The 144179-nt window shown below is 41.9% G+C and overlaps 4 protein-coding genes, 1 long non-coding RNA gene and 1 other non-coding gene across 8 annotated transcripts; 1 reads left to right on the top strand and 5 right to left on the bottom strand.

Moving 5' to 3' along the window:
* Positions 1–76231: 76231 nt before the first annotated feature.
* Positions 76232–77544, top strand: LOC148406972 (uncharacterized). Its single transcript, XR_015863857.1, has 4 exons — positions 76232–76646; positions 76756–76797; positions 76960–77110; positions 77443–77544. It is a non-coding gene; the product is annotated as an uncharacterized LOC148406972 (long non-coding RNA).
* Positions 77545–77987: 443 nt separating this feature from the next.
* ppp4r3a (protein phosphatase 4 regulatory subunit 3A) lies at positions 77988–87811 on the bottom strand. 2 transcript variants are annotated; one of them, XM_088403063.1, is made up of 15 exons: positions 86852–87811; positions 85877–85932; positions 85693–85791; positions 84098–84715; positions 83124–83201; positions 82914–83030; positions 82562–82678; positions 82323–82454; positions 81579–81681; positions 81341–81499; positions 81090–81259; positions 80669–80808; positions 79934–80124; positions 79575–79786; positions 77988–79009 (listed from the first exon to the last, which is right to left on the bottom strand). In XM_088403063.1, the coding sequence occupies exons 1-15, from the start codon at positions 86991–86993 to the stop codon at positions 78884–78886; spliced, it is 2460 nt and encodes an 819-aa protein (XP_088259189.1). In that variant the 5' UTR covers positions 86994–87811; the 3' UTR covers positions 77988–78883. The 2 variants fall into 2 exon arrangements, with proteins under 2 accessions (XP_088259189.1, XP_088259188.1); XM_088403062.1 differs by having other exon boundaries at positions 80669–80811; positions 86852–87810.
* A 605-nt stretch (positions 87812–88416) lies between these two features.
* Positions 88417–89727, bottom strand: erh (ERH mRNA splicing and mitosis factor). Its single transcript, XM_088403065.1, has 4 exons — positions 89569–89727; positions 89303–89390; positions 89063–89183; positions 88417–89000 (listed from the first exon to the last, which is right to left on the bottom strand). Exons 1-4 carry the CDS (start codon positions 89569–89571, stop codon positions 88898–88900), a joined length of 315 nt encoding a protein of 104 aa, XP_088259191.1. The 5' UTR covers positions 89572–89727; the 3' UTR covers positions 88417–88897.
* A 531-nt stretch (positions 89728–90258) lies between these two features.
* tcp1 (t-complex 1) lies at positions 90259–95087 on the bottom strand. The gene is made up of 12 exons (XM_088403064.1): positions 94960–95087; positions 94234–94319; positions 94023–94151; positions 93491–93588; positions 93304–93414; positions 93050–93231; positions 92683–92809; positions 91837–92012; positions 91630–91753; positions 91192–91384; positions 90937–91100; positions 90259–90626 (listed from the first exon to the last, which is right to left on the bottom strand). The coding sequence occupies exons 1-12, from the start codon at positions 95030–95032 to the stop codon at positions 90413–90415; spliced, it is 1677 nt and encodes a 558-aa protein (XP_088259190.1). The 5' UTR covers positions 95033–95087; the 3' UTR covers positions 90259–90412.
* Positions 94569–94703, bottom strand: LOC148406969 (small nucleolar RNA SNORA29). Its single transcript, XR_015863897.1, has one exon. It is a non-coding gene; the product is annotated as a small nucleolar RNA SNORA29 (small nucleolar RNA).
* A 548-nt stretch (positions 95088–95635) lies between the features above and the next one.
* On the bottom strand, positions 95636–136510 carry LOC148406967 (pleckstrin homology domain-containing family G member 1). 2 transcript variants are annotated; one of them, XM_088404041.1, is made up of 17 exons: positions 136373–136510; positions 119958–120532; positions 114421–114521; positions 112949–113018; positions 107549–107595; positions 105057–105207; positions 104603–104734; positions 103532–103714; positions 103141–103236; positions 102838–102924; positions 102616–102649; positions 102447–102539; positions 102313–102374; positions 101985–102176; positions 101208–101327; positions 99460–101131; positions 95636–98405 (listed from the first exon to the last, which is right to left on the bottom strand). In XM_088404041.1, the coding sequence occupies exons 2-17, from the start codon at positions 120381–120383 to the stop codon at positions 97477–97479; spliced, it is 4395 nt and encodes a 1464-aa protein (XP_088260167.1). In that variant the 5' UTR covers positions 120384–120532; positions 136373–136510; the 3' UTR covers positions 95636–97476. The 2 variants fall into 2 exon arrangements, with proteins under 2 accessions (XP_088260167.1, XP_088260166.1); XM_088404040.1 differs by lacking the exon at positions 136373–136510 and adding an exon at positions 131421–131694.
* Between the last annotated feature and the right edge of the window lie 7669 nt (positions 136511–144179).

Below are 144179 nucleotides of genomic sequence, written 5' to 3'. Positions count from 1 at the left end.
CTTTTGTCAACGCTATTAAATGTTATTATTTGGATTTCGGAGCTGCTCCGGATCATGCGCGTGGTTGGTTCTGAGTTATACTAGATTTTTATAAAGTACCAGTTAAACGTTTAGGGACAGCTTCAAATTTAAACACATTGTAAGTGCGAGAAATTGCCACTTAAGTCATTCCAGGTCACAAAGCATCATCCATACCATAAAACCGACTGAGAAAAGCTGACATCGGAGTAAAAGGCACTTGCCTACTTTGAAGGATTCTTTTCCATTATAAAACTGTTTTGATGATTATTAAATAACACGTTTTCTTAAGTGCGTCAGCAACTTCATAATTTAGAGCATTGCTTCTATATTTGTGATGTCACCAATTGGGCCGTTCGCTATCAAATATTTTAGGAGCTAACAGCTCCATTGAATAATAAGGTGAACAAAAACAAAATGGTCCCCATTTACTGCTCATCCACCAATTATTGTTGTTTATTTGCTACTATTAAGTTATTAAAAAAGCAAGGAAACAAAAATTCATCCATATGCAAGGAGGATTAATGTTGCATTCACTGACCTTTTTGAAACTGATTTATGGTACCGGTGCAGTTATTTGCAAATGTTTTTGATGAAAAACAACGTAAAAATCAGTTTCTGTTTTCACGAGTAACGACAAAAAAATAAGGAATAATCACTGTTGAGAGGCCAAAAGTGTTTGAGAATTGGCTGTAGGCGATATTTGTCGATTCATTTCATAATCTGTTAGTTGTCGATTATTCGATTAAGTTGACAGCGCCGAAAGACAATAAAATAGCTCATCCGGGTCACAAAAGCCAGTTTGTTTGTTTGTTTGATTGATTTCCATTTTGACCCCGGAAAGCAGTATTCCTTCCCGTTACTTCCGAAGGGGAAAAATTGTTACGAAATCCAAACAAAGCCGAACAAAACGGATGGCGTTCATCCTCTGGGGATCGGCTAATTAAAAATTAACATCACCCACCGACGAAATCGCCCGCTTCTCATTTAGTTTGAAATCTCTCGCCCCTTTCACTTGAAAAAGCGCCGCCCCCCACCCACCGCCCCGTTTCGGCCGCTTTTCTGTGCCGAGGGTCGCCGACAAAAGAAATTGTGCAAACGAGCCTTTAAAATCCCTAAATGGTCGCGGTGGACCTACAATGGGCCAAAGAATGCGGCGCCGGACAAAGGGCGGCCCTTGCCCCGCCACACCAGCCCCGCAATGATGGATCCGAACGGACGCATGAACGTGGGCTGGATTTGGGGCCGGAGAGGCGCCGCCTGGTCCCCCCCACTGGGCCAAGCAAAAGGGAACGGCCTCGGGGACACGATGGAAGCCCCGGCCCAGGGCCTCAACACAATCCCCAGCCGCTAACTAGCCTCAACATCCATAGGCCTTGATTGATATGGGAAAAGTACGCTTTGCCCGGCCGTAGCGCGCCCTCCATCACTCTTCATCATCCTCAAAGCCTTGAAATTATTCCACGCCGACGGTGCAGATGCGGGCAGCCATTAAATGTATGTAAAATGATTTCATGTACATAAAAGGCTTATAGTAGACCTAATTGTGTTTGATGAGCTTCAAATATGCCTCCAAAGGATGAATGGAGCAGGGGACTTTCAAAGAGAAACGATGAAATGGGAGATTGAAAAAAAAAAATGACAATAGAAATGATAATTCGGGCTATTGAAAGAAATGAAAAAATGCGCCGCGACAGCCCTGATGGTTATATTACAGTAGGACCATGCTTTGAAGGGCGGCCTCGACGCGACGTGGAAGGCTGGGAGATGCTAATTCATCGCAGCGTATCGGAGCGTGTGAAGAACGGAATCGATGATGGCGGATATGACGTCATGCGGCGGCGTTGCGGCACGTGTAACAGCGGAAAAATACGAAAGCCGTTTCAACACTGCTTTTATAATGCCAGTGGACACATTTTCGTTTCATTTTTCAATTTACAATTCTTCTTCTCCACACCTCCTCCTTCAAACCTTGTTAAACCTTCAATCTTTCTTCAACCTCCGACTTTTGCTTCAAACATTCTTCCTTTTTAACTCCTCAAACCTTCTTCTTCAACTCTGCAAACATTCTTCTTCAAAACATCTTCTTCAAACCTAATCGTCTTGTTCAAACCTTTAAACCTTTAAACTTTCTTCAAACCTTCCTCTTCAACTCTTCAATCTTCTTCAAACCTTCTTTTCTTCAAGCCCTCCTCTTCAATTCTTCAAACCTTCTTCTTCATGCAATCTTCTTCAAAGCTCCTTCAAATAATCGTCTTCTTCAAACCTTTAAACCTTCAAACCTTCCTTTCTTCAAACCCTCCTTTTAAACTCTTCAAACCTTCTTTTTCGAGCATTCTTCTTCAAAACATCTTCAACCGTTCTTCAAACATTCTTCAAACTATCTTCCAACCTCATTCTTATTCTTCTTCACATCTTCAAAACAACTTCTTCAAACCTTCAGACCGACTTCAAAACTTTGTCAACCTTATCTTCCATTTTTTCTTCAAACCTTTAAAACCTTTCTTCTTCAAACCTTCTTCTTCATTCAAACCCTCTCCAAACCTCCTTCTTCTCTTTCAAATCAACTTCTTCTTCAAACCTTCAAAGCAACTTCTTCTTCAAACCTTCAAATCAACTTCTTCTTCAAACCTACGTCAGCCTTTTCTTCCATTTGTTTCTTCAAACCCTCAAAACGTTTCTTCTCCAAATTTCCCTCAAACCTTCCTCTTCAAACCCTCTCCTTCTTATTCCTTTTACGAATCTTTACATTTGTCTGAATAAACCCATCAATTACATTGTTTTTTTTTTTTTTCAATATTAGCATTCTTCTTGCCGGTCTTCACAGCGTATTCTGGGTTGTATCCTAGGTGGTCGCACATCCTCACAATTCAGTTATGGGATGGACAAAAGGGCAAGGAGCCGCTGAATGGTTTTGAGAAATACATTTTAACGTTGGAGTAATTTATACCCGCCCGCTGTGGGAACATCCCTCAGGCTCGGCTCGACTTTCAAGTCATGTTCCGCGTCCCGAAATCTTGGCTTGGTTTGCGACAATCTCGCCGCACAATGAAACTGGAGTCGAACACAACTTTTGATTGAGATTTGCCATCACAACAGTCCTTTCCCTCATAAAAACGCCCCCAAGAGCCTGTAGCAAATGTACGAGAACTAAAAGAACAATAAACAATAAATAAAAGGGATTCCGCGTAATCACATCTCGACACGGCAAGGCTCGGGGAAAGGGGCGAGAGAGCCTCATTCAGTTTAGCGGAACAGATTTCAACAGAGCCCGGCACAATAGCATATGACTTCTTTTGGGGGTAAATGGGTCCATGTGACACTTTTACGAGTTTGCTTTCCATCAGCCGCCCGAGTATTTGTATGTTTGTGTGCGCGCGGCCGAGGAAGGGCAGCGGAGTCGTAACGCGCCACAACAAAAAGGGCACTCTCTGTTGAGTGCATAGAACCTCCGTCAGGGCCAATGTAAAAATAATATATGTGGCTTTTCACTATGTTAAAAAGGATGTGCTGCTCAATTGAACGGCTCGCTCTGTGGTTTATGTGCGCTGCCACGGCCAATTGAAATCAGCGTGCTGGATTCTGGGCCCGACGGACAAAAAGACTATTTTCATTTAAAGCAGCGCCACGTATAAAGCCGTAAATGTGAATTCAGTTTAAAGGGGCTTATAGATGTAAAAATTTCCCTGGAATCGCTTGCTTAAACCCTTGTGAGGTATTTTGACAATTTTTGGATCCATTTTTCCATATCTATCTCACAGTATTTTAGCCAAAGGATGGCACACGCCCGGTAGTGTGATAACCAAGTGGTCGTGCCATGTTAAATGTTGACAGGTTTTCTCCGTCGGGCTAAAATTTCAGCTCCCTAGCGCCTTCTTTCAATGCTTTCCCTTTGATGTGAAATGCCTTTCAAGTAAAGATGAAAAATAAAAGCCGCACAAGGGTTAAACCAGGGATGTCAAAGCTCGGTCCTTGAGGGCTACTACTTTGTAGTAGTATACTACATGTATTTTATTTAACTAATCTGGAAGATAGACGACAATTGTGTCACTAAAGGCAAAGTGCATCCAGAAGAAAAAAAAAAAAGTAAATAATAAAAAGGCATACAATATTTTGCTAAGGAGGTATTATAACACAAATCTCCAAAAAGTTTCTTCATTTTCCAATTAATTTGCTCTTCATATGAAAAGAAAGCTCAGCGGTGTCAATCACAACATTAAAAAGCATTAAATAAGATTTGCTAGTTCCTGTGGAAACCTTGTTAAAAATCTCTCCTAACGCCATTTGAGAAGCGCTACCATAAAAATTTCATGTCCAAACATTTATGGATCAAACTGTTCTTTCCAGTTTCACTTTGCTTTCACGTGGAAAGCCTTTACAGGAACTGCTCAATTGACAAACAGCCGTTTGATTATTTCTTGGCCCTCTCCGCGCCCTTCTTTGTATTTTAACGGTCAAAGAGGCTCTGCATTTACCATTATCTTCCGCACACCTCCAAATATGCGTTCCCACACTATTTCCATTAACGTTCTTTATGAGTCAAACAATAAAAAGTTATCACGGTATGCTTCCTGTCCTGCGATAAGATACGGCAGAACAAAAGACGTCGGCGCTTTGAACAACGCCAAATTTTAGTGCCATTTTTCTTCAGTTGGGTTAGCTAATAAGGAGTGGCTGGATGTAGAACATGTTCGCACTCTTGTGCGTGCATTTTGAAGGCCTGACTTCATATCCTGCACCCTCTTTTTTTTTTTTAACCAGGGGCCCCAAAAATATCGTGCACCCCTCCCGTAAATCCCCTTACCATAGCTCCGCTGCCACCGCTCGCCATGCTGATTACATAACGGCACACATGCCTGGCGACATTGAAACACGGCGCCAAATAGAAAAAGCCCTCCGTTTTTCAATTTGAATTCGGGCCCTCTCGTTCACGTCGGGCTAATTTTGCCGCCGGCTAATGCGTTCCGTGCGGCGGACCCCACCCGGCACTTGTTTTATTGCTTTTGAGTGGGTGGTGTTAGTGATACGTCTGATTCAGATGCTTGTTTGAAGTAGGCTCAATTTTCCAGCTGCGCACATGCCATTCAAGCAGGTATCCACCCACAGAAACAAGCAAAACCGCCCCGCTAAAACCCCGGCCCTCTACTTTTGACTGCTAATGGATTTCGGAATGCCGCAGAAGAGCCGACCTGAAAAGATTTGCCGCGAGCTCCGATGAAAGCGGGACGCGCCGAAGAAAGGCCGTCACTTGAAGAACACCGGCGCCGATTGTTTGGTCACGCTTCCGTATCGGGTTTCTACTTTGCCAGTTTACAGTAAATCCAGTAGAATGGGAGCCCGTATCAGGTGCCGAGTATTCATTCGTGCGGATCGCCGACGTAGGGGCCGATAATCCCGACCGGCAAATTTCTGAAGCGGGCGGAAGATAAAAGTCCTATGAAAACCTAAACCTTCAATATCCTCCTGAGACCCACCCAGCCTATTAATTGGTGTCCACAGTAGTGGACATTTGTCTTGGGTGGAAATGTTTTGACTGAGCTGAGATTCCGGCCTCTTGGGGTTCTGAGACAAAATGGACAAATGAATTGGCTGGCTCTGTGGAGGACATCATTTGATCCAATTACGCTAACATTTCTGGCACTTTAATCACTTCCCACCCTTAAGCTATGGCTCGATGTCATTTGAATCCCATTCAAAATAACTGGAGGACCACAAAATAAAAGACAATAAAATGCCTCTCTGGAAGCATTAAAAAATGTTGCCAAAAAAAAGGGAAAAAAATTTGTCTGCATATTAGAAATGTGTCATTTGCATGCCGGGTCAGTAGATGGTGATGTCACGCAGATGCACCGACGGCTGTTATGACAGTGTCATAAAATATAGAGAAGCCAAAAGTTTGGAAGCACCAACAACAGACACATTACACTGTAATGTAATGATTACAGTGACGCTGTGTAACATTTAGACCCCTTATTAAAAATTAATAAATGTAATTATTATAAATTTCATAAACCAGTGTTCCTAATAACCAAAAGTATGTTTTAAATACAATCGGAGGTCTAGTTATCATTAAATTGTATTACATGGAGGGTGGCGCTCCTCAGGGGGTCGCCAAGTCTGTTCTCGCTACAGACAGCAGGAGGTGCCGTATTTACCGTAATGCCCCTAAAGCTCCCACAGGCGCATGCGAAAAATGACACCGTATCCCTTTAAGAAGCGAAGAAATTCAAAACATGTTTTGTTTCTTCTGACCTTGAATAGAAGATCTTATTTCGAATTTTTCGGCAGGAAAAAGTTGTCTTTGATGAATTTAATCAAGATAGTCTTCTTATACAATTAATAGCTTTAAAATTATATAATTCCTTTGCTGTCAACTGAAAAAGACATCACCTGCGTTCAAGGCTCGGTTAACAACCAATCACGGCTTAGCTGTTGGTCGAGTGACATTCACAAACTGAACTGTGATTGGTTGTTACCTGAGTCCTTAGCACATGTGATGCAATTTTGTTTTCAAAAGTATTAAACTTAGATGAAAAATTATTTCTAGACAAAATAATAACTCCTGCTGAAAATGACAATCAGTGGACTATCTCTATAATTCATAAACTACAATTCACAAATAACATCCATTATTTATCAATTTCCAAACTTCTGATGCAAGGGAGAAAATGCTAAAACCGAAGGAAGCTAAAACATATGTTTTTACATGCTTCTTGTCATGGAGACGTACCCCAAATTTGAACGAGCTTTCATTTAACCTCAGCTAAAATACCCCACCCACCCACACACACACACACTCAGGACTCTTTCACACACCCATCAGAATTCAAACGCACACACACACACACACACACACACACACACAGACGTGAGAAAGAAAGCGTCAGCGAATGTGCTCTCACACTTACACAAGTCACCTTTGTCCAAAACTATAAATGTCACCTCGCAAAGGTTGCGAGTGTGCACTATTATCCCCATATTTGAGCGATTATTAGCCCCCCTAAACACACACACACACACAGGCAGACACACACAGAGCAGGACTGGTTTTGACCTCAGCGCTATAATAACTACTTTGTTATTCCCTGGGTTTTCGGCTTTCTATTTCACCCCTCAAACACTTTTTGAAAATTATTACCAGGGTGGATAAATATAGGCGGATTTAGAGAAAGGAATATTAAAGCCGTGATTGGGCGGCGTGGATGAGTGAAAAGGAAGATTCCTGCTTAAGCCTTCGGGGCAATAGGAAGGAAGAAAGTAGCCAATGCCCTTTGGGGTTGAACATTTTGGAATGTTGACATTTTAAGAAAAAAAAAAAAAAAAAAAGCTTGCACGCAAGATTTTCACTAGATGTTCTCCGAATGTGTACTCGAATGCAGTCATGTGTTTTAATCTCAATGAATGACTTTTGTGTTGAAGTGCTGATTGCTAGGTGCCCATTTGCTATAACAATGCTAATTTCAGTTAGCCTACGGCATTCGAAATGATGTTAGCATTCAGCTAGCTGAGTTTCTTTCAACAAAATGTGACTCGCTTGAATTTTTTTGTGCATTTTCAAGCTTTCCATTATTTTGTACACAACAACCGTTAAAAACTGTTAAGCATCAGCATAACTGTGCACATGTACCAATTTTTGATTGCTACCGCAGTATATTTGTAGTATAGCGCCAACTACTGCCAAGGAGGACCTACAGTCGAATCAATTTGTCTTAGGCATCAATAAAGGGTATCCGCAGCCTTCAGAATACCCGATACCTTCAAATCGTGAAGTTATTGGTTTGATACCAATATCTGATGAAAACACTGGGCCGTTCCTAAATTTTTATTGATTGTTTATGAAATTGTGACTTGATTTAATTATTTTTGCAGACTAGCCAATGAAAGACCACAAATGAGCTTCAAACTCTCACGCGGCAGCTGGAATACAGTGTAGGCTCCACTTTATCTATTGCAAAGTCACAAAGTTAATCAAGTCTGTGTTGTTTTCTAATCTGAGCAATCACATCCGTCCTAAATGACTTTGCATCCTTGCTAACTTAATTATGTCTGCCTGTCCAAAATCACACTGCCAATCAACTTACAATGTCGACAAGTTTGGGTCACCACACATGGCTTTTTCTAAAAAATGGTGGAGGCCTCCTTCCTACACGCTATAATCGCTAGCCACACTTCTCGACAAAACCGAGGAAAAAAACACACACACACACCCTACTCATTTGGCGAACAAAAAGTCACAATAAATTCATGTCTGATTAAAAATGGCCGCCTTGTCTGTGGAGATGTCAACATGACCAATCACACATTCAGTAAGGGAAGAAAAAAAAACCCCTGCATTTTTCAGCATGTCCATCCTTCATGAGTGGATGGAAACTTGTTGGGGGGGGGGGGCATCTATATGGTGGTATAGGAAGAAGGGCCACCCTGACAGTCTAGTCATGGAAGTGCCCTTTTTTTTGGGGGGGGGGGGTACTAGAAGGATGGAAGGCAGAAGCTAGGGGGGGTTCTGCCTCTTCAAAGCCTTTCCGCTGGTTCTGAGGCCCAGTGGATGGAGAATGTAGGTGGTGGGGGGGTAAAGGAGAGAAAGGGAGAATTAGGGAGCTCTCTCTTTGTCTGTTGGCATTGGAACGGAGGGGGGGAGGTGGTGGGGGGTTCGACACTGAACGCCTCGGGAAGATTAACCGGCCCAAGCCTGGTCGGAAACTGAAGAGTAGTTGGGTGGCTGGGTTGTGTGGGGGGTGTGACGGGGGTCTGCTTTGTCTCAGGTCCACTATGGGATGCCAGAGGAGAGTGATGGAATGTTTAAGAAAAAATAAAAACAAAAATGAGAAAAACGTCATGGGTCCGGACGGTTGGTTTGGAGATGAGGCGATGGAGATGGAATCGAGGTTGGGGGGGGGGGGGGGGGCCTCCCATTACTACCGAGAAAAAGGGCAAGACGGAGGAAACCGGGAATTGAATTGGGGGAGTGGACGACAGTGAAAACTTACAATTTCAAACAGTTTTGAAAAAAAGAAAACGGGGAAGGCTATAAGGGTGAAGAGGAAGGAAAAGAGTAGGGGTACAGTGTGGGTGGGGTGGGGTGGGGGGGGTCTGTTCCTCAATAAGGATTAGGGGAAACTCCACAGTGAAGGTGGGGGTGGGAGGAGAGGATAAAAGTTGGGGTGAACTCCGAGGGTGAGAATGAAGAATTGCCATTCGCTTCACTCACTTCAGTACACAGGAACAAAGCATGATGGGAGGTACTTGACATAACACTCTTCCAGGCCGACTGTGTGTACGTGTGTGTGTGTGTGTGCTGTCCAGTATCATTTTATGTTCAAATAATTCATAGTCGATAGTGTGGCATTTGACATTAATAGGCATTCGAAATGTATGTATGTTTAAGTCGTTCCTCGAGAAAGTATTGCCCCCCCTTTTTTTTGTACTTTGACACATTTCAGGTTCCAACCATATATATATATATATATATATATATATATATATACATATATATGACAAAATAAGGCATGTAACCTATTGCAGAGAAGTCAAAATAACATAATTTAGAAATATGTTGCTAATTAATTGTTCTAATTAATTTATTCTTAACTTGAAAAGTAAAAGTCATTATTCCTGTTACCATATTAAAGATGCAGGGTGGAATATTTAGAGTTACCAATACGCGAATGCAGCATGCACACTACGGCGTCAAAGAGAGATCATACTGATGGAAGCATGCGCCTGGCGAACGAGTTAGCAAATACAAATACAATACGCCATTGGTTTCAGTGCATAACAGCGCGGAACCTACAACAGTTGGGCAAACATGTCAACACTGGTTAGTTACTAATAATTCTAACTCCCAAACCGATCGTCGAACCTTGCATGTCATGAAACGCACACACGCATACATATATATATATATATATATATATATATATATATATATATATATATATATATATATATATATATATATATAAATAAAAAAAAGAAAAGAAAAATAAAATGAGGAATTCATGTGTATGTTGTTATGTATGTTACACTTTACACTTTCCGAAAATGTTTGAGGGCCTTGTCACCAGTGTCATACTCTGGTGTAGCTTGCTAACCCCCCACCCCACCCCTCTATAAAGAAAAAAAAAAGAAAGCAATGACACCCCTGATCCCCTGCAAACAAAATCAATAGTAGCCAAAATAACCATTTGACAGCTCATGATGGCTTTAAAATAGAATGGCTTCAAGTGGAATTCTTACTTTCCATCACTCTCCTCCTCTTGTCCATAGGATGTGGGAAGACGCTGTTGCATGAGGGGGGGGGGGGGGGGGGGGGGGGGGCATGTTACACTGCAGGGTGAAGGTGAAGCGGAATGGGGGAGGGGGACCATTGTGGATGGATTATAGCAGAACCAAAAGTGGACCCCTGTCACTGCCTCACATTTGAGCTTCCCTGCAGGTACAGTATCCAATCCCCACCCCACCCTCTCTGCCCCCCCCTCTGATCAGCGGAGCTGAAACAACAAGGCCAGGAGGGGCCTCTGGTTCCCACATTAGAAATTGCCAAAATATCCTGAAGAGCTTACTGTACTGCAAAATATGTAGGCACAATTTAACTTACACCATTTTTTTAAAGGACTATTTTTAGGGGCACTAAAAAATGTTTTAACCATTTTTTATGTACAATTAATACCTTTAAAACAACTTTTTCCATTAGCTGTCAACTAAAAATTGTATCACACGTGCTCAAGGTTCAGGTAACGACCAATCGTGGCTCAGCTTGCAAATATCACATGACCTAATGCAGAAAAAATGAGCCGAGCTTGGTTGTTAGCAAAGCCTTGAGCACGAGATGTCATTTTTAGCCGACAGCTCGTGGGAGAATATGTTTTTACACTATTAATTGTATTAATTCCACTAAACACAAAAAACTAAATTGCCACAAAAAGTAAGTGGTACAAGATATTTCTGATTTCAGATCAAAAAGTGGGAAATTGTAATACATTTTACAAAAAAAGATTCCACTATATCACAATGTTTTTCAAAAATAAACTAATGTTAATTTAAATTAATACGTAGAATGAATTAAAAAAAAATCTTAATGAATTCTTTCCTGTAACTTTTCATGTTTCACAGCTTTGTAAGCCAAAACCAATACAGATTTTTTTCTTCCCAGCAGACACAGATAATAATATTTCTCACAATACAATTCCCACTTACATCACAGATGATATGAATTATATGCTGAACATGTGACTGCTCATCAATACTTTGTGCATTAGTATTTGTTTTGTACAAGAAAGTAGAAAAAAAAAAAAAACAGCAAATCACGCAGGATTGGCGCCGGCTCATCCCAATGACGATAACAAGTCTCGAAAACGGATTGATTGACGGCCAAAAAAAGCTTGTTCTTGGCTGCCATCCTGCCATTCTACTGACTGTATTTCAAAAGCCGGCTCAAATAATAGATTGGATACACATGTCAGACACTGTTGTAACATCTAAAACCCACACCAGCAATGAGTAATTAAACAGAAAGCGAAAAGCACAATAATCCCTCCCACTTTGGCTATGAACAGAGTGGAGAAGTGCCGGAATGGGCCAGTGAGGGAAAAGCCCTTTGAACCTCTGCAACAAACGCCCCCCCCCCCCATCCAAAGAAAAAACTGAGGCGTCCCCTTATCTCTCTCTCCGTTCTGGTTTCTGTGCTCTGTAAAGTCAGTGGTCAGATTCTGTCAAAGGCACCCAGAGCCCCCATCTCTCGCCCGTTGGTTCCCACTTGCTCTCACACACTGAGTGCCCATGGCTCCTGAAGTGATGCTCTTTGTGTGGGGTTCAGGGGTCGTGCCTATTAGCGCGAAGAAAGCCCCGCTGGGTCTTATCCCGACCCGGAGGAGGACGCAGGCCTCTTCACCCCAACCTCGGCCTGGCCGGCCCCCTCCCCTGGACGGGACACTTTCATCCTTTGTTGGGAGGTCAATGAGCGGACCCCCAGAGGGGAAGGAGGGCCCCCGCCAATAATGATATGCATGACAGTCATTGTATGACCCCCACGGGGGGGTCATGGTTGGTTGAGGTGGGATGGGCCGGGGAGTAGGGGGAGCGCAACTCAGGACGCTTGTTTATCTTATCTAGAAGTAACGCCGTCATGAGGAGCCTCATCAAAAATGGGCGCCCGTCCCCAAAGGGACTCGCATTGCGGGACGTGCGCGTCCAAAAAGCGTCTCCGGTGGGGCGCGTGTAGGGAGATGGATTTGATCTGGTTTGCTTCACACCGCGCAAGAATGTGAGCTATTTGACTTGATATGCAAATGAGATGTTACATAACAATGGCACCAATGGAGGAGAAAGGGCAGAGACCGCAACTTTGAAACACTGTAAAACGTAAGCGTCCTAATCTTAAAGGAGTGACTTTTTAAAGTCGTTTTATCATCTTAAACGCTGTAAAACATTAACTCCAACGGCTCAGAAAACGATACGCCTCCCCGCATCATTTGCACAGCTGTCGCTGTTAAGTACTACCGTACTAATGATTTTCTCAAATTGCTTGAAAATTCTCTGTGCACGTGTCGTTCCAGTGGCTGTCATACCAGAGGGGCTCAAATTACCAGACGCCTTCAAAATTGTACGTAAATCTGTCAAAGTAATTTCCTCATCGAAAAAAAAAAAAGAAAAACAGACATTGATGTGACATTTATTGCTTTGTTTTATTCAGTGGCACGCTAACCTTAATCAATCATCAAAGCAACAATATGTAAAAATCCAACCATCAAATTGATTTAACCAATGGGGCACGCTACAGGGGAGAACAATGTGACGCTGTCATGCTTGACCTACTGTAGATCACCTGCTTGGGACTATTCTATAAATATTGATGGACCAGCACTAGCTAAGGAATTGAGGTTGTTTTGTAAGGGAAAATGGCCTCACCCTTAGAAAAGCTGGTCAAAGAAACGCTTCTATAAAGAGGAAGCCGGTATGTCTTCATTTATTCTCATTCAAATCCACACCAACCAAGAATAAGACAACAAAGACTAAAAAGTATGTAGATGGAGAAAAGAACACTTTTGGAGGTTGAGATTTTCGGAATTTCAGACTAGGTTTAGAAAGACGATTATGTTTATTTTTTATTACATTCGCAACAAAAGCTGATTCCGCTATGTTGTTTTTGAAGTACCGCAACCAAACAGATGTCGGTTCTAAGCAAATGCGTTGTTTCACTTCTACAAACTACTCACTGATCACTAGATAAGTAGTGGTGGTCTCGAAAATCCACTCCACCCTCTCTGAAACAGAAAGGACCAAGTCAAAATGACTCTGAATGTCTCAAACCAAAACCAGTTGAGAACTACAACACTACAACTTCTTTTCAGCGTTGTACTAATTTTTCAAGGCGGGCCAAAGTTCTGCTCATTCTCTGAATTTTACTTTATTTTTTGAAGAAAATGGCCTCAAAATGATGGCCTTCCACATTGGAATTTGATTTTGAAGCAAATGCTTTTGTTATACTATGAAAAGAACAACCGTTAAGGTTTCCAAAACCAAGGTTTGCATAACGCGTTCTACAGTGGGGGAGAGGTTGAAAATTTTGCATGTCTGTTTTGTTGGTTAATAAGGATTACTGTGGTGAAAAGTTGAACTGCTCAAGTTTACCACAAAGCTCCCCCTGTTGACAAAATCAATCAGGAGCACTTGAAGGATGTTCATTCCTGAGGCGGAAATCAGCGCCGAGTGTAAAGTGTCCTTTTATCGATCCGGAATATGTCATCATGTTCGGAAGCTATTTAGCCGCTATAAGAGACTCGGAGCTGATCCATTATTAATGCTATTGCCAGTCCATTACGGTAGCTTCGTTGAGCATGATATCTCCTAGCGGGGCGAAACATCGAGGTACATCGGTGTACATGACAGCTGGGGTTTTATTTTCCTACTGTGAGTTAGAATGTTTGAAGTGAACCCACGCGGATGTATTAATTTGAAATCCATTACAGCGACCCCCAAGGATAATCGAAAGATTCAAACATTGTCATACGACAGGTTATCCCGTGGGTACAGGTAATATCCTAACAAAGTTTTTCATAAAAAAACAGGGAGATTGTTTGAGAGAACTAGCCCATTTGGTGGATGAAGTAACATTCGTAAAATTCTACAAAAACACTGCGCTGTCTGGTACACGTTCTGCAAAACACACCGGGAGGCTCTTTCGCGCGAAAACTATCTTGGCGACGGGAGCGTGTTAATTAGGTGAGCTGCAAACAGGCGGCGAGAGGCCGACAGACAGGCGGAGAGCGGCGGCCTCTTCGAGACGCCTCCTGCCAGCCAAATGACTTCCTGGCAGACTTCGGCCCGGGGTCACAGCGAGCGGCCGCACCGTCCTGTCACCCGTGTCCGTCTTTTTTGCTTTCTTGCGCCCTTTTCCAGACATCCGAGTGTGTATATGTGTGACTGTGTGTGTTTCTGCAATGGGGATGAAGAGTATTAGCCCGCTCCCCGCTGCTAGAGTTGTGAGTGTGAGCTGCCAGCAGAGAGGGGGTAATTATAGGACCTGTTGTGTTGAAGGGAAGCCAGGCCACCGAGGAGGGATTAGGACCATCAGGCCCTCCTATTACCTCCTTGTCCCCTTCCTTCTTTGTCATCTTTTCTCCACCTGAATCATATTTCTTCCAATATGATTTTGACTGTGAAAGTTGTTTTGATATGCTATTGGAGAGTGGACCGAGAGAACATAGGTCCGTGGATCTGAACGGGTTTAGAATTAAGAGAATTGCCCACCATCTAAATTATGTTGTATCGAATGAATGGGAAAGCTCACTTTTTTCTAATAGGTTTTTACAATCGGTATCTCTTTGAATCTCAATTGTTTTCCTCCCTTTCTTCGGGCACTCCAGTTTTTCCCACGTTAGCGCAATGTAAAACAACAAAGGTGAAGATTTGTTCTCCCTTACTTCCTTCTTCATTTGTTCACTTCACAAATTACATGGTGTCTCTTTGGTATGCCATGATGTCAATCATGCTAGTCAACATCAGATATACACGCCCTGTGGTAAAAATGCAAGTGATCAGGGTTTATGAGAAGGCAAACTGAATGGAACTGCTTGTTGGTTCCCAAGAGGGTAAGCTAAGGATAGCCCCAAGAACCCAAACTGTAACGAAGTAAAGCCTCAAGCCATGGAAAAAGAAATGGAGGTAGGTGGGAAATCATGGGAAGACGACCTGGACTGATTCAAAAACTGTGGACAGAGATGGACACAGGAAACGTACACATGATGAGATCTGAGGAAAGTCTTTGTCCATGAGGGATGTACAAGGCTCAAAAAGAACAGGCAGAATTCAAAATGACTGAAATGAATAGAGACCAGAAATCCAGGTCCTGCTACAGTTTATCTTACCCACGGGGGCTTCTCAATCATCAACAATCCACGTCAATAAATCCCGGTCAGCGTCTTGGACTTGACTTGGATTCGGGTTCAGGGACTTGAGATTTGACTCCGATTTGGAACCTTTAAAACTTGAACTTGATTTGGATTTGTGCATCGAAGACTTGAGACTTGACTTTGACTTGGCTTTAGGAACTTGTCCCCATCTCTGGTGGAAACACTTGAGTCCTATTTTGTCTCATTTTTGTTTATTACAAAAACCTGCGTTTCATTGTCTCTGTTGCCATTTTATTTATTGGGCCATCATTTATCTCTAACACCTTGGCTGTTCAAATAGGAGCAGCGGCTGCAATATTGTATTGATTTTAAAATACAGTACACAAGACCCGGAGTTACATCGCCTCTTCTATTAGCCTCTTGCTGTCTTTACAGGCTTCTGAATGCCCCTCAGGGCCAAGCAAGAGGCCTAGCAGCAACCTCGGGTCATCAGGTTAAAAGCCTGTGCCTTCACATACATGTAGTATGTGCTCACGCCCACACAGACACACGCACACACACACAAATGCCATTGTTCCATGAAAGTAGAACCCTTTGACGGCTCCATTACGAAGTCGGCAGAGGCCAATTAGCTTTTTTTTTTAAAGGGTGAGGACTGTCTGGTCTCCTCGAGGCCTTCTATCTTCCCTACCACGCCTCCATGCATCACTTATTCACATCAGGTATAATATTTCCCCTCGGATTGTCGTTTGCTGTAAAATGCTTCCTGTCTCGCTTGGGCTGATGAATCAGGAATCGTTCGAAAGTCGGGAGTGGGGATGGGTGGGTGGGGGGGGGGGGGGGGGGTGGTATAGGAAAGAAAATATGGATAGTAGAGTTAGCGAGAGCATGGCCGAGGTCTTCCTTGGCGGTTTGTTTGATCAGGGAAGAGCAGTAGTTTTCGTGGGGCGGTATCCCCCACTCCCCCGAGCCCCTCTCGCCACCCCCAGTCATCAGTGCCGATTGGTCCAAATGGATACCAGAACACCTTGTAGCTCCCAATACAGTCAGCGCTTTATATCCCTGGACAGAGCCATAACACGAGCCAGACTCCTGCAATCACGTGCACACTTCACTGCACATAAAATCAATCTGTCAACCGGGTGGTAATTTCTCAAACTATTGTGATTGGGCCATCGGAATAGGATCAATTGTCATACACTACAGTTGCGCACAGTGGAATCTGAGTGGGTGAACAAAACACCATTTTTGACTGAAAATGGAAAAAAAGTGAAAAGCTGAGCAGATTGGGTCAGTAATTGCTTTTTCGACTAACCGGAATGGAGTGCAATGGGAAAACTAAGTGTGGTTTGCTGACAGATTTTGGCCGTGGGGTTTGAATTTTGCCTACAGGCATCCTCTGTATTGTTTGTATTCCCTTCCCATGTTTGCATGTTTTGTTTTTTTAATATCTTGGGTTCTTCCTATTTTCCTAAACATGCATGGTAGGATAATGGAAGAATATTCTAGATTGACCAGTCAATGACTGACCTCTTGCCCAAAATCCACCGGGATTGGCGATAGTTCACCTGGTACCAAAATGAGGGCGAGTGCCAAAGAAAATGGACGGGTAACTAACTATTAACTTAGTTGAAAGGGCTTCTAAACAAAAATAATTTGCATGTATAAATTGAGAATGGCAAATACCAATCCCAGGTTTCAGTATTGGGTCAGTATAAGCCCTATTTTAAGGTATTGGGTGCTGCCAGCGAATAAGTGCTCTCAGCAATAGTTGGCACAATAGTACCCACCTGCATCAGAAAGAAAGGTATTTACATTTTTGCTGTCATTGTGTTAAAACGTTTTTTGGGATCTTATTATGGGTACACACTCAAAATGCAAATAGCAGTACAGGTTTTTGCACGGAAATTTTTTTTTGTTTTTTTTTTTTAAACATCCCTATACCTACAAGAAGGGATCTTACGGCCATACTACACTGAGAGGGCTCTGATCTCGGAAGCTAAGCACAGTAGGGCCTGGTTAGTACTTGGATAGGAGATCGCCTGGGACCACCAGGCGCTGTAAACTTCAAGGTGGAGCCCACCTTAGGTCTCGAGATCTTTGGTCTGCGGGGACCAGGCCTCAGGCAAAATCCCTTTAAAAATCCAAAATGTTTCCAGATACAGAGATAGAAGCAACAATAACTACAGTACCTCTGCTCTACGCCTCACACGAGGTGAAGAGGAACTACTAACATACACAAGTAGCAGAAATGGAGTTATGTCCTCCCTCATACAAGCAGCAACATTGCGGACAAACTGGATGTGCTTGAAGGAGGAAATGCTGGAAAATAAAGTGCATTACAGTAATCCATCTGGAATGCAAAGGTTATGGATTACTGTTTCAAAGTTGTTGAGAAAAGAGAGGCTTTACCTTTGCAAGGGTTTATGCATGGAAGAAACCTTTGTAAATAGCCTGAAAAAAAGCCATTTTTAGACAAGCGTACACTTATGATTGACACATGTGTCTTGAACTGAAAGCGGCGCGGATGCCAAAGCAGTGTGGGAGTTTCTCCGTCTATCTTTGTGCGCGTCGTCAAAGGCCAGGGTCCAAGACACCGAAGCGGCAGGGATCGGCGCATCCCCGCAGCGGTGGAGCGGCACGCCACCAGACAGCGCACACAAGGAAAAATAATACATGAAGAAAGAGAGAGAGCGAGAGAATCATGCCTCTTGCTTGCGCCCGTCACCCGGGCAACCCTGGCACAGAGCGGTACCCCGACCCGCCCGGCTCCCCCTTGCAGGCTCCTTTCGGCTCTGTCCAGCAGCATGTCAAGTCCCCCCCACCGGACAAGCTGCTTCCCAGCAGGCTCTTGACTAGAACTGGCGCGCCCCGGAGGCTAAAGGGGGCCTTTCGAGCCGCGGTACCACCTCAAAGTGGGTTTCGCCTGTGTGGGGTACGTCTCAATCAGCAGGGGCACGGACCAAAGAGGCCCCCGTCCCCCATTGCCGCACCACCGTAGCGCCACCTCTCACTGGCACGGACGCCTCCCCGGCCTCCCACCGACTGGCGCTCATGAGGCAGGGGGTCTTTACCCCCCAAATGTCTTTTCATTTCCCCTACTGTCCTCAAGTGAATGCATTGAATCGCGCTCTCTGAGTCTTTCTGTGAAAACGAGGAGCGGGGAAACAATGCCAGGCTGAATAAACACTTTGACAAGCAGGCGGCGGGCGAGGAGGACAGACGGCGGAGGCACTTAACAGGGATGGTGATGGCTTTATACGAGCGAGTGGAAGAAAGTGTTCCTTCGCTCACACGTCCGCGTCTCTCACCCCTTCTGCTCGCTTCTCCCCTGCTGTCGAGGACGACGGGAGGAAGCCATGCGACGAGGACGGGAGGATGAGACGGAGACGAGAGGGGGCATTATCGCCGCAGGGGGTGAGGGCCAGAGTGGAGACGGTGGCGCATCTCTTCTCATTACTATTTCATTCATCCCGTGTTTTGTCTACAATGTTTGAACCGCTCACTCCTTTTGAGGCACCGCTGCTCAAGGTCATATCAAGTTTGGCATCGGGACCGGCGCCAAAGTCAAAGTTACACAGTAGCTCAATGTATTCGACTCAAATATTTTTGGCTTAGCTTTGCTTGACTGACATCAACTGATGAATCAACTGATGAAGTAGTGATGTGGTTGTTGTAGTTGATGAAGTTGGGACAAAAATAACCCAATATGAGTCAAAAATGAACCCGTCTACTACTTGGATCAAAACCCAATATAGGTCAAAAATTGACCAATCCATAGCTAGGGTCAGTTTGTGCAAAACAGATGAGAAAATCGGGTCATTTTCTTTAAAATAACCCAAAATTTGGATCATTACATAATACAAAATTTGGTCAATTCATACATCACAACGCACCCCCCCACACCCCAAAAAAACATTTATCATTTTTATTTTATTTTATTTGTGTAAGCCAACCCCAAAAACGTGGGTCCTTTTGTAGAAAATTACCTGCCAAAAACTGGTTGATTTCACAAGCCTCATAAATTTGGTTGTTTTGTACAACACGACCTTCAAAAAGTCATTTTGTTCAACAAATGCCCCCCCTCCCAAAAAAAAAAGAGTGAAAATAATGAAACAACCCCCCAAATTGAGTCATTTGATACCCAATAACTCCGAAGATTGAATGAGAGAGACCCAAGTCGGGGATTGGTCAATATTAGACCAAAGAGGGTAGGCCCATATTTGACCCAATTGTCAGAAGTCAGCCAAGTCGTTTCAATACAAGTAACATCTTAAAAAATACGCAATGAGTTAACGAGTACAACAACAAGCAAAAAACACACTTTTGGAAGCTGTTTTCCCTATATCGCCTCATGAGGACTTCCAATAGAGGAAATATCACTTGAATGTAGCTTCTTTTTCTTTTTCTTTTCCATGACTAGCCATTGCCACAGCTCAGCACTGGAAAATACTTCAATCTGGCGGCAAAAGAAAAAGATTTCGCGGTTCTTCTTTTGAGCATCTGATGCCAGATATGAGAAGTCAACATTTTTTGATCAAATAAGTGATGTTTGTTATCCTTCCATCATTTTTCTGAAGGTCCCCTATTTCATAACGGCACTCAACGGCTGGCCCAATTCAAAAGCGCCTTCAAAATGTCACCATCTTTTCTATTTTTTTTTCTAACACAAACCAAGACAGTCTTCTATAGCCACTTGCCAGCGGATATAAAAAGTTTACACCCCCCTGTTCAAATGCCATGGTTTTTCTTTACCGTATATCCAAAAACGAGACCAGGATGAATAATTTCCGAAACGTATTTTATCCCAGTATGACTCAATTGAAAAGGAAAAGCTTAAATGTTCTCTGATTAGCACGCGTGCCACCTTGCAAAAAAAACCCTTCCCATGTTTTTTTGGGGCACGGCTGCAAAGGTTCAAGGGTTTAATATTTCTGCATGAGTAGCAAAGCATTCTCAATTCACTTTACTCACATCCCATCTCTCCATCCACTCACTACATGCAAACACGAGCCGGTACCCCATTTCGCGACGCTTTTTCTTCCCCGGGGTGTTTGACACTGACCCACTTTCCCCGCCTCAGCCCAAACAATCCCACAGCGAAAAAGGCTGATGTCTGCTTTCCAGTCTAGAAGCCGAGTAGATGTCAGAAATGATGTAGTGACCAGCCAACACTGTTTACATGGATTTCAGGCCACGTTCATGTGTTCATTTTCAAAGGAGAATATAGAGGGTACATACTGTACGACTACTAAGCTTTAGGTGCATTCTGAGCTCAAATGCAATGCTCATTTGCAGGATTCCGTCTTTGGGTCACCCTTGGGTGAATACTGACTTTGTGAGCGTCAACCGAGGCTCACAGGCCCTAGCGTGGCCTGTTCAAAGCGGAGATGTCAGCAGATTTCCCGAGCCTACGTGTCACCGGGCGAGAGTGCCCTCGTCAGCCTGCGCGCTGGCTGTGCGACGCACACGAAATGTAAAAAAAAAAAAAAAAAAAAAAACGCTGTGTCGGGACATTCTGAGCTGCTGAGGGTCTTTGATGGGAGACCAGTTGAACATGCGCTATTGTTAACATCGCGTCTTTGCAGTGGCATTCAAATAGAAATGTTGACCCATCTTGGGATCGGATCGGTGATTTATATACTTGCTGATCAGAGTCAAAAATCCTGATTGTGGAAAGTCGAGTTCAACATGATCACTATGAATAATTTTCAATGTATTAGCAAGAGCACTTGCACATCAGGTAGAACATATTTTCAAATACATGCAAACGAGTTTCCCCGTCAAATATGGGCATTTTCTTTCGTATGTCTTCCCATACGAGCCACAGAAAAGAAATCTTAAGATGTGGACAATTTATCAGTCTATTATAACAGTTGTTTTCAAATAGTGGGATGGACCCCCCTTTGAGGGGTGACGCCAAGGAAGAGCGCAAATGACCTCAAGGAAAAGGCTTTGATTTTACCATATGAAGTTTGATTACAATAAAGGATTGGTATCTTGTTTCATTATTTCAGGTATTTTGATGTATTATTTTTTTCTACCTTAGACTAACCTGTAACCTATACAAATGCTATAAAAAGTAATTACATTGTTGAAAGTTGATTAGTTTTTTTTCTTATGTTAATGGTAAAAAGGGTAGTTTTTGGTATACTTAAACCATTTTTACAGAGTGGGGACCACAAAATGTTCTCTTCTCTTATAAGGACGCGCCATTAACCAAAGACGAGACTCCAACACGTGTCTTTTACCCATGCAGTCTTCAAAAGCATCAAATGCATCTACAGTAGTGTGTATGTTTCAATTCTTTCCAACCTGATTTGTTTGAACATTTTTTTTTCCTGTGCACTAAGTCCATAAGCTCTTGTTTTGACACCCGCTGTGAGTAATGTTTTGTGAAATAATACAATGGCGTAAAGAAGGTGAGGCTGAGTTGTCACAAGCCTTGTGCAACTGTTGTATAATCTGCCAGTCACAAAACAGTTTGACACACTTGTCTTTTTTTCCCTCGGAAATATCTTGCTGCGCAGCCTAACAACAGCCCCTTGAGCATTGTGTGCGTGTTCCTGTACACATTTGTACGGCTGTACTTGTGGGGACATACGTTGACATAATGCATTTATTAGCTTCTAACTTTAACCATTAGAAATGATTGCCTAACCCTCAAGTCTTGTCTATATGTCGCGAGTTTTTTCTGAAAATGGCGGTAAATGTCTCCGGTTTGTCCTATTTGCCCCATCAAAATCAAATCTTTAAAAACCTCCGATTTGGCCAATCCTCCGGTTTTGCAGTTGTGTGTAACAAACTTAAATGATACCAGTAACGTCAGAGGTCGAAGTTTTTTTTTTCTGATTGGACACGTCATAGGCTCAAAAAAATCACTGTGCTGGATTTGTGTAGCAGCAATTTCTTTAAATAAACATTGCAATGTGGATGGAGGTTTTTTACGGTAGTTAAGTTCATTGGCAATCATTTCTGATGATTGAGGATAGAAGCTAGGAAACTCATGTCAATAGATGTCCTCACAAGTGTAGTTGTACAAATGTGTGTATGTCTCTGGCTTCCACCAGAGGAACACGGCTTGGCAGTCAGTGTGATGCTTCGCAGCCAAAACGCCAGCTCCTCTACCTAATATCTTCTCAAGCACTTTGAATTCCTCCTTAACTCGCAACACAACAACTTCTGCTCCTGGAAAGCTCTCCGCCTCTTGCCCCCGCCGCTTTGCGCAGCATCCACAAACGCTCTATTGTTCCTTTTCAGTTTTTTTTTTTATTTCCGAGCGTAAAGCGCACAATGCACCTTTGTTGACGCCCGAGCGTCCTCAAGGAAACAACTCGACACGAAGGGTAAAAGTGACCGCTCAATAGAGATGTGCTCAATACATGCTTAAAAAAAAACAGGGGGGGGAAGGGGGTGTTAAAGTATTCAAAGCAGGTATTTACGCAAGGAAGTAGTGAAGTGGAAGCTTTGAAGTCCGTTTGGAAATCAGCCAACATTACTGGACTCGCGTGACAAAATATTAAAAGAGTTTATTTGAAAAGAAGAACGCGAGAACTCACCGCATCATCACAATCATTAAAGTGGACACGATAACGTTTTTGCTGAGCTTTAAGATTAAACATCCTTGACTTTTTTAATATTAATGACGTTTCAGAACGTCCTTGAAAATAAATGTTTCATACCAGAGAGGCATTAAAAACCCTGTCAAATTTTAATGATTAAAAAAAAAAATGGCGCCCAGTATAGCGTCCTGAGACCCAGCCTATTCACTTGTGTCCACTATTATAAAATGCCTTTCAAACTACATATATAAGTCATTAAACACACACACACACACACAAGTCCTTGACCACAAAGTCAGTGACGTGTGAAAACATCCAACAAATGGCGAAATCCAAACTTTTCACCCAAAATGACACATTAAACATAACGTATTCACATCACTTCAGATTGTTTGACTCATTCAGTTTACTTACAAAAATTATTGCATTTTGCCAAACATTGCATTTCTCAATGGTATCATTGCAGGCTATTCCATATCAGCAAATACCTTTCCACATCCTTATGTATTATTTCAGGTCATTTAATGATATTTCACATTATTCCACATCTTTCAATATTAGTCCACGTCATTCAATCCCATTGCATTTATCATTCTATATATTTAATGTTTTTACATATGACTCAGTTTTTTCAATGCTTCTACATGATTCCGTTTAATTCCTGATTTGATATTTTACTAAATCATTCCACATTGTCCTGTATAATTCCATTTCATTCCAGTTTTTTCTACGATTTCATTTTTTCCCCATTCAGCATTCTATATCTTTTAACGTCATTCAACATCATTCAGTATTTTTTAATATCATTTCTACGTGATTCCATTTTATTCCAAATCTTATCATGATTTCATATTTCTTCCATTCAGAATTCCAGCAATTTTGCCAGATTTTTTTTCCTGGGGGAAACTCTTTCCAAGTTGAATTGTTTTCGCCCTCGTTTTGCTGACTGTGCATTTTCCTGAATAGCATTCACCCATTCACAAAGTGAGAATCCCAGCGTTTGCGGCAACGCCCATCAGCAGCATAGGAAGTTCAAGCAATGTTTCCCCTCAGGGCTTTGAAACCATTAATCAATCAACTCTTCCAACCTTCAAAAAAAAAAAAAAAAAAAGAACCAGCTTTGGACTCGGATCCGCCCCCATCATCATCCTGTCACTCGCCCCATCCGAGCGCCTCCCACCCACGGCGGTACACAACCCCATTTCTGCCACCCCCGCAGCTTCACTCTCAATCATCTTTTCACTCTCCAGCGCCGCTCTGCAGCTCCGCCCAGAAAGGCGCAACCCTTATCGGGGATCAGACTTCCGATCAGTGAAGCGTGACGCCTGGAAGTTCGCGGCTGCAGGTGTGACTGAGTCATGGCGGGGGAACTGGCTTGTGTGCGCCTCCCCGTCCCTCATCGCCCGCAGGAGGGCAGGCTTTGGTGACGGAGCTAATCGGATTAGAGGCTCAGGTCACACCAACGTATCACACCTACTCGATTTTGGGGCGCTTTTTTTTTTTTTAACACAAATTTCTACATGAGTATTTGTGTTGCTAGTTACGATTACTAGCTACACCCTTTGAAAACTGACTTCTTCATTTCAAATGTTTTTCCAGGCTTTTATTATAGCCTCTCGTAGTTCTTCATAGTTCTTAGTTTGGTTCCAGGGGTTTCAACCTTTATGGAAGCAAAACTGCATACTCTGTTGCAGTGGTTCTCAGACTTTGTAGCCCCAGTGAAATATTTGTTCAGCCAAGTACCCCCTAAAAAGTGCAAAGTTGTTTTTAGGATTAAGTCATTTCATGTTCTAGTTCATTTGCCCTGAATTTGAAAAGGAACCATGCACTATTTTTGCAATGACGTTAAATAAACTCAAAATTTGCTGATAGCTGCAGAAACCATTTCAATAGTGCATAAAATCTTGAAGTGCCTCCATCTGTGGTCCGACTGCTCTATTGGGTTAAGGTCTGGTGCTTGACTTTTGTACTTAAATTTTATGTATTTCAGATTTTGGATTGTGTGTCTTTTTTTTGTGGTTCTATTAATACAAAATATTATTAATAATACTATTTGTATTACTATTTAAATATGTGAGTACTTCCGCCATCTCTGCTTTCTGCACACACAAACCGTCCCAAGAATGCAAAGTCGTAACAACGGCAAAGACGCAACTCGCCCGTAAGGGCCGTGAGAACGCAGAGGCGTTCGCTTCAAGATGACATCAGGTATGCAAAACGGGATATGAACAATCTTTCAAGTCTTCTACCGGGCCCTCCCCTCTGCCTTGCCGTCTCTTTGTGCTTGTGGAATATCCATCATGTGGATGTCACTCGGCTAAGATTTGAAACGACGCGAGACAAAGGTGTTGAGAAACAGCTGGGTAATCAGTCGCTTACGGGAACAAACAAAGCACTTTTGCAGGGACTGACTGCTATCAATGTGATTTACGCCTTGCTTTTTGTTAAGGCATCTTATGTAGCACACATATATATATATATATATATATATACACACATATAGCCAGCAATTAAACATAGCGCCCTCTCTGAATTAAAGTGCAAAATGTCTTCCTTGTATGAGATTGATAGTGCATACATAAAACTCTTCTTTTCAACTTTGTTAAAGATGAACATTATTACTTTTACCACTTAAGATACAAACAAAACAATTTGGAGAAGGTGCTACCAATTTCTTTACACACCTGCTGTACAATGACAATTAAAGGCTTCTATTCTGCAGTCTATAATATTTATAATACTTGCTTCCTTGTGTAAATGACTCCTCTACAGTAAGCTGTTTTTTATCGGGAGTTTGTATCTTCACGCGGTTTTGTTCCCTTCGCAAAACTTGAAATTTCCATACCCGGGTGGGTGCTTCGATTTTAGTTCAAATAAATTTGTCATGCTGCTGCCTTTTATTCAAACGGGCTTTAAACAAACATTGCAGCGTGGTGTTACTTGTTCCACATCTGTCGCCGCAAACCCAAACCACTGATTATATATATATATATATATATATATATATATATATATATATATATATATATATATATTATACACACACACACACCCTCACACATGCACATACATATACACACACTCCACATACCATCCCGAGCACTGGCAAGCACTGGCCCATCCAGCATGTTGCAGTCTCAGCTGCGCGATCAATCACATCATTCCAATGGTTCTTATTACAGGTTGGCCCCTCTGGGTCAGGAGGTGGGAGTCTTTATAGCGGCGCATAAGGGCGCTTTGGAAACTTTACATCCTCCGGTAGAGGACGATGCGCTCACACAGGTGGGATTTATTATCATTTCCTCCTCCCTTTAAAGAAAATCGGCAAAGTCAAACAGTTTTGCTGTGTGAATAATCGTCTGATGAAAGGTGCTGGTTCACAGCCACCATCAAAGAAAAGTGCAATTTTTCATTGCATAATGCATATCATTAATCTGACAAATGTTGGAGGTGGGTCCACTTGTCAAAAAGCATAACATCAAGTATGTTTTTATTGTAGTTATATTGTTGATACTTGCACAAGGAGTCAGTGGCGGAGCATAATATCAAGCGGTGAACATTTTTAACTCTAACGGGGCATGTTCACTTTTTAAAGCTTACATCCAAAGTGTTATGTTTCAGGAGCGCCTGTCTGCCTGTCAAGCGTTACATTACACAACTATGTAAATCATCTGCAAGCCGTGCGTTAGAAATGCGTATTCAGCAAACTCTTCAGATTTCTGGCTAATTTCAATAATGCTGCGCCCACAGTGCGTTTCTCCACCCATGACTTGGCTCAAGCTTGGTGTAGGTCGGCCATTTTCTTCATTCTTAACTGACATGAGTTCTACACTGGAATGCACGAGCCAAAGATTTTCATAAATAGCCCATATCGCTCGCCAAGGCTTTGCTAGGGCCATGCAATGCTAAATACGATCGGCAGTAATAATGATTGACACTTCCTTGGTGGAGGTAACCACCAAATCATTTTCCATCTTGTATTTCCTAACAATGCCCTTTGCTCTCAGGTGCGCTCCGCTCCGATGCAGATAAGGACTTCTAAACACACGCTCCCCAGACAGTCAGGCTTCAGCGTACCATAACTTTTAAGGTAAACTATTTCCTCTCAGCTCTGCAGGTAATTGTAGATACCCGCACGCACTTCCATGGCGCAGGCCCATTTGTCACTTGCGTGTCAGTTAACCAGCTACGTGGACCGGTCCCATTCACCGGCACCTTAAGAAGTGCTCTCGTGTTGCAGCTGCTCCCAGAGTGTTAACAGCAACAAGGGAAGGTGAAGAGGAAGAGCCCCGATCAGTGGCTTAGCGTCACCGCGCCACCGCGCCGCAGGTGAGCTGATGCTCGGGAATGCAGCCCGTCATGCAGGCGCATTCAGCTCCTGCAGACTGTGCAGGCCCCGGCCAGGAAGGGAGTGATTTATGCTAGCTTTTGATTCGCGTTGGGAAGCTCCAGTAGCTACTTGCCTTTAGTTATGAACGACCTTGCTTTATGGGTCAATCGACCGGTATTCACTCGTTTCGCTGACATACAGTAGAATTTTCTTTAAACTATGCGCGCCTATGTAAGTAAAGAAAATAAATGACACAAAGACATAAATAACAAGCGCGTATGGGTAAAGCGGATAGCTCGCAGCTATATCCGTAGGGTTAAAAATTACACGCCATCTATTTTTGGCGTCCTGCTTGGGTGATGCCATGACCCCTAAACCCTGACCTTTACACAGTATGACCTCCGCAGGCCAATAACGGAGACAGGAAGGTATTAGGAGCGAGGAAGCCAGCTCAGGGGTTGAAGGGGCCCGAGGGGTCAAGCCCAAAATGATGCGTCGGGAGGGGAGATGAGAAGAGTGCCGCTGTGTTCCGTCCGTCGCACAATAAGGCCTCAGTCACCGGACCAGAATTTGACCAATTGAGTCCGAGGTAATTGTTACCATAACGAGCTGGTGTGGAGAGCTGTCAGTCAGTTTGGAAACTTACTTTTGTACCTGAATGAAGACCGCTTGTTAGAAAAGAATCTTTAATTAAACAGACTACAAACATGAATGACGAAGACTCTAATCCATATGCTGAAGTATTTTACTGCCTGAGAATTTATGTAGTCATACAAGTACCAAAAATCCAGGTTTTGAGGTCAATTTAATATATATATATATATATATATATATATATATATATATATATATATATATATTAGAGTGTGTGACTCCATTTCAACGTTTTATATACAGCTGCACATTTACACATTATCTGTACATGGATTATATTTCAGTAATAAGTGTTCTGAACTCATCCGGGTGTTTGGGGAGCCCCGTGGCGGTGGTGGTGGTGGGGGGTACACAACCAGGGGGCAAGCGCAAACCCGCACACACCGAGGTCGGATCAGAGTCGATCAGACGACACAAATGATATCAGAGCCCGTTCGCACGGAAAGGCTAGCCCAATTGTGTACGTGTGTGTGCGTGCGTGTGTGTTGATAGACTAGGTCAGTGAACATGTCAACATCAATAGTAGGGGGTTGTATAGTGCGCTGGTTGGCCCCCAGGGGGGCTACATGGCTGACTAGAGAGGCTCTGCTTCTTGACTTTTACAAACAAGTTTTTAATCACTGTGATTTACGAGCGCTTTAGATTAGCCAAAATCGCTCTTTTCCTCCACGGTTACCTTTACAAATAATCCAGACCTATCTTGATAGATGATTTATTTTGACAAGCGTGCAATCGGGCCGCGCTCAGTGCCAAATCCCATCTCGTCTGTTTGACTACGGCCCTCTTTGTCCGGTTCTGGAATGTCGCGGCATTCCCAGATTTCCTGCTGATAAATCAAGGTGAGTGACAGGGATGACGGCCTTATCCTGTCGATTACAGCCGGCCCTTCATATGAGTGCGTATGAGGGACAACAAATCATATCGTAAATTCATCAATAAGGAGTTTTGGTTATTGATTCATTGTTCAGACATTTAGAACTGTCCAAATGCTCAGAATCGTTTGTTGAATATGGTTTTCTATATCCTCCTGAGTCTGAGCCCATTAATTCGCGTCCATTTTGTCTCAGCAAGATTCAATATTCACTGCATCCCACCCCAAACACGTGATACCTTATTGGAAAAGGACAGGATGTCATCTACTGAGGACAATAGGACTTAGGTGTGTAGCTCCAGTGAGGCCAAAGTTAGACAAAACAAATATCCACTGCAGTAGACACAATTGAATTGTCTCTGTCTCCAAGAAGATATATGTATATCGTAGACTGTATATATATATTTTTTTACTCATTTCACCATTGAAAAACACAACTGGTGCACAAAACCAGTCGTTGCGATATTATATATCGCGACTATTGTGTCAGTGCATTTTTTTTCCCTAATTATCCAATTTAAAGCACAGTCGAAAGGGTCTGTCAATGTCACCGAAGCATCTGTTTCTGGAGGGAAAGAGGATTTGGATAGCAGATCACTGGCAAATTGCTAATGAAAGCTCATTGGAGGGTATCACATTAGCCTACATATCTGCCATATGTTCAGAGATAAAACCAACAGTTTTGAAAAACCAAGTATTTGCATTTGAGGATTGTAGGACGGAGGTGGTGTTAAACTTCATGACGTCCTATGAGCGATCTTGAGGCTGAAAAAAAGTCACTGTACCGCAATGTCGAACTTAACTTAAAAATGAGTTTTGTGTATCCAGCTTCTACTCAATGTTCTTTTGTGACAGGATTAATTTGTCCCTGAGTGGCTTCCTGCAATGATATAGTCTTATATAGTCTCCTCGTGCTCCTTCCTGGTAACCTTTAGAACCTAATGTGTCTCAGAGATTTGCTTGTGTAAGATGGTTTAACAAATGTTTGCGTTTTGGGTGCATTTCAATGAAGCCCGAGTGAGGCAAGCGCCACTTCCTGCGTGTCGGGCCACAGTTTAGCAAAGGTGCGTGTGGCATCAATTCCAGCCTTCTCCCCAACTTAGCCTTTAAGAGACTCCGGATGCCAAAAGAAAGAGGTTCCATCCCACAGCCCACAGGTTGAGTGCTCCCTTGACCTCAAGAACTAATGAAAAAAACTTGAAAAATCTCCCCCATCCGTACACTATTACTTATAGAAAAGCCTGCTCCCGCCTTTTTCGTCTTGGTCCCGCCTCCCCTCGGTCTTTACTAGGCTACCTCCTTCTTCAGTAGCCCTCCTGCTGCGATACGCTTGGCTCCTTTGATCTGTCCCGGCGCTCTAATTAGAAGGAAGTGAAGTGTAGGCCAGTGAGGTCACCATTACCCGCGACCCCTCTCATCGACCACTCCAAATGTCGTTAGGGAGCGAGACGTTCTCACGGCGTTGACCCGCTGGCAAGGATGCCGGGGGGATCTGGATCACGTTAGGCGCTCCCGTAAAAATCAGGCGCAATTTACATCTAATTTGAACCGCTGGAGAGGTCAGTGTGCGGCGACTCATTAGCGTCCGACAGGGGAGAGGCTATACTGTCGACCCGAATGGCAAAACCATTGTTAAGGCTGCGTGGCAGGCCGAAGGTTAGGAGTTCAACATAAACAACGACAGGGACAACGTGTCTTGAATGTATGGAAAGGTGGAGTTTTTGACTCATTCAAACGTATTAGGAAATACGCTCAAATGTTCCAGCAAGTACGCTTGAATGTTTTAAAATGCAGACTAGAGTACTTGTGCATGCATAACACCAAGTGGCATCAATTGCATCAAAACCACAAGCATGTCTAAACACATTTGCAAGTACAGTATGTTCATACATTCACCGTATTGACAAATATATTCAAATGTACTTGTGGGCTAAATGATAAAAATATTAGCTTAAACGAACATTAAAAAGTGTTGAAAGATTCAAATCTTAAAACTTATTTGTAGGTTAAATGCTAAAAACAAAGAGTAATAGTGACTTGGACATGCACAAGTAAAATAAAAAGAAATTGTAAAATTATTTTCTTATATCCGTTTGGTAATAGCTCCCATAACGCCATGGGGTATGCACACGCACGTCAATACCAAGTGCCATCATGTGAATTAATGTTTCTTTTTTTTTTAACTGGCCCACAGGTACGCTCAAACATATAACAAAGGTCAAAGAAAATAAACATTATTGCTCTCCGTAATTCCATCCTTTCGCATTTAACTTAGCCAGTACGTTCGAACGTATAGTCGAGTACGTTGGAACCAGTTTGCCGGTCACAAAACGCTGATTCCACATTGTCGATGCCACGCTTCCACATAAAGACAATATGAGGAAATGATAAAAGGAACTTGAAGGCCTGGACCCAACACGGCAGTGGGATAACCATGAAAGCAAGTTAGACTTAAAAGTTTGAAACTTGTCATAAAATGCAATGATTGGCCTCATTTAGTGGATAAGAGTGATGAAACAACACGACTACTGCTTTTGATCATGGCTATAAAGTAGCGGGGGCTTTACTGTGTGTGTGTTGAGGGATAATGTGTCATTACCTGAGCGATGTGAGTCACCAGAACAGGCCGGCGCACATAAAACCAACAGACATCGGGAAAAAATGAAGCCTAATCACATTTTGACTCTGCTTGTTAGGGGGTATTTCCTGTCCCAGCCTGATCCAATCTCGCAAAGCCGGCTGAATCCCAGACGCTACGGGACTCCGGGGTTGGGAAGTCATGAATCGTCTGCGGCTGTGAGCGCAACGTAATTCGACTGATCAACTGGTGCCGGAAACGCATTTGCGGCGCTGTCCGGTCTTCCTGTGGTACTAAACCTCCATCAACTTTAGTTTACTATCGAAAAATTATAAAAGGAAAACCTTTCCATGTTTGATTGCGTGTGGGCCAGGATTTCTACACTATGGCGCCTTGGTCATAGTCCAAACATCAAAATGTATGAAAATAAGGCTAGCAGATGATGTGCACCACTGAACGATTATTGTGGCAAAACATCTACAGTATCTATATCTATCCCTAGATATACTAGTGAGTGTCTTCGGGGTATTCCCTACTAGTGAGAGTATGGATTTGAGCTAACATCAAACCTGAGGGCCTTCAGTGACTTTTCAGCACATCAAAGAGTCAACCCTTAGTAGTCATTGTGTTAAAAATGAAGTGGGTGTGGTTAAAAAAAAAAATCCATATATCAGGCAGGTAAACGCCTACGCCCTGACACTTCAAAGACACTGTCAGTTAAAAGGGCAGAGATTGAAAATACAAAATCTGCAGTGCGAGCACACTCTCCCATGCAATCATGACGTCCTTGGTCATTATTTTTTGGGCTAATATTATTAAATTGCCGGGTGCGCATGCCCAAGGTGCTGAAAGGCGCACGCAGGTGTGTATGAGTACGATGATTTATTGTGATATTCGTAAGTGGAGATGCGCTCCGTGTAATTATGTCTTTTTTTTTTCTCAAAAATCCTCTGATGTGACTCGAATGGGGGTAGTAGAGGCGTTCGGGTTTAGCGTATCACCTAAAACATCCTGGCTGTTCTTGTCCGGATACTTGAGCGAGGTGGATTACATGAATCCGAATCTGCCCTCAGCTGGCAGTGGAAGCCCGCTAAAATGGAGAATACAAACAAACAAGGATGACACCTTGTAGAAACTCCTCTTGCACTCTTATGTTGCACATCCATGGTGAAGGCTCTTTGTTGAAAGTTGCCTGGTGGCGTGTGCAGCGATGGAAGCCAAGTACTCAAGAAACTGGAGGGTTTGGCATTTTGCCCAAGGATAAACCACAGACTGCCACTGGAATCAATTGCAACTTGAGTCATTGTTTTTAGTTGAAAACATTCCACAAATTATCTAAAAGGACAAAATCTGTAGAGTACTACAGCAGGGCCTCGAGCAAGGGTTTCTCAAATGGGGGTACCGGTAACTGTTGGGTTTTATAAAGACACTTCAGGAGGTATGTGAGACCTGACAGGCACAGTACATTTTTCTTTTCAAACAAAAAGCAAATGAATTGGAAAGTGAAACAACATATTTCTGATTTGTGTTATAGTGACTTTTGCTAAACGTTTGATGGTTTTATTTTGTTTTGAGTCTTTTTTTTTCCCATAAACACTTTGCACTGGTTATTATTATTTCACACGGGCCTAGGGGACTGTGAAGTATCTTATTATTTAAGAGTACAGAGGTGTTGAACCAACAGACACCCAGGACATTTTCCAAGCTGTCCCAATTTCAAGAGCCACTCTTTTGTTTGTTAAATTGAAATGTTTCCAAGCTGATAGAATCTCTTTGCAAATAAGGGTAAATATAGACGAGTTTAAATTCAGCAATCATACAATCTGCTTTGTTTTAAAAGAAATTGCTGATCAATGTCAAATCCCATTAAGCTGCTAGTATGCTAACAGGTATTTAGCACCAACCTCCAAGAGTTACATTCAGCCAATGACAAATATTCACCCAAATGCTATACGACCACATAAACGAAGATACAATAATAAATAATAATACAATAAAAGGCTCATAAGCTTCCCAAATTACATTTCTAGCTCAAGCCAAACTTTCTTCTTCTCTTTTTCTTTCATTCTCAATGCACGCACTGCGCCACGCTGCCTCTAAGAGGCCATCGTGCGCACAGCAGGAATAAATATTTTTATCTCCAGAAATCGACCCAGGGGCACTCCGAGTGTGGGCGGAGGTTGCATTCCTCCGGTTGCCCATCCCCGGAGTCAACTCCACCGTGCCCGACACGAGAACTTGCACCCTGAGCTACCAAGATGATGCAAGCCAAGTGCACACCTCCAGCGGATCAGCAGAGGAATGCGAACGTGTGGGTGGTGCAGGTACCCTCGCAGCAATGAAGCAACATGCCTTCAAGTCATTTGCATGAGTTTGCGTGGGTGAATTCCCTTCCTCAAATCCGCTCGGGCCTTTGCAGTTTTCCCTTGAACGCGCCGCCTTTCCGCTTGAAGGCTTTTGTTATCCCTCCGAGCTCCAATAAAGGACCAGAGTCCTCTGTAGTCAATGCCCGCGCTGCCGTTTGATCCCGATAAAACGCAAGCAAGAAAACAAACACAAACACACACCCAGCAGTGTGAAAGGTACGGTATTCATTCATTCATTCATAATATTCCAACAAAGCTTCCTGCTCCCGATTTGACATCTGTGGAGAAAAGTTCAAGCGGTGAATGAAAAAAAAAACGAATGTAGAAGAGCTGGGTATTGGAAAAAAAATGTGAATTTGAAAGCAAAATTAGTCATCACCTCCAATGTGTTCAGTTTATACTTAGAAATATTTTTCCCCGCATACCAATGCAAAAAAAAAAAAAAACCCACAGAATTGTGGCTTGATAAACACAATATTTTGTAGATTAATAATAAGGAGTTCACTAACTAAAAATGTGTATTTAAAACAATCAAGGGTTTCTAAATTGTCCCTGATGGCTGCATACTGAAAAATACAGACGTATGACCCTTTTTTTTTCAAAAAACAAGGCAAATTAGGTTTTTTTTTTTTATATACATACTTTTCATGCTGTCTTTCATAAAAAGTGGAAAACCTGTGTAAAACCTTATACGAGTATTTGGCAAAGCGGTCACTAACAGTTCATCAATAAGTTGCTTCATGTTCCAATCAATTCGCTCTTAATTTGAAAAGAGAACGTACCGTTTGTTCCATTTTTTTTAACAGCCTCTAGTGTCCTTGAGTGCATTGAAAAGCACCTATTATAATCCACTTGTAACTATTTTGTTGCATTTCTCCACAATTCCTAACTGCACGATTTACAATATACTTCTTTTCACCAGCAAGTAATTTATTTTGTAATGGGAGCTGGGAAATTTTTCTCCTTGTAAGACTAGAGGATATTTGAGGCGGACATGTCTGCTGAAAGGATAAAGGTCTCTTTCGGCTAATCAATGCTTCCACCAATTAGACCCCTGGCTTCGTGGCTGCGCTCTCTGACCCTCTCACCTGTCTGCTCGGGGCCTAAGCAGCCTATCAGGTGGCTTCCCCGAGGTGGCACCAGTCACCTGACACAAATCCACGCACACATACACGGATGCTCATCCTCTCACCTCTCACGTCGGCCAACGCACACCTGAACACTCGATACTGTTGAGTCACAGTTTTGCGAGCGTTTCATCTCTTCGCTCTCTTTAGTTCACGCATTCTTTTTCGCTTGTTAAATGAGCAGCCTCAAGGGGCCCCGCGAGCGTGAAAAAAAAAAAAAAAATCACAGTGAGAGTTCTGACAGCTTGCGTATGTGTGTGTGCGTTTTATGAGACATAAACACAAGGAAAAGGAGCTGGGCTGTCGTGACCTCGCGGAAATGCACACGCGTATACATCAAACGCACCTTATGGTATCATAAAGTAGCTTAACCGTTTGAGAGGTTAGTCAACATCCTCTGCTTTCTTTTTTTATCAGACTATCGCACCCATTCAAACACATGTTCTTCAGAACTCCGTCCCGTACTCAATCCAAGGGTACTTTTAAAACAATGCAACAAATGTACGTTTTTTTTTTTTCCGCGTCGAGCCCAGTACGTATCGAAACGTGGCGCATTTGCATGTTAATGATTATGAGAAGGGGCCATTTGTAAGCGATGGGAATGCGGGCAGTGCTCTCCTAAGTGGGGCTATCTGGGTCACAGGGCCAAGGCTACCGGCTTGCTATCAGCTGGCTCCGCACTCACCGCCGCCTCACGTGGAAAAGATGCAAACTTGTTGGAGGGGGCCGAGCACTTTGATCCTGTTTGTTTTTCTGGAAATTCGACAAACTTTCATGGCACTCCGTGGAATTTTAAGCCTGTGGTTAGCTTGTCTGCCTCAACAGTTATTAGGTTCAGGGTTTGGATCTTTGCCCTGAACACTTGTTTTGATTGCAATGATCTGGCTGAAAAACATTTCAGGGCCAACTGAAATAGAAACGAATTCACTGCCGTGGACGGCGATACAAAAGATGTCAAAGATTCATTTTAACAAAGTGAATGAGTTAAAAAAGAAAAAGAAATGAACAACAACTTTGCAAGGTGGATAATGATTAGGGACCGACCAACAGTTTGTTGCTTATACAAACGCCAAAGCCAATATTTGGCAGGAAAAAATACTGATTACTGATCCGTGAATACTGAAAATCCCAATATAATGCTTAGGAGGGGAAACAAATGTTATTTTATTAATCAGATATTTTGACTTAAAGACAGGCCCGATACCTATTTCCGACAAACAACAGGAAACAAAAATATCATGGACGAGCACCGATCCAAGCCTTATTTTCACGGTATGAAAGACAAAGGTGAAAAGTTGTTGAAATACTCACTAAATATCAGTCAATTGTCCAATTACCTTTGGCCTATGTTTGAAGCTTGATCAATGACAACGTATTTCTACCTTACAGCTCGAATGATTTCATTGCACGTCGTTAGCTACTAAAAATGTCATCTACCGGTACCACTGTAAAGCAATGACCATCTGTAGCACCAAGACTCCACTTAAATGACAATGGCATCATGCGTGTCACATCGAGGATACTTAACACGGTTCCAGCAGCAATTTTGTGAGACTGTGGGCGTCTTTTCCCCAGATCACTCCAAATGTGTCCGGAATATTCAGCTAAGATGAGGGACGCGATGGCGCGAGAGGCCTTTTTTGAAATAAATGTTTTGACCCCGTCTTCCCTGTGTTCCGGCGCTGCCTACAATAACACTGGGTCACTTTGAAAGAATGGAGTCTTTTTGTCCCATGTGGTGCGTTGGTTTGGAAGCGGCGGAGGGGCTGCCAGGGGTCGTACGGCTCTGCCGGCAAAGCATATGTAAGCGCGTTCACATGCATGCGAGCGTAAGTGACGGCCGTGTGGAGATCCGCTGACAGGGACCGGTGTGAGGGGAGAATTGTAGTGACAGTGCGCTAGGGAGGAAGAGGCGGGATGGCTCCAGTGGACGGGCGACCTTTGACCCTTTGTGTCAGATCCGAGGCCTCCCCGAACAATAGCACGAGGAGCCGCCGAAGCTAAAAGAAGAAGGAGATTTTTTTTCAGGCTCGAGGTGTCTTCTCTGGCTTCCTTGATGGACCAGCAGAGCCATATCACTGTGTCCATCTTTGACACTAATGCTGTCCTAATGAGTCCCACTGATAATGCTTGCTTAAGCACGGGGATGTGCCGGGAGGCGCGAGGTGACAGGGGTTAATGGCAAGGAGGGTGAAGGAGTTGGGCGACCATCCACAAGATTTCAGGAAAGACAAAGCTGAAGCCCCCTGGCGCTGAGAAAGCAACGTGGAAGCACCTTCAACCTGCATTTTTTTCTCCAATGGTCAACAAGGGACCCCTCAAGAATTTTACGTCCGCTTTCAAATAATGGATTGTGACAAAGTGATGGAAAAGCCGGGAAGGGCGCTTGTAAAAAGCAGCAAGGAAACGCTGACCTACTTTTTTTTCTTAACGACTTTTAAATGTCATTAAGGTTTTTGTTTGTGAGTGTTTTTAAATGTCGTACTTCTAATTATGTGAAGCACATTGTGTATGAAATGAGCTCTATAAATAAAGCTGCTTAGCCATGCTTGACAATGCCCCACCCAAAAAATACTGGTATTTACTAAAGCTGTATACTTTGAAGTAGCAAGTGTGACAAGTAGTTACCAGCATTGCAGATTTTGAAGGGGAAAACAAACAAAAAAAAAAAAAAACTTGACTTCAAGAGCTTGTATAGTATCCCATAAATATTTTTTTCTGTACATGAGCCTAATTTTGACTGGTTGACAATGGAATTTTGGCCTGATCAGAAAATTGGTACTGGATATGTTTTCAACTTAAGCCTGTCAGCCAATCAGAGAAGAGGAAAGAAAGAAGTAGTACTAGTTTTCTTTAAAAACGTTTACCAGATTATTTTAAAAGGTGTTATCACATAAAAACGTTCCTCAAAAAGAGTCCCACACACACACACAAGGATCAATTTTCCCTGATTGAAGTGGCCTTTCCAAAGACACTTTGGATTTTGTTAGATTTTCAAGTTTTTCCCCTCCCCTCTCCACTGCTAACCTTGCTTTAATAAGCAATATTTATGAAAATCAGATATATACGAAGCCTCTATCCCACTGAGGGTGCAAATGTTTGCAAAGGTAGCATAAATTGCACTATTGTGAGTGCTTGTTCAAGGTCCCAAATGTTCACATTTTTCCAGAACTGTTCTCGTCGCAAAATAATTCTGAACATGTCAGAAATTTCCCTGCAACAACGCCACCGAAACGATTGGCGATCGTTTGCAACCGTGAAGTCACCCTGTCAAAATCCCTCTGCGAATGCACATTTGCTAAAGCTCCTTAGCCACCGAGGAGCCAACGTCAGCGAGCTGATGTACGTTACGACGACAAGAGTCGAAATAAAGCAGCTGGCCTGCAGACTTTTAACACGGTAGACTGACACGCGATGAGTCCGCGTAAAAGCCTTTTTCGGACGACTATCTTTCTCTCTTGTGTGCCTGAAGCAAACTCATTGCCTGGGCTGGAATCTGCTATGTCCACAGGCCGCCTCTTTAAGCAGGGAGAGGCAAGCCAAGAAAGACCAAACGTCGGGAGTATTGACTCACGGGCAGGCGGGCGCCTTATCACGGTGAGAACCTACACAGATGACGAACGAGTCTAAGGGGCCGCAGATAAGGCGGCAGGTAAACGGAAGGGTCACGGATACAGGGGGTAGACGGGCCCTCTGTGAAGGCAGCGCACATTTCTGAGGTCAGACGTGCCAGACTGACAGGGAAGGAGTGGACGCTTTTCACGGGTTAATCTGCGTTTTAAGGGCCTGTTAACCACATACAAGCTGTCAGAAACACGTCCGGCCTCTCTCTACAGCCACATGTGTGTAAGAGGAGAAAACACACATAAACACACAAGTGTGTGTATGCAGACACACACACACACACACACACATTGGGTTCAAGGGGCCACTGAGTACAGGGCAGTAGGTGTTAGATTACAGGAGCACCGCCTGCTCCTATCTTTATTTAAGCGCTGATTAGACGGACTCTTTGAAGGCCTCTTTAATTGCCTCCGTGATGGAGCCCTTAAAACAGGGGGGCTTTTTTCACCTCTTTTATTGATTTCTCCTCTCATGACACCAATAAAAACGCCCACACGGCCGTTTTTGGACGCCTTCTGTTTTTCTGACGTTCACCCTCTTTTCGCTTTCCCTCCCTTTGTTCACCCCCCGATTCCTTCTTGTCTCTCTCGGTCGCACCGAATTCGAGGTGGAGCCAAACCGAAGCATGGCTTCAATAAAGCGATCCAAGTTATCGGCTTGATGAGGAAAATGTTGTCCCAAGTAACAATTTTATGATTATTACCTTCCATTTCGGTATTCCGCCATTTTTATCAGCGAAGACAAATTAAATTTTAAAGCCTTTTTAACAACATCAGTCCATTTAGCAGCATTTAATGGGGTAGCAAATAAAAATAACAGCTAAATTGTATCTGATTAACATATTTCAAACACCAAGCCAATTTGCTGTCGAATAAATCACCAATTACTGTTTGACCAGAAACGTTTGGAGGAACAATTTGTCAGACGCATCAAATATTCACCCATCATGCAGGACAAAAAGTAAATGAACGTGGTTTTACCCAATAAAGAAATATAAAAGGCCCAAGTCAGCTTTATAGGATGCTTGGAGCGAAGATAAAAGTGCTGTCAACGTAAAAGCTACAAGCTCATCCCCCTAATGGCGCTGCGAGCATTGTTGCCAATACCGTCGAGGAGTTGAAAGCCATCATCTCAGGAAGGAACATTGATTTGAAAAAAATACACCAAAACAGACCCTTGAGGGCAGAAAAGAAACTTACCTTATGCCTCAAGGTGCCAATGGTGATCACATTAAAGAGCTGATTTCATCATAATGGGTATGGACGGACTCAAATGAGAGCATTTCTACGAAAGAATGAAAAAGTGCATAACGGTCATTTTTAAGACAACAAAATTCTAAACAACTAACGTCAGTCAAAAGCAGAGAAGAATGAACAATGTGCATTTACAGCAGCAAAAATGTCATTTGTCTGTAGTTAACTCGATGACGAATGCTAATAATATTTTTCCCACTCAATGTCAATTGAAAAGGCTCAAATGACCAATCACAGCAACTGTTTGGTCATGTGACTTTTGCAAGCTGAGCAATGATTGGTTGTTACCTGAGCCTTGAGCAAATGTGGCGTCATTTTCAGTTGGCATAAATGCGTTTTTAATCATATTATTTGTACATGATAAATAATGTAGTCATCAAATTAACTCATTCATTGATGACCACAGATATCAAATATCCATTTTTACTGGGCCGCCAATGAAAGAGTAAAGATGACCTTTTTCTGCTTAAAATGGCTCAACAAGTATAGTATTTTTTTTTTTTTTAAATTGAGCTGACTGGGAGCCAGTGCATTTGCAGCAAAAAAAAATACACAGGATCTCTAAATGATTCACCATTGAGTCAACCATTTGTATTGTCTTTTTCTCACTTTATGCAAACAATTACACAACTGTGATAGGTTCTTTGATCACTACTAGATGGATGGAGGTAATAGTGTACATAAGCAAAGCAAAACAAATTCGATTCAAATTGGACGATGGAAGGTTCCCCCGCTCGTAAACATGCCAAACGTTTATCGACAACCCCTCGTACGCTCCTGAATGCTATCGGCGCGGTAAGCCCAGCTAATGAAGGCGAGTCGACGGCTGTCTGGAGAGCAAAGGGCATCATGAGACTTTCACCCTGCCGTCTTCTTGATAGCGACCCCCGGTGAGTCAGCTGGACTTCTCACCTAGCTGCTAGATCATTTGCTAACGACCTCAGTCACGGCTCGCCGCCACCGGGGCCAGGAACTCCCTGCGTATCTAAAATAACATTTGCATTGTCTATCCAATCGAGCATGAACACATTAGCATGTGGTTCCAACATAGTGGCCAACATTGGACCTTCTTTGTCCCCTTAAGACGGAAGAACTGATGCCCATTTACAATCTGAAGTCTTATATTCATTTTAGCTGTATTCGCCGAGGGATTCTGGCAACTGCCAGGGTTCTGATCCCATTAACAAACTCATTGATTGCGGTCAGTCCGCCGTTGTGCAGCATCAGCACTGACCCTGTATCGATTGCAGGTAAAAATCGACAGAAGCTCTAACCAGCCGCCAATGACTCTCTTGGAGGATAAACGCGGGCTTGCTGTAATAGCAGCGGACAGGAAGGAGTCGATACTAACTGATAGATCTTCCGCCTGATTGTAAACTAACATCATTAATTCCATTAAGCCTAAAGAAAGATTAGAAATGCTGCAACGGAGGCTCGGTAAAGCAAAGACAAAATCTAACTACACTATAGCTTCAAAAATGTCACTCAATGTAAGGTATGAAGTCAAACACATAGAAATATCATCCATCCATCCATTTTCTTAACTACTGCACTTGTACATGTAAAAATAATAATTATAAACACTAAGATTGTACATAAGTAAAATAAATAAATAATATCCCCATTCCATTTATTTTGTATCAGGAGTGAATGTTAAATTTTAGGCTGTGCATTTCATCTCCTGCTTATTGTTTTTAGGGCTTATGGCCAATAAAGTGGAGACTGGCACCATGACAGAGATTAAAATTGTGTAATTAGGGATTTGTAATCAACTAATTTACAAGGCAATCCTTTGCCTCCAACACAACCTCTGACCCGACCTAGAAAGGTTTGGCGACAGTGGAGGATGGGCTGGGGGTGGATTGGGGAAGAATTAAAGGGAAGAGGGTGATGCAGATTTTTTTTTTTTTTGAAGGGGGGGGGGGGGGGGGGGGTAGAGATCATGAAGTGGAAACAGGTTAAATATATGCAATTAAAAATGGGGGAATATAAGACGGTATTTTGTTAAAAATGTTCATGTTGACTTGACAGCAGCACACAAACATGGCTTTGATGCCCCATCTTCTGCCTTTAATTCAATAAGAAATTTAAAAGTTACAGGCGGTTTTTTGGAAGTTATTGTGAAAATATATCACATTATTTCTGAGGATTTTTATGGAAGTGCAGTGCAGTTTGACGGTACGCTTTCACTAGTGCTTGCAGAGTTGACTCAACAAGCTGCCTCTGAAAATGGAGCGCAATTGCTGTTTTTTTTTTGTTTGTTTTTGACCTTCAGGGTGTGCATGGAGGACAGGGAGGAGGTCTTTGTATTGAAAAAAGCTTCCCAGTGATTGAGCATTGTTATTTGCTAAAAACAAGAAAATACTATTTGTTTTATTGATACTAAACATGGTACATAGTTCTTAATGTATCAATATTTGGGTTAAAAAAAATAGATTGTATTCAATCAAAAAAAGAGCGGTAATTTTAATACCTTGACACCTTGCTATTTTTGCCCAAGGTTATCATAGCGTCACAATCTAATATCTGCTCCTGCCTACGTGTGAGTAATTACACATTGTAAATTGAATTGCTATTGTGAATGAACTGATCCCGTTGGTTTTAGCGGACCACAAAGCAATGGCGGCTTATGGGGATGCCACGCCATTGTGCATGTAATAAGGCTGATGAAGTCATCCTGCTGACCTGGTTTATAAGTTAAAATAACGGCGTTATGCCAGTTGACTGATTCAGCGCCCCCATCTCTTGTTGATACCATCAGCTGACCAAATCGCCCCTCAGCTGAGGGATGCCACCCCATCACCGTACACCCCCACCCCCTTGAAACCCCCACAGCTGACTGTCTGGGTCCCGCTACCCCCACACCAACTGCTCACCTCAAACGAGTTGTATGTACATTATTAGCCTCTTGAAAAATGCAAAAACAAACACTTGGCATGCGTTGGTGACAACAAAATAAACCGCACCGTACACCCCTAAATTTCAGGGGCGTCACGTCAAACATTCGACGCGGACATTCTTGCGGTGAATATGGGATTAGGGAGTAGAATCTAGGTTAAAGACATACACAGCCCATCTGTTATTTTGTTTTGTTTTTCCCCACCGTTGATCATCGGCGTTCATCCTCCACCTCCCCCAACACTAAATCATTACATCAATGCGTTATTAATTACTCAAGAGTAGCATGCGTTTTTTCTTTTTTTTTTTTCCCCTAATCCGAAAGCATTAAGTACTCTATCTCAATGGAATGTAATAACACAATATAGTTCATGGTTAGCGTTATCTTTCTCCTTTTTATCTTAGCCTGTTGTAGTTTCTGAGGCTCCAATAGTTGATAACGCAAGCGTTAGCATTTACACTCATCCCCTTGCATACACGCGCAAATGTAACTCACATTTTGCTGACAGTCTAGATTTGCGGTAACGCGTGACACATTCTGAAAGGAACTAGCCAAAAGTCTTTTTGCGTAACCTGCTAAATCAAGTAGCAAAATGTTCAAAAGCTAAAAGCAGATAACGTCTCTCATATCCGACCTGATCTGATTAGAGTGGAAAGTGAACAACAAGTTAAATGGTATTTTCCACATCAGATTTACTTCAAAGTGCACTATTGGGACGGAATCCAGATTAAACTTGGACTGGAAACTGCAACTCATTCATTACCATAAATGTCAAAGATCGATTTTGATTAAAACTGAAAATTAATGAGGTAACTTTTCATTGCTACTGACCATGGAAATCAGAAATCCAAAGACAATGTTGCGGTTTCATTCGTGTCATCGTTGTGTCTATTATGTCTCAGCAAGACAGCCAAGTAAATTTTATCCCACCCAAACGCATGAGTCAGCAATGGAAAGGCCACGATGTCCTCTATGGAGCACAGCTGGACTTAGTAGGGTAGCTTGAATGTCCATCACAGTGGACACAAATGAATAGGCTGGCTCTAAGGAGGTTATGCACAAAATTCCTTAACTAAACATAATCCACTACTGGAACCTGCAAATGTTCCATAATCATTTTAACTCAAATTCTCCTTTACGTCCAACTATTAATGCTACTTTTGCGAATACGTTACAACAAAGACAAGTATAGGAGGTGATCTAATGTGTAAAATTGCTTACATCTGTCTTGTTTGGAAACTAAACAAGAACGTGTGCGCGCGCGCACAAAAGTGGCCCTTAAGCAACATAACCCCCGCCGTGCATTCGGGGCTCCCAGGACCCAACACAGAGGCAATCTTATACCATTGACCGAAAAAAACAAAAAAAAAAACATAAAACAGCGAGAAGAAAGGATAAATCAAGGTCGTGGAAAGACAAAAGCAACCGGTCGATGGGGCCAGGAGTGTCATCTTGCCTCTACTTTGGCTGAAAAGAAGGGCGGGCGTAAAGAAAAAAAAGGAAGTCTAGAATTTACCAGAGGAAAGTTCTCTTTCTTTTCCCGGACAGCTGAGCGTCTTATTATGGGATTAGATTTAACCAGTGCCCCCCTTGGAATGTGGAACAGAGGGCTGGTGGTAAAGGGTGTGTGTGTGTGCGTAAGGGGGGCGGGGGTGACGCTTGGTCGGCCGCTGAGGTGTAATAAGGCTGGCCCTGTATGGTTTGGGGTGCCACTTGGTTGCGGTGGTGGGCCGGGTCAGGGACATAGCGTGCGGGAGGGCTTGGCAAAGTGCCGGAGGGTGCCGGGGCCCACGTGGAGTCGTGCCAACAGTGCAATTACTCCTCATTCTCAACAGCTGGCACATAATGGCTATTCAGGTCCTCGCCGTTTCTGCGTAGGACGCCGAGCCGGAGGGTCGGCCCCCGTCGTGTGCCTCGACACATCGTGACTGGCAGAGATCGGCTCTGAAGTGCCGCTCGGGCCGCGGTGCCGGGGCTGACACTTCGCGCGGCGAGGCGCCCGGGGTATTATACGTTCGACGCCTCTCGACAGGAAGGGGAAAAAATATTTTGGTTGTAAAAAGGCTTTGGAAAGCTTTTGAAAAGAAGTCATAAAAGTAGACCATACGGCAGATATTTTGCCCTTCAGAAATGTCGTAATTTGACCATTTTTTTGGACACTTTCTCCAGCACCGTATAGGACATGTCAATTTTATGGAAATGTCTTTATCTAGGGTGTACTGGGTTATATAGCGTTCATAGTTTTCAAGCTTTATTCTATGACGCACCATCTATGAAATATTTTGTCCAGCCGTGCACCAATACATTAAATTTGGATGGGGGAAAAAAAACGAAAGGAAAAAATATCAACTTTGGAACTCCATTTGTAGAGGTGATTCCCGGTATATTTTTTTTCCCCAGCAACTCAGGAAGATGAAACAGGTCAAATCTGTTTTATTTCTTGCCCGTCTGCCAGGAAACACCACAAATGACATCCTTGTAAAATTGAAATAAAAGCAAAAAGGTTTAAGAAGAAAATCATACATTCAATTTCATTTTCTCTTATTTTGACAGGAAAATTGTACACTTCCTGTCACAGTTTTAAAAGCATTAAATCAGATTTGTTGATAGTATCTGCGCTAACTGTTAAAATCTCACACATCCCCAGAGCGTACTCGTACACTCATTTGAGAATCACTGATATAGCGCACTTTTGGAGGAAATTAAAACATTTTAAGAAAGTGAAAAACACTGTATTAAAAAGAAAAATCTCATGTATGTCTGTCAGCACACTTAGGATAAAAAATGTACATTTTAATTGTAGTAATTTTTCACAATGCCTTTTAAAGAGCATCAATTAGACATAAATATGCAATTACCAGGAAAATAAACAAGATTAGATAGATATGTCCATCTCCTGATTGGTTATTGTGTTTGAAAATGTGACGTTCTAATTAAAATCGGTCTCACGGTCCAAGAAGAAGTTTCTTTAAGTCACCGCCATGAGTATGATCAACTTTCCAAAAACCGAAAATGAAAAACGTTGCTGTTTTGGTGGGGGCATCTGAGCGCAAAACTTGATCAGTTACGCTACATTCGAAGCGGGAATTGCGAGAAGGTGCTAACACAAAGCAAGCAGAGAAACCAACACACGCACGCAGTGGAAGTGCGAGGCCCGGTCTGGGTTTGATCCAAAGTAATATGCGAGTGGGTCGCGAGTGCGTTTGGGAGGATTGGGGGGGGGCAGGATTTTGTGTTTATAAGTTCACTCCGTTTGAAACTCAGTCCAAGTTTATAATCCACCCACTGTGCGGTGGCTTTGTGCTTTCCCCTCAAAGCACTCACACAATGTAAACAGCACATTTAAAAAGGGGAGATCTCCCCCCTCCCCTTTAAAATATACACTCTAAAACAAAGGGAGCACAGGAAATGGACTCCTTCTAAAAGGGGAAAACAAACAGAGCGTCCGTCAGTCAAACTCATATGGTGCCGTGATGTCACGATCCTGGCCACCAGGCAGCGGTAGCCGGCTCACACATGGCGAGGGCATGCGCGCGCTAATGTCCGCAACATCCGCCAGCGATACAGCTGACTTCCTGTGTGCGAACGCTTCTGGTTGGCAGGTGGTGACGATTGAGAAGATGATGTGCGGCGATGAAGTGCTGAGTCAACCGCGGGACCACAACTTCTACAAAGATTTGTTCCGTTGGCAGGCAGACCTTCAAACGGCGACGTAGGTCGTGACACCGGTGTCTTCCGCTTTACAGCAGCAGCAAACACGGCGACCTCAAAGTCCTCAACACGGTCTGCTTTTTAAATACAATAACAGATTCATTTGAGCTTCATGGATCTGCACTTGATTATAGGGCCACTAGATTTGTTCCTCTAGATTTGTCTTTGAAATGTGTGTCAAGGCAACAGGGTGCGCTCTAGATTCTCATGTCTGCCTCATGGATATCAGGTTAGGGTGGGGTAAATCTGGAATCTTGGAATATGAGCCTCGACTAAGACGTCTGTAACTCCAAAAGCGTCTAATCTGATGACCTAAGACCAACAACTGACAGGGTTCTTTCACTTTCTTAGGAGGCAGCAAGACCAAAACATTATCAAGGCTTGAGAGTATCAAAATCGCAACTAGAGAAGCCAAGAAGAGACAATGTTGTCAAAACCAAGAAGAGACCAAGACCTTTGGAGGTCGGGACAAAGAGGAGATGAAGAACTTTGGATGTTGAGACCGAGATATTACAAGAAGATTTGGAAGTCGAGATCAAGACAAGGATCTATCTACCCTACCAACGTGTTTATTCATTTATAAGTGGTTCATTATTACTATCCTTTTTGCTCTATCTTTCTGTTTTTGTTTTATTGCCTACCTTATTATTTGCTCGATTATGGAATGTAGTCTGCTCAGGGAAGTGAACAGAATAAGAATTTCACTGTGTTGTATTGCTATGCATATAACAATAAAAACAATTGAATCTTGAATTTTTTTGAACGTTGGGACAAAGACTTTTAGAGGTCCGGATTGAAACAAGTCAAAGACATTTAGAGGTCGAGGAGAGACACCCCCAAACATTGTTTGTAGTGAGTAGTAGTAGCCTTGAAGAGTAAAAAAAAAGTCTGCCCCGTCCGAGAAAAAGACAAGACTAAGTAAAAAAGCTCTCAATTACAATACGAGACCAAGACCATTGCGATCAAGTCTGATCTCGAGAACTACAAGACCTGTGCAGTCGCATTTTTCTGGTTGCCTCACCTTCATCTAAGACGCTATTGTGATTGTTTGCGCAGTTTGGGGTTTTGTTAGGTCAGGTTATGTTTTGTTAGGTTCTTTACTCCAACCTCCTAACCATAAGACTTTCAAGTTTTGAAATTACTCAGCTTTTGTTTGTCAAGTTTAACATTAGTTGGCTCTATCAGACCATGTCAAAACCTGGAGAGTCAATGCAGTTTCCCCTACCTACCTGGTAGAGGAAGTTAAAAGTAATGGGAAACAGGCCATCTGGAAAAAAAAGACAGCGGATGAGATGCGGTATCTTTCGCTAAAGATGTTTGAGCGCACCATGACCCAGTAATAACAAGAGTTTCCAAAATTTCACGACACAGCAATTATTGGGAATTTTCTTTTTTAACCTCATCGACCTCATCGCTGAAACAATTACACGAAGAGTAAAGTTCCTCCTAGCATCATTCCACCACTGGGAGTTGGAGGTTTCAGGGCTGCCGAGTCAAAGAGGCGTGTCAGCGGGGACCGTGCCAAGAACATCCGCTTTGGGCAGCTGACTGTAATATGATTAGCATCCCGCAACATAAGTCACCGCCAGCCTTCAGGCACAACCATGACTCCCATGCTCATGGGCAGGATTATGATAATGTTAGGCGGCGTTGGGATGGGGGAGGGGGGTTATATTTGCTGTAGGAAGTATAATTACCATGGGGGGGAAGAGCATTTAAGGATTTAAAGTGGTCTTTTCTTAACACGAACATACAATTGTGTTGTGTGATTTCCATAATGTAAGTGTACATTGCGTATCATACTTATTCTAATTTATACCACACCCTTTATGAATCATGCCGGTATATATTTTTGAAGGCATCGGTCCCTTCATAGCATTTCCTGCTCAACGTAGCGTAAATATTTGAGAGAAACGTTGCCAAACAAATGCGATATTTGCTCACAGGGAGGAACGTGAAGCCTATAAAATATCATGTTTGAACATCTATTTTTTAATTGTTCTTTACGTTGGGACATGCACTAAAGCAGATGTCGCATCTGTGAAAGCTTTATTATCCGTACAGTTATGGCAGTAAAAATGATGGTTGAAGCCACACAAGAGTGACCTCAGGGGTGTTTGTCTTTAAAGGGCCTCGCGAGGTTAGTATTTTATGGAATATGCAAAGAATTTCAGCAGTTTGTTTGAAACATTATGTAGACTGATATTTTTAATAGCTTTTAGCAAAGAAAAACTGAAGCATCCAACGAATTTGAATTAGACAAGAGACAAATAAAGGCCTTTTTTTAAACATACAAATTAGTTACAAATTGGCCTTGTGAAAAGTTTTTCCTAGATCATTCTGATGAATTTCTACGGAGTTCAGTTTTGGAATTGAATTACGAAAAACGTACTTTTCCCACAATAGTCTACATTTTTGATTGATATTCAACACTATTTCTGTCCTGATATCTAGCTATCTCTTTCCAAATCAGATTGCACTGTTTTGTAACCGTATAATAAAAAGGTCCATATACAGTCGGCCCACCCAGACTAAAGATTAAAAAAAAAAAAATCTGCATACCTTCAGCATATGTCTGCTTTTTCCCCCCCCATTAGGACTCATGTTCTAATCATGGACAAAATCCTTGATCTGCACCTTAATCCAGATCCAGGCTAAATTTAAATTCACTCATTCAAACGCCACCCCGAGTGTAGTTTAAATCTCCAAAGCACATTTGTGCATAATCTTGAAAACTAATGATGAAAATTTAATCTCCTCGACTGAAGATGTTCCGTTCGAGTGTACTGCGATTCCAGATCATGAAGCCGTTTTAAGGACCGGACCGGTTCCTCGGAAATGACCCTGAACCGCGCAATCATAACAGATTACCCTCAGTTGGGTACGTGTCATCAAGATGATTCAAACGGGCCAATATTTACATAAATCAGTAATGAAGTTGATTAGTGAAACTCAAGGACACATCTGCTTATTTTAAGGTGGCGGGGACCGGGTTCGACGGGGTCGTGCCGCGTCTGCACCCGCCGGACCTCCCCGGCCGGCGCAGCTGCTCCCGTGCACACGCTCTCAGATATCAGCGTTGAAAACAAAGCCTCCGATGGGCTTTTAACACCCGACGTGACAAACAAAGACTGACCTCGGAAGACTCCTAACGACGTTTCCAAACGCCCGGAGACGGCGGGCCGGAGGTCAGCCGGGCCAAGCTCGAGACTGGCTTTAAGTGTCTGGGGACATTTATGACGTCTGGGTCCCCCCCGAGTGGAGATGGCCGCCTTGACTTACAACACTAATCTCAGAGGTTATTCAACCCCCTGGAGCTTACAACCCCCGCATGCTTTGATGTTCTATATTGTTATGGCATCTGACTGCATTCCATGGCGAGAAGACGTGATTGGATTGCGCTGTTCGGGGGAACATCTGTGTGCCGGTACGGGTTGGATTAATGGCTTGTTGCGGCGCACTTGACTCTGGCTGTGTTTGGTTTCGGCTCCGGCCAATCGACTATCGTAAGAATCTCTGTCAAGCGCGGAGTTTATTCTGTTGCCGGATAGAATTTGTTCCGTGCAGGAAACCAATAGTTTTTTTTGTTTGTTTTTAATTTTTAATTTTTTTTAATTTAATAGGTGAAGGGGTGACCTGTCAAGCATAGCTGGGTGATATGGCCAAACAATAAGTTCAATTTTCACTACTCATTCTGCCCAATTTTAATGTTAATTTTAATTGTAACAATTAAAGTAACAAAAGTAACAAACCCTACCAAAATTGATTTAAGTGTTTGATTCATTAAAAAACAAAAATTGTGGAAATATATATACACAACGATAATCTATACTTTTTAAACTAGTAATTGGAGTATAACTTGCTTAAATTGAATCGCTCGATCCGTACATATCTTTGCGTTTCTCAGGATTTAATCCTAAAAAAAATATTCATTACCTTACTTCAAATTAATTCAATTAATTGAGCAACACTAGAGTCGAGTAGTCAACAGGGTTAAGCACTGCAAGACCAAAGGACCATTGCATTGAAATTAAGGAAATTCAGTGCCAACCAGGCCTTGATTTCATCCAGAAAAAACAAAGCAGCCTTAATGAGTAAGCAGATTTTTTTCCGCTATCGATCAATCATCTTAAAAAAACATTCCCTTAAGATGCAACCTAGGGGCAGCGAATGAAAATGAAAACCGCATGGGACTCAGAATTGAACCCTGTGGAACCCCTATGGACATATAGTACGATCATATGACATTTACTATAAAAACCAAGGGAAAAACAAAAAAACAGGTCCTGCTGTTGGACCAGGGACACATCATGCGTTCACACCTTCTATATTGGACAGCACATCAAGTGGGACCGAAGACATGCAGACAAGACACTTCCACCTCTTTTAATTCAAAGCACTTCAGCTCACCTAGCAGCTCTGGAAAGTGGGAGCTGATTTCCACACAACTCCCAGAGGAACCGTAATTAATTTTCATAATTACTTCAGGGGGCTCCACTGGGCCAAAACAATGGGGGAAAAGTAGGCTATTGTGTTCCTACGTGTCGAGTCATTTGGATTTTTTGTGAACCGAAACCACTTTTGCACTCACTTCCTCTTCCTGTCAATTTTATTTCTATTTCTATCTCGGGCTAATAAACCCAGTGACCTTGGGGAGTTCCCCTACTTTGCCGCATCCCCAGTGTTTCATTGCGCCCCATTGTGGGTACAATCTGTAGGTCAAAGTTCATGACAGGGGGTCATTGCGCAGTAAAGGGGTCCAGACAGCTCACTTTAATGCTGTTTTATTGAGGATCCGCGAGTCTTTACAGGGATAATGTTTGAAAATGATCCATCGTTTGGGGTTGGAAAGGCTTCATTCATACCATTGAAGCTGATGGATTTTTATGAACATTTAAAATGAAACATGAATGGGGGACTCCCAGTGAGATTTTTAAAAGATTATAGCTCAAAACCGTAAAAGAGAATAAACCACGAGGGGAAATGGACATTATATCCTGTTTACAAGACCTGGTGGTGTGGTAGAGGTAGCAAAATATTCAGTGGTGCTCATCGCTGACTTACTGATGACACCAGCCTCAGGCTAAACTGTCAACAATAATTTTAGAAAATATAAAGGACTGAAATTGCCTTTCATTCATACACAATATGAGAACTATGTAATGCAATGTTGAAAATGTTTGGTTTAGTTGTTTGGCTTTCATGTTTAGCCGGGAAGAAACGTACGTTGTTTATTTCTCATGGTGAGCGTATTTGTTTAAAACTAAAAAAAAAAAAATGTGTTATAACAAAAAAAATGTGCATACTATAATGTTTCTCGTATATTTTTTTTATCTGCTACATTGGTAAGAAATTTTATGAAAAATACCATTTTTATAGATTGGCATTTTGTGCTTTTGCGTACACAGAAGAATCTTACTTTAAATATAAATAAATTTAAATATAAATTATTATAATTATTAATATAAATTTAAATATAAATAAATAATAAAAAAAAGCAATGTCTAACACATAAGAACCCTACTTTGGTTTCATATACTTCTCGTAACTATTTTTGCGATATGAAATCTCCTTCAAATATAGTTTGGTTTTATCGTGCCAGTTACATGTCACCCTTTACGCACGCATTTTGGATCGATTTCTTTTAGGTTTTGTTTTCTTGCCTGTTCCGTAAAAATCTTGCTTGATGCAGGCTAATTGGCATAAAAAAATAAATAAATAAATAAAAAGGTTTTCAAGTCACCAATAGAAACCACTAACTGCTGCTATGTGCTTTCCAGATTTAAATGATTTTCATCTATATATATATATATATATATATATACATACATATATATATATATATATATACTGTTTATGTATTTTTATTTATTTTTTTTTTTAATAAAATCCTGCGGTAACGGCTTATCTAATTACTCCCTCGGACGTTGAGCCATTTATTGTTCCAGATAAGTTGGATTACAGATTGCGTAAATTACTAGCCACCCGGAATGTGGCTGCAGCTGGCGTCGCAGAGGTGCCAAATAGGGGAAGGGGAAGCGCTGCTGCATTGGCACAGGTGGGGCTCCATTAACTACCACCACCCCCCCGGCTCCCTCCCCATTGAAGCGCAGAGCAACGGGGGAAGTGATATAATCCTCTGGACTTGGGCCAAGGTTTTCCATCTCGTGTACTTTGGGCACTGCAGATGAACACGAAGGAGTGAGAGTACATCTCGCTGCGCCCTCCTCTTTGTGTCATCCATGCAGTTGCATTGTTAGGTCATAAAAGCGCCATGTGGTATCATTGGGGGAGATGGTGCATGACACTGGGGAGCTGCTAACCTCCAGGGATAGAGCGGAATTCCCGCGCTCCCCCTCTAACGCTTTCCTCTTATTCACAGGCGCCCGCCCGCCCACTCGCTGCACACACACATAAAAAAAAAAAAAAAAACACTCGCACACGACAGGTGCAGGCTTAAGTGCCACTCTCCTTCCGTCTAACGTTTCTACAATTCAAACAACCACGGTGCTAGCGTTTTAACACGTGCAGAAATACTTGGGTGCGTTTGAGCCAATGAGTTTGCAAAAATAAAAAAAAGGGCAAAAGAGCAGACAAAATGCATTGTGCGCTGAAGGTCGTTTGTAAAGGAAGAAAGTCATGGTTTGAATAGAGATGTAAACTGTGAGTAGGGATGTTCACACGCTACAAAGTACTGGCACCAGTAGTACTTATGATTCATAAAATTTCAAATAACACAATAACAGATTATTCGGTTCTTATATCATATTGCATTTTTCGTGCCTTATGTATCAGTGACTGGTATCGTCAGCCACAACTATTACCCGATACCTTAAAATTAGACCTTTATCAGTCTGATATTAAAACGTGGTATTGGTACCTACTTGAGTGGCTGGTATCAGCATGATGAATGAGTACCTGAACAGTATATGACTTCATTCTCAATATATTGAGCCTTTTTTCTTGCAAATTCCTTGGCAAGCATACTTTTTTTTTTTTTTTTTTACATTTACCATTCTTACGCTATTCTTTCATTTTTGTGACATTATTCACAACGGATCTAATGCACATTCGAACATGTCAGTTTTTTGGATGTATGGGATGGCTGAGCACCAATTTCTGGTGATATTTCAAGGTATCGGTATTGACGATGACACAAAGACTAGTATCGTCCGCTCTCTTGAAGCCGTTTCACAACAGACTACAAATTACTGTACAAAATACAAAAAAAAAAAAACAACAACTTGAATTTATTGAGATTTTGAGGCAAATTCTATTTTAGGATACTGATGCTTAAGCCTTCCTTTAAAATGTGAAATTTTGTTTCAAGTCAAAAGTACTAGTGGTATCGCTGGCTGCTAAAGACTCAGTATGGTATTGAAAAAAGTGGTATAGAACATTTCCAGAGAATACCGTAGCCTTCTTTAACAACTTAACCAAATTCCGTTTAAATACCCTGTGGACCCCTCTCATACAGGTCTGTTCCATTCCAAGCACATTGGTCTTTAAATCAGCCCTGCCTTCTTTGTTGTTCTATATTTGTCTCCTGCCTTTGTCTATTTTTGCCTCGTCCATGGTTTTAAATCATTTCCCCCCCGAATCCCTCTTGAGCATCCTATTGTGTCTGTCTCCATCGTTTTGCTCGTTTTTTCTATCATTCCATACATCACTATACACCCCTCCCTTTTCCTTCTGTATTTTCTTTGTCCTTTATTCCCAAGCACTCTTTTTTTTTCCCCTTCCCCTCCCTCCGTTTCTATTCCTCCGCTCTCTTCCTCCCTGGTGTATCTTGTTGATAGTCGATGCCAGACTGTAGCGAGAGCGCTGCAGACTCCAGGCGCTTTCTGCTCCTGTCAGCCGTTAGACACGCGCGCGCGCACACGCACGGAGTCAACGAGGACAATGTGTCTGGTCCTGTGGAGGACACGCATGCCTGGGCTGCCACCCCGAGGCGGCGGCCGGTACTGCAGCAACGCAGGGGGGTTGATCGGAGGGGGAGATGATGAAATACTGGCAGCTTTTCAGTAACGGCTGGATGCGGGCGGGCGGGGCGAGGCGAGGCGAGGCGAGGCTCTGTGAGCTCACCGCTGCAAGCTGGGAGCATCAGCAGCTATTATGCAACAGAAAGAGGGGGAGGGACGGGGTTTGGGGGGCTTAGAGTTGGGGGCGCCATGTGAACAACAGGAGGCTTAGCGGGAACGGTGCTGGGTGCGATGATGCACCGAATGTCTTCCACATCGCCGGTTCTGGCTTCCTTTGTCTCGAAAAGAGGTGACACCTAGCTTCAGCCAAAAAAAAAAAAAAAAAAAAAAAACTTCAATGATCTTCCCAAAGACAAATGGTGACCTCCCAGGGCCCAGCAGGTAGCTTTCGCAGATAAATGACTTTAATTAATCAGACTGAGCGTACTGTAGCTCCCAGATAGACGACTCCATGAAATATGATGAGAACATCCTTGTTCAAATTGATATGCAAATAATCAACTGCGAGGCAAATCTATTCAAAATGTAGACAGTATATCAAAGAGGTGGATTTAACCAACGGGAAGAAGGTGTCCCGAACAGAGGGGCATGATGAATGCAGCGTTGAGTCAAGGGGCGAATAGCGGCTTCCTGCTCTATTTTTAAGGAGTCGGCGAGATGATGGGAATGAGCGTCAAGGGCAAGCGGGTGACGTTTGCGTGCTGTTACACGATGAAAGTCAGTCAAGCAAAACATGACCAAAAACTTACATTTCAATGTGATTTCAGTTCTAGGGGGACCGAAAATGTTCTGAACATTTTGGGGGAATTGAAAACCTGACAATATATGCGAAAAAAAAATAACCATGCCAACCCAGTTAAAATTTGTTTTTGACTTAAAAAGCTGGTAGTAAAGCAATGGTCGTGGATGAGTTAATTTATTACTTGCCAGCCCAATCAAAATGATTAATGATGTTAATGGTTGTGAGAATGTCCCTTAAATCAGTGTTTTTCAACCCCCGTGTGTGTTCCCGAGATATAGTCTGGTGTTCTGCGGGAAATGATCCAATTTCACAGTTTTTTTGTGTAATTTTTGAAGAATGTGCCGCTGGGAAAATAATTTTTTGCAGTGCAATCCTGTAATAAATACTTTTTGCCAATCAGTGGAAGAAAAGTTCTTTGTGACTAGATCTTAAGGGGTGTTAAACAGTGTTTGATTCCAGGATGTAAAAGTTTGATTAGAATGACTTTAAATTGTTAATTTAAGCTAGAGTGTTTCAAATTTTTTAAATTTTGGCTGGTGGCCTTGAGATTTTTCTAAAAAAAAAAAAAAAAAAAAACAAGTGTGCTCAAAAAAGGTTGAAAAATACTGCCTTAAATTAACAAGACCTTTTGCTGAAAAGTCAGCAAATTATTACATTACAACCTATCAGTGATTTTGCATAATCACCGGTAAGGTTCGGCAGACCAGATCTCTCAACTAAAGTCCCATAAAAAAAACACAAACAAGAATCAATGTTGCCATTCAAACTCATGCAGCATGTCGGATCACATTTTTAGTGAAGATACATCTATTACGGTGACGTCACAAGGTCAAAGGCAACTCTGTTGCAAACGAAGGACTGCCTGTCATAAAGATCGATTTTCTTCCTTATTTATTAGCGCCCTTCAATAACTTTGGCATACACCTGAAAACCCACGCAGGTCATCCAGAGACAACATTTTAACCCCAAACCCAACAGTTCTGTGAGGCTAGTTTGCTAAGCACTGGTGTCACTTCATGTCAAATCCCAGTTTTTGGTTTGTTCCTGCCCACACCTTCCCAGAGCTATGCGGCCAATCACCGGCATGGGAAAATCCCTGATGAATTTGAACCTCAAAGCACCACCCATTAAAAGACAATCAAGGACTTCGGGACAAAAGGCCGAAGCCCCCCAAAAAAAGGAGAAACATTTTTCTTTTCACTGCCATCTCGAAGACGGTTTAGATGTTCCCGGTTTCTGGGAATTAAGCCTGACAGGCTTCCTCGAGCCCAGTGGGGTACTTATAATTTGTTGGGGGAGCGAGGGAGGGAGGGAGATGGGAGAACAATAGCATTGTCCTGCTAGCGCGAACGTCTGATCGGCCGCCTCTGCCGGCAGATTGTTAACAATCATTCGCTTAATGCGGAGGAGAAGCAGGGTCGGGGCAAGCCAGGCTTCCTCTACAATGATCGCATGGCCTTATCGGTCCCCGATCAAGGGGGTTACATCACCTTTGTCGCAGCGACCACCCAAGGCCTCGTCTGCCAAGTGGGCGAGATTACATGCAACTGGCATCTGCATGAATCAGCATTTCAATGAGGGGCATACAGTAGGATTAGGATGTACTTGTTACTAGGAGAAATAAACCTCATCTTACATAAGAGTACGTGGTCCCCTTGGTTCACTTTGTTTTTGTTTTTTTTATTGTTTTGAGAAAAAAAAAACAGTAAAAAACTTTAATGATGCTTATTTACACATAGCCACTAAGATAGCCCAACCTAAGTGGGTGCTGCTGGTGGCTAGCAGCTAGCCGCTAAGCCAGCACCCCAAATTGACTGGCAAGAGCTGGCAGGCTGCTTTTCAAAGGCAGTTTAATAAGGGAAAGTTATTCTGCGCATTTTTGGCACAGTTGCAGTTTACAATGATTTGTTTTTGTTTGTTTGTGCGCCATTTTAGTCTGAAAAATCAAAACCGTGGTTCTGATGTTACTTCGTACCATCTTCATAATGTTTCCAGAGGAGAAAATATAAACGTAGAATAATTGTCTAAGTCATATTTAAATGTTTTTGCAAGGCAATTTTTTTTTTTTAATAAGAATTGGTATTTTTTTATCTCTATTGTAGCAAAAATGTCAACTGGATGTCTAAACATTTAGGCAAGCGGAAAAAGACAATGAAAATGACTTCCTTGATTTCACATAAACTTTGAAATATGACTTATCCAATTCTGCTATGTACCCGATATGAAATCATGTGAATGCGAATAAAAGATTTTTTTTTTCTATCTGAATATTCAATTCTTCCATCAAATTTTCAGTAAGATATCCGAGTATCAAAGAATTCCATAGCTGCAGCTCTATTTAAAAGATGAGTTTGACATGAATGTCTTTGGCCAGGCCGGGCCTCACGAAATTGATTCTGGCTCATTGTGATCAATAGCAGACAAACAACCTTGGCGTGCGGAACACAATACTTTAATCCAACATTTGGTTAAGGGCTCGCATGATAGGAATCAGTATAGGTTCACACGGCAGATCTATAAGACCTTGTTTACACGTAACCAGGGATATTTCAACCCAGATAATTCTCCCCTCTTTCCGTCCATATAGATTTGTTTAATTTTAAAAAATATTCATTTACGTGCATTCCAAGCCACTAGGTGGCAGTAGTTTTGCCAAATTCTGTCCGATCACAAAGATTGGATCGGTTTATGATTGCTACACACAGATGCAGATTATTTGGCATGTTTTGCTCTTTTTTTTAAATGGAATAAAAATCCAGGCGCTGATAGAAGATAGGGCATGCCGGAGACATTTACAGCCCATTTTCAAGAACCCGGGGCCACACGCCTAAGTGAAAGACCGTCTGCATGTGTCAATCCAAGCCAAATTCTCAGCCATCGCGAAGTACGACAGGAGTAATAAATTAAATGATTGGTGAGTTGGAGCGGGTAACATAAAAAATTAGGCACAGCTAATGCAGCGGGACAGCAGCTTTGTACTGGTCATTGTGCTGTCCCGCCCGCGTCATAGCTTCCCTGGGCCCTCGGCGCCCTTCGTTGGCGGTAATTTGCCATTGTCACATCGGGTTCATATCAAGGCTCGGCTACAGGCCACGTCATCTGAAAGGACTTGCACGGTTTCCCTCCGCCGTCTCGGGGCTCCTCCATCAGAGGCCCCGCGGAGGACTTCAATGGCTAAGGGTGACAGTTAACAGCGAGCCGCGCGAGGAGGGCGGCTTGGATGCCGCCGAGGTTGGCAAGCCAGGACCTCAAGGTACAGCAGAGGGGGCCGGGGGTGGGTCAGCGGAACATTTTTGGTGAAAGCTGTATTGTCAGCAGCCATCATCTCTCATTGCCCCGATGAGGGTTGAGGACCTCGCTCTGCATTTTTCTTGTCAACCGCTTTTCTTTCTCTTCTCAGGCTCATGAAAGACGCCGTTGTAGGTTGGAAAGCTCGAAAAATCACTGCAGCGACCACGCCACTACCGCTCGAATCAATCACGGCTCCTTCGCTTGGTCTTTATGTCCGCTCGCATCACGACGATGCGCCGGGACGCGTTTGGGCGCGGCGCTTCATCCGTTGCGATCCCTTCCGCTTTGATCTTCCATTTTCTCACTGCTGAAGATTGATGTTTGCATTACATTAGCGGTGATACGCACGCCGGAGGGACCTTATACACACACACACGCCATCAATGAGTGGTGCAGACACCTCCCAGAGGGGTCCTAGCAGAGCGAGACGTCCCGCTCATCAGACCGCAGGGTCATGATGAGTATTGCACTCTAGCTACAGCACTCATCTTCAGGCTGTGGCTTTGGAGGGAGATGTGCTTGAGATTCTCAAGGTGGTCATGTGGGGGTTGGGGTAGAAGGAATAATAAAGGAAAAAAATATATAGCTCTATATATAGCTCTATATATATATATATATATATATATATATATATATATATATATATATATATATATATATATATATATATATGAATGATTGATGTAGGCTGGACGGACAATAAAATCTATTGACAATAAATGAGACGCTAATGGTTTCCTAATTGTCTCCATCATCTCTGACTTAATTTGAAAAAAAAATCCATACTCAGTTAAGCGCGAATAATCATAAACATGTCATCTGTATGTTTGAAAATCCTGGCATGGAAGCTTTCCTTTTCCACCACTCAAAAGAAAGGTAAAAACAATAACCCAATATGGGTTAAAATTGGATTGATTTAGTACGTGGGTCATTTTGACTCTACTTTGTGGGTTTGATGCACAAAACAACAAAGGATGAGTTATTTCATTGAAAATAATCTGAAGAAATTGCGTTAAGCAATGCTCTCAACCAGTGGCTCGATCAATTTTTGGTCCAACTTGGTTTAAAATAACACATGATTGCTTAGTAGATTATTGATTTGACCAAACTTGTTTCCAACCCCCAAAAGTTAGTACACATTAAGTGCCCGTAAAACTGAAAAGTTTATTGTTTTGTACAAAATAACCCCAGAAAAATTAGGTAATTTTATTCAAAACCATCCAAAAAATTGATTGAAACATTACCACAATCAAAATTTTGTCAAAATTTAGGTAAATTGACCTAAGTGGGGTTGTTACTTCTGTGACATTTATTTGGGTATTTTTGTTGCAACACACACACACACACGTTTTCTTCAATGCAAGACACATTAAGTAGAAACATTATTTGCCTCAGTGGGCAGGATCTGACCCCTATGACGAGAGTTTGACACCAGTGCTGAAATAATCATGGGCCAAGTTCAGCCCAAAGAGGCCCAAATACAGAAGCGTCACGCCGGACAAAGACGGTCCCCTACCTACGTAGAATGTAGCTGGAAAATAAACATTCTGGCCTCCCCTCCCCTCACAGAACATGCTAAACTATTACAGTCATGAGTGCAACCACCGAAATGACGTCATGCATCTGTAGCATTACTGCATCCTACTGATGTACAGAACAAAGAGAGAAGGGATTGAAGGGATTGACACCCCCCCCCCACCCCCACCCAGCTGACTGCTTCGCAGGTGTTACAATCACATGAGATATTAGATAACTAGCAGCCAGTTGGCCACCCCCCCTCTCTCGCCCAACACATTCAATTTCCCTCCACGGTCCAATTGAGAGAAACAATAAAACGCTTATTGTGCATGTTTGGTGGCTCCTCCCCGAGACACGATTAGGATAATCAACAACAGCAATAATTAACTGCATCTCCAAGCATAATTGGCTGGAGATCGCTATCACTCTCCAGCCGGATGCACAACATTGCAACCACTTACTGTACAAAAAAAGGCAGTCTAGTGCTTTTTGTGATAATAACATGACTAATAAACTCATTTTCAAGAGCTACATGAACACCGCACAATAATGCTCTTTTTGTTTAAAAGCAAAGGACAAATTGCTGGGATCAAGGACACACTAATAGTATCCCTCGGGGGGGGGAATTTGACTTTCACGAAAGCACAAGCCTTTTTAATGACTCTTCAATGTAACCAACGGGACTTGATTCTTTGCAAGGAGCTGTTAGCTCCTCCCAACACTTAAAATATGTCATGAAATGCAATGTATCAATAACACCAGTGCCGTATTTATTTGAAGAGTAAAACATTGTTTTAAACTGAACTTAAAAACCTAAACATGATTAAAGAGGTTTGACCCCAGCCGCACCCCCTTGTTGAATATCATAAAAGCATATCCCAAACAATCAGGAATAAAAAAAAAAGACTTTTGAAAGGCTTTCGAATGAATGGGATCGGAGCAATTAACGTGCGTCCAAACAAAGGCTTCCTTGCATATGGACCACAAAGGTCTCTGTTGCTGGCTGAAACACAAGCTACTTGACTGAAGTATATCACTAATGTTTCCTGAGCACAAAGACAGAGAGCCGCTTTCTTTTCGACGGCCCTGAAACAGGGGGGGCCTCTTGAGCGTGACCACCCCCGAAGACGGGCGGCCCGCTGTCGGCGTTGACACCGTGAGAGGCGCGCGCAGGAATTTACCTCGGCGCGGCGGCGGAAACGGGCTCTCCTCGGCCTTACGAGGGAGACGCACACAAACGCACGCATTCAGACCTTGGCGCTGAACCGTGCCAAAGCACGCGGACCCTTAACCTTCCTTTGGGGAATTGAAGGAAAACGCTAGCTTTTCCTCACCTTTTGATCTGCGGCGTTGCCTTGCAATTTAAGTGGACGCTTTTTTTTTTTTACAATCTTTTCGTCACAATCAGTCGTAAAAATAAGTATCTCACGTTAAGCTATTTGTAAGTGCTGTGCAGCATAAATTTGTGCAGAACATTTCATCCAACTAAGCCAATATGAGACAATTCAAATGGTGATGAAAAGCTCTGAAGGTACGTTGTGTAGAGTACTAATGTGATTGTGGGGAATTTTTTGTGGGCCTTTCAGAAATAGTTGAAGACTTTAAACAGAATTATGACATTTTGACAGACATGAGCAAATCTAATTGAATGCTATTTAATGCAGTGACAGCATTAGTACATTCTTTTCCAATTAAGAGCAAATGAATTGGAACATGAAGCAACTCATGGCTAAATTGTGTTACACTGAATTTTAAATGGAACATTAGAGTTAGAATTTTCTATCAGGCGAGCCCGAAAAAAAAACCCGGTGATGTTACATAATCAATATTCTGGAGTTGAATAAAATACACCTACGGATCACAAAATTACGCTAACTGTAGCATCTTGACTAGTATGCTAAAATGGCTGCTGTGAAAATAGTCATTCAAAAAATAAAGCTAGGATTTGTAAGTGTGGACACATTGGTTCCAAGAACTTGAGTTTCCCAGGGGCATTAAAGGTGGACCGAGGGATGCAGACCGCTCGAGCAAGAAGAATTTGAAAGTGAAACCGAGCAGGTAATTGTAGAATCTATAGAAGCTGGGCCCTGCCTGTTCCAGATGAGATGGGCCAACATTGTGTTGCGCCCTAGATCTATGGTTCAACGATGTACCTCTTGTGAACTATTTTTTTCAGGCGAGGAGCTCGTAAACAGCGCAAAGTATTTTTGGATTTAAAAAAATACAAAGCGGTGTGCCATCTGTGTTTAATTCAATAAATTTTGGAACTACATTTGTAAAGGTATCTTGAGGTGTACTTTATTCAGTAACTCCACATGATACAGTACATCGTGGAAACCGATTTCTCCTACTTCCACTGCTGGAAAATTGCATCAATAATGATATTGCATCACTAATGAAAGTGTACAAAGTTGAAGTTCTGCAAAGGAGTCAAAGTCACAAAAATTAGCAATACGCTGCTCCATGTTCCAATGAATTTGTTCTCAATTTGAAAAAAAAAGTACTGTTTCTCTAATGGTGTTAAAAAAAATTAAATTAGATTTGCTGATATGATCTGGCTGGCTTCAGTCTCCTCTCAAATAAATTTGGACATCCTAACATAGCACGAGAGTTAATAGCGGAAATGCGGCATTTGTAAACGCGCCGGACAAAAACGTGCGATCCCCGGTCAACCAGCGCGGATGAAAACAACATAAATCGAGGCTTTACTCTTTCGGAATTTCCGGAGTTCACCTTGTACCTCCTTTACATTGAACCCGCATATCAACTTTCAGAATAAGAACCGAGCATGTGCCATTATTGCATGTACGATCCACACGTGTGCCCGCGTGTCACGGAACATGTGTTTCCGATGAGCCAATAACGATCTGCATTTTAAATAAAGATAATGGGAAGCAGACGCGAGAAGAAAAAGGAGCAAAGAAGGTACGCTACGCCTATGTGGAGGTAGGGTGGCAAAGGGCTCGAGGGCGCTACATTCCTGAGTCCTGATGTAGGTGGCAAATTAAAAATATTCCCGGCTGCTTGGAGGGGGTCCAGCTTGGCGGCGCTTAGTCAGGCGGCCGAACTGCTGATCCAGTAAGCGCTCACTAATGTCCAATTACGCTTCCTGTGATGTGTACTTGGAACCCCCTCTATGCCTTACTTTCCACATTTTTTTTTTTTAGCCCCGTAGCCACACCGACTGTCAAAGAGCCAACAATCAAACGTCCAATCAAAAGGCGGCTGTCACCCAGCCAGGTGATGATTAATGGCTGATATTCCCGACCCGGGGAAAAAAGGGGATCGACCAGGCCGCTGCAGATGGGAGTTTTCAAGTCATTACAAAAGCACTGTAACATGTGTTGAGGGGAGCGGACGTCCTCCCCTGCGAACGATGTTGCGAGATGAAAGCCAAGGATGTCTTTGCTCTCGGGCGCATTAACAAATTACATACAAGGGGGCAATGCTAGTCACCTGTGTCTCATTCGCGCATATTTGAGAGCCGAAGAGCTTACTCCTGCGCGTTTTTTTTTTTTTTACACTCCCACACACACATTGACTGAGAGTCTTACTACTGGCGTCGGAGCAAACTCTGTGGTGGAAACCAAACACGGGAGTGTTGTGACTGGATGCGATCCTCGCTTCCGGGAGGGGCCGGCGAGAGATGGAATGATGGCTCTCACGCAGGGGAAAATGTTTACAGGAAATACTTATGCTTTTATTTTTGATCGGGACTGTCAAAGTTTTAACTTTGAAGAGGTTTTCAAATTTTATAAAACATTTTCAGTCGAATTTAGTCCGTGGCAGTTGACGTTAGAAAAACTCTACTTTAAAAAGTCAAGAAAGAATATCAAAATGTATTTAGCGACTTTGCAAAGCCAAATTCATGCATCGTTTTACTTGTGTGTCATTATCAAGTAGGTGTGAGAATCTTTGTCACGATTTGATTCTGATTTTTGGGTCAACAGTTTGATTCAGAATGGATTTCCGATTCAAAACTATTTAAAGTAATTTCTGCTTTAATCGATAGATGTTCAAAAGAATCACATTACTAGAGAGAAAAACAAGAAAAGACAAAGTGTCAGGTTTTGTTTTTGTTTTTTTTTTACTTTAAGTCTTGATTGGTATGGAATATGCTTTTTTTTTTCCACAAAAACAGCATGTGGACTAGTACTAGTGTTTGAAGCTACCTATAAATGACATAGCTTTTATAATGCAGTATAAGTTACAACAAAAAAGTGGCTCTGGAATAAAACAGGTAAAACCAGATACACTGTCATTTCACAGGAAATTGCGAAAAAAATTGCACAAACAAAAAAGATTAGCATTTTTAGATACATTTTCAACAAAGAAAATATGGAAAAATCTTGTTTCATCCATTGCAAAGCATTATTTTTTTCCTATTAGTTTATTTTTTTGTTTGCGATTTTTGATTTGCTGTTGATTTAACTCCCAATGTTTTCGTTTGCGACCATTTTTTGCGATGTGATATTTGATTTGCCGTCGTGTTTTATGTTTTTGCTGTTTTTCTTTACAATTACCCTATTTGTTTTCGTGATCCACACTTTAGCGCCACCTGCATGTTTGTCTTAACTTTGCAGCCACGATGAATGAACCAAGCAGCCATTCCCCATTGTGTTTACTGTGCTGCTAAAAATACTGCTAAGACAAAAGTTCAATCAAAAAGAAACCCCATTCCAACGAGATACTGGACTTTCGGTATTCTGCGCGAACCTATTCTTAACCGCTCAAATGCCCCATTTAATTCGTATCCCTTTAACCTTATAACAAAAGAAAGCTGAGTACAATGAATGAATTCAACTCATCCGACACGCTGTAACTTTAAGACGCAACCCTTTCAGGTGTAAGCCATCAAAGAAACAGATAAAGCGAGTGCTCGTTTGCCCTGTACAATGAATCCATTCTCATTAAAACGCTACTATTTCTTCCTGAACAGCCAGTAAAACGAGATTTGCTTCTAAAGTGGTTCAATTGGAAGCAAAGTCAAACGTTAACTCATCACGACAGGAAAAAAAAATGCAGAAAAGGGCGAGGAGCGATGTTGAGGAATTTAATAATAGCTACAAGCAAACAAATGGGTCAAGGTTTTGTGTTCTTGAATATTTCATGCGGCCTCCGATGCAATTGTGAAAAAGGAAAAAGTGTCAACACAATGTTTTTTCCCTTGCGCCTCAGCAGTAATGCGCCCGCTTCCGTTTGCAGATTTGACAGGATATTGACAGAAAGAAGGGCGGAAAATGAGCGAAGAGGAGACGGGCCGGCGAAAAGAGAAACGTCGCCGACAGAACGCCGAGGCAGGAAGACACAAAAGGCGGGGAGAGGTGACAGTGATGGAGAGCGAGTGGACTCCTGGGACGGCAGCAGAGGCGAGTCCATTGATCCAGGACAGCGAGCGGGCTCACATTTCACCTCCTCAGCAGTAACGCAAGTGTCCTACCATGGAAGTCTGGGCAGGGTCACCTCCACTCAAAACAAATGCGATTGTCTGCTCTATCAACGTCTTATTTATTCGTGCGGCGTGTAGAAAAGCGCTTTCGGAACTTGAGATAACATTGTCAATGCCGGGCGGAGAATTGCTCCAGTTAAATTATTTTTCAACAAATCAATACTATTGGTCTGTTCCTACAGTGTTATTGTTATGTATCATTAACCAAATTAAACAGGAAAAAAAATGCTTGAGAATATATCTATTAACTGTCTTGAATGTTTTATGTAAACTTTGTCTCCACCCTCACTGCGAACTTTGACGCCGATGCTAACTTTTTGGTGCAGCGGCCATCAAAGGAGGCTTTCCCATCATGCTTTGTTACACTCGTCAACTTTACGATATGTGTCTAATTTTTTAACAACAGGTTTTATTTTCCATTCCTTTGTTCAAAACATTTGGGCTTCGGTAGGTCTCAATGATTCATCTACTATACAAAAAAAAGGATCTATTATTGATCAGTTGTCAATCGGTTCATCCTTGAATAATTTTAATTACCCGTAGAGCATATATTGCTAAAATTTGCCAAAATCTCTAGATGACTCATTCTGGGATTGGGCGCAATAAATTGCCTACTGTTGCCAATAATCCAACAAAATAAATCATGGCTTCCTGCGAGTATATCAACATTGAGTTTAAAGTAATAAATGAATAAATAAAAATCACACTTGCCACACAATAAATTTTGGCAAACACTGACTTACACTATTTATATCTATCCTTGGCTAATCTGAAATGAATTGTACAGCCTATCATATGATTGTGGGCGGACTTCATCCAACTTGGATCATCTCTCAAGTCACACGGCACCTTCCTCGGAGGCCTGAACGAATTGCACGCACCCCTGAGGGGGGGTCGGACCTTTTTGGGGGTAGAGTGGGGGGGTTCGGCGGCTCGCCTCTCAAAGCCGGGCACTGTCACCAGAGAGGGCCCGAACCGTGTGACAGACGAGCGAACATGTGGCATCTCGCCGACCCCTGACCCAGAAACCTTTCCCCCCTCTCAGGCCCCCGCTGTGGCTAACGGATGGAGCAGAACCCTTAGCGAGCGCGGACCACTGGGCCCCTTTTGTGAGAGTGGTCAATCACATCAGAGGAGGTCACGCGGGGGTCACATTAGAGACAGGCGAACTTTAACCTCCGTGCGCTAGCCTTAGGTTGTGGTATTTGGACGGCGTGTGTAAGACCATTGATGAGATCGGGCCTTATGGAGGAGATGACAGATAAGACAACAGTTGGTCAAGAACATGGAGCAAAAAAGGACCACACAGCTCTGGGGATGATTTACTTTGAAAAGTCCAGCATCTCACATTGGCTTTGGTCTCTTATTGCAAGGGTAATGATTCAGCTTATCCACACACACATGCTTACATTGGCTCTGCCTCATTTCCTGCTGAGCACTTAAGTGTCTCACTTTCTCCCCTAGAAACGTAACAAGTGTGATTTATCAGGGGAAGAGTCCTCTTAGATGTCAAATAAAAATCTACTCTGGATGGAGTGTCAAGAAAAACCAAGCCAAAGTCATCACAAGTGGAAATAAATATCTTGGAGGTGGTACCTAAATTCTTAGCGGCCAATGATTCGAATATGACTGAATTCTACACTGGCTGGGGGCTATTTCTTGGACTGGGACCAAAACCTTCTCAGCGCTACCTGGGTTTATGTGCCAGCTGATGAACATGACCACCCAGCGGGTGGCGGCTAGCCCCTCAGCGGCATTAGCGTGCTGCTGTACCTCGTGAGGGCCGTGACCAACAACCGGAGGATTTAACTGAAGCAAACCAGAATATCGCACCCTCCTAAGCAGCTGTATTTTGGACGGGAAACGGAAATACCGGGCAATGGTAGCTAGCAGGTCAGGTTCTTTGTTTTGTTTTTCACTTTAATGGAGAAGTTAAATATTTTCTTGACAATAATAGGCCGTATGCAGCTCCGCTTGCCTAAAAACAGTATTCTGATTAATATTGTGTTTGTGAAATATGAATTAAGCGGCAAAATGCACTTGTTTTCTTGCATCAGAGAGTGGCCATTTTGCCACTTGATGCCGACTGAAAATGACATCACTGTTGCTCAGAGCGCCGAAAAAAAAAAACAAAAAAAAACAATCACGGCCCTGGGCCCGAAGCAAACTGTGAGGTCATTTTCAGTCAACAGCAAGGGGCAAAATAGCTGGTCACCAAGATTCTCCATTCATATTTCACAAAGGCAATATTAATCATAATGATGTTTTTAGACCAGTAGGGCTGGTAGTAGTTGTAAAGAAATGGTCACATTTCAAAAGGAATTCAAAATACCGTAAAAATTCCTTATAACTGCAATCATCAACATTATCTGATATCATAGCTGATAAAACATACATTTTCATATGTAAAATAAATGTTTTGCACAGGGGGCAAACTTATGGATGGGTGTTTGCAAAAGTTACTATTTTTTGTGACATTAAAGCCAAGCGGGTTCACTTTAACCCAGTATTGTGTCCAATCCTTTGATATTTACATCAAAAGCATTTCACATCAGGGGAAAGCATTGAAAAAGACACAGAAATTTCGCCCAGATGGTGACCATGTCAAAGTTCAACATAGCGCAACCACTTAGTTATCACACTACCTGGACTGACCCAAAATGCTCAAAATACTGCGCAAAAGTTGAGCAAGTTATGCATTTCTAAAAAAACATCATAATTTGTTTGGGGCTTAAGACAGACCCCAGAGTGACTCCTTTTCCAATGTCAAACCTGATCAAATTCCCCAGAGGATGAAAAAGCTGGTTCATATCCTCACGGAGCGTTGAGAGGAAAGGCCCAAGTGGCTGACAAGGATGACATTTCATCACTTGTGTTTAGACTGCATCAGAATTCGCCTCCAACAGTGCAGACCCTGAACTTCGGAACTGACACTAGCTGTAAAAACACCGAGTGCTGACAAACCCCACGGACGTCTGGTCCCCGAGATCGGCCTCGCGACTCCAGGGACGGACATACAGCAGTGCTAAACCAACACGGCGCTGGTCGCGGGTCAGCAATAAAACACAAGAGGAAGGCAGTGGCGTTTCAGCCTGCGTCAGACGCTGTTAATTGGCAGTTTATTTTTGTTCAGGGCCCGAGGACTCGCGTTTGAGGCTTAACGTACATTTACACAGCACGTACTTGTAGCTTTAATTGACATCATGTTCAATCCTCTGTGGGCATTAAGTGCATATTTTTTTTTTCCCCAACAATGAAGTCTGGAGGTCTGTCAGCACTATTATAATAATAGTCTGCACTATTAATAGTTAATTTATTTGTGGCTCACTGTTTGCAAGTCTACCTGTGAATGTGTGTGTGTGTGTTTTTTTTTAAGGAAACATTGGATATATACTGTAAAATAGTGACTAAAAGAAGGGACTGAAAAACGTGGCGTGCTAGGGAGGGCAAGTTTAGTCTGGGTTGTTAGTGGAAATTAGAATCTTTACCCCATGCATGTGTGTGAATGTCTTATTTAAAGTACCAGTACCAAAATACAAAGTTTTGCAATGTATGTGGACAAAATACCATATTTTGTTTCAGTTTTTGTTTGTTTTGTTGACCAAATAATTCTACCGCCATTATTTTTTATGTGTCATTCACATCATAAATTAGAATAAATTAAATATATTAATATTGGTAGTATAAATTATGATGTCCATGACCTAATTATTAATCTACAATCCAGAAATACTGAATTACTGCATTTGCGAACTTGATAAATAATAAAAACGGATAGAAAATGTGGCTTTTACACCACGTTTTGGTCTGTTACAAGCCTTCAAATGTCTACAATGTTTTTTTTTTTTTACAGTTTTGCCTTTCATCTCTTTTTCACCATCTGGCCAACGCACTAGCTAGCAGGCTAAAAAGGTCAAGGCATAGGCGGCCCATTGTAACTTTTGTCAATATCCCGGCACTTATCTGTAATGTAAGACACTTTACGGGAGTGATGTGCTTGGGGGGAGGATTCATGGAACGAGTGCTATATTTGTCTGTTCTATTTGTATGTGCGAATTGGAGGGGCGACGCAAACGGGGCAAGGTGTGATATGCTGAGATGGTATACACCGGCGTGCCCTTGAAATGTCGGACGGACGAAGGGCCACGAGCGTTTGAGTGCTCAATGAAAGGATAAGCGTGTGGCCTGACTCTGCGAACTATTACACCCGGAACCCTTGACACACTGAGTAACACAACGTATGTCTAAGCCTATAAAAAGCCTTGCTGGAATGGCAGCGAAGGGGCTGTCCTGCTTGTAGCGAGCGCCGATAGCCGCGGCGAGATAATGATGAAACGAGTGGGGGGTATGATAGAATCAGGCCTGTGGAACAGCGTGCTAATAATAGCAACTGGAACTGTGTTATTCCAAACACTGCCTGAGAGGGACCATCTTCACACCTTTTTTTTTTTTTTCAAACACGAGGGATACGTATGTGTAGATTCTCAGTCATACGGGAATCACCAACACAATTCAATCAACGGCACGGGGACTTCTTCAAATGTCCATTCCTGGTTGTGAGTGAGACTAAGGCACTAGACCTGTGACCACTGACCGATAATAACACAGTATGAAAGTCACAATTACAATAAACATTTGTATGTAAAGAAAAACTTTTCCAGGGTATAAATATGAAAAATGAAATGCAGCAAGTGATGGTCCGATATCAACCAGATAAATCGTATTTGTTATTGGTCTACAGTACATCTGAAATTTCTAATATTCACACTCAAATACAAGCAGTCCATTCCGGACTCCGCTTTTGCTCTTCCATCCAGCAGCTTTACTTTGTTTGAATAGTATTACTTGATTAAATCTATTCTAATACTTCATACTTTAAAAAAAACATAGGTATTTTCGATTCCCTCTTTTTTTTTGCAGATTGATACCATTACGATTTCTCAACTCGAGTAGTCACTGATACCAAGTACCGATACGACACACCTACTAAAGGTAGTGCCAAAATAGGGCACAAAAAAGTTAAAAATGAAATACTGGATTTGTGGCTAGTTAGCCGAAAAACCCCGGCAGAGTAGCCAGAGCACAGGTATCAAACCAAGGACTGGGGGCCAGATCCGGCCCGCCACATCTTTTTATGTGGCCCTAGAAAATGCTGATTTGACTCCAAGTTTCTGGCTAAAATATCAAACTTGCACACTGTCTTCAACTTTTCATTCTCCAGGAGAGACACGGCCATTTGAAGCCATACACACTCAAAGTCACAGACACTAAAGGATAATGTGAGAAAAATACCTGCACCTCAATTGTCCTTGCTATTTAGTTTAATAATTAAAAAAAAAAACTTCACACGAGACAAAACACCTCACAATCGATAAATGGTTATGCCCTCGTAGAACCGGCATCGCATCCATGTTGTATTTTCACACGCCACAGAAACCAAAGCAATCAAGAATGAAAGCCAACGCAGAGTACGTGCACGTGCATGCATGTGCTGTACAAATGTGCGAGTGTGTGTCGCGGAAGCCAAAGATAAATGGAAGCAGAGTCTTGTGGAAACCACTTTTCCCTCCGCAAGAAGGAGCGGCGTGGCGTTGGCCTCTGATGTGCCCTACCAGAGAGGAAAGAGCCTCTTTCATTCCATCTAAGCGGGGTTGCCTCTTCTCTTACAGCCGACCATCTGAAGCCCATTCCCTCGCCTCTCCTCCCCACTTCGCCGTCAGCCGCAAATATAACAGCTCCCCTTCTCCTTCTGCCGCTCCTAATTGTGCCCAGCCGTCAGCGAGACGGAAGAGGTGAGGAGCCGGGAAGAGGGTAACACCAGGAAAAGAGGGAAGAAGAAAGGGAGGAATGAAAGATGTGTTTGTTCAGTAGCGCGCACTGACACATTCCTCTTATCTGCTGCCCAGACTAACCAGATGCCCTTGGCTGGCGGGAGGGGAGAAAGATGAGCTGTAAGTTTGGGGGAGTGCGTTTAAGCGTATGCCGCAAGTTTGCAAAAGTAAGAGGCCGGAACCCAAAAGTGTCCGTTCTTTATTGCGCCGTCAATTTTCAGATTAAAATGCTGTAAGCGCAGAGTTTCTTGGCAGAGGCTGTTGGAAAGGTGGGTAGTATACAGTAACTTAGTTGCAAGTTTAAGGAAGTCAAATAGAAGACCAAGAGCCGGTTCGTCGGTTGTTTCCTTTATCAACTCCCCCATAGAAACTCTCCCCCGCAAAAAAACTTTTGTAAGCACCACCCTAAATTGTAGTTGTTCTGCTAACAGGTAGAGCTAATCCAATGTCAAAAATTACACCATTGCACATCACTTAAAATAAGTATTAGCAATTTAAAATATTATAAGAGTTAGAATATAAACCAAAATAGACCAAGCCACTTGACAAAATGCTGCAGTATATCATCGTGTTTGCTAGGTTAAATGTAAATGTGTGAAGTATGGATTAAATTGCAATTGGCAGTCATGTCCACGAGGAGGCGTTGTAATGCTCAATTCAACTGCATGTACATATTCAACTATTGCAAATCCGCTCACTAAACCATCAAATTATAACCAAGTGAGCAACTATTATGAGTGACTGTTCCATTAAAGCTTGTCACAATTTTATCTGTCACTTGCACTCGCAATCGTGGCCGTGTGGCTTTCGTGCATCACACGAGCAAAATGCGGCCATATTGCTTTCGATGAGGACAAGGCGGTTGAATTTCTTGCATCAGGCACACAGGATTGACGTTCCCAACAGGCTGCGTGATGACGTCTTTGCACAGCGTGCCTCTGACATAGTAGCAGCAGACTTCCTGTCTGCAGATCGGTTTCTTTTTATTTTCAATATTGAAATAGTGACAATCTAAATTGAGTTTAATCGAAGTCAATGAGAATCATGATATGAATCGGTTTTCAGCACACTCCTACTTTCAACTTTCTTATCCTGTTGTTTGAGAGTTCCGTCATTCGTTGGTCCGGCGGCAAAAGGAGCATCGCCCCTGCCAACATGGCCGCCATTTGCGCTAGCCTGCTGTAATTTGCCCGACGTGAAAACGATAAAAGTTTTAGTCATGCTAATGGTTTTTTTTTTCACCACTTTTGAAAACTTTAAAATAACATTTGAAAAACTAAATTAGGAATAATAATAATTCTTATTCATAGTCAGGCAGGGAAGACACACATTAAAGATTATCATTCGCAAAACAGACCCCGAATAGACACACGATGTGACAGCAGTTTTGGACCAAACGTACCTTGACCTCGGTCCCCAGAGGCGCCCCCGTCTCCCGTTGACCGCACACGCTAAGCGGCGTGCCGCGATGGACCTGGCACGACGCGCGCCAGCGCCACATGATGTCGAGACGCCATCAATAGTCTCAGACAGTCCGGCAGCAGGAGCCAGCATGCCTTGCTGCGTGGACCAAAAAGAAGAAAAGGGGGGGAAAAAAAAGGTTGATTATAGAGCAATATTCACTCTGTCAAACAGAGCTTTGATTGCTACTGTATTTAGGGAAACAGTGTGTTTGGTTAGTTTTAGATTACTAGCCGTAAGCCACGCCGAGGTTTGATTTGTGTGGCTGCATAGTGACTTTAATGTACACAGTATCCTGAAAAAGTGACCAGAGGGCCAATGTGCGAGTGACTGGTCCCACATGTTCAACTCCCACTGAACCGAAGGTCCGATCCGCATGTTTATTGACTGGAAACTGACACCTTTAAGGGCTTCATTCATGCTAACGCACGGGACAACCAGGCGGATGGAATAGCTCCTGTGGCATCAGTATTTTGCTCACTCTTGCCCCAAGTGATTTTTATTAGATTTTTCATTGCGTTATCCTTCACGGGAGTGTTTTTCACCCTTAGGGCTTCATTTTTCAACAGTACCTTCAACTTAGGCGCCCAGTCTTAGAATGTTTGCTTCAAATCAGTGAGCTTCAAGCACTTTTAGTACAAACACTGACCTGTGGTAGGCAACATCTAGAAGAGAAAAATAATAATGTGTCGTTTAAAACTGACCTACATATGAAAAGACAAACAATAGCACTTACTCGCCATAGCGAGATGAAGTCGCTGGCGGCCATCTTACATTGCCAGTTGCTAAATTCACCTAAATTGAATACATTGATTTTTCTGTGGCGTTTCCATATTGTTTACAGTCCCGACGATGAAAACGCCATAATCTGTGGTGTACGGTAGTACCAATAAGTATGGGACAAGTGTTATTTGTACATTTCATGTATTTATCTGTGACGGACAGAAAATCTTTGATGGCAGAATATTGGCAGATATAGGGATGTTTGATACCACTTGTTTCCCAAACTGATTCTAGTATGAGTACTCAACTCTTTGGTACTCAAATACCAATACCACTAATACTTTAGATACACACAATTTAGCCCAAGATTCAGTGACATCATTTTAAAGAAAACCTATTTATAACAATAGAGCATTTTCCTTAACATTTCCTGAAATAACTAAAATTTCTAGCCTTCCAATCTGTCAATTCTACTTTGCGATCCTAAAACTGCTTGAGTGGGGCCATTACCAATATCGGCAGCTATCGAAAATACCGTTAACTTGAAATAAAGCCAGGATTAAGACCGATACTAATACTTTGCATCAGTACATGCCCTCCCCACCTATTTAAAAGCCCATCACTAGTCAACACTGTTAACCATGTAAAGTAAGCAAAGCCCAAATGGAAACAAAAAAAAACGTTGTGAAATGTTAACTTCCGATTTGTGAGTCACAATCCACGATAATTAATAATTATAATAATAGAAAAAATAGAAGTCGCCAGTAACATTGGCAGCACACTACCGGCCAACTGTTACTTCATTCATCTTTCAGCTCTTACTCTGTTGTTGCAATAGATGCTGGATTTAAAGAAAAGCTTTAAAATTATTAAGTATGGTTTTGAGACGGACATTTTTATGGCAACAAATTTTTGTGGTTGATTTAACAGAGATAGCATATTTTTTTTCCCCTGCCCATGTCTTCGGTAGATCTTAGAGTTTCCACTTCAGATGAAAACATTCTCACTACTCGGAAGACACAAAGCCATAAATCAAAGTTCTATAGTTGCTGCTACTATCTGCAGTTCACGGTATGGATTTATGACCGGCCCCCATCAGCGCGCTACACTTCCGACCCATCACACGCACGCAAGCACGGGGTGTGGAAGGTTCAGTCTTTATCACTGTGACATTTCCATTTAACATGCAGCCTATGGAGCGCTTATGCTCACATCCATGTTTCCTGTGCCCACACCGAGGCACAAAACAGACCACTTAACATTAGTGACGGAAGATCAGGACCAAATACTTCCACTTCCTGACACTGGCTATGGGAAAATTTTTCATTTGGATTGCAATGGGGAGTTAAACTGATAAGCTTTAAGGCTTTTTTGCTGTTTGTTGGTTGAAACATTGACCCTTGGTCCTAACCCTGCAAAGAGCCAAGGGTTGAACATACCTGTACAGTATTACTTTTTTTTTTTTCCTTTTCAAAAGCAAGCAACATTCCATATTGTATCAGACTCCATTGCTTTGAGCAGATGGATCTCAAGGGATCTTAATATAATAATAGATAATCTCAGTGTCTCTTGTAGGTTAGGCTTACTTTGAGCCCAAGTACAATTTTTTAGCTCACTTCAAATGTCCGAGGAAAGCATACTATTAAGTTCAATCAAATGGTATACAGCAAAAGATCTTTGTTTATATAATCGGTTCAAAATTGAAATATGTTTTGGTTTGACCTATACAAATAATATAGGTGCTTATGTTCCGAGTGAAATTAAACATATAACAATTTAATTCAGGAACAGTCAGCAATGCACTTTCGGCTGTTTATTAAACAAGTCAAACCTTTAAACATATGAAGAGAAAATGTAAACACCTGGAAGGGGCATGGATGAAATGCTGGAAGCTGCCAAATCTGACCTAATGCTCATGATGTCATTTCCTTTCAGAGTTTGATCATAAGACATTTTATGAAGAAATGGAAAAACGATCACCAAAAATGTCTACGCATTTCAAAAATGAATGCTATTTTACTTTATCTTCATTTTTATATTTATATATTATGCTACATTATATTGAAAGTCAAGCACCGCTATTTGCTGGGAATTGGGACCACGCTGGTGTGCGTAGCAAAAATCTTTATCAAAGTGACACTAATTTGTTTTTAATTTATACACCATGATTGTGCCAGTCCGGCCCACTTCAGAATAGATGTCCCTTGTTGTGCTAAAATGCATTTGGCACACCTGGTATGCAAAACAGCCCATTTTTTAGGTTGTCTTGGAAAAAAAACAACCTATTGTGGGGGTTGTTTTGTGCAAAGCAATGGAGAAAGTTGGCTCAAACTGACCTCAATGATGTGATAGCCTTTTGTGTCCCATAATTGTGTTATTGGTAACTCAAATGTTAATTTTACCGTTTTACTTAAGAATCAAACACGACAGTAAAGTAACTATGTCTGTGCATTTTGTAACTTGCCACCACTGACCAAAATGTGACCATAGGTGCGTTTCTTCGACTAAGTTGTGCAGCTTTCAAACCTTTTATGCAGCGGGAGAATATTGCTTGCTGCCCTTTTGACTGGAAGCTGTCAAGCCATCAAAAGTAGGCCACCATATGAGGGCAGCTTGAGAAAAGTAGCGCGGGCTTCTGTGCCTGACTGCATCTCACCTCTTGTGTAATGTACACCAGATGGGACGGATGATGTCTTTCCATGCTAACCCGGAGGTCGTCGGTCGGTGTCCAGGGCTCCGCTCTCACCTGGAAGCCGGGGCATGGAAGGCGGTGATTAATCACGTCACGAGGCCCGCGCGCCCCCCCACGGAGGCCCGGAGAATTTCGGCGGACACAGAGGAGACATTGTGCCGGGGAAACACAGGTTATTGTCCGGCATGACGTCGCGGCCCGGAGGGGGTCGCTGAGGGGAAACTTTGAGTCGGTGTTGACATAACCCAAGCCGGGCGTCCGAAGTTTTGACGGCCCGCTTGCGCACAGTAGTTCCAATTTCACAGTCTGGTTTGCTGCCAGAGGAGTTCTACATTACTGGATTATTATTATTATTATTATTTGATCTCGTCCATATTTTTGTGTGCATATTTGATCAAGTATCTCAGTGGCTTCCATCATTTCCGAGTAGGTAAACGCAGGTGATCGTATTCAAGCCCAAATCCCAGACAGGTGAGCCGTGATTAGTAGTTCATCGCAGTGACGTCATTTTCAATCGACAACAAGTCACAAAATGGCCGCCCGTGACAGGTAAAAATGGATTGATTTTGCTGCGTTATTCATCTTAATCAGAATGTCATGTTTAAACCAATGAGGTACGTAGAAAATATTTTTGTAGACTCACTTTTTAAAAACATTGATTTCGTTCCATATACTTTTTATTTATTGATTCACTTTTTTTTATTATTATTATTTTTGGCTCAGTGGCCACATGGAGGAAAATCCATTCTCAAGTGAGCTGGAATGGTAAGACCATAATATTTACCTTTAAAACTATAAGTGTCACTTATTTGTAGACTTTTGCTATGCTATGTGTGTTAATCCAGGACCAGACGTGAACGTGTCAGGGCCGCTGCCCAGTGGATCAAAAAAAAAAAGAAAGAAAAGTGTCAAATATGCTTTTCACAGGCCCAGCAGGAAGCGGAGCAACAGCGATGTCTGTGATGGTGACCCCACAGACTGGCAGACATACAGGCGGGTCGGGCCGGGCCGGGCAGCGGCATCTTGGCAACGGGGAGCAGAGGCGAGGAAGATGCTCACACAAATAGAACACACAGTGGTAGGGAGGGCTTCTTTTGTCTCGTGATGGCTTTCATCTGTGACATCTGAGCAGTGTGCTCCATCTCTGTTGATTTTTAATTAATAAGAACTGGTTGAAGGCCATAATGCACTCGAGCATGAATCATTTTAGCGTAGGTGGGAAAATTACTTGTGACAAGGATTCCATTTTGTGTCATTTAAAATAAATTCAAAAATTATTTTAACACTACCACTACGGTGCCAAATTGTGTAGGGATTTGAATACATCACATTCCTGTAGAGCCGAATTATAAAATGCGATTTAAATGACCCTTGGAAAGACGCATGATTGACGCTTGTCTTTTCTGGTAGAACAAGTTTGCCATCTGGTGGACAAAGAGTGAACCTGCATGTCAATCCCCTGTAAAAGGATTCCTTCGCCTTTTTCTGCATTAAAAAGTATTTTCTCTACAATCTGGCAAAATTATTTGTCGCATACACTCTTTGCCTTTAAAAGCACGTTAGTCATGTGACATTTGCAAGCTGAGCAGGGATTGGTTGTTACTTGACACTTAAACGTCATTTTCAGTTGACAGCAAGTGAAGCAAATTTTAAAATTTTTAAGATTGCATACGAAAAATATCAACGGTGCGTTTTACTGTAGAAATTTGCTAAATAAATAAAATAATCACTTTAAGGTAAACTCCAGCAGGTTAAGATTTATTTGTTTTGAATACTTTTGGGTCCACATTAGGGACTTAAAAACGATGCCACGACAGGGAGACACTTGAGGACAAACGGTAGTAGGACACCTTACAGCAAAGTTCATTTTAATGGTCCCAAGTATTCTGAACAACTAAGTGTACACTCATGTAAAAGGAAACAAAATGAGAAGATATGACAAAATACATCATATCTAGAATTCCACTCAATCTTTAATCAAGACGGGATTACAAATTTTCTTCAAAAAATCTGCAGTTTCAAAGGGCAAAAATGGTAAAACTAACTCACCTACTGAGGTCTTTAAAAACCTGTTCAAGTGTGACTGAAAACATCCTGATCATTTAAAGGCAGGTCTCTTTTTGTCATTTACAAAAAAGAAAACGGGGTGGGGGTGGGGTCAATGGATTGCGAGACAAAAGAGAAACTGAAACAATTAAAGAAAATGCTGGCTCCCCCTCCCCTCTTCAGAGAAATGTCTGCCGGAGAACGACAACACTGATGACATCATCAAACTACAGGAAAGACTTCTCTCTTTGTCTGGTCCGATTTTGCTAACTTAAAACGGACCCAAAGCAACAGACAAGGAGGAGAGGAAGAAAAGAACAAAGAGAAGAAGTGGATGAGGGGATGTGGTTGAGTGTGTGGGTCTGAACCATTTGGCCAAATGATGTCCTTCCCTGAGTGGGGGGCAGTGGGTGGGGGGCAGTGGGGTTATGATCCAAGTGCGCAAGCTCTTGGGGGTCTTCAGTCTGCATATACAATTTTTTTTTTTAATGCGGTCATTTCCTCCGTCGGCTTCATCCTAACAGTGAGCGCTCAATCGCCGCGCGGCCCGTCCTCCGCTTTGACTCGTTTGTCCTCTTAGACGCGTCTCCCTCCTGCTCTCCTGATTGGCACTTGTTTGAATCGGGCTGGTCGAAAGGGGGGAGGGAGGAGGAAGAATCCGTTGGCGTGCGTCTCCTCTCGCGAGCCGGCGAGCAGAGTCGCGTGGCTTTGGTTCATTCCGTTTGTTGAAGGTTGATCGTTCCCGTTGTCGAAGAAGAAATTCCCGTGTTTTACAAAACGTCTGAATGAAGCGCGAACCCGGGTCTTAGGAGTTCAGTTTGGACTTTTTCGAGGGCGGCAGAGGGTCGTCTTTGCTCTCGCCTTCCTCCTCCTCCTCGTCTTCCTCATCCTCGTCGTCATCGGGATAGTCCACCAGTCCTACTAGTCCTCCCTGGAAGCATACAATTCATGCTTTTATAACTTTAACCTTTGAATCACCGTGGACTGGTCAAGGGGTCAACAATTTGATCGCGGTTCAAACAAATACAAGAGAATCTGGTCAGTATTCAAAATAAAATATATTCCAGTCGGCTAATACATAAAAAAACGGAAATAATTGCTCAACGGACCAGGACCAGTACCAGACTGCAAACCGGTGGTTTTGGACGCCTCACCTAGATGACACTGAAACCACACAATGGCTTGCTATTTCTTAAATCCACCAACAGTGCCATCTAGAGGAGCATTGTTTTCATGAAACAACGTTGAAGTTTCATTTTCCATCTGTACCCAAAAAAAACTACAGTGGACAAAAAATAAATAGGCTGAGTTTTTCGAGGAGAGTTAAAAAGATTTTCGAAATATAAAGTGCTCAATGTCAGTGAATAAGCGAATCAGTGTGCTGAGTTTACCAGGGTTACAAAAACTTATATGTAATATAGAAAATTATTTGGTTAATGTCCCTTTTAAGGATATATTGCCCTAACAAAGTAGTCATCTTGCCTTTTTTAACATACCTTTGTAGTCACGGCCGGGGTGGCGCCTGAGCTCCGCGTCCCCGAGCTCGGAGACTCGGGTGAGCCAGGAGAACCGGGGTTTAGGGAAGCAGATGACGGCGGGCTTGACAGGCTGGTTTTGGTGGAGCCGGAAAAGGAGAGTTTGAAGCTCGGGTTCTGCCTGCCCGACAAGCTCGACTTCCCCAGGACATCCTTGTCTTCTGTGTCTTTCACTGCAGGCAAAGATGAATCGGGGGCGCCACTAAGTAACACTTGACAAGGGAAACGGTACCGGTGACACTGGTTTTGTTTTGATAAAACACAATTGAAGTTCAATCCCGTCATATAATGTGAAGAATAAATACTAAATCAAAACTTGCATTTTTTCCTCTCCATGAATTTGCTGATAGGTTCCATGAGATCCTCCTCGCTCTTCATCTTTTCCGAGGGGCGCACGACGGCTTCACCGTCCTCGAGATCCTCCTCGTCCGTGTTGAACCACATCTCCTCCTCGTCCTCCAGCGTCCGCGCGTCTCGGCGGAAGCGATGGTTCCTCAGGATGGAGCGCATGCTAATGAATCATCACCAATGAGAGACGGGTTAAATCTCTTGTTTTGTTTGTCCGTACCATAAGTGTTTATTCGAGGCTCTTTGCGGGTTTCAACAAGCTAAGATAGAAGACTAATATATATTTGGTAATCAATTAGGTGTCAATGAATCAATTAATTGAAGCACTGCTTGTATTTACTCATTTAAAATAGTGAACCAGCACTCAGAATTCAAATACTCAAACATTTGTATTAACATGTTTATTTTAAAAGCCATACTATGTTATTTTCCTGAATACAACGTTTTTGTGCTCAGGCCAAACCAATAGTGAAATAACTGACAGCACCCTCACCTAAAATAATGAAATGAGTCATCCAGACTAATTAAACAGTAGGTAGAATTTAATATTTGTACTCCAGTAGTCAGTTTTGCTCTCTAAGGTGGTGTCAGTGCCTGATGTTGACACTTAAGAGTAAATGACATGAAACGTGTTTGTTGTGTATAACCAGTAATCAGACACTTATCATTTAAAGTGACAAGTGCAAATAGTGAAGGCGTCCCTCTACCTGTCTAATTTGGGGTTGTCCTGCCTCTCGCGTTGCTGTTCATAGCGTAGCTTAAGACCCTTGAAGGTCTGAACATAGTCCACATCCTCCAAAGCCTTCCAGTAATTCTCAATAATGTGAGCGGTCAGAGATTTGACATCCTCCTAGAGGCAATGGAAAAGAGAAGAGGGAGGGTGATGTGGGGGAGACGGGTGCCAGGGTTTCGGGTGGGAAAGAACGTCGGGAGTTGGAAATGTAATGTAGTGATGGGGTGGAGCAAGAGGAGGAGTGCAGTGTGGGGAAAAAGAAAAGCAACAGGGATGGATGGAGAAAATACACCATACAAGTTAATACGCATTCAGGAAATTATTTACACCCAGCCCAATTTGGTGCGTTTCCTTTTTTTTTTTTTTTTACCGCATATGTAAAGCAAACTACTCACCACACGGACATACTCGAACATCTCGATGATAGCCGAGTTCATGAGATTGTAGCGCGAGCCGTTCTTGAGAAAGGCCTTCACCACAGGCTCGAAGAGGAAATTCCTCATGATGTAGCGGTTGTAGAATTCATCTTTCAGACCGATGATTCTCCGCATGAAGCGCAGGGCACCTGGTTGGCGCAAGGCGGGAAAACATTTACAAAATGACGATTACGCTAAAAAACAGTCCCGTTTTGAGTGCGCTAACTCACAAAGTGCCAAGAAGGCGTGCTGAGACGCGGTGAGCACTAGCACCCTCCTGAGGATGTCCTTGTTGATGATGTAGTTTTTGATGTGATAGGTGTGATGCTCCACGCAGAACGTCAGCAATTCCAGGATGAGCGCTAACAACTGAGATGTTTGGAAATCATCTAAGAGAAAGCAGAACAATTGTTGAGAAGTGGAAATTTTGTGATGTTCATGTTGCTCGGCAGACATTGAGACATTCACCTTTGCTGGGCTTTTCCTCTGTGGTGTTGGCCAGGAGAGGAGCTGACAGGACGTGCATACAGTGCTTGTAGAAAAAGCTCAGGAACTCTGTCTTTTCCGTTTTCTGGAGAAAAAGGTGGATGACATATTGTAGTATATTATGTACGATACTTTTAGCCAGCGGTGTCCAAACTACAGCTTGGGGGGCATTTACAGCCTGTTATCCACATTTTTGAAGCCCACGGTATACATAGTCTTATAAATGAGATGGTCAAACAATTAGCAATTTCATTTATTTAAAATAAATCAATCTCGACTAAATGGGTTTTCATTTATGACCATATTTATTGCAGGTTTACCATGCTGTTTTTCTTGATATTCTATCTCCTAATTCAAATGAGAGAAAAAAAAGATAAAATAGAAGAAAAGGGAAGAAAAAACAGAAAAAAAGTAACATAGTAAAATAACTGTATAATAGTGGTATAATATATATTATAGTGGATAATAGTAAAACTAAAATAAAAAAAGGGAGCACTGCGTACTAAAACTACATTTTTAAGTCGTAGTCCAGAGTTCCATTAATCCATCCCTTCATTTTCTATAGCCAATTATACATGGACATGCCCTCTCCCCAAAAAATAAATGAAATCAAATTCATTCACTTGAGGCCCATTAAAAAAATAAAAATAAAAAATCTGTCTGTATTTTCATGTATGAAGCTCATATTTGTTGACTTGTTTTGAAGCATCGCTTGCACAAACTCACATTAACTGTAGCCAGCATGTTTTCTGGGTCGACTAGCGTTCTGAGCAGGCCCATCAGCTGCACGGCTCCTCCTAACTCGGGGTCGGTGTCACAGATCATGTGTTCTATGATGAGGTTGATCAGTAGGATATCCTGGAAGCACCCCACAAAAACAAACATACACAAAAACAAACAGTAAAAACATTTGTTTCATACAACTTGTTGCTATTTAGCATGCGGTATTCGGCGGTCGTACTCACATCATCATTTTGCTGAGACTCCTGCATGACAAATTCTCGTACCATGGAGGGGTTGTACTCCACCAGATAAGAGAAGATATCGGTTGCTGCCCCCCGTACCTGAACGTCATCCATTCCCTGCAACAAAAGCAGGCCTTATGTCAGTCTGTTTTCTCAAACAAAAAGGTGAAAATGGGAATAACTCTGTTCCTTGAATTTTTGCAACAACAAAAAAGGAAAAAAAAAAAAGAAGAAAAACAGGATTGAGTGTTTTTTTTTTCCTGTTGGCTATACAAAGCTCACGACAAGGTCCCAATAGTGAAGTGTGACAGCGGCACATAGATTAAATTGACATTCAAGCATCCAGACTCACCAGTATGACCTCCAGTGCGGGAAGAATACCCATGTTAGACAATGTCTTGAAGAAGGCATCTCTGTTTTGAGGTTGCAATGTTTGCGAGAACGCGCAGAATTCCTTCAAGAAGTTTACCTGACATGGAAAAAGGCTCTGTTACATAGGTTTTTTTTTTTTTTTTTTATTGATTGTGCTTTGATTTGTTTGCAAAATAAATCTCACTGATACCAGTTCATGTCTTTTGTCATCATCTGTAGCCTCATCTGTTAGCTGTGCAAAAAGATCAGTCAGGAACTTCTCATCGTCCTGTCATTGAAGAGAATGAAATGGTGAGATATTTTAAAAATCTGACACACTTAGATTATCACTGCTCGTTTGCTAGAATGAAAAGGAAAAATCGCAATTTAAAAATTAATTCTGATTTATTTCTTTGTAAACAGAGGAGGAAAAAAAACACTTTATTTGAACTAACTTAGTTCATCCGCATATTTAACTCACTTACATACATCAATAAAATGTGGATCTCATTTCTCTGAGCTACATGCGTCCTCCATGTACTTCATACTAAAATGCGGCGGTCAACTAGTTGTGAATGTCATCTGAGGGCAACAGCAAAAACGTAGACACATATTTCCATTTTCGTTGAGTCAGCATAATAGGTTTACACAAACACTTCTTGGTCTCTATGGCGACAACCACTCTCTCACTCACACACACACACACACAATTCACACAAAAGGTCACGCTATCATAAAAAAAAAGAGTGGAAAAAGATGATCAAACAACAGAAATGTTCCCATTGGGAAACCTTTGATTGATCAAATAATTTACAGTATGGGCAGCTTTGCATTGGAAGTATTTCATTTAGTATTTAATTTTTATGGGGTAGGTGTCGCGGTATTTATTGTTATAATTTTGATTTGGCAACCCATTAATATTGATACTACATATTTCACCGACTTTACATATTTCGATCAGCATAAATATTGCAATTATGCAAAGTTATGCAAAGCTATAATGTCATTTTGCAGGTCAATCAATGACACCAACAAAGATGATTTTTTTTTAATCCACTCAATGTTTTATACTTTTTCTTTAAAAAATATCAGTTTTATATCAGTATGGAAAAACGTAGTATCGAATCCGTATTTATTCAAGCTGTACTCCCAAGTTAGCACTGACTGATGAAGACGTGAGCTCACCTGAAGCATGCCCACAATCTCCACCTTGTTGAAAAAGATGAAGGAGTGCAGGGTGGACAGCATATTCTCCTCAAAGACGGAGGGAGTGGGCAGCACCATGTCCTGAATGTACTGCACCCGATACGTCTGGTGGATTTTCTGCCGTAGTTCAGGGTCAGAGATGGGGATCACCTCCTTAAAACGGGCCGTTTTTGTGAGGAACTCGCGGTGCCGCCGCGGTTGCTGGAGCGCCGGGTCGAACTCCAGACAGCCGATGACGTCCATGATGCACTCGTCCGAGAACATGACCTCAAAGAGCGCCGTGCGGTTGAGTAGAAAAATGCCTTTGATGATTTCGTAGAGGTGGTGCAGTCCCTCCCGATTCTCCAGGTCCTCACACACGCGGAACAGTTCCAGGAGCTTGCGGATGTAGCCCTCGTTCTCCACGGCCAACGCCAGTTTCTCGCGCCGCAGCGGCGACGGCAGCGAGGAGGCCACCAGTTCCGCCAAGTCCTCCAGCCGGTTCAGCTCGCAAGGCGGGAGCTCCAAACCCGGCGACGACATGTCATCGAAGCGCTCCTCTTCCAGCTCGTCCACCACATCTTGGGTGATGTCCACAGAAGGGTCCTTTCCTTGCACCTTGAAAAGGAAGACATCAAATGAGTGCTGATGTACTAGTGGGATTAATTAATAAATAATTAAATGAACACATATATATCTAAATTTGTGTTCAAATTTTAGTGTGCCTGAGTCAATCACTAAAAGATCTAATACGCTGAATATTTGTGGAAAAATCTATTTTTGCCTTTGTCTCAAAAAAAAAAAACTGAAGTTTTGGTGATTGTGTTATTAGAAGACAGAAACAGCTACGCATGAAAATTGTTTGTATTCCATTAAAAAAAAAAAAAAATCAGCATTATATTAGTATTAAACATAACTATGCTGTCTGCCATGCAAAATGCACAGTTTGCAAATATTGCAATTCTTCACTTTGCACAATAATATTTTCATACCGCAAACATGATCATCATTATATGATGCTAGCTTCGCGTTAGCTTCCCGTGAAAAACTACCAAAATGATCTGCCATTGGTTGCGCTTAGTTCCGCCGTCACGGAATGCTGTTGCGACTTTACCCTATAGTACATATCCATAAACATATGCAATATATTTTACACTTTTTGCAATGTCCGTGTAAATTGGGAGTATTTTAAAGCTTACATAAAAAAAAAAGATAATTAAAATAACTTTTTCCACTCAATTTTGATCAGCTGAAAATGACATTGGGAACTGATCAACTGGGTCAATATGACCCAACTTTCTGGGTTGTTTTGCATAATTATTAGAAATCCATAACTACTTATGTGCTGGGAACACATAATTGCATGTATATTCAACCTGCAACTTGGACTCTACTCTAAACAACACAACTTGTATTGTTGGGTGACCAAGAAAATGTAAGCGCTGATTTTTATTAATTTGATCTATTTCACCATTTGATGCTTATGGCTGTTTCAATTATTTCATAATGGATGAGATTCTGTGACTCCCACTTCTAGTCACAAATGCACAATGCTCTTGACAAAAAAACACGCATAGAGCCAAAGATTCAGGCACCTGGCAAATTTTCTCCCAGATCTCATCACAGCCGGCTTTCTCCTGGAAGCTGAGGGCCAAATCATAGTTTTCGGCCTCTGACCAAACTATGAGTGTATCCTATTAAAAGAGAAAAGCAATGTGTGCATAAGAACACATACAAAAAAAAGTGACTCTGCAATTGAGCTGTACAAAAAACACCCACCTGCTGTTTCTGGTACGCTGTGTTTGTGTTTATTTTGGACTCCAGTAGTAGAGAACCTTGAGGGTGACAAATAGACACAACAAATCAGATTGGAACATATTGGAAGTGCAGTGGGAAGTAAAAGCACAAATACATGTTTTAGTAGGGATTTTCCTTGAGTGTAACATTTTCTGACAACTTTTTACTTTTGCTCCCCACTAAATTGACTCCTTACTTTTGTCAACCTTTGCAGATGACAATGACAGAGAAGAAGGTAAGACAGTTTATTTAAAATCTCAAAAAGTGCGTTAAAAAACACAGAATTCAAGACAAGAACAACATATTCAAATATCTTTTTCATTCAGTTTGAACTGTGCCTGCCTAGAATAAAACGATAACACTTTTTCAGACCGATACCACTACAAATACTCAACTTTTTTTTTAACTACACAAGTATGACCATTTCAACCCCTGAAGATGTCAAAACAATTGTGTCAATATTTTGGACTGAATGTAAAAGTCTTTAAAATTGTGCCTTTGTTTATTGAGGCGAATTTTATTGAGGTCATGGGTCCGGTTCCGGCTACGGCCTTCCTGTTTGAAGTTTGCATGTTCTCCCCATGCCCGTGTGTTTTTGTTTTCCTGTTTGTTTGACACACCAAATTGACCTTAGGTCTGTCTTTCAGTTAGAATGGACATTCGTCTGTGTGCTGCGATTGGATGGAAAACCAGGTCTGGGTGCACCCCACCTGTAGGCCAAAGACGCCTGGATAAGCACCAGAGGCGATGGTGAGGACAAGCGTTTGAGAAAATGGACGGATGTCAAAGTATTAATACTTGGCATCGGTGACTACTCAAGAGTTGAGTACTGGTATCAGTCAGAGGGAAAAAAAAGTGGTATTCATCACATGAAGTGTTTGAGAGTGTCCCACGTGAAGACTGCTGAGTTGTCCAGTGTCTTGTCAAGGTGTGCATGTACAAATCAAACGTACTCACCATCACTTTCGGCTCGCACCAGAAGCGACGTGCCCTTCAGTCGGTCCACATAGCCCGACGAGACGTGTCCGGTACCGCGGTCGTCCCACTGTCTGTCCTCATTGAGGGTATAGACTTTGACTCGTCGTCGAGTGTCCGTCATCCTGGCAGGTGGTCGTAAGCGGTCTCCCCCCCTTCACCCAACCCCTGCTGGGCTTCTACAGGGCACCTGCTTCACCTTAGCAACGCCACAACTTCCAATTCAACTCTCGGACACGGTCCAAAAAAAAACTCTATTTACATCGATATATATTCACTATATTATTTCAACCCGATTATTATCGGCACACATTACATAAAAGCCACCGTGAAGAGTAGCATCAACAAACAAATGTTAAGTGCATTACACGCAATGCTGACATGAATTGGGTGCCCGTATATGTGCGAATAAATCCAAAAGTCGACTAACTCTCTGCCAAACAGGCTCCCGTTGTTAGTTTGTACTCCGGCGGACACAACGTTAGCGAATAGCAAAGCTAACGAGTTGACTTGCCTCCATGTAAGCCAAATTCAAGCGATTCGTATATTAACCGCGTTAAGGCTAAACAACCCCAACTGCACACCGAAAACATCCTCTTCACATTTACGGCCAGCATCGAGCGTTTGTTTTAATCCGGAACACTGCTTCTAAATAGGACAGAATAATGCGCCAGCTGGCTAGCGCTAGCTGCTATTTCTTCCCAAAGTGTTCCGCCATGTTCTGGCTCGGGGCCGCGGAGAGAAAACTCTCTCCTTTCTGGTACTTATACATTCCAAAAATAATGCAAAGCCACAAGCCGTGAGCGTCAAATTACTTCGAGGGTTTTGCTTCACACCGTATTGCTATTTGTCATTCATTCCCGATGTCTCGCTCGGATATTTGCTAACAGTCCCCCGTGAGTATTCAGCCATCTTGGGCCCCAACAGGCTGTACGGGGTTTCCAGCACAGCAACAACAGGGCAGCCCGCCACATTTAAAGAGACAGTACATGACGGAAGTCCCGTTCTCTTTATTACGAGCACGAAGGGATGGTTAAGTACTCGTACAACAAGTATGGTTATGAAAAATAAAAAATAGAAAGAAAGAAAGAAAGAAGTAAGAAAACGATTCAAGAATTTTGACAATTATTTTAACATCAGTGACATCCATTTTGACATTATTTTTCAACGCCAAAAGTGTCTGTTGTTTTGTGAAAAAAGTTACCAGTGTGCAGTATTTTGTACAATCCTTTACATCAAATGGAATGCATTGAAATATGACACTAGGGAGCTGAAATTTCCCCCAAATGGCGACAGCATGTCAAAGTTCAATATGGCACGGCCATTTGGTTACCCCACGACCAGGAGTGTGTCATCACTTGGCTAATATACTGTGAGTCAAATGTAGAAGAATTTGTCCAGAAAATTGACACAATACTGCACAAGGGTTAAACTCATTTCTACTTACATATTTGGTACAGAACCATCTTTTTTTTTCATGGATACAATATACCCCTAGAATTCAATATGGGCACCAATTACAAATTTCACAACAGCAAAACACAAAATATCTTCAAAAGTGTTTTATTAACGAACATATCACAAAATTATTACATTTGAATCAAAGTTGCAGTTTCTATGTACTCACATACAATGTAAAAAAAAAAACACAGAAACAATATCATTGAGCATTAAAAAATACTGCTACCAGAATAACATACCAACAACTCCTGTGCATTTTACGTATGTCAAGTCAGTCCAAAAAGAGAAAAAGTTATTGAAGAAATAAAAAGAAAATTCACATTGCAAAAACATGAATTAGCTTGGACATGTTATTGGAATAGTAAGTTTGTTTGTTTGGGGGTTTTTTTTTGAAAAAAGTAACTAAGTTAGAAATAAAAGAGCAGCCCCATATGACTGATAACTCCAAATCAATATGAACATCCTCTTGTTAAATTACAGCTTCCTCCTTTATCACGCATCTCTGAGTTTTTGACATATAACTCCAAAGTCTCCTTTTGGTTGCGTTTATACCATCAAATTGTCTCGCTATTTCCCTGCTTGGTGCGCTTGTCGTCTCAGCAGAACATAAATCTTCTCCTTGATCCAGTCTTTGTTATACGGCTGGTACGTTTGAGTGTCCGCCCTGTAACTTCATATGAAAAAGATACATTCAAGTTTGGAATGACGCAAATGATCAACTAAGACGCTTACACAAGACAGCTCAGATCTGCCAGGTCATCAATGAAGTCAAACAACTGGCTGATATCGTATGTGATGGACGGGCTGTTTGGATTCATTCTCTTGAGATGCTCTTCATACATTTTGCACACACCTATGTAAACGTTGCATACAGGAAAAACAGAAAATGAACAACAACCAGGTTCTTTTTATAGTGGCCGCAAATGCAAGTTATAAAAAGTGAAACTATTTCAATTGTTAAACGGTCCAAACCTTCCATGCATTCATTCATAGATTCGTAGTCAGCATAAGTCCGGCCTTCGGGTCTCTTGGTGGGCTGAACCAATAAGATCGTGTGCGACTGGGAAACGAATAAAAGTGTGAAATAAAAATTCCACGTGTGGCCTACTACTGTGTGATTGTTTGCGAAACTTGTTTGACGGTAAAATGGCTAGTTAGCTTAGCTGTAACAGCACATCAGCGACCAACTTAAGACGAACATTTCAATGTTGAAGCAGAAAACGATGTTATTCACTCACCATGTTCGCGTTGAATTTGAACTAAACTTCCGAAGGACAAATCTGAGATCGAACGCCCCTCTGCGTTTGCAAAAAACACACTTTCCCTTGAAGCTGTTTATGCTGCAAAAGCGACCGGATGTGGGGCAATTACATTTCCGGTATGGTATGGAGGGGCGGGGCCAAAGCGAATATCTTTCCAGAAAAATATTCGACATATACTGTAGTTTACTTTTTAGTTTTTGCAATATGTGAAGGAAATCATATATTAGGTTGTTATCATGTGTTTATTTCTTGTCTGGAATAGTGTGCATTGCTATCCATGTATGCAGTCCTAGTTCATCTCACCCCGCTTCTTACTCTTTTTGCTGCTTAGCAGCTAGGCTTGTCCTAGTTTTTAGAGATTTCTCCGACACAATCTTCACCCGTTTGAGAACTTGATATAAAATGACATGAAAAGCGTTTAGGACTTCGCCGGAGGCCCACATTTAATAATAACTTATAGATGAAATATCCACAACTACCTAGTAGTTTTTATATATATTTTTTATGGGTACAAAATGTATATATTTGTGCACGTGGCAAAGCACGGTAAGATATGCAATTGTCCTACGAGTGGTTGCTCTGTGACCAATTTCACTACAAACGATGGGCAGGAGTTTTGAAAATAAAACAACCGCAACTTATTTTGAACTTGAATCAACAGTCATCTCACAAGCATTGGAGCTTTATTAAGTGTCCAAAACAATAGAACATGTCACTTACAGTCAAAGAGGATGAGGAGTGGGGACTCAGTAAACAGGCAAAGTGCAAAGCCTACATACACTTTCGAGCAAGAACCAGTAAAGATCTCCGTCGGGTAAAGTTAACCCTCCAGAGAGCCAGAGCGCACGGCGTCTTGGTACGACGGGCCGCCCTCCTTGGGCTCGGGGAAGAGCTTGATGAGGTCGTCGATACGCAAAATGGTGATGGCCGCCTCCGTGGCGAATTTCAGGCTCTTGGTCTTCACCATGGTGGGTTCGTACACACCCGCTTGTCGGTTGTCTCTGGGTTTTCCTTTCAACAGGTCCAGACCGATCCTGAGACAAACACCCCCACTCAGTGGTGAAATACCGAACGACCCAACCATCCGATCTCATTGTGTTTGGAACGTTTTATCAACTCGCGATTAGTTGTGCTGCATGATTTTATTTATGCATTCATTGTGCAGATTTATCTGGTGTACGTACTTGAAGGAATATTAGCTATCTGCAGAGGATTCAAAATATGAGCCTGGGGGTTGTTATGGCTAACATCAATGTTACTTTCATTAGCGTGTTCTTGGTGTTTTGCATTACGCTACTACTAGCTTTTAGGTCATGTGATGTTTCATACACTGATCTTACTCACCACTTGAGATTCTTGCGTTCCGGATTGACCTGAGCCTCGTTGTGGAAGGCCCTCAGTTTAGCCACCAGGTCCGTCGAGTCCTGCGCCGCGTTGACGGCCAGCGTCTTTGGGATGACGAGCAGGGAGCGGGCAAACTCGGCGATGGCCAACTGCTCCCGGGAGCCCTTCGAGTACACCACAACGCAAATAAATAAACAAATGACTTATCGGCCACGTCCACACGGTAGCCGCATAAAGAAGCAGGTCTTTGCTTACCATGCTTGTGGCGTAATTCTCCAGATAGATTGACAGGGCCGCCTCCACGGCGCCCCCTCCCGGGACCACAGACTTGGACTCCAGCACTCTCTTGACCACACAGAGCGCGTCGTGCAGCGAGCGCTCCATCTCATCGCACATGAAGTCGTTGGCCCCGCGCAGCACGATGGAGGCCGACGTGCGCGCTTTCGTGCTACAAGTTAGCAAAAGACGGCCACAAATGATGACATCATGAATATGATAATAGATTAAAAAAATAGAATTAATAAAAACATTATGTGGTTTCTTTACTTCTTTACACAATAAATTTACCACTTAAAAAAAAATGGAACAAAAAAACAATCAATAAATAGCCAGCTTTTTGACAATTCTGAAGGTCCTCCAATTAATCGGTCAGCCCTTTCATAGAAAGCAAAGTAGGGCTGGGCACTTATTTACTTCTTAACGAGGATGAGCTCATCATCGCAAATGCGTTCCTGCACAACCTCCTCGGCTTGACCGAGCATGGTGGCCTCAAAAGTCTCCTCTCCTTCCAAGTTGGTCAGAGAAGGACAGACGGTGGCTGTGATGGACAAAAAGAAAGAAAAAAAAAAGAATGAAAAACAACATCTCATATATAAATGCCAAGCTAGATTGTCATCTCACCCCCCGTGGCCTTGGCGATGCGTTTGAGATCCCTCTTGAGAACTCTCCTCACAGCCATGGCACCGACGTCCACGAAGTACTTGAGGCACATATCGTCGATGCCACCAGTTGTTAGCACCACGTTAGCCCCAGAAGCCAGAATCTTCTGGATCCTCTCCTTAGTGATGTCGGACTCCCTGCGGCAAAACATTTCCAAGCTGTTCACTCGCTTTGTTGGTTGCGAAGTACGATGCTCATTACAAGACTAGGATGTCAAGAAATTGGAGCTATTAGCTTATGAAAATGTGCAGCTGTGAAACTGGGCCCTTCCAGGTCATTAAGCAGCATCCACATCATAAAGCTTACAGAGAAAATATCAAGATGCGCAAAGATTTAATCTGGCAAAAGTTTCCTATAATAATCAAAATTAAACAGTTTTGATCAGCAACTTTTTGTTTACCAAATAATTGCATCAATAGTTCAATATTTCTTCACATTGTTCATGAATGTATATTAAATAAGGGAGGAAAAAAAAAAGAAACACACACACCAAACGAAATTGGGTTCCCAAAATTTTGACAGGTTTGCGATCCAGCATGGCCGACTTGGGAGTTTAAAGTGAAATACGCCATACAAAATGAATTATGTAAGGATGTGGAATTGACCATCCCTCGCTGCAACAAATGTTTTTCAAATGTCAGGTTCCCAAAGAGAACAACAGCTGAATTGTGAAGCTGCTGTGTCGGCTTCAAGGGCGTCTCATTGCTTTTCCCACACTATCACGGTGAAAACGATTTGTAGAGTATCACAGCAAATAAATATGGGATTGTGGAAAGGCAGGGTAAGAACAAAAACTACGTAATCAACCTTTGTCGAATTTGGTCCAGCTTCTCAGGGTCATTGATGACGACTTGGACGCCCATCTTCATCTTGGTCTTCTGCAGGCTGAAGTCCAAACAGGCAATCTTGGCGTTGATGACTCGCTTTGTCATGCCTGTAAATAACAAGACATTCAATTTTATTGGAAAACAATCAGGACAAGAGTTTCACGTATTTGTTGTCTGGTTGGGAACGAGTTGTCACAGGCGACAAGCCGGCGTGACCGTGTTTTCCCCCAACCCATGTCGCTGTATCCCACGCGTATCACTGCCTACGTCACAGCAAGACACGGCAGCAAAATAAAATGGGAACGTTCTTAAGGCTCGATAATTTCCCTGTGTGGGAAGCGACGTACCCTGTGACCCGACCGTGCAGTTGAGCGCATAGCCGTTGACCAAGAAGCTCTCCTTCTGGCTGCGCCCGTGCGCTTTCAACACATTAACGGAGTTGATGGGGTACTTGGCCATGCCCTTGCTGTCCACAAACTTCACAGCCATGGTAGCGTCCACCACCATGTTGGCGAAAAAGTCTGCATCACTGAGCGCTCGGGGTTAAGGCGACAATTTGGCACGGACGGCTTTCTATCAAATCCCAAAGCGGAAAGGATACACTCCAATGATCTTGGAGGACATGGAGGTCTTCGCCGCGTTGAGTAAGCACTCCCGGCCAAGGTCGTCCGTTCCGATGGTGAGATTCTCATTGATGTAGCGCACCGCCTCTCTGAGAAGTCAAAATGTGTCAAAACCCCTCGAGTCAGCGACAAACAAAGCAAAGTTCTTCGGGGAGGACGTCTTACTTGCAAGCCAGACGATAGCCACTGATGACCGATGTGGGGTGAATCTTCTGCTTGACCAGCTCATCTGCGCTCTTCAACAACTCCGCGGCGAGGATGACCTGATTGAGAAATACAATTTCAGAAATGACCACACTAATTTTTATTCTCATTTTTATATAAAGGTTTAAATGTTAAATCTGAAAGGTAAATAATTTATGATACTTTATCTCAAACAAATGCAACATTCAGTTTTTATTAAGATACAAAATTATGCCATCTTATGATTTTTGTAAATGCTATTCCTATTTTTTCATACCTTTGTGTCATCAATCGCTTTACATTGTTAGCATTGTTAGCAAATATTTTGGTATTTCAAATATCTACTGTTCCATCTTTTTATTAGAGGCAGCAGAAGAGGGGCTGCATATCCTCTTCAGACACAGATGGGAAGTTTCTTTCTCCTGTTTGCATAGCCACACGCCCGTAGCGGTGAGCAGACGTGTAGTACTATAACAGGACACGACAGGGAATGGGGACATTTGTTTCCACTTACCACAGACGTGGTCCCATCTCCGACCTCCTTGTCCTGCAGGTCAGCCAGTTCACACAGGACCTTGGCAGCAGGGTGCTCCACCTCCAGGAGTTTCAAGATGGTTGCTCCGTCATTGGTGATGGTCACGTCCTACAGATGCATTGGAACAGAATGAATGCCATAAACATTTTTTTTAGAGAAAAAAAAATAGGATGCATTCAACCAGACTCACTCCAATGTCGTCCACCAACATCTTATCAAGGCCAACTGGTCCAAGGGAGCTCTTGACAATGTTGGCGATGGATGCTGCAGCCATGACTGAAATGACAATTTTATTTTGTTTACTGGAGTAGATTAGATTGAAATATCGTCTAACCTAACGGCTGTGGTACTTATGTATATAAAGCATCAATTCAAAATAACTGGATAGCAACAGAAAATAGTGAAAATGCAGCGGGGTTATTCGTGTGTATTAAACGTCGTTTTTTTTGTTTTTTTTTTGCAATGAAGGTTTCCAAAGAATAGCAAAGGTAAGTAGACGTATAATGGATTATTTATATGTATTTTTAGGATTTATTCTGTCATTTTATTGGGTGAGGAAACACAAACGCAACCACACCTTCAGACCATGACAGAGTTCTTCTTTCCCATTAGCATAGCCATCCATTCATGGTTTAGAGTGGAAGGTACATAAATGGGATTTAAAACCAATTATAACGCACCAGTTAAAATTCAACTACGTCTGTCAAGTTTTAGTTAACTCTGTGACTGTCATGTTAATGATTTGTACAACATGCAACCGAGTACGACGCCGACTTTTATGCTAGCGTAAGCATGTAGCCGTGCACATGTGCTAGCCACAAAGCCAAAAGAATACCAAATTTTTCGGCCTTGATGAAGCGTAGAGATCACAAAGAAGCGCAAAATATATGTCGCGTTCTTGCGCGCGACTACTTACCATTTTGGGTGCGAACCGACTCGCCAGTTGTACGCTGGCCGAGCACGTTTAACGGACCGTCCAGTAGCGACATTTTGGACCACCACACCACCAAGAAGAAAGAAAGCGGCGGCGCAATGCACTATGGGTAAACCGGCCTCCGTCGGAAACTTCGAGAAGACAAATACAATAAAGAATTATCGCACCACAAGTGGAAGTGCGCCATTTTCGCGAGGCAGGTTAGCTTTTGTATCATATGTGCATATGCTTGATATATGTAATAAAACGAGAATTAAACAATTCTTAAAGTGTTACGTTGTTTAAACTACATATCCCAGTTCCGTACTTTTTCTTCTTCGTGGAAATTCCTGGTAGAGTTGAATAATCTGATAGTGCGTCATCTGTTGGTTTTGTTCGAACATTGCAACGATTTTGAAAGGATGGGAACCATATACAGAATTTCGAATACGCTTTTAATATATTTGTTTTCGCTGGTGTGAAAACTACTCTGCTTTATTAATTAATGTGTACATTACGAGTGATTCATATCTCGGCCCATTTGTGAAGTAGGCGTGTTCTCACTGCTTGTATGTGTATTTTTTCCGTTGAAAACAATTTGCATTATATATCTAGGGTCATCGCCCTGGTTATATTTTTTTTTTTCAATATCTAGTGAAGACAAAAAAAAAACAGCACACATTTTCAACTGAAGTTTATTACCTCCATTATGTTGTTGCGTTGAGCAATGACAACTAAGGTGATAAAAAAAAAATAATACAGTACACTTGACCTAAACATTAAAGCATCGGAAAGCATACTATAGCATACAAGAATAACTTTCCTAAAATGTACATCTTTACAAAGTGTTCACAAAGGAGACATCTGAAGAAAAGTGCAACAAAAAAAAATCCATTCACCACCCAGTGAACCAGAGGACAAACGTGTACAATGAAATCATACTTCATATCACTAAAATCTTTGTTACGCATGTGTCCTGATATGACCAGTAGACTGTGATATTGTGCTTTCTAACTTTACATTTGGAACTTGCATCAAGCAGTGCACGATAAAACAAAAACAAAACTACCAATTCACAGTATTTGACTTGAATTTGGCGAATGAACACCCCCCAAACATCAGAATAATCTTTTAATAAATACATTAGTCTTTCATTTACAACCTTTAATGGACCTGCCCTTGCATGAATATTTGCAAAATATCATAGGGGGATGTTTTAAAATAAATAAGATGGCGTGTCTGATCTGTAGTAAAGCTACCGCTGTCTTAAACATACTAGTAAAAACCTATAAATCAACACCAACCTTCAACTGTGGATGTGTCATCAGTAGTGTGATATTCGTGAAAGATAAAAACTCACTTTCCATCACGGCAGAATTTTTATTCCGTTATTAAACGCATTCCCATTATATATCGTCCTGAGCCTAATCATTTGTGTCCATTGTGGCGTCCATTTTATCTCAGCAAGGTAAATTGCATCCCACCCAAATGCACAAGACAACATTGGAAAGGCCATGATGTCCTCGAATAGGCACACTAGGACTTTGTAGAGTGGCTCCAATGAGGCAAATGATTAAGACCCCAAACCGAAACTAAATGTCCAATCTAGTCTCAATATTAGACGTGATGGTCCCAGAATAATAATTAAAAAAACAAACAAACAAAAAAAAACTTGTGTTGAGATGCATACTTAACACGAGTGATAAGAAATGAAGCTTCCTGAAGCACTTGTGGTATTTTGTACTTTTGTAGGTGGTGCTCTTGGTTTAAAGATAGAGGCCGCAGTAGTGCCATCTAGTGGAGACAAAAATACAAGAGCTTCATGAGGCTTCATGTATCCATCACTGCCTATCTCATATTGTATAACATTTGACTTTTGCTCGCATTAGAAATAAATATGAATCCTTAAGTTACTTATTGATAATGACAAATATTTGCAAGTTTCCTTGTTTTAAAGCATAATTGGTGGCAAAGTTGGTTAAGAAATGGTTGAGTCTTATATTTGCACTAGTCAACCTGCGTGAATGATGTGTATACGTGCAAAGTGACATCCTACAGCCTTTCTGAAAACGTGCAAATTCGTAAAGCATTTTTTAAAAATTAGCAATGTAGACTAGGATTAAAACAACAGCGCTAGAAGAGATTCGCTGGACAAGATCCTCCAAAGGTCATCAGATCTCGTCTGGTTTGGCCACAGACGTGATCCGCCCGTTAAAAATCAGCAACGTCCATTGCGGTTTGATTATTTTCCCCAAATGTAGTTTGATTACTTCATGAGAAGAACAGAAGTGCTCAGTTAGCTCACAAGAACGATTCAAAGCGTCGTTAATTACCATTAGGTGTTTTACTTTGAAGCCCGTTACATAAAATAAAGAAATATACATATGCTATGTATAAGAAAATATCTATTTTGGCTTATGCGGAACTTTGCGTTAATTTCCCTCTTCTGTGGGGTAAACTGTTGGTAAAGTAGTCGTAGTAGCGGGATCCCTTTTGTTGTTTTCGGTTGCTGAGATCAATTCAGGCAAAGCTACTGGAGCTCAGACACTGGAACTTTTCGCGAAGAGACTGAACTATGTTGGGCTGGTTCTGCTGCGGTTCACTCCAAAGATATTTCTCCAGCTGCTCACGTTCCAGAGACCTCAACGTGTCGTCGGAGCGCACGGGAGTGCAGGGCAAACTCCGCGAATGGACGAGACCCCGGTTTTGGTCGGCGCCGAGCCCGCTCCGGTCCGGTTCCGACTCGTCCTCCGAGCGGATCTCCACGTAGTCGTCGTCGTCGCCGTCGTCCTTAAAGTTGGCGAAGTAGTTCTGGGTGGCGGCCAGGATGCTCAGAGCCGAGGCTCGGTTGAGGACTACCACGTGTTGGCCGTCGTGTAAGGTGAGGTCCGATTCTCCTTGAGTGGGTCTCTCCGGGAGGCTACTCTGTCGACCGGCGCGGCCCAAACCGGGACGGTGGAGTCTCTCCGTCGAAGAGTTACGGTTCAGTCCTGAAGGGTCGGTTTTCTCCGGTTGCCGGCTAGTCAGAGAACCGGCCGACTGACAGTTCCTCGACGGGGAAGACGGGGCGTTAAAGGAAGGATGTCTCTTGACGGCACTGTAGACGTGGTCCGCTTTCTCGTCGGGGGCCGATATGCACGAGCTCCATCTCTGAGACGGCGGGCTGCTCGGTGAGGCCGGGGTGGATTTGAGAGACGGAATGGAGCAGGAAGACACCAATCGGCGCTGAGGGGTGGACGAGGGCCGCGTGTCGCGCAAGTCGCCGGCGGAGGTCATGAAATTGGAGAGCTCGCCGTTGCTGTAGGTGGAGTGGAGCCAGTCCTCCTCCAGGGAGGTCTCGGGCATGGACGGAGACGAGGGGAGACCTGGATGAGGGTGGTGGGACGTCGCGGAGGAATCCTTGAACGTGACTTGGTCATAAAGTTGGGAGTACTCGGCGATCCTTGCGCCTGAAGACAGTTGAAGATTTCTGTTAACGCTTGTTCTTAAATAATAAAATTCACTTACTTGGGCGGACGGCACAAACCAAAAGTATATTTGCTTTCATAATTTTCTTCAAACATTCATTCATTCATTCATTTTTAGGCAAATGAGGGTCAAATTGGCACCGTATGAGTTAACGAATCTTAAGTTGCAGTTTACTGTCATTGAAATAATGTCCTGTTTTTCAATAAATGGAGGAGAAATTAAAACGTTTTTAGAGAATCACATTCATTGATTAATTAGTATTTGCCAAATCATCAATTATTATTACAATGATGGTTAGGTGCGTAAATGGTTAGAGGCGTAAATTCAAACTTACAGCATGTGACTGAAATTGTATAATATTCTAAGTTGCTCTCTGGCCTCTTGCTTAATTTTCAAAAATAAAAAATGTTTTTGAGGACTTCCTATTTCTAATTTTTACAGCCTCTGGGAAAATACTTGAGAAGTGATTATTATTCAATACATATCTTTTTTTAAACAAAAAACGACGATTGTGAATTAAAAAAAAAGAAGAGAAACTGGGTAAACAAGCAAACTTTTGGCAAAAAAATAAATCGGGAACTTCTAGTAGCGACATTCACCGCTAGATGTCAGTCATGACTTAGTTGGTTCGGAATTGGTCCTTAAATCAGTGATTCTCAACCTTTTTTCAGAGACGTACCCACTGTAAAATATATTTTCAGCCAAGCATCCTAATCAATATAAAGTGTCAGAACTGTTATTGTGTACTAATTATAAGAATGAAATGGAATAACCTACTCAACATAAAATTTGTTTAATTGAACTTATATTTTCCTGAAACAATTACGGTAATTTTTTAATCATTACTTTGAAAGAAATTTTCCATGTTTGTTTTATTTAAAATCTCGTGTACCCCCTATCTTCCTTCAAGTACCCTCAGTAGTACTAATACCCCCATGTTAGCTTTGTTAGCTAGCGATGTGAACACATCCACCTGCCTTGTGCTTTTCAGGCTTACTGAAGGTCACAAACTAATAATGAAAAATGTTGCTTTACCTATAGCGGCTCCCCCTTGCTTTTTTTCCTCCAAGATGGCCGCCAGGTCTTTCTGCCTTCTGTCAGCTCTTGCTCGACTACAAGAGTCGCCAGGATCCATGCTCCTCATACGCAGCAGCTGATTAGCCTTCTTTATCTTCTGGCTATACTGCCGCGCCATCAAAAAAACGCGACTCTTTGTCTTGTCCATAAGTTCCAGGGGAAAGTCCACCGACTCGCCCAGAAGAAGAGAAGAAGAGGCCAGCGGTGAGTCCAGACCTGCTGGGAACAAACTCTGGAGATCTTTGATGGCATCGTCTCTCTGAGGAGGAATTTTTGGAGGAAGCTCCACAAGGTCGTCGTCCTCCAAGCGGAAGCTGCCGCTACTGAGGCGGGCCAGTCTGTTCCGCATGCTCTTTACTGTGCCCGGCTGGGGCTCCGGCACCCCAGGAACAGGACTTGGACTGTGGTCTTCAGCGGGGCCGTCGCTTTGGAGGTCAGGGAGTTTGATGATGGGGATGTTGAAGGATTGCGATGAGCGCACAGGAGGCTTTTTTGTGGGACTACCTTTGACTGAGGATGTCTGCTTGGCTGGCTCGCTGGCGCTAACCGGGAAGGCGGCGGGCAAGCGGTCCGCTTTCTTCTCATTGTTCTTGATGTAGTTCTCCAGGTCATTCCAGAGCTCATCAACACGCTCTGACATTTGATCTCCTTTTTGTGAGTGCTGGGAGGCCAACGACGCGGATGACGAGGAGTAGTCTGGTTCGGAGGAGCACGGGACGGGATGCTCTCCAAAGTGAAGGCTCTCCTGTGAAACGAACGCTTGAAAGCTTCCAGGTAAGTCTTGCTCCGATTCCTTCAGCCTGTCCATCTGGGGTTCTGCTTTATGACCTCCGTTGATTCCCTGTCCATCATCTCTCGATGGAGGATCCCGAAAGCAAATGGTGTCATAGATGTTCTCCTCGACGATCTTGAGCTCAGAAATCTCAGCTGGTTTTCCTTCCCGCTCTCTAGAACCTCTGTCTAATTTTATGATAGGTTCCGAGATGGCATCCGGAACAACTGGTGCCTGACTTGCTTGGTTCTGGGAACCTGCTTCGTCGGATTCTCTTCTGACCAGGCCCATCCTTTTGAGGTCTTCATAGCTGACGTTATCGTAGACGTTTTCAATATCATCCATTGTCAGCTGCTCAGCTGACGACGATCCTGATATCTCGTTGCTGGAAGACTCGGTGTGGATCGCGGCCAATTTGTGACCGGTCTCGCCGCGGTCTGGACTTTTCCGAGCCTCCGTTGCATTCTCGCCGACGCTGCTCGCCCGTCGCAGAACCTTGCCGCCACTGGACGGCGGCTCCGCCTGGACGGAGGGGAGCTGCTCCACGTGCCAACTGCAAGGTCGCGCCGTCCTCGGAGACGACGGGGTCTCCGATTCCGGTTCTGGTCCACTTGGCTCGGCGGGAACAAACATCTGGTAGATGTCGTCGTGGTCGTCGTCGGGATGCACGGTTCGCTGTCTGGTGGGGAACATGGCCCTGCGTGCGCGGTGGTCCGCCCAGATGTTTCGGACGGAATGATCGTTATCGGTCACCGCCGCCGACGGGGTTGGCGACTCCGGAGGTTCTTCTGTTACACGAGCGGTCCTGCGGAGCGGCGGGTGGTGACTTCCGTCCCTTACAAGAGATTCCCGAGCTCTCTGAATAAATGAACAGAAAGATTAGACAAACATGCCAATCGGGTGCTCAAGTGATGATTTTGGGGGAGTCCCAGACCTGAAGATCGGAAGCGCTCATGTTGAAGGCTTTCCACTGTTCTATACTGTCAACCGACGCTTGAGGGTTCAGCCTCTTTCGACTGCTTTTGCCTGGGACTCGCAACCTTTTTCCACTACCCTGGAGGTAAAAAATATTTCATTTCAGATCCAAGAAAACGCCAGAATGAGTGAAAATCAAAAAGACAAGATGATTGCAATGAGATCATGACCCAAGTTCTACCAAGCAGGAGCATTACACAGTAAAAAAAAATAAAAAATTCTGGGGTAAAAAAAAGTCATTTAAAACAAGCATACATTCAATGCAACACCACCAATCTAAACAGTGTATTCTGATTAATATTACATTTATGAAATCGCGAAATACACCTCATCAGTCTCATTTTTTGACCTTGCTGTCAACTAAAAATGACCTTGGGGATTTGGTAACGACCAATCATGGCTCAGTTTGTGAACATTACCAAACTGAAAACAGGTGAGCTGTGATTGGTTGTCACCTGAGTCCTGCGGCTAAACAAGACCGAGTATTAACAGGCTGTTAGACAGTTCAATGAACGTGGGAGCGTTATTGCAGTACATCGGGTAGGCGCCGCTGTAAAGCATTGATGTAAAGTGTCGTAAAAATCGCATCTACGGTATTAGCACTATATGACGGCCCAGATATTTATATATATTTTTTAGAAATGCAGCTGCAAAAAATGAAGCGAGTGAACATCGCAAGTCATCACATCGATTTTTCCTTCTTCTAACAATAACATTTTTGATCATGTCAATTTACCAGGACGCTATCGTCCTCATCGTCAGCATCTTGTTGGTGTGGCTCCTCCCCTTCTTCTCTGTCACTGTGGTCATAGTGGTCAGCGGGGTCCAAAGACTCCTGCGATTGGTTGATGAGACTGCGGCTGCGGCCTATTGTGCCCAGAGCCAGCTGGGACACCGGAGACAGCAGGCTTGCGCCCAGACTTGTTCGCTAGGGAGAAGAAAATTCAAAAGGTTCATTCTGCGAGTCTGTTTATGTGGGTTCTCATGTTCCTTAAGCCACAACTACAGTACCGATCAAAAGTTTGGAAACACCACAGTGTTTGTGTTTTTTTTTAATGACCGACCTTTTCGCCGTCGCTGTTGGCTGCATTCTGCTTGGCATTCTTCAGTAATTTTGACAGGGGTTCTGAGGGGACAAAAATCTGTGAGATTTCTTCTTTTTTTAAACCAGGTTTAAAAATGCGACAGGAAGAAAGACCTTTTCGGCGTCCTCTGCGAGGAGTTGGGCCTTCTTTGGTCTGCGGGGAGTCCTTCTTATCAATGTCAGGACTGTAGTGAAATCCAGGATGGTCTGAAAAAAAAATAATTTGCAAAATGTCCACGGAGAAATGAATATGAATTGAAAAGTGATGTTATTTGCCACTTACGCACTGCATCCATCTCCAGAATGGCTTGTTTGGCCTACAACGGGTGAAATGAAACAGGTTAGCCACTAGGTGGCAACAAAATCACAACCTTTGTTGAAACAATAGCACATAACGGAACCTCTAAAAAAAAAAGGAATCGTGAAATAGATTCAGGTAGATTTGAAAAGAATGACTGCTCGATTTAAACAAAAGGGAAGCCGTCCACAGATGAGCTGTGCTCACCTTGGCAGGGATTTTGGCAGGGTGATTTTCAAGTATGAGCCTCTTGAGGTGTAAGATCCACATGCGCTTATCTTGCTGGGACTTGGCCTGCGGGCAGCATCAGACATCAGAGAAGATCGTGGCATGCCTTTTACAAAAACAGCCGAGATATGACTGGGATAAAGCTCTAAAAAAATAAAGGAACTCTGCTTCCTTACACAAGAATGAGCAACAGATTTCTAGGAGGGCTGTCACTATTGAATCTTTTTTTTTTATGTCGGAATATATAGTTTTAAAAATAAAAATCAAACAACAAATATGTACCTGGACAGTGTGTTGTAGTTTGGGGTTCTTGTAGTGAAACACGCTGAAACTCAACGGCTCTTTCGGGATGACTTCCACCAGCATTAGGTTGCAGCACTGCAAAACAACATCAGGTTCAACAAATTGGTCATCATATCCTCTTGAGACGCGGCCTATTGATTTGTGTCCTACTGTAGTGGACATTTGTTTTTGGTCTTTATCATTTGACACATTGGCGCTGGCCTACTATGTTCTAGTGTGCTCAGTAGAGGACATCTTGGATTTTCCGATGATGTCTCGCGTGTTTGGGTGGGATGCATTTAACATTACTCTTGTGCTGAGACAAAATGGACACAACATGGGACACAAATAAAAAGGCTGGGTTTGAGGAGGATATCGCATGGCGACCGACCAGGATGTGAGCCTTGTACGTGAACGTTTCTTCTCGTTTCTTGGTGATAAGCAGGAGCTTGTCGAGCAAGAAGAGCGTTCTCTCGTTCTTGGCTCGCTGCAGACGGAACGTTCCTTCAAGGACTAGCTCTCCGTAGCCGATCAGATCGGGGCCTTTCCAGTTGGTCAGCAAGCTCTGGATTTCCTGCAAGGACAGTAGACATACTCGTTGTGAGCACCGATAAAATAAATGCAAACAATGTTTTGCAGCAATGTGTTTCATGTTCCATTACATTTGCTCTTAATTCGAAAAGGAACGTGTACTGTTCTTTTTACGGCACAAAAAATATTAGATCTGCTGTTATTTGCAGAAAACCTGTCACAAATAGAAACAGTGTTTTGCTCAGATGTCACAATAAAGGTAGCAATGCCTGTTTCATGTTCCGTTACATTTGCTCTTAATTTGAAAAGGAACTTGTACTGTTCTTTTTACTGCACAAAAATATTAGATTTGCTGTTACCTGCAGAAAACCTGTCACAAATGCAAACAATGTTTTGCTCTGAAGTCACCATAAAAGTAGCAATGTCTGTTTCATGTTCCGTTACATTTCCTCTTAATTTGAAAAAGAACTTGTACTGTTCTTTTTACGGCACAAAAATATTAGATTTGCTGTTACCTGCAGAAAACCTGTCACAAATGCAAACAATGTTTTGCTCTGAAGTCACCATAAAAGTAGCAATGTCTGTTTCATGTTCCGTTACATTTCCTCTTAATTTGAAAAAGAACTTGTACTGTTCTTTTTACGGCACAAAAATATTAGATTTGCTGTTACCTGCAGAAAACCTGTCACAAATGCAAACAATGTTTTGCTCTGAAGTCACCATAAAAGTAGCAATGTCTGTTTCATGTTCCATTACATTTGCTCTTAATTTGAAAAGAAACTTGTACTGTTCTTCGTACGGCACAAAAAATATTAGATCTGCTGTTACCTCCGGAAAACCTGTCACAGTAAAATCTCACGAAAGCCTCTTTTTTTTTTTTGACACAAGACACAACACAAGACACTCAAATGTGGACGTTTGTTTGCTATACCTGCAACCTAACAGCATGTTCATGTTTCCGCTTCATGTCGTTGATGTGCCAAGCCACTCTCTGCATGGTGTCGATGGCTTCCTGCACCACCTCATACGTCTCGGTGTCCTTTTCCATATGGTTGGCAATCTCCTACAAAACACAAACACACATTTTCCCAAAGTGAGAAGTGAGTAATTTTTTATCCATCATTATGCTTGCCCCTCCTCCAAAAAAGATGAAACCGGAAGAAAACTTTCATTTGTCTCAAAGCGTACTTTTGCTACATCCGCTTCTATTTACAGCATGGCATACACCCACAGGAAAATTCACACCGAGAACCATATGTCTCAACATTCGTCCGTCCAATGCTGAATCCCGCTTTTGTGGTATTGAAGGAAATGCGACTGATTTTGTGCCATGCGTGTGGGGCCGCGTGCAAATGCAGTTGGGGAGAAATTGGAGATGGACGTACATGGAGCAGCAGATGGTACTTGAGAATCCTCTGCACCGGCTTCAGCAGGTACGAGCCCAGGGGCAAGGAGTGGTGCAGGGATTCTTGGCGTTCGCGGAAAAACTTGGCCAACGCCTTGTTCCTCATGCACTCAGTGAGCACAGCCACCGACCTGCCGAGTCAAAACGCAGCTGTTATGGAATTGACGAGTGAACAGTACGTCCTGAGTCTAATACGCTGTCCCACAACTGCTTCTAATTGCATTAACCGCAATGTGCAGGTAACAGTCAAAAGTTTGGGAACAGCTGTTTATTTATTTTTAATTGTAAATGCAGGTCTTGGACAGATGAAATATGTTTTCGAATTTAGGCCATTTAGGTACACTGCTATGTTCTCACTCAATTACGTGATGTGGATGATGCTTTATGATCTGAAATGACTTACAATTCACATCTGTGCCTTTTCAAGACTTAATAACTTGAATTTCTTTTCCTCTTAATGTGTCTAACATGTTTTAATTTGAAGGTGGTTCCAAACCTTTTCTTAGTCAGCTTAATGATGTGGACAATGTTTTACGACCTGAAATGACTTTTAGTACACAGCTGTGACTTTTTCAAAAGACATTCTTGACCTCTTAATGTGTTGAAACTGCTTTCAAATTGTCTCCCAGTCAGCTTCTTGATGTGGACGATCCTTTATGAACTGAAATGACTTATATTTCATTGCTGTGCATTAACAAGTCTAAGTAGCTTTTTGATCTAATTGACTTATAGTTTGCATTTGTGAAGTTCATGACTTATTAGCTTGAATATATGAACCCATGAATGTGTTTGAGACCATCAGAATTTGAAGGTGTTTCCAAACGTTTTCTCAGTCAGCCTCATGATGCGGATGATGTTTTATGCCCTAGAATGGAATGTAGGTCACAATGGTATATTATTATCAAGAGTTAATGGCTGAGTGTGTTTGAGACAATTTGAATTACAAGTGTTTCAAAATCTTTTCTCAGTCAGCGTTATGATGTGGGTGGTCTTGTATGAACTGAAATGACTTTTAGTTCACAGTTTTGCATTATCAAGTATTTTTAGCTTGACTTTCTTGAGCCCTTAATGTTTGTCCACCTGAAAGTGAAGGTGCTTCCAAACATTTCTTTGCAAAGGAGCTTGATGACTAAGAAACTTTACAAACGCAATTTTTAGCAAGCACGTTGAGATTTTCTATTGACCTTTTTACCGAATATTAAAAATAACACTTGCAATATATGACATATGTCACTATGACAATACATTTTGCAGACCCCCAAGCTGCACTTTGGCGAATACCCGGTGAACTGGAAACCCCATTTTGTGAACGGCATGACTCAGTTGAGATTTGAGATCTCACGTGGCTTCGTGCATGACGTCAATTTGACTTTTGAGGTTTGCACGGTGAATTTCTCAACCTTTCTACTGTACAAGGGCATTATTCTCTTGTCATACGCGCCCTGATCTCATCACCACGTTTCTTCCCAGAGTCTCATATAACTCGGCCGTGTATGCCCATCAATGCGTTAGAGCTCCTCGCTAAGGAGTCAAATTGTCTGCTTGCAGTTGTGCCTCGGGCTTGCTAGCCCCTCCCTCCGAGTTTTTTTTTTTTTTTTTAATTCTTTCATTCACTGCTTATTGACAGACTTACAGCGGAGCGCACATTGCAGAGAGAAGGGCTATTATTGTTGTTACCTTATCAGACCGACTTCTTGTTAAGTTTTATTCTTCTCTGGGTGGGTGGTCCGATGGGACATCTGCATGGACACACCTTGGTCTACAGTTTCTAATTGTTTATGATAATACCGGCAAACATTTCAATTATTACGATGTCTTCATTGTGTGGCTTCTGTCATCTTTTTGGACATGGGGCATTTCCACATGTCCTCACCACAGCTGGTGACCCCAGCTTAGGTCACATAGGACAAGCACACACACACAGCGGCTGCAGATGTATCGAGGCCATGCCGGGCTCCAAGGTCGGGTTTCCTCAGAGAACAATGTGGAGACTGTACAGAGCTACGCTGGAATTTAGACATGCAGAAATGAAATGACGTTTGGGACGGCTCATGAGGGGTCTCAAACATCAACCGTCACTAACTTGAACCCTTTGATTTCTGTAGCTTCCTTTGGCAAAATCATTTCAGTATGCAACCAAACTGGAGGTTGAAATGTGACCAGGAGAGGATTGTGTTGAAACTGAGAGCAGTGTTTTAGCGGGCACGTGAAATTTTAAAAGTAAATCTAATTTGGTGCTTTTGAGCGCCTTGACAGGAACAGTGCATGTCTCTTTTCAAATTAAGAGCTAATTAATTGGAACATGAAGCAACTTATGGCCTGGTTTGTCAGAAGTTATCAGTTTTAGATTGATTTTTTTTTTTATGGCCCATTAAATTTTGTACAAAGGCCCACGTCGATAATAGTCAAACGCTGAATATCGCCAGCGAAATTTGCGCTATCCCTAATTAACAGACCTTGGTATAATCTTACCTTGGGTAATTGGTGCAGTACTGCGTGTATATGTGGAATTCTTCACTCTGAAATTAAAAAAGGCAAAATTAGACGACAGGAAACCAACGTGGCTCAGTTATACTTAAATGGAGACTTTCTAATAAAATAATTTCGGGTCTATCGGCCTCGTCTGCGTAATTTCAATCACCCGCCTGTACTTAAAAATATGAGCGAGGCGCTTTCTGCACAAAACGCCAATGCTGCTTTCAAATCAACCAAGAGTGGCGGGATTAAAAAGCCCTCCGTTCAACTTGTCCGCCCCCTTAATTGAGACCTTTCTCACATGGCGTGGCGCCCCCATGAACATCAAACGCGCGGGAGACAGTGTGACTTCATCGAAAAAGCTGCCTTAAACTTTTCCTGGCAACTCATCTGAATATCTGGTGACCGCTTTGCTTTTGGCGTTTGAAATTTATGCCTGGATGCAAGCGCTTTCGTCACGCCGCGGTTGTCGGCATTAAGGCGAAAAATTATGCTGTAGATGACACCAAAAACATTTGTGGTACATTTGTGGAGTGTATTAAGCTGTCATGATGGTATTTTTTTCTTTTTTAATTAGGCTAGGTTCAAAATGATTTTTTAAATGCCTTTTTTTTAAGGTCATTTTCTTCCACATCACTCGTGCAGTATTTTAGCCAAAGGATGGAACGCTCCTCGTAGTGTGATAACTGTGGCCGCATCATGTTCAACTTGTCCAACTGGGTGGAATTTCAGCTCCCGCATCTCTTCTTTCATTGCTTTCCCCTTCGATGTAAAGATCAACATACCGCAAGGGCCATAAAATTTGAAAAAAAAAAAAACCCAAACATTCTGCCATTTTTTGGACAAAGCATGAGGGACAACAAGCAATCTTATTCACTGCCGCTGACGGCTATTTGGTCAAAAAAACGATTTTACTGGGTCGGCAGTGAATGGATTAAAATGTTTGTGCGTAAAGCATGCAATGAGTAGCCTAATTCAATGGTTCTCCAATGTGGTTGCTCGTATTTAAGTGAGATTTTATAGGGTTTCTGACAGGAACACAATTTTTCTTTTCAAATTAGGAGCAAATAAATTTGAACAAGAAGCAGCTTATTGCTAAATTGTCTTATAGCGACTCCTTTGTAAAATTGTTAGACTTTGTTTAGTTAAGTTTAATGTGTACCATTCGATGAGTCATCCATTATTTATTGCTGTTCAATCCTACGTGCGCAGCACGGCCACTAGGTGGCAGTAAAATACAGGCTTTGCAACTACTGAACGTGATCGTACGCTGAGGATAAATAATATATGTCTCTGACTGAAGATTGTTATAATATCTGTCTGCATTGGCCGCCACAATTTGTGTTCAGATATCAAATATCCACCGTTATTTGTTATCCTAGCTATGGCATTTCTTATTATGTGTTTGGATTAACCAATTTTTTAATGGTACAAAAAAATGTTACAATTTCACAAAATGTCTAACTTGAACAAATATACCAGGAGCGATGATGATATCCTCCTGAGACCCATCCATTTTATTTATGTCCACTTGTTGTGTCCATTTTATCTCCAAAAAAAATCGAGACCAAAAATAAATGTCCACTACAGTGGACACAAATGAATAGGCTGGGTCTCAGAAGAAAATTAAGGTGTCATTCTGCCTTAGAAGTCTCCTCATCCGGCTCCCTTGCAGCCCCCTAGATGAACCCCCCATTATTGCGTAATGTGTCTCACTGAGTTCTATTTGTGTCCATAAACACTAAGGGGGGGTCTTCAGGATGCTGACAGAGAACAGGAAGCCACATCATAAATATGCAGAGAAGATCATCAGATATCACTCCACGTCCACACAGACGACATTGCGGACATGGAGTTACGTCGAATTTTATTTTTGTCCTGGTAGGGAACTGTACGTTCATTTGAAGGACTTGGAGCCAATAATTCAACAGCCTGAGGTGCTCCATGGGAAAAGGACCTAAATTGAAGAGCAGAGGTCTCCTCCTCGTCTCCAGTAGTCTGTTACCACAGACTGGGCCTAAACACAACCAGATGTGTCCGCCAGCCAGCTTTTTTTTTTTTTTTTTTTTGATGGTACACATGCAGCGCTAATACATACTTGCTCAACTTTGGTACATAGACCACATGACATAGAAACATTTTGATAGAGTACTAATTTGTGCGGCACACATGTATGGGAAAATGCATACATACATGCATGCATACCCTCAAACCCAACCGCAATTTTGTGCTCATGTATTTACGTGTTGAACCCTAAAAGAAATATGACGGAAATTTCACTTTTTGATGTTATCATCCGATGGGCGGAGAGTGAACGGCAAGTTTGTCATCGTGTAATTGTGTTGTGAGTGCGGTATCTTGATCTTTACATCAAAGACGTTTCACATCAAAGGGAAAGCAATGAAAGAAGACACTAGGGAGCTGAAATTTCACCCAGATGTTGACAAGGTCAACAACGTCACACAACCAAGAGTGCGCCATCCCTTGGCAAAAATATTGCGAAAATGATGTGGAAGAAAATGACCCCAAAATGCTCGAAATTCTGCTGAAGGGTTAAAGTAGTAGCAAGGAATAATGTGTAAATAAATACATGGTCAGAAAATAATTAAGGCATACCAGTTACCAAAAATACACAATAAATTTCTAAAGCACATTTTTCCATAAAAAGCCTGTAGAGCTCATTTTAGCTTGTGGGCCGCATGGAGGAAAATCTATTCCCTAGTGGGCGGGACTAATAAAATCCTGGTATACTGTATATTAATATCCCTTTAAAACAACAAATTCAGATGTATTTTTTTTTAATACTGTCTAAAATAGTTTAAGCACAGTATCAAACATTAACTTTACTATTGTTCATAAAACAGTTTAAGTTTTTCATTTGTTTCTTGTTTGGAAATCAGACGCCAGTAAAAACTGTTAAAAAATGCCCCCCCCCCCCCCCCCCCCCCCCCCCAATATAATTGCTTTAAAAGTTGTAGACAATTAGAAAATTTGGTATTTTAACCAGAAACTTGAAGTCAAATCAGCATTATGCGGGCCATACAAAATGATGTGGCGGGCCAGATCTGGCCCCTGGGCCTTGAGTTTGACACCGATGCTATTGCGTACTTGCAGTCAAAACAGACTCAATTTTGTTATTGGAATATACTCTCTACCAAGTGTAGTTATTACTTAAAAATTTTGCTCACCTAATACGTCTAATTGTTAAAGTCTTTCTAGAATCATACTCCATGAAATTTACTGTGTCGTGTCTTGAAGAGTTTCTGTCTTGCACACAACTCTAAACATTAGCACTAGCGCTAATTCTAGCTCACTGAGAATTAATTCATTCACTCCTAGCCCGGTAAAAGGGATTTTTTTTTTTTTTGTGTGTCCATAGAAATGAAATCGATGATATAACACGGTCTATCTAAAAGAGGGATCAAGAGTTTCGTAAATTAGAAATGGATGCTACAAAAATTTGCTCTAAGCCTTTGCTGAAAAAAAAAACCACTGGGCGTAGGTACACCACCGAGGCGCTGGTCTAAGGTGTTAAATGACAATTGAGTTCTTTGAAACAACTTTTCTTGGCACACGCTTATCTCAAATTTGAGGCCTTAGTCACGAAAAGCTTATTTATCTTTCAGCCCATCTGCTTCATCCCATTGCATAAGTTCCAAATAAATAACGTTGGTGAGCTGAGTTTGTTTTATAAAACAAGTCGTATACACAAAATAGGAGCTGCGCGTGTGTTTCGGGGAATGCAATCTTGGGTTTTGCGGGCTCGCTGCTTTGTTGACACTTCTGGTGGAAGTGGCGCAGCGAACATGCAGTAAATCCACCCAGGGACAACAATAGCCCAAACATTTGCGGAGCGAGCCGGTGACGCAAAAGGAAAAGCTGGTTTCTCCAGCCGCCGTCCGACTGGTGGCTTTGCGGCGGCGCGTGTGACGGCTGGAGACTTTAACGGCCCGTTTCGGGGGAGGGGGGGGGGGGGGGGGTGAACGCCGGAATGCGGCGACGCCGGACATAATTGTGAGATTTTATGGGAAATGGTTAAAACATGCATAAAAAGCAAGAAAATTGTTGGAATTCCGCAGGGTTTTTCTTTCTAAATATTGAACACTAACCAGAAATGACTTGAAAATAAATTGTCCGTCCAAACTTTTGGTGTGTGTCAAATGCAGGTGCGGAACAAGCCGCAACAAGAAAGGTACTTTGAGCATCGTGCATGTTAGGAAAAAAAGTCTGTCTGGGGGTGGAGAAGGTGATGAAACACGTTACAGTTTCACTTAACAGATTTGAGATAAAGATGCACAATCCAATCTTGGATTAGCATAAACATGTTTGCGCCGCTTAGATACACACCACAGTTTGTTTATATAACTTGCATAACAACATTCGGGGTAAAGTTCATGTCCCACGAGACGGTAGGCATCAAATGATGCATTTTTAAGTTTATAGATTGCAAACACAAACATTAAATCCCAAAGACGTATTTATACGTCTTTACTTCAGATATTCATCCAAAGTGTTTGAAAATAGCTAGCAATGAGGTAGGGATATGTAAAAATGTCCTTTGGACCTGGGCTATTTATTTGTGTCCATTTTATGGGACATTTATTTTTTATATACGTGTTTTGACTTATTAGAGCTACCTTACTAAGTCCTAGTGTGCTCAGGAGAGGACATTTTGGTCTTTCCAATAACGTCTCACAGATTTGGGTGGGAGACCTTTGCAGTTTTGCTGAGACAAAATGGACACAACGGTGGACAAATGAAAATCCTGGGTAACAAGGATATTATCACAAGTGCTATAATATTTGGTCAGTATTGTTTTTTTCTAAAAATGCTTTCTTATTTCTTAGTTTTTTTTGCATCATTAAATAATTGGTTGAAGCATTTATTGTTACACAAGAATGAGATATTTACTCACATAATAAAAATGCAAATTATTTTATGTTTTTAATTTTAATAACTTCACTAGTTTAACTCTTTCCTTGCCAGTAACAAGAATTTTTGTCATGTAAAATATTTGTCTGCCGGTGACTTTTTTTTCTTTTATGAATTTATTACACTCGTGGCCAGCGCTCCTGTTAATTTTAAGCTTACTGTGGACTGTGAAGTGTGACCCTTTGATGGGAGTGCTGCTCTCGATAGCTTTGGCGGGTTGCCTTTTCCGATAACGTTTGGCACTGAAAGAGTTAACGTGAACAAATAATATAAAATGCAATCGACAGGGTAACAAATCGCATCTATGAGTGAATTCATTTTTGAGCATAAATAGCGCGGTAACATGTAAACAGAAATGACGAAGCCACGGGCATATATTCTTTATCCTCTCCGAATGATTTTTTTCAATAGCTGTGAAACTTGAATTTAACCACCAAACAATAACGAATCAACGCATAGTTGTACCTTTGATACAAAGCATTCAGCGATGGCCACGGGGTCCGCGTTGCACTTTTCCAGGTCGTGAAGCAAATCCCTGAAAACAAACATGCGCCATTAATTGGCATGCGTGGCATTTTCCCATCTCACGCAAACACATTCAGTGAATTCCCAAATAAAGCTTTGCCTGATTGTTTCTGACTATTGTATCGGCCTTGACAAGCCGCACCAGGAAGAGAAATTAGAACTAAGGGCAGCTTCCTTGAATTCAAACCCACGGCTCCTGTGTGAGCACAAAAGCATCCCCAGGTGGAAAGGGGCCACCGCTCGAGTGATTGTTTCATGACTAACGCATGAAGTCACTTCTTGAAACTGCTTTTAAGCTTCCTTGCACTGGCCCATTTCTTGCTTTTTTTTTTTTTTTTGGTGCCGCACGACAGCTGACAAATGACTGGGTGGCAGAAAAAGAGACAGCAGGTTTATGTCCAAAGACCACCATGATGCTAAACTATCCTACAGCCCACACAAACACACACACACACACACACACACAAAAAGAGACACAAACACACCTGATTGTCACAGTTCCCAGAAATCAGCATGCGGCTCAGCTCAGTTTCAGCTGTTTTGTTGATAGATGCAATGTGGGGTTTGGTTACAGCTATTTATCATTCTCATGGCTTACATTTGATACGTCTTTGTGATCATGAATTAAAAAATATTATTATCATAATAAATCATTTTTGATACTAAAATGATTGGGAAAAAATGTCCAAATCCCCTGAACTTCAGCTTCTGAAGAATAAATATTCTCAGATTTTTTTTTTTAAATTTACAATAAAAATATCATTTACAAAAATCTGCTTTTATTTTGGAAAGAAATAATAAAGATTTCAATTGGTTTTCTGACATGTTATAGACCAAACCACTCAAACTTTATTTAAAGTTCTTTTTTTTTTTCTGCTTTGTCAATTTGATAAATGCCTATATATAAATATATATATATATATAAATATATATATATATATATATATATATATATATATATATATATATATATATATATATATATATATATATATATATATATATATATATGATGCGTTTTCACAAAAATCAAGTATATGTCTTCCCAAACGAAAATTGATAAATTGATATATTCTCATTCTTTACTTAATCCCTTTACTTAAATGGATGCTGATGTTACAGCAATTTGAATGTTGCCATGGTGAGTGTTGAGAAAAAATACATTTAAAGTTTAGGCATATTCATCTTTCAGTTGTGTACGTTGTCTACTAATCTTCATAAAGTTTGAGTGCAAATCATACATTTTGGCTTCTATGAAATAAAAATCAAGACTATAAGGAGGTTGTTTTTGGAGAAATCCCATATACACACAAAGCTACTTCAACATAAAATCGGGATGTTTTTTTAGTTTTTTCGTCTCAAGAAAAAAAAAACATTCTTGAAAAATCTTCATTCACGTGTAAACGTCTTACCTGTTAAAGTGGTAGATGTCCTGGATGTTGCCAAACAGAGAGCCTTTATCCTCAGTACTTAAACCAAGTCGAGCCTGATTGCTGATACTCTCCAAGTAGTCCTGCGGAGAGAGGGGACAGATATCTTAGTTTTTTTGTTTTTGTTTTTTTTTCTGTGGGTTCAATTTTCTTTAAACCATTTTCTGATCCTATTTAAAGTTACGAACTAATCTAAGTTGTGAACTACTACAAAAGGCCTCAAAATTCTATTTAAGTGTGTCTGAGCCTTAAAAAAAGTATTAGGAATTCCCCGCAGCCACAAAATCTGAATTGAGTAGTCAATTATGCAATGTGTCCTGATTCTTAATCTATAAAATCATGCAATGAAAGTTCTTTGATGTTAATCATCCACTTGTACCAGATTGAAAGTCAGCCATGCATTCATGTTCAATTTAAACTTACACAATCCAGTACACAAAATACACTTTTCAGAATAATTTTCAGAATTTTTTTCACTTGAGCCAAAAATGCACCATCACTTTAGGGAAAATTTAAAAAAAATTTCAGGCTGTGAAAAATTTGACATCATTTTCAGACAGAAAAATTTAGAGAGGCAAAAAGTGAATGAAGCTCTCCCGGCGTGCAAGAGTTTTTTTTTTGTTTTTTTTTTGGGTGTTCATTTCCCGTCCCAGTCTGTGTTTTGCCATTACGCTCTCTAGGCCGTTTTCCCCATTCGTAGCCTGTAATTAAAGTCAATAAAAATAAAGTCCATAAAAATCACAATCTGTCAGGCACTGCTTCTTTTGGCAACATGGCCTCTCTTGCTCCACTCTCAATGACAGATGAGTTTCAGGATTGATTGCATCTATTGCCACGAGCAATTTCAGTTGAAAAAAAAAAAACTGTTAACAATGCAGAAAGAATGTTTTCAACTGGCTTAAAATCCCTTGTGCACACACACAATGATCCTGCAGCGAAATTTTTATTTGGGGGGGGTTGAGAATAGTTGTTAAAGTTGGAAGCCGTTTATGAAGTTGCCAATAATTATCAAAACATTATGCTATTAAATAAACCGAGCAGTAAAGATTGTAGCCCAGAGTTTTTAGTGCGATTTGATTAAAAAACGGAATAATTTTCTTAATATTAGCTAAAGCATGGTTTGCATAAGAGCTACTCACATTTTACAGCTGCTTTAGCATAGATGCTAATGCTAACACATTGAGAGAGTATTCTAGTTCAGGCCACCAAAAACATTAACAGGCTTCTACTCTGCTTTCTATGAGTCAAGGTATAATGATACTTCTATTCAAAAGTTCATTTTTCGTTAAACTTCCTGTATGCAGTTGCGCTAGTACTACGATTGCTGGAAACAATGTCCGTTAAATGTCCATTTTGAAGTGTTTTATCAACTTTTGTGTCTTTTACAAACACAAGCAACAAAACCAAAACATTTCCAATTTGGTCATTCTTGAAATATTTTTGAGGTTGAAGTGTTGCCCTCTGGTTGGTGCTACATGGCTCATAAAAGGTGGAAAACAGACACAAAGATCGAAACACAGCAAAACAAGGACAAAAAACAACAATACCAATTGCCCTCCAATGGAACTAGGATTGATATATTTTATTTATTACTAATACTTGTTTAATATTCACCAATTCGAGCTCTGAATTTTCATTGTATACCTACTGCACAATAACAATAAAGACATTCTACTGTATTTTCAAATCAGGTATGTGATTTAATCCAGGGATTATATCAGGGAAAGGCATGGGTATGATTTTCTTCATTATCAGAGGTTATGTGTAAGGTGATGCTGTATTAGTCGAGGGGTCGTGGATGTGACCCGGTTTGAACCCCTCACTCAACCTCCAGCCTGATGGAGCTAAAGAATGGGCAGCTGAAAGCAACGCACCTCTCAGAAGGTACACTCCCTTCTAAGCGTCAGACGCAACATGTACTAACTTGATGCGCTCTGGAGTTAACCATTAACCTCCTCAAGTGCACACTTGTTTCCAACCCAAACAATTTACCCTTGCACTGTAGTAGGAAGTCATGACTCATGACAAAACCAAATGTAAACATCCACATTTTTAATGTTTCAAAATGTTGCTTCAACTTCAAAAGGCTTCATCATGCATATCATGTGTGAAAGTGGGAAAAAAAAATACAGACGCTAACTGGACAAATTAGCCGAATAAGTGCCGAGTCACCAAAACTATGTCCTGTTTGCAAAAATGATTTCAGACTAACAGCCAAACTAAAAGGTTTGTATTTTTATAGTATTCTGTATAAGAGAGAATTCTGGAGTTGATGAATTAAATATATTAAAGATACCACTGCAGATGTGCTTCTATTTTTCTTTATCACATCAGGTGTTTGAGCTTTAGGTTCCCGATTGACTTACAAAAAAAATGTAATATGTACATATAACACTACGATAGAATAGAAATAAATGAAAAAAAATATTATCAGACATTCAGCAGAATAAACGAAATAAACAGCAAAAAAACATGATAGATGAAATAACTTGCCATAATGGAAAAATATAAGCTATGCTGTAAATGAAAAAAAAACATAAAAACATAATAAAATCAACTTAAACGTAAAGAAAAAAAATAACATTTACTTGAAGAATTTCAATTGTTGTGGGTATTTTTAATAAAATATATTTATTTTGAAATATACTTTAAAATGCACAGTCAGGGAGTGAGATTTTAACATATATTTAAAATAGGTATAATTATATCTATAGACATACAGCATATATTTTGAATTCATTTGCCCTTGATTTGAAAAGAAAATTATACTGATCCTATCAAAGCATTAAAAAGCATAAATTAAATTTGCTGACACCTGTAGAAACCCGGTTAAAAATCACACATATCGCCTAAAGCTTAATATATGACTTGAGTGGCACATCACTCTTAATGATTTATTTATGCTGTGCGCTGTTTAGTATTCAAAACTGCTTAAAATTGTCAAAAGCATAACGTAGCTTGAGTCTTCTGACACCTGTAGAAAAGGTAATCGCAGAATGCCGTAAAGGGGTGTCAGGTTTGACAACAAACCCTCAGTGACCGCCGTCAAAAAAATATCAACCAGGGGTGAAAACAATCCGGTAATTTTCTTGCTTCAAAAGTAATTTCAGAGGCAGGAAGACATCTGTGAAAAAAAGGAATCGAAACAGAGATGTGACATCTAATACCATTGCGTTGAAAGCAGTTGTTGCTGCCCGACACAGGTGACCTTGCAGAACCTCGGCTTTGGAGGTAGCGCCGGAATCGGTAAAATACAAATCCAAAGCACCGTATTTTAGGAAAGTGTGACAAGGGCCTTACAACTATTTCTGATAAAAGTTTTTTCCTCGCAATAACGGTACGACATAGCTATGGCCAGCACATGCCTGCTGAGAGAGCTGAGCCCATGGGAGTCTGGGTAAATATTTGTCTTAAGCCTGTCACACCCTTTTTGCTTGCAGGAAGCTGTGTGGACTCGGGGATTATGGAAGCGGGGGTTCCAATAATGCAGCCTTTGGCGACCATCAGGGGATGTTAGCATTGCTACTGATACAATCGGCCCTCGCTGGATCGGTCATTTAAGAGGCAAGGAAACCGAACGTGGATATATTTTATACGGTATGTCGCGTTGAAGAATCCACTGCCATGTAAAGTCCAAGGGTGGGTGGTCTGCTAAAAAAAGGACCGGTGGTGGTCTGCAGGCAGCAGAGGGTGATTAACTGCTGCTCTTAAGCCCTCTTCTGTGTTTTCTTAACCTGCTGTAGACTCTTATCTCAGAGCTAAATCCCTCTTCCTCGCCTCCTGTCGAGCTGTCCCTTTTCTTCACCTCTGCATCCGAAAAGGACCGAGGGGGAAGGAAGAAGGAGCACGGGAAGGCGGAATATCAATCAGAAATGTCACGGCTCCATGCCTCTACTCAGAACTTCTCCTGGAAATTAGCAGTTCCTGTTTTGATTTGGACAACAAGGAAAGCTATTGAACCGTCAATAAAACTGGGCATTGGCTGTGTGAATCAAGAAAGTTGATGGTCTTGAGAAGTCCAAGTGATTTTGAAATCAGATCGAGGTCAAGGTCAACCAGGGTGGGGGATTTGCCCAAGTCCAAGAGACAAAATACAGTAAGCCGGTTCTTTATTTGTTGTGATCTTGGCTTTTACTCTAGGGTCATGTCTTCTTGATTCATTTGACACTTGGTAAAACCCAAATGTTCATCTTGGTTCTTGTATGTATTGGTATCAAAAATACTTCTGATAAAGACCTTATAGAAACACACACAAATTAGTCGCAAACCAGTTTTGGCCAAAGAACAAAGTTGTCTATGGGAATATGATGGGCAAGGACTTAGAAAAATATTGAATGTCACAATCATTTCAATTAAACCTGGACATCAAAACCATGTGTCACATCAGCACATTTGAGAGCAAGAAAGTGGCATTAACAACGAGGAGGGATCAAGTAAGGTGAACCAACGACCTCAGACTATCTAAACCAAAGTCTCCAAATCCCTGAAAGGAGGCAAACAAGATCCATTCAGCTCCGAGTGAGACTTTAAAAAATAGCCCATTTGTCTAAATATGTGTGTACAGTGTGTGTCTAAGTGTATGTGTGCACACGTTTTCAATGTGCGCCTGTTCCTGCAGCACAAAGGCACCGGTGTCGTGTAACCCAACCGAACCCGAAGGCTGCGAGCACAGGTGACCCTATTGTGTTGAAAGTTTCTGACAGACAACAAGCTGCGGTGTGTGCGTGTATTTGTGTGTCACGTGCGTGATGAGATGACAAAAGCCCATTGCATGAGTGTGTGTATGTTATCAGCTGATTCAAAGACACCCCCTACCCACGCTCTTGAAAAGAGCAAAGTCAACCACCCACTGGACAAAAGCATTTACAACCGTCACTTTGAACTCAAGCTACTTTGACCTCACTGAGGTTCATACTAGATGATAGCTTGATAGGCTCTAGGTTTTAAATCGAGTCATGTTTCCTTTGTAGAGAGAGTCATTGGGGATAGAGCATGACTCCTTCTTGTGACTAACTCCAAGTCCCACACTTGGATCATTCAGGAGCTAAAATTTTAGTAAATCGGGTCCTAAATGTATAAATGTGAGTGTGAATGCCTGTTTTGACTGGCAACCAGTCCAGGATATACGCTGCCAAGTCAGCCAGGACATCTCCAGATCGGCTATGAGAGGGGGGGCCACGATCCAGGGTCTTATCAATATTTCCTTGAAACCAACACACTTGCTTCAAATGATCAAGGTGAGGATTCTGCAAAGCATGCTGATGAGCTAATCATTCGAATCAGGTGTGTTGTTTGAAGAGAAACATGGAAAACAGGCCGGATTGTGGCTTTCCAAGACCAGACTTGGCCACTACTGACCTATGATGACTGAGAACAGGTTAAGCACAGCAAGCGGAATATTATTTCTTTCTAGTCACTAAATACAGCGATTAAAGTCCTGAAGTGAAAAGTTATAAAGTCCAATCACATTTTTATAAAGTACTGAATTCCTGTCTCCATCCGAAAATTCTGTTACTTACTTCCACAATGCTTCTCAGGTCTTGAACGTAGGTTCTCTCTGTGTCCAGTATCTCCTGCACCACACGGTCTACATACGTCCTGGGCCCTTGCACCTGTCCGATCCGTTGCACGCCTGTGTCGAGACCCAGCTCCGGTTCGGAGTTATCTGTCGGCGTATGTTCATTGCCCTTGCTGCCTGGTTGCCTTCCGGTTTCCATCCCTCCATCATGTCCGGGGTCCACCTCTACACATTCCAACTGCTGGGCAGGAACCAGTTCCAAACGTATAGCCCCGGAGTCCTGGTCCAAGCTCCCAGGGTTACAGTGGGGGGTGTGGACCAGGGTGGAGCGGCTGCCCAGTGAGCAGTGACTGTCCCGGGAGGAAGCGGAGGAAGAGGTGGAGCTGTAGCTGACGGGCCTTTCGGTGCTGTCGTGAGAGGAGTCCATGCTGTGGGCCGAGCAATAGCGCAAGGAGCCGTAACGGAAAGCCGGGCTGCGGAGGCAACGGGTCGGGATGTCACTGGAGCTCAGGACAGAGCCAGAGTCCGGAACTTCGGGTACTGGTGGCAGCACATCAGGCAAATAGCTGTAGTCGTCTGGAGAGAGAAATGAGAATCATTCATCAAAGATCAAGAATTGAACGATTGAACACCGAAATGGATGGAAGGATGGATGGACACCAAAACAAAGGTTTGTTTTTTTCAGCTAGTTTGGTCTCAAGATCACTTTTTTAGGGCCTTGGTCACATCTTGGCATCAAAGGCATTTTTTACTCTGTTTGATTTTGTGATTACTCTTTGATATACGCCGTCTTGGGCTTGTCTTGGTATCGACCTTCAAAAGTCTTGTGCTTGTCTCAATCTCGAAAATGCCTCGGCCTTCTTTGGTGTGGTCTCGACTACAACGCTACTATCTGCTTACAAGCATAATTCCCGACATTCCAGCTGACCACGGCCAAGCTGACCGGCCGCCAAACGAGAAGCGCTAACCGTCACGGTTTGCCCTGACACACTACTGAAAGAATTCTATCAGGACAAGCCAACAGCCAGCACCATGCCAAGGGAGATAATGCACTCATTAAAAGGAATGCCGAGCATTTAGATGAAGAGATGTATTAGGATACAGTCTAAATCTGAGCGCTCGCCTGGGGCAATGAATGAAAGGCCTATTCCACGAGGACAGGCAGGTTTGTGTTTACGGCTATTTCGCATCAGGACAGTGCCAAACAGGCTCACAGCCTCATGTCTGTGGACGGAGCCGTTAAGATGGGATCGCTGACTCCCGGAGTCCCGCAGTCAAACCGGCTCAAGCGAGAGCAGTCACGAAACGAATCAGATCAAAGGGTCCCGTAACTCTTCCCCAACCCATTTCCAATGTTTTCCCTCAAGTTTGCCAAGGTCCTCTGTGAAAAAGTCCGCTTTGATTGAAAATGACTTTGGATGCCCAATGATTGATTAATCATGATGTCACGTGTGAAAATAGATTTCACTGAACATCAAAAGGCAATGGATACCGAACTACAAGACCATCCATGCACAAACCGTCAACAAAGTTCAGTAAAAATTCATTCTGTACTATATTTTACATGCAGTACTGCCACTAGACAATGGCCAATATCGGGATTAGCAATATATCACAATTTTAAAGGTCATGGTTATTGTAAACTGTCCAAATTTGTCGAACCCGGTATTTTTTTTTACGTCCCGCGTCATTTGCCTAAACGGGCAACTGCAATGTGCAGCTCTCATTGTGTATCACATGTGAGTCCTCCTCTGCTGCAGCAGCCAATAATATTGTACACTTCCTGGTTTGTCGGCTTTACTACCACTCTAAGTTTGTCCTTTCAGACCTCAGCATCACGCTGCAGAACGTGACAAGTTTGAGTGTCTAAATAAATATGCAACATTTTGATGTAACCACTTCTGGGAGTGGATTTATTGAAATACTACAAATCAAAATCAGGTTATGACAACGCACGCCCTTCGTGCCTTTTTTGGATCTTATGAGATGGCTCTCGAAACGTGACTTAAAAAAAGGTAAACGCAAGCACTCATTTTTTATCAATAAGTCATATTCATGCTCATGATAGTCAAACAAACTTGCTTTCTGCACAATTTTAAGGGTTTCAAGAGATAACATTCAATGTTATTTGAAAAAAACATGAGTTTTATTATTTTTTTTAGATATTTTTTCAAGGTCTAGTGCACCTCACAGTGGAAATGTGGTACAGTTCATCAATCATAGGACTAGTGATGCGGTATCACTTGTGCTTGCAGAGTTGACTCAAGAAGCCACCAATTGCAATTGATGTTTTTTTTTTTTCCCAAGGGACGATTAAAAAAACCCAAGAAGAATGGTATTCTTTTGTATTTATTTATTCATTTGTTTTTACTAAACTTGGATGGTACACATCTTAACGTACCAAACATTTCGTTTAAAACTAAAATAGATTGTGTAAAATAATAAATACTGCAAACAGAGCTGCAACTTTAATAGTGTGATACCATGATATTTTTGCTCATGGTATCACATCGTCAGGATCTAATATCAGCCCGCGCTTTTTCAGGACCATCACAAATCAAAAATACCTTGGAAGGCTCCTTCCAAACTCAGAAAAAAATCCCCCAATGAAATTCAAATGTAACTTTAGGACCCGGCACTAAACTGCCAAACTACCTAACCTGAACAATCATCAATCAGAACGGCAACATTTCCTCAACATAGAGTCTCGCTTACAACCCCGCAGCTCCAATTTTCCAGTAACGCACAGACATGCGATGCCCTTTGCGCCGCCCTCTACCTGCCAAGCGTTTGAGTCCTTTCACATCAAAGCCACCTAGATCACACAGTCCCCTTCAAAAAAAAAAAAAAAAAAGAAACATGAAACGGGAAATGAAGCGCAACCTCAAAAGAAACCAAGAGAGCGTACACATACACTCTCTCACCTTCCTAGCGGGGACCTCTGCCGCACTGACACCTCTTTTAAGCGTGCTCTGGCAGCCGTCCTGCTTGGTGGACTGTTCTATGATGACAGTATCACGAGTTGGATTGATAGTAGCAACTGCAAAAAAAAAACACTACTGCTCAGCCAAATGATGAGCTCGAAGCAAAACTGCTGACATATAATCACCCTGGAAAGTTGCTATGGCAAGTGCAGCAGATATCTTTTAACAGATTTTCCACTATCAGCTGCATATACTACAGATTTTAACAAGGTTGAATTAAAATGTGATTAAATGTGCTGAAAAAGATTGATCGTTGAGCTAAGCGTCACAATGTGTTACTTTTGGAGCAGAACAAACAGCGGACTAGTCATATTTTTAATAATTGGCAATTTGGATTTTTTTTATTGATTTAAAATTGCCTAAATACTCAAGATTTCAGCTTTTCAATTTTAAATGTTATCATTTTAATCTGCTTATCTATAATAAACATTTGCATTTATTTTGGAAAATACGGATCAATACTTGGAGCTATTTAACAATATGACGGTCCAAACCGTTGAATCATAATTCTTTGATGTCAATTTGGAATAATGGTATGTTTTTGAAAGAAGACATGGAAATTTAAACTTGTTTTTTATATCTTTTTATATCTGATTAAGGAACAACAACAAAATCTACTTTTTTGTGATCCAACTGTTCATTGCCATCAACGATATGATACGAGATCTACTCGCTAATTCATTCAATTCAGTTGATGATTTTTATTGATCTATTATGGGATGTTGGCAAGCTCCGTTGCATCAGTTTCCAGAAGAATCTACAATGACGTCAACAAAATGAAAATCAAACGGATATTGATATGCTCTGAATGCATCTTTTACAAATTTTCTCCCGTGCAGCGCCAAGAAAAGCAAGCGAGAATTGCAGCCTTTGGCATAACATAAAACTGTAACGCAAACAAAACAATGCCAGAGTCCGTGCAAATGTCCTGACCCACTTTTGCAACAATTATACATCGGGCAATAATAACGAATGGACTGGATGAAAACACGCACGCACGAGTACGGGAGGAGAATTCTGATAAGCAACGCAAGCACACAAAGCACAAAGGGCTACATTATCACCAATGGTGATATTAATAGGTAACTAGCCATTTCCTTTGCCCTTTAAAAATTGTATAAGACGCTTATCACATGCAAGCGTGTGTGTATCACGGCAAGATTATCACCACGGAGATAAAACTGAGTTACGACCATAATAACCCTCACATTAGCTATTCTATCAAGATACAGGTGATAGCCTAATATATATATATATATATATATATATATATATATAAAAGGAGGAGCTACATTAGATGATGGTCAAGAAGTAAAGGCGGCAAATTTTTAATGCTATTTGCAACTAAATTCATTGTTTTGTAGCATAGAACACAGAATAAAACTGAACATTATGCTGTGAAAGTTTATTCTGTCTTTTTCTTAAAAATTGAGGTTTCAAGGGGTTATGGAATTGAAGAATTTGTAGGAAAAAAAATAAACAAGATGGCAAGATATATATATTGTTTCTCTGTGTACGATCAACAAAACAGAACAAAAATCTCCCATAGAAATTTCAGCCATTCTATTGGTTCGGTGGAGACAAAATTATGACTCCTTTGCTTCTAAATGTGGAGATGGGATTCAAAGCAGGGTCTGTGACCACCAGAAAATCTTGTAAAATCATGAACAATATGCCAAATCGAAAGCCTATTCAGCTTTAAAAACAATGCAACAAATAAACAACAGGCAATCACACTATTGATTGATGTGTGCTTTATAGATAAAAAAAAAAAAAGTGGCCCTTGCAACCCTGGATTTTTCCATTTGCGGAAAAATTTGGGCAATCCTGATCCCAATGCAAACGTGGATGACAAAAAGACACAAATCCAAGTCAGGTAAGCACAGCGAAAGCTTTTGGCAGTGAAACCCAAACACGAGTCCAGATTGCTCCATGTTGTGTTTGTCCAAGCCCTCCTTCCCACCTTCATGTTTGGGACCCACCCTGCACGTTTCCTGGGTGAACTGGCTCGTGTACACATCTCGAGGAAGGCGCACACACACACACACACACACACACGCATACGCACAAGAGTGCGAACGCAAGCAAGCTTGGGTTACCTCCTCTTCACATTATGTTCAACCTGATCCATGTAAATGATCTCTAATTAGGCTGCAAAGCATACAGGTTGGGACTGTTTCCCCTCTGTGTGTGTGCAAGGGTGTGTTTTCCAATGCACCGGAGAACAAGAGACAGAGGAGGAAAAAAAAAAACCAAAAACGGGTGAATCATCATGAGCCAGCGCAGCCACCAGGCTTCAAATCTCTGCTTTGCATTCAAGTTGACAAAGACAAAGAGCGGGGGGGAGGGGGGCGTCGGGTGGGGAGGGCAGCCCACTTTAATATGTTTAACATCAGGCTTGTCTGGAGCAGAAAGAATCAGACCAGGAAGACTGCAGAACACTTACAAAAATGGGTTTTGTATTATTGTGTTTTTTTGTTTTTTTTTTGGGGGGGGGCGATTTGTTGAAAAACATGTTGAGTATTAACAAAATGACTTTTCGACAATCATTCTTTCGACACAAATTAATCAATTATTTCAATAGGAGATGCAATTTCCATAGTGGCAGTGAGCAGTGTATCTTTATTATTTTTTTATTATTATTTATTTTTTATATAAATATACAGTCTGTTGTAGTCATGTTGGCGAGTTTCAAAATAATACATTTAATTTAAAAATAAAACATTTAATTTATGTCTGTTTACTGTTTAGTTATCCTTTCGCTGGAGAACATGTACTAACATTTTTTTTTTTATCATTTGTTTACTGGTTTGTTTGATGATACTCACAAAATTGCCTAAAATATTGCTCATTGCTTTCAAAAGTAACATTAGAAATGTGCAAAAAAATTTTGCACATTTCTGCCTTTTATTTTATTTATACTATTATTTAATATCTATTATTACATATTATTTATATTAATTTGTTTATTTTATCAAAAAATAAGAGTAAAAGAAATCTAAGAACATTTACTGATGGATTTTTGAGGAATTTGGGGTCTGAAGAAGTTTCATTGATTATCAAAAGTGAATAAAAATACAACACAAAATATTTACACACACACACACACACATATATATACATATATATATATATATATATATATATATATATATATATATATATATATATATACATATATATATATATATATATATATATATATAAGAGAGAGAGAGCGAGTAAATTTGAATTCTCGATACTAGCTTAATCAGATCACTTTCCTTAGCTTAGCTTGTATATGCCATAGGAAAAAAAAACAAGATGGGGCTGAAGGGGGATGTAAAACTGAGTAGACATTCAAAAACTGACCCTCAAAGTTGTCAAACAAAGGCACTAACTACTCGTCCACCTTGCAGCCTCAGTCATTTCTCGTGAAGTTTCCAAGCTTTATATTGTGATCTTAGTCAAGAGTTCAAATTGGGTCAACCCAAGTGCAATAAAGGCAACAAGCAGCTCGGCAACACAGATGCCGTCAAGACTCGTCCAAAGCTTGTGCCACACTTTGCTTAATTGCACAAATTTACGGTCACAAGTTGAAGTGACTGGCAAACAGCTGCTGTCTTTTTTTACGGCCTCGCTTCGCTTACAACAAGCAGGTGAGCTTTAAAAAAAAAAAAAAAAAAAAGATGTTGCCCAGCCCGGCCTCCCCCTCGCCATTGCCATCATTCAAAAACTGCAGAGTGCACTTACCACAGGGCATTCCTCCGGGGTCACACCGTGCCCCTTCTAAGCATATACTTTAACAGTATAAAAATACACACGCACTGCTCCGTGCATTTGACGGCGGACCACCAACGAGCACACGTGTTCCTACAAGCATATACACAAATACAAGAAAATAAGCATGCTCGTTCACTGTTGGAGCGCGGTGGTTGAGTTTGAACTTGAAAAGAGACGATCCGGCGAGATAGGATGTTGGTAAACCACATTTTGACACATTTTCCCATAGGAAATAAAACAGATTTTCACAGCAGTGAATTCAGACATTTGTTTCTAATTACATCATATGGTATATATTTGAAGATGCTGAAAACATTGCAAAAACAGACACTAAAAATAATAATACTGTTGAATAAATTACGGTAACATATTTTCTAAATTTAGGGTAAAAAATTGAATTGATACTGTTGATTTTACAATTACAAAATGTACTGTGTACTGTAAATGTGTTTTTTTGCCAACCAAGTCAATAATCAAGTATTTTACCATTAAAAACAGCACGTTATTCTTTTTATAATACTCAATTGTGTGTATTTCATGTTAGCATTTCAGATTTTTGGAGGGGGTGGGGCTTAAATGGTGCCATGTGATGCTCTTTGGAGTCTGACTTTAATCACCCTTCCCTCAATGTACAAAAACTTGAGTACCTTTTAGCGATGCTCTAAATATGCTTACCCTTGCATAGTCCTCTAGAAAAGATGTCCATCCTATTTTTTTCAGCCGAGTATCTGCTAAATTTTTGGATGACTTCAAACAAGTGCACAAGGACACAATGTCTTGCAAAGGATTCACAATCTAGCAATAAGTTTATTCCTGCTCCAATTAATTTGCTCTAGATTTGAAAAGAAAAATGTACCTGTCACTGCTAACGTTAAAATCTTTCGTAGCCCCATTTGAGAACCACTGCATTAGAGATCCCCATTGTCAGCCATGATTGTATCTAACATCATGCAAAGCTAGCATAGCAAATTTAGAGTGCCTCATTGTCACATACAGAAGGTGGGAGAGCAAGTCAGAGGAGGACTGACCTCATTTGCCGCTTTGTGGAAACCTCCAGTAACAACCTGATGGGATTTATTCCAACCACCTAATAATAATAATATAAAAAAAACATAAATACAATCAAAACCCAATTTATTCTGTCGCTTTTTTGAAGGGTTGCTCTGACTTGCCAAGTGCATTCCACGGATGTTTAATTCAACCTTGGGAAGCGTCACGTTCTCTTTTCTAGGCCAACTGAGCTCACTATCTAAATATGACACACAAGAAAAGATATCGTAATATTGCAAAAATTCCAGCTATGTGTGAGAGGGAGAGGAGGAGGCCCCGAAGAATGAAAGTAGGAAGAAAAGACATAAGGGGAAGACAAAAGGTCAAACGCCACCCACACCCTTTGCTTTTTTTTCCCCTCCCATGTTTCCTTTCTCCCGCTTGTGACAATCCAGCGATATGAATCGGTGCTTTTATGGCTCCTGAACTCTCCAGAGTCCAAATTTGATGGCTCCCGTGATAGAGATGCAGACTTGATTTCAACTGACGCTAAAGACCTTAAAGTGTCACTCAGGATTTCACAGAAGAGGAGAGAGGGCAGAGGTGGGAGAGGCCAGGGGTGGGATGGAAGTCAGGGGGCGGGGTTTGCCGCATGGACCGACGCATCGTCTGTCCCAACAAAGACCTGTGCTGACTCGGCAAGCCGTCATTGAACACGGCTAACACTTGGACAATTTTTTTAGTAATCTTTGTCGTCTGGAACGGAATCTATGGATTTACGTGATTTCCTATGGCAGTGGTTTTCAACTGTCAGCCTGAAACCTTTTTTTTTTTTTTTAAAACGCTTTCAAATGCCTCACTCTAATAATGCACTCAATCTTCTCGCAGTTTTCTGTTTTCAATGTCGCTGATTGTCAACTGCTTAGAATGAAACAACGAGTTGGATGCCACTAAACAGTTGGATTTAAAAAAAAAACGAATTAACGCGTGGATGGCATTCTCTGAGTTAAGAGCAACGAAGCACGTTTTGTTTGAAAGTAGATACTGTAAACTCATGTTGTATTTATTAGATTGGCGAATGCCATTTCAAATGTTTTTTTTAACTAGCTGCCTGCCACCCATACAAAAGGGTTCATTCTTGGGTCGCTATGATATTCCGGAACATATAAATCACAAAAACTGATGTTCCACTTGTATTTAAATGTAGAATAACTAATTCAGTGATGGCTAGTTTCAGCTACTTTACTATTAAAAAAAAAAAAGGAATTACGTACCTTCTAGATCAAATGTGTAGAATCTATATAGACGTATACATACGTCTTTGGGTTTGAATGGATTAATTTATTTGAGACCATTTGCATTTGAGAGCGTTTACAATCTTTTGACTGGTATTGTGCATAAAAAAAACAATTATCAACAAACATGTGGCTCGGTCGGTTGCTGTGGTTTTAACTACTTCACAAAAGTCGTAAAAGTACTACAACTGCTAATTGGCTGCAAGTGTTTTTTTTTTTTTTTTAATTCATTTCCTGGCAGTGAACGATAAAGGTCAACATGCACAAGTGTGATGACTCATAAATTCCCTAATCAACTTGCACTGTTATCCAACAAGTTTCAGTTGTGTTTTGACGTGCAGGTGAAAGTCTAGCAGTCGTCCTGGTGGGAAAAAGTGCCAGCGCAAACTTACACCACCTATTTTTAGGGAGCGCCGCCCTTTTGGGACACCCGTGCGACCCTTGTCTCGTTCTCTGACCTGATTGGATTTCAGCCCGCTGCTGCGTCCAACCCCTGACATTTTCCACACATAAAAAAAAAAAAAAAAACGCTTCTTGATGAGAACAAATAATCTCAAAAAGTGATGTGCCCTCTTGTTTTGACCTTTTCGTGAAAAGGGGTGCACGAGGGGGGCGGGGGGGGGGGGGGGTTCAGATGACAGGGTGAGCGCGAGCGACGGACGGAGGGCTTACTATTGTCTCCATCACCTCAGAACCAAATAGTTTGCCCTAAACAGTAATTATACCTCCCCCTCCTCCTTCCTTGCCATTTCTACCCCCCCCCCCCACCCCCCCTCCAATTGGGCTACCCTTAAGGCTCTAATTTGGGTCACAGGCAGCAGAATGGCATCCCAACACTCCCAGTGAGAGGAAGCCAGCATGGGTTGGCTTTCAGAGCTGTAAATTGTTCAAACTCATAAAACTGTTGTCATGCTTTTTGATTGCTATATTGGAAAAACAGATGATTTTGGTCAAATTCATTATGTTTCAAAGCCAGAGACAGTGAGTCTTTCTTTCACGCACAAAACGGGACCAGTCCCAACCCCCCCACACACCACTGACCCTCATATACAGCAATTTGTGGTTGCCGTTGCTATACTATGTAAAAATAGGTTGGAGGACATGCTAGCCAAGAATTTCCCCACAATCGCTTAAACTAGCTGCTACTTAAGTTTGAATTTAACATTTACAGGCATTCTTTTAAACCGTAACATTTAATCATCTTTATAAACTCAAAACATCTCAGTTGATTTTTGGAACTGCCACAACAATACATCATTTATGGAACTTTTTATGATCGATTGTGTGTATCATAAAAGTTGAATGGATTACAGATGTTTCATTAACTAATCCATGATAAAAAATCATTGCTAATGATGTATTAGAGATGGTCAATACCACATTTTTCCAGACTGATATAAGTACTATTAACAAGTGATGAATAGTGATGCCAAATACGATACCACTAAAACTTTTGATACATAAAATAAAACATTAACAATGAAATCCAATTTCCTCCTGAGACCCAGCCTACTCATTTGTTTCCATTATAGTGGGAACTTGTTTTTGTCTACATCTTTTGACTCATTGGAGTTATCCAACCTAGTCCTAGTGTGCTCGGTAGAGGACATGCTGGTTTGGTTTGGAAGATCAATTTATTTTGCTGTTTTGTTGAGACAAAATGGGCACAGTAAATTTCCTTCAAATGAAATGAATGACAATTTTCTATTACTCTAATTTGTAATTTGTTGCTCTTGATGAAAAAACAATTTCAATTTCAAGAACGTGGCCGAAATTTTTATCGGCCGACATCATACCATGAGTATCGACCCAGTAGTGACATCTGGGATCGGTATTAGGCCATCCATATTTTTGATGATAGTTAATTAAGAGATTTAGATAACTTTTTTTTTAAACTAAAAAAAAAATAAAATTATCTGAATTTCAGATATAGCAATAAACATTCACAGATTATCCTCTTATTTGATCAAAATATACGCAACTTTGGAAAGCAATGATAAATATTTTACAAACCAGAAACTGAATCATTTCCTGCACTGTTAATTTGAAACTGTGTTGTTTTCAGTGTTGGAAAGCAAAACCTTTTCTCTATGAGAAAATAATTGATGGATAAAGAATGAAAAAAAATCACTATTTCAAAACAAACGCAATGAACCATTTTTAGTCTGACTATGTGCCCAAAGTAGCCCCAATCAGAGCTGAACCTGCGAGAAAGCAAACACGCTCCTTTCAACGCCCTCCGTAAGAAAACAAGCGCACAGGCAATGTTCATACAACAGGCCGGACGCTGTGGAGTCACTTGACGCGCAACTGTCAACCGAGGAGCAAATATCACATGCGCACGCAGAGCCTTTTCACCATCAATAATGTTGCTGGAAGACAACGTTTTCATTAAAACCTACATGAGCATGCATGGAGTGATTTTGTGCTTACCAGTAGGCATGGTGACAAATGAAGGTTTTCAAATCTGCAAAGTGAAGAAGCCGCATCACAAACTCCGAGTATTCCAAAAAGTCAATTCCCGCATTCTTGCTTTCATAGTGAATCCAAAGTGTGCTCACTTCACTGGCACTCATAGAAACGCACAGACTGGCTACTGTGTCTTTTGCTTCGTTCGTGAGGGGGATCCCTTCCTCGCTGCGCTCTTCATCCTTTCCTCCTGTGGCAACACATCCAGCGCACGCTTCAGTGTGTCCAAAAGTGTTCCCGAGTGGCTTTCAACGCGAGTGTTTGTGTGCGTGTGTGTGCGAACGGCTTCTGCTCCTATCCCGCTGGCTCAATCCCCTCCCCCTGGCTCCTCCCACAAATGAGGAGTTCTTCCATTAAGTTCTCTCCTGTCCCTTCATCTTTTCTCTCGGCGTCCAAGGCTTCATGTACAATCAGACTGGAACGCTTGGGAAGAGATCACAGGCTTTACATGGTGTGTGTGTGTGTGTGTGTCTGTGTGTGGGAGCGCTTGATCAATAGTCCGGCTCAAACAAAAGCTGGTTCCAAGGCCAGAGGCGGCATTGTGAGCAAGATCAGAGAAAAAACTTAAGAAGCACAATGAAGTGTATGAAAAGACGCGGGAGGCCCTGATGCATCTTGTACACGAATGTTAGGCTGGGGGGTGGTGGTGAGGGGTGTCACATGGTGCACCTAAAATTTGTCAGCAGCTAATCACAGGACATACAAACAGCAATGTCTCACACTAATTGGATGATTGGAGTCTTCAATTAACCTAGGTAACATGACAAGAACAGTGCATTTGTTTTTCAAATTAAGAGGAAATTGATTTGAACACAACATAATTGATTGAAATATTGTGTTAAACCCCATGCAGGCATTGCAGAAAATGCAACACACAGAAAGGCTAATGCCTGGGATTGAACCGTCAACCTAAAAACCACTGAAGCAGATACAAATAAACTATCGGACTTTTCAGATTGACAAACTGCTGTTTGGATCTAAAAATATTCATCAAAAGTGTCTCAATACACCCTTCAGTAAATACAATGAGTAGAAGAGGGAGGAGAAGGAGAAGATGAAGGAGAAGGAAGAGGAGGAGAAGAAGAAGAAAGATGAGAAGAACAAGAAGAGGTGGAGGAGGGGAAAAGAGGAAGATAGAGAAATAAGAGGATGAGGAGAAGAACGAGAAGAAATAGCAGAACAAGAATATAAGAAGAAAAGGAGGAGGAAGGGAGGAGAGCAATGTGGAGGAGAAGGAAGAGGAGGAAAAGAAGAAAGATGTACAAGAAAGGGAGGAAGAAGAAGAGGAAGAAGGAAAAGAGCAAGAGAAGATGCAGAATCAAGAGGGGGAGAAGGAAGAGGAGAAGAACAAAGAGAAGAGGAGAAAAACAACAAGAGGAAGAATAAGAGAAAAAGGAGAAGATGGAGATCACGGAAGGAGGAGGAAAAGAAGAAAAAAAGCAGAAGAAAAAGAGGCAGAAGACAAGGAAGCGGAGAAGAAGAATATACAGGACAAGGAAGAGGAGAAGGAACAGCAAAAAGAGGAAGAATAGGATGAAGACAAAGAGGAAGAAATAGCAACAGAAGAAGAAGAAACATCTTCAAGGAACATGTTTGTTTGTTTGTTTTGAACAGCCAAACCTTGGACCAACCTTGGAAGCGTGCTCCATGAACTCAGCCACAGCCGCCCTATTGAGCGACCTCAGCTAAATTCAAATGAGCGCTACGCTAGAAGCACGGCTAGCTAGCCTAACTAGTGTCGTATGTGTCGCTTTAAGAGGAAGAATAGTCTCAGGCCAAAGCGTTAGACTGAGAGCTAAGACCGAGAGTCCCAGCAGCATGGGGTCATCCCCCAGCTACCTACCAATACAATAATCAAGCCCCCCCTTCACTATTCTCAGGGACCCCAAAAAGCGTGACCCCTGTTTAACGGCTTGAGGCTCCGTTGACCCACGGAGACCTTAAAGCCCCTCTCCCGATCCCAACGCCCCCTCCGAGCGTAATGAGCACCTCGAACTTTGGTAAACACAGTTCCGATGCCTGGCTTCAGCCAAGCGCGACCAGCTGATGACAGCGGTGGTCGGCCTTATCTGATGGCCCGTATGCGCTCCCTGAGGGACGGTGACCCAAGCGCCACTTTGGTTCACGACTTCACAACACGTAAACACGGGCAGACAAATTGCTCAGTGCTTTCAAAGCAAATATTGAAATAGGCTAGCGATTCTCTCTATGTTTTTTTTTAATTTAAAAAGAATTATTTAACATTTTGAACATTTAAAATATGCTTAAATTAAGTTGCTGACTGGGCGATTTCTTGCCAGTCCGTTCCCAGAAGCCAAGAAGGAGCCAATATGGCTGCTGCGTCAAAGAGAGAACGTTTCTGCAAGCTCTTATACACTTGCTTGATAAAGCCAAAGTAAACAAAATATGATTGAATACCATTTTTCCAGATGAATCATATATTTTTCCTTCCTAGCTCCAGAGGGTACACTTTAATCTTTTCTACATACTGTATACTTCGGACTATAAATCTTTTTTTTTTTTTTCTCATGATTTGAGCCCTGCAGTTTATAGTGTGGCTTGGCTACAGTTTTTTTTACTAGCCACCAGGAGGCAAAGCAGAGCAAAGCGAATGTTTGTTAAAAGTGTCAATTTATGGACCAACTATGAAATAGAACTGAAAAGATGTGAATCAATGGCCCAAAAAGTGTTTTAAAAATAGTTTAGTATTAAAAAATGTATTAAAATGTTGTATAAAGACTGTAAAATCACTACAAATCAATATCAGCTCCAAATATCTCCCTATACATCTACTAGATCACTAATGAATTGATCCTTTCACAGTCCTTCTCCAGTCCCACAAAAAGACTGGTGCTTAAAAAAAAAACAAAACATGAGACTAAAATCCCGACTATTTGGCTATACTGTAGTTCCAGCAGGGTCACTATGGCGACAGCAAGCGTTCATCCCCAAGTTGTCATGGTTCAAGGATACAGCGAGCAAATGCTCGTTGCCAATAAACCACTTCATTCCTCATCACGCTGGCGCAGCGTTAACACCCAAGCGGTACACAAGGTTCACACACACGGCCTATTCAACATTTACTACAGCGCACACACACTCTCTATTTGCTTTTGGACAGCGTAGTAAACTCGTGCCTTAAAAAGAACAGCTTCTTGCAAACGCTTTCCAGTGTAACGAGACGTATACGAGTCCGAATAGGACACATGAAAGCGGATGCGGAGAATGAGCGAGACTGTGACTAATGGCGCGAATTTGTGGGTGGCGGAGGTGGGGGTCATCCATATACAGTTTCTCTCTCTCGACGGAGATCGTCGCAGACGCGCATTATTTCAAGACCAAATCTGATGGTTCAAATTGAGGAGTTCATTTCATGTCTTGGGTCCTGGATCAATTTTCGCTTTCCCAGATTATACGGTACGCGGCTTCCAGATTCCCGGACGGTATTCCCCAAGGCTGTCTGCTTTCAGCGCCAAGGCAAGTTCAGGAATTTGGGAGTCTTGCCGTCCTTCTCAAAGATTTTTTTTTTTTCACTTGAAAGACAATAGGAGCCCAAAGAAAAGTGAAAGGAATGTCCTGAAAATTGACATACCGTCAAGACCTCACACTATTGTCAAGCTGTTTCATTTCTCGGCGGGTGGCGATATCACAGTTAACTCATTCGATCCCAAAGACTTCAGATATTCAATACCAGGTACTTTTGTCTTTTTCACTTTTTTTCTCCAATATTTGAGGAGTATCCACAAATGGCACCACTTTAGTACTTAATTCATACGTGTGTGATATTTTGCCTATTATGATCTTTACAAAGACCTTTCACATCAAAGGGAAAATCATTGAAAAAAGACACTAAGGAGCTGAAATTTCATCCAGATGGTGACAACGTGTCACATGGCATGGTAGTTTTCACACGAAAATCCTTTGACTAAAATATTGTGAGAAGGATTTGGAAGAAAATGCCCAAAAATGGTTAAAATATTGCACAAACACAAATATATACATATATATAAATATGTATAAACAAACATAAGAGCCTAGGATTGAATGGCTGAACTTAAAGGTAAAATGATATCTTTGGGGTTGAATGAATTATGTACAAGACAAGTGAATGACGTTCTTGGATGGCGCGAATGTACTATAAAACGTGTTTAAGAGTGTGTGAGTTATTGGGAGTACATAGTGGCGGATATGAGGAGGAAGCTGTGTTTGGCCTAAGATTAAAAATGCAGGGCGAGGGTCCCGCTTCAGGAAAAGGAATCCAGCGGAGCAGGGAGCGAGGGACTTTTTTGCCATCAGAAACATGTGACGTGGACTAAAATACGCATTCGTGTTAAACCATCTTACACGTTTAGTGGTAAAACATGCGCAAAGAATTGCAGATCCTTAAATACGTCAGAAAAAAGATTTGTTGCATGCTTTTTATTTGAAACTAATGACTAACTACTTCAAACACTGAAATCCTGTCCAAGTTTCAGAAAAATAATTGTTTGATTCGAAACTATTGAAAAATTACTGGACGTTCTAATTAGCTACGTGGTGTCAAACACTGTCAGCCAAAATAAATCTGTCCCCTTGGTGTATGTCCCATTTGCTGGCTGCCCCAGTTCACCAGAATTGGGATGCTGATGCTCTCAAATTGGTCCTAACCCTTTTACTTCACGTGCTTCAGGTAAAGAAGGAAAGGAAAGTTAAAATTCGATAAAAATAGAAAAGTCAAGTGTTAAAAGTAAGTCAGTTATCTAATGAAACGATAATGCAGAGGTGGCATTTAAAAGAGAGGCTTTGTAGGAATCAGCCCACTAAAATTAGACCTGAACTTGACAAAAGGAACCCAGTTGGTTTTGCTTTGTTTTGAACTTGGACAACACTCATGGCGCTATTATCACACACAAATACAATGACAAGCTGTCACTTACCTCCGGGCGAACATTCCCAGGACTAGCCTTGCCTCAGATGCCCGAATCCCAGTATCCCTTGACACGTTAATCCCATGTCCAAAGATTTGAAGCAGTATATAAACAAGGTTTCAGTCAAAGGCTCCACACCTGTATGAGGTCAGCAACGATAGTAAGCGATACTGGCAGAAAGTAAGAGAGCCAAGGTTGGGGGGGGGATGGATCAGATGGAAGCAAGCAAACTGACTGCCCACTGACTGCGAGGAAAGGGGGGGGAGACAGGGCGAGAGGAGCTGGCGTATCTGAGCAGCCCACTTCCTGACCAATTACTGCTGCGAGATTGGCTCCTCTCACTTTGTCTTACCAACTGGCCTTCGCACTTGTGCGGTTGGGGGATGGCCGCAAAGAAGCGGGAAGCCGCCAGGACTGACCCAAAATGCAACCAGGGCGCTGGAGATTTATGACAGCAGGTCATGTGGAAAGGAGGGCGCGCTGCCAAACTGATTTCTGACTCGAGCGCAGAGATCTTGATGACTACGCAGGGGCTTAGAATTAAAAAATTCAAATGGTCATTTGGATATTGACCCACAAAGAAATGAAAGAACCAATGGCGTTATTTGGGAGTGCCTGCATTTTCAACAGAGAAAAACTGACATTTGGCCGTAAACCCTTGGTCCTCCTTCGGGTCACAGCTAGAGCCTATCCATCACGTTTTAAGTGAGCGGTCGGGTGCACCCAAGACTGGTTGCCAGCTAATACAAACTCACACATGGTCAACTTGAAACCCAACAAGCATGCACTTGAACTTCTCATTCATCCGAGTCAATTCAACGTCAGGGCATAGACTCAATCAGAACTGGAGTTGTCTGGGTGTCTTTTACTCAGGGTACTGCAGTCCAAACTAGTCTCGAACCAATGAGTCCACTTGTGATGCCTTCATTTCTGAGAGGAAACCAAGACCCTTAAAAAGTGGTCTTGAAACCAAGAATGATCTCGAGAACTACAACGCTACTGCCATGAAGTTACTGAGGCATAAAGTCAATTTGAAAATTGGAGACATTCAGTTGTACCGAATTCTGCTTTTTTTCACTTGCCAAAATGTTTAACAATATGACAAGCCCAAGGGGTCAGAGAGAGGGCTCTGTGCAGGTAGGACTACGAATAGAAATGGACCTTCCCAATAATGATTCCCCAAACGTTGAATGTATATCAATGAACTCAATGATGCAGATTTTGGAATTAGGGAACCAAAAGGAGTCGATTCCATCTCCTGATTATTGATTGAATGCCATCAGGTTGTTGGTTGTTCTATCACATTGTAATACTAACTAGCAAAGATGAGGAATCACCCAGCTCAAAGTTGCACACATGCAACCTGCTGTGATCATTGTTCTGCATTCCAAACCAAGCAGGACGGAGGAAAGTCCCCTCAGAGGGATCCGGCGGCTGTTGTTCCTACCCGCCCAACGCAAAGCTTCCTGACACAGATCCGTCTCTTCCAGTGAGAAGACAAGCGCACGTGCTAGTACGGATGGTGTCACATTTTGACCTTTGATAACCTCGATGCTGGAAAACCTCTTCAACGCACCAATGAAAACTCACATAGCTTCACGTCACTCGACTCCTGCAGTCTCGGAGGGGGTGACCAATATAAACAGAGGCGATGCGGGTGAGTGACGGGCCGCTATTATCGCAAACCTTGAAAAGCCACAAACACCTACATAGTTTCAATCTGCTCCCAAGCAATGAGCCTTTCAAACGCGAACGACACAAACGACCAACTGCGAACAGTCGCTGCAAACAACAGGAAGAACAATCACCCCTTTGCTCCACCCTATTTCCTGAATGTCTCATTTAGTTGTTTACAGATGGAGCTATCAAACAGGATGCGAGATCATTAGGCAGGTGAATCACGCTCATGTGACAGTCTCGTCACCGACATTGATTTCAGCGATAAGATCTCCTGTCTTCTTGGTCTTCCTGCGGACATATGATCACCGGGACAGGAAATGTTGACGACTTTGTTGTTTTATTGTGATCCTTGTTGCATATCCACGTCACTTGTCATGAGTCGTGAGTTCTTCATGTTAAAGTAATAAACCTCCAAACGACCTTTTGTTTGTAGGTACAGTACTGAACGACACAACTTGATCTTACGGTTTGGTGGACCTCACACAAGGCGATATGAGTCCAAGGCACAGTCGAGTCACAAAGAGTCAAGTTTGAGTCATAGAGCTCCAAGTCAAAGTCGAATCTGCGTCGAGAAGGTCGGAGTCAAAGTCCAGATGAGATTCAAATTCCATCTACTCTACAGAGCAGTGATAGGCAGTGGGGTTTCCTGTGTAAGGGGTCATCCGTGTTGCCCACCTCTGATCAGAGCATGTTTGGCAGTTTAACTGCAGCTTCTTTGTTATTCTTGAGTCATGTCATGGTTTTCATCTTAATAGTACACACATGGACTCACCGTAGGAAGGGAGCAAGTGTCAGTTCTGCTCTTTAAACCGTACCAGCAACAAATCATTTGAAGCTTCCTATGTGTGTTCGATAGCTGCCAAGAACGAGTCACACCCTATGATTTTGAGAACGATTCATTTCGGGATGTTATTCCATCGAAAGCCACTAATTGAAGCGGTCGTTGTACCGCTTGGAGGTCTTCTCTAAAGGAGACTTTTCTTTGAATCCTAATGATAATATCATTATTTGCAGCCCAAATGTTCATTTTTAGAGTTCCTCTAACTTCCTGTGGGAAGAAGCTCCTTCAAAAAAAACAAAAATACTAATAACGGATTATTTTCACCCATTGACATTGTTGGATCCCACAATCTTTTTCTTTTTTTTTTTTTAGAAAGCGATCATAATACGGATTTAAGAACAAATTTGATGGCAGAACTGTTGGAAGTCGAATTGAAGAAAGCCCCGGGTGAGTACAGCTATGTGAATGATTAGATGGTCTCCTGCCTGTGTGGGTTTTAGTGGGATAAAGAGCCAGGAGTGTGTGTTGGCAGCTTGCCTTTGACCTACGGAGGCTTACTCTGCCTCATATTCTTATGGCGCTAATACTCTGCGGTTCCCATGCCAAGCTTGAGCCCCGCTCGCTCTCTTTAGGGAACCTAAGATGTCAGGGCGCACAAAAGGAACCGTGAAGGCCGTCCAACTCACGCGGGGGCTATTATTTACAGTAGCAAGGGAAAATGCCTCCTCTCTGGAACACCCCCGTCAGACGTCTGTCTCCTGGTAATGCTCCCCCTGTTTTGCCCTTTTCCAATCCCTTCCTTTCATTCGCCGGCCTCCTTTCTCAGCCTTCGTGCTATCCGCCAATCAGTCCTCACTTACCGCCGAGCCGACATAATAAGCTAAGTGCTGGGTTTTGTTGCCAGCGAGCCCAAAATTAGAGGTGAGCCCTCAAACTAAGGCTTCATTGAGCCCTTTAAAACCCGACCACCTCCCCCCAAAAATCCGCTCTGATCAAGGCAAGAAAATCCTCAAAACAAGGAAGAGCTAACTCGATTTTATTTGATTTACTTGCCAAACTTACTTTGGAAGCAAACTTAGAGGAGAGTCACCGACACAGAGACAGATAAGACGCACATTTGCTTGGTTTGACTGGTTGCTCGACAGCTCATTGGGAAAATTGTTCCATTCGCCGGCATGCTCAGTCGGACGTGGAATTCAATTTATTTTAAGTTGCGTTAAAAAGAACTTACTTAGATTTGCTGATACCTGCAGAAACCATTTTAGAACTTCAGCTACCCTTTGAAATGTCTTTATGTCATTCTCTTTGAGAATCGCTGTATTAAATCAGCGGTTCTCAAAGTGGGGTCCGTGGCCTGACTACAGGGGGTCCGTGAAATAATTTGGGAGATTATTTGAAAAATATGGAGATATATTTGTGTCAACTTTATGTTATTTTATATTAAATTGTGAAAGTATACACGACTCTTCAAAAAAAGCAATCAATTAATCACCTCATTAGCAAGCATTCGTATACACAAAATGCACTGACAGATTTCAAAATTATTACATTTTTTAAAATATATTATCTCATTCAATGCCAATGACGTATTTCACTTTTTTTTAAGAGTCCAGAGATTCAATACCAGATACTAAAGTATCAATTTAATATTCAAGTGAATGGAAATTAATGTCCTTTATGAAATTAAGTCTTGATTGTCAGGACTCTTAAAAAAAAAAAGTGAATATATATAAAATAAATAAATGAATAACTTTAACCCTCCCAACAGATTACCTAATGCTAAACCTTATTCTTTTCCAGTCTTTTTTAAATAGTGGGGCACGTTCTACACTTTGATGCACTTTTTTTTTCAGTTTTAGACTAACCTGTAACCTGTATAAATGCTATAAAAAGACTTAACAGTTACTGAAATCGAGAAGCACTGCCCTAATGTCAACCTAACCAAATTCATACCTATACTACACCCTCAAAAAGACTTCTGGATTAGTGGAGTCCACCAAAATGGCTCCACAACGGCAATAGGTCCTCACAAAGACAATAAAGTCAAAAAGTCAAAAACCAAGAGCCACACCATGCAGCAAAAAGAAAAACGTTGTTTGGGAGAATCCAGCCGTTATTTGAGTAATTCCTAACTGTACTTTCTTTGTGCCGTTATCTGTTTCTAAGCTAACTGCCCAATTTACCCAGCGGATTGGCTTTCAGCTAAAGCGTGCTGTTAATATAGGCCATCGGCGCCCTCAATGACAACACCCAGCTGCCTCGGCCCGGCCCGACCCGGACCCCCAACCCACTACACACGCACATATTGTATGTGGACACACGTCCCCGTGGAGCTGTAACAGAACCCAGAATCTAGGACGCCCGCCTGAGAGAGATACCGGCTTGAAATATAAACCGTCACTCAAGAAAAAAATGCGCTTTTGTCAACATGTTTACGAGGGAGGGAAGATGCGCATTACTCCACGTGGCTTGGCTCCAGGAATGTGCGCCATAGAAATTGAATTTCAGAATTGTTCCCCTGTGTTTTGATGGCTGAATTTGAGACTTTCAAGCTTCGCTGCTTTGACGGGCTTTGATGGATAATGTGGACATCGGCCTGGTATTTCTTGGATTGACCCAAATGTGCGGGCAGGCGGTCACACTCCGCAACTGTTTCCGCGCCTCAGTAGGTGCTGTTGTTATGGTTAGAAATAGAGTTAAGTGGGCTACTTAAGGAAAGATATTTTAAAACAAGGGCTCTGACTTCTTAGTACAATGAAACACGGCAGTAGAGGTACGAGTAATGTGTTAATTAAAACTAATCAACCATTGATTTTGATGATTTTTTTGCCTCATCATTGGGGAATTTCTAGTGTATTTTCTCACATTATGGACCAAACCATACTTTAAACAAACGTTTAAATAACTCAATTATGGTTCAAGAAAATAGGCTCAATATTGGGGTCAATCTGAGCCAACTTTTTCTGTGTTATTTCATACAAAACAAACAACTTTTAGGGGCTTGTACTGTGCAAAATAAGCTGGGAAGTTGAGTCAAATTGACCCAAACATCGGGTCGATTTTTTTTGAGTCCGTAATTGGGTTATTTTGAACCAACTGTTGGTGGAGTGTATTTTCTGATGTTATGTACCAAACCACACTCTAAAAACTGAATGATGGGTCAACAAAAGATGGGTCAATATACTGGTCAATTTGACCCAATTTTTTCCGCTTTATTTCATACAAAACAATCAACTTTTTGACACTTGTTTTGTGCAAAATAAGCTGGAAAAATGGATCAAATTGACCCAAATATTGGGTCAGTCCCTTTTTTGTGTCCATTATTGGGTTGTTTTGAACCAACTATTTGTAGACTATATATTTTGATGTGATGTCCCAAAGCACACTCTTAAGAACAGCTGGGTTGAAAAAAAAAAAATATGGAGCAACAAAGGAACAACGCAATATTTGGGTCAATTTGACCCAACGTTTTTCACGTTATTTCATACAAAACAAAAACCTTTTGGGGCTTGTTTTCTGCAAAATAACCTAGAAAGTTTGGCACTTGTACTTGAAAGTTACTTTTATCACACTTGTTTTGATGGATAATGGGGACAATGGGCTGCTCATATATATATTTTTTTAACTAAAGAGAATGCTGTTTCCCACATGGGACAAAAATCCAGTCAATGTGAAAGCATATTACTGGAAATGCTCAAAACGGAAAATCTAGCTGGATATTCAAACAAACTGCACCTGTGGTATCCCAACACCATGCAACTTTCTACAATCCTCTCAATACAAACAGGAACACACACACACACATAGATTGCGGTCCGACTGCACTCATGCAGACATAAGGGCTATTTATAAACCACTTCCTTTTATTTACCAAGCTCATTGTTCAGACCACATCTGTTGAGGGCCAAGGGCACAATGGCCAGTCCGGAGCTGACCACACACTGACACACACACACACATATAACACACAAAGCATACGACAGGAGCCAGACACAAGCCGGCATTCAAAAATATCCACAGCTTTTGTTCAAACCCCAATAGCCGATACCACCTGTTCGACATTCTTTCGCATCCATACGCACACACGCATATGTTGGGGGGTGCGGGCACAGTCTGCTATTTTGCCGAGTGCGAGAGATGACGGCTCATTACGTAGCGCCTGTTTCGCGTCTGCTTTAATACAAAAGGAAGTCAGTTAAACGGCCACTGGACAAGAGTGGAACACTCATGTCCTGAAGGGCAATAAATGGACAAGACTCGTTGCAAAATCAATTGTGGTGACAAGTAGCTGCGCAGATTATTTAGTTTTCTGCAATTTCACATTCAAACCATATTTTACAGGTAATTAAAGCAGATAAAATGGACGGCAAAGGTGTGGAAAAGGTGAACCTGGGAGCATGAAAAAATGCATGAATAAATTAGAGATGCAATAATTAATCAACAACTAATCAATTACATTAATCGATAAATATTTAAAAAGATTATTACAGTCAGCGGTAAAAGGTTAAGATTTGTTCTACAATTCGATTGGTTTGCAAACTTATTTTGCCACTTTCTTTCGACTGAATGGACATCACATGTATTGAAGGCTTAAGTAACGACCAATCACAGTTCAGCTTGACCAACAGGTGATTGGTCACTCGCTGAGCCTTGAGCACATGTGATGTCTTTTCAGTTGCCAGCAAGTGGCAAAATGTGTTTTGAAATGTATTAATTGTACGCGAAAAACAACTTTGGTGTCAATAATAATAATTGAATAATTGTATATATTTTATATTTTATTATTTATAGTTTTATTATAATGAATAAAAATTTATAATACATTTTAAAATGTATAATCTTGTATATAATTCATAGTTTTATATATAAATATTATTTGTTTTAGTGCTGAAAGCTGTAAAATAAGATAAGTTAAGTATCCTTATAAGTACAGAGTGTGGGTCCTTTTGCCACCTGTGACAGTCAGTCACACTAACTCAAAGTCACATGGAGCAAGGCTGCGGAAAAAACAGAAAAGTTCCGAAAACAAAAATAGGCATTTATTTATACGGCGCCAAATCCCCATGAAGTGGTTATCTCTATTTCGGCTTGCGCTGTCTCTCTTCTCTCTGTCCATTTACTCCGAGTTATTTCCGATGAGGAAAAGTGGGCCTGAAGGGTAAACAGCTTTGATTGTTATCGTCTCAACGTGTCCACAGGCGAGACGTTGACGTCTCACAAAGTTGGGAAAGCGTAAAGGAGGTGCAGGAAACCGGCGTACTATTTATTTTTACACGGCAGCCCACTGCTTCAAATGCATCGCTGCGGAGCCACAAATATGGGCTCAAATCCATGTCATTTTGGAAGGAAAAAAAA

Source organism: Hippichthys cyanospilos, chromosome 20 (genome assembly GCF_059441005.1).
Source record: "Hippichthys cyanospilos isolate Australia breed blue-spotted pipefish chromosome 20, RoL_Hcya_1.0, whole genome shotgun sequence".
Taxonomy (NCBI): Eukaryota; Metazoa; Chordata; class Actinopteri; order Syngnathiformes; family Syngnathidae; genus Hippichthys; species Hippichthys cyanospilos.
This window is presented reverse-complemented; position numbering and strand designations above follow the sequence as displayed.

Bases quoted from the DNA above. Each gene is read 5' to 3' on its own strand.
- LOC148406967 (XM_088404040.1), bottom strand. The intron at 114,522-119,957 runs GTAAGTAACAGA...CTCTCTCCGCAG, and splicing joins ACCTGAGAAGCATTGTGGAA to GACTACTTGGAGAGTATCAG. The intron at 103,715-104,602 runs GTATAGCAAACA...CTGTCCTTGCAG, and splicing joins AACATGCTGTTAGGTTGCAG to GAAATCCAGAGCTTGCTGAC.
- erh (XM_088403065.1), bottom strand. The intron at 89,184-89,302 runs GTTTGGACCGTT...ACGTTTACATAG, and splicing joins TATGAATGAATGCATGGAAG to GTGTGTGCAAAATGTATGAA. The intron at 89,001-89,062 runs GTAAGCGTCTTA...TTTCATATGAAG, and splicing joins GCAGATCTGAGCTGTCTTGT to TTACAGGGCGGACACTCAAA.
- ppp4r3a (XM_088403062.1), bottom strand. From the start codon at position 86,993: ATGACGGACACTCGACGACGAGTCAAAGTCTATACCCTCAATGAGGAC. The intron at 83,031-83,123 runs GTATCAGTGAGA...TTTCCATGTCAG, and splicing joins ATGACAAAAGACATGAACTG to GTAAACTTCTTGAAGGAATT. The intron at 81,500-81,578 runs GTGAATGTCTCA...GCTTTCTCTTAG, and splicing joins AGAGGAAAAGCCCAGCAAAG to ATGATTTCCAAACATCTCAG.
- tcp1 (XM_088403064.1), bottom strand. From the start codon at position 95,032: ATGTCGCTACTGGACGGTCCGTTAAACGTGCTCGGCCAGCGTACAACT. The intron at 93,589-94,022 runs GTAAGTGGAAAC...TTTCTCAATCAG, and splicing joins GAGATGGGACCACGTCTGTG to GTCATCCTCGCCGCGGAGTT. The intron at 92,013-92,682 runs GTTGATTACGTA...GTTTTGCCGCAG, and splicing joins CTGGACCAAATTCGACAAAG to GGAGTCCGACATCACTAAGG.